This window comes from Serinus canaria, chromosome 5, assembly GCF_022539315.1.
Source record: "Serinus canaria isolate serCan28SL12 chromosome 5, serCan2020, whole genome shotgun sequence".
Classification (NCBI taxonomy): Eukaryota; Metazoa; Chordata; class Aves; order Passeriformes; family Fringillidae; genus Serinus; species Serinus canaria.
Window position 1 is genome coordinate 56,821,908 of NC_066319.1, and position 144,179 is coordinate 56,966,086.

Here is a 144,179-nt window from a genome sequence, read left to right on the forward strand (position 1 = left end):
TGTGGTCCAGGACTTCAGGAAGAGGTGACTGGTTTATATTTCAGCTTTTGTGGTCTGGGTTCCAGAGCCATCAGGGCCTGAGCTGCAGTGAGCAGTGCCTGAGTGCCACCCCAGCAGAGCTGAAATGGAAATAATTGATGCTGATGGTACCTTGAACTGAGAGAGAGCCCTTAGTACCTCCTGCCAGCAGCAGGAGTGTCTGAGCCAGAGCAGGGAGGGAAGGCTCTGACAGAAGACATTATGGTAATGCACTCTAATGGGACTTGCTGATTTGAATAAAGTAGCATGTTAAACACTCCACAGCCTCCTTGCTGTGTGCCATGACCCTATTTACAACTCCATATTTAAGATATTTGCACTCCATACAATTCGAGACAAGCCAACACGCCCACACGACAGTATTTTTCCATTTGTTTTATTCTTTAAAATTTAAAAAGGGTGCAAAGAAACTTTGTCCCTGGGTGGAAAGCTGACAGCTCAGAACAAGTTTTGCAGCAGCATTCCCATCATTTACCTCTTGCATGCATCTTTGGCAGTGAAATGCTTGTCCCAATTCCAAGGTCAGCACAAAGTCACCTGTCACTTGTAGGCAGCACTACTGATCTCAGGAAAGAGCTAACACTTGGGTTTGTAGTTGTTAGAGCAATAAACATGCTTTATTACCCACTCCTAATGGAAAAGAAGAGCTAAAATTAATAACTGAACATGCTAATGGCTGCAGAGCACCATAACCAGTGTTCACACAGGCTCTGGAGAGCACTTGTGTTCCAGCTGAGTCAGAACAGCCTGAGATGAAAATAATGATTAAATCATTAAAGATTACACTCTGCTGCTCCCCTGACCTCTGCAGAGCTTTGTTCTCCAAACCCCCTTTGCAATCCAGCCTCTCCTTCCACATCCAGAGGGGAGCATCCATTCTTCCTTCTGCTGCTCATAGCCCCTGTCCCAAACACCTCCCTGCACCACCTTCACCTCCTTAAATCATCCTTGGCTTCATCACCAGAGAGCTGGGGCTGTGGGTGTCTGTCCTGTGATGGAGCTCCTCCTGCTCAGCCCCTGCACTGCTGGTCTTGGACCAGAGGAGAATTAGGGCCTGATCCTCTTCCCATCCCTTCCATCCCCTCAGATTGCAGCCTGCATTTATAAAAAGCCAGGGTTTCATTAAGCTGCAAATGTCATTTGTAGTCTTAATTCAACCTTGTGTTTAACTTGAAATGGGAATCCTTTGTTTTCCTCCAAGTTCCCTGATGCAATTTTCCTTAAAGTTAAGGAATCTTACAATGAAAAATTCTCATAGAAATAAAATTGTTCAATATTACTACTGGCAAAATGGCTTTTATGAAGAGCTCAATTGCATCAATATGATTTACAACTTTCTGAAATATTTCAACCAGTGATTCTCTGTTTACTCATTAGATATTCACCTTGGCCAAGACATTTTGAAGCTGAATCCTTCTCCCTCTTTTTCCTGGGGAGGCTGCTGAGCTCTCGTGCCCAGAGCTGTGTGTCACACCGTGGTAGAATGGTTTGGGTTGGAAGGAACCTTAAAGATCATCTCATTCCAACCCCTGTCAAGGGCAGGGACACCTCCCACCAGGCTCTCCACAGAAGTTGTGGCTGCTCCATTCCTGGGAGCCTTCAAGGCCAGGTTGGATGGGACCTGGAACCCCCTGGGAGAGTGGAGGGTGTCCCTGCCCAAGGCAGGGGGGTTGGAACAAGGTGATCTTTAAAGTCCTTTCCAACCCACACCCTTTGATTTTGTGATTCTAATTTGATGGCTGAGGGCTGTCTCTGGTGGCTGCAAATGGGAAACTCTTGTCTTGAGGAGATCAGTGCTGATGAGCAGGCTGCTGGAACCTGCTGAGCATGGCCCACTAAGGAGCTCTGTGTGCAGTTTCTCTGCCCCTTCTGAGAGGTGCAGGTGGTGATGAGCTGACACCATCCACCACGGGGTGCCATGGGATGTGAAGCTGAGCAGGACAACAACCCCCAGAGCCCGTGGTGGGGCAGTGCCCAACTTCTCCCACCTCCTGCTGCTCCAGGAGCCTTCTGCAGTGGGAATGGTGGGGTGGGATGGGAAGGCAGGCAGGGGCTGGCATGGGGGCAGGGGCAGCTGTGACACTGCACTGCAATGTCACAGGCGGCTGCTGCTGCTGCTGCTGCTGCTGCTGGGGCCCTGGAGAATTCATGAGAATTGACAGTGAGGTCAGGGAGATAATCTGAAGGAGCTAAAGCAGCTGGAAACCTGGAGAGAAAAATGACAAGTTCTTTTGCACTTTTTGAAGCTGAACCTTGTTTACTTCTGGGGACAGATGATCAGAAGGACTGATGCACACCGGGGGCTAAGGTGGAAATTCCAGGAGAGTAAGAGAGCATCCCTTCAGAAACAGCTGGGTTAGCAGAGGAAAAGAGGCAAGGATGATTTTGGATCTGAGATCAATGCTACTGGAATATTTCTTTTGATTTAAGAAAATTTGCAGAAGATACCTCACTGCTCACAAACCCCAAGCACACACCCAGATGCATTCAAGCCTGGCTAGATGTGAAGTGTAATTCTCTCAGTGACACGACCATCACCCTGGGTGTTTTCAGCAAATATGGGGCAGGAAGGAGACAGCAGTGAGGAAAAAGCTTCCCTGAAAAGGCAAATCTTTCATTTTGCATAAACCTAAGGTAATTCCTTTCTTGCCACTGAATTCCTGGTTCACAGCCCTCTGTGAGCAGGTGTTTGAGGGCACAGGTTTGTTCAACACAGAGGGGACTTGCTGAGTGTCCCAAGTTTAAGTGCATCACCTTTTGGGTTCTGTAAATGCAGGAATACAAACTGGCCAACAAACTTCTGTGAACTGGACCATGAGTCATGATTAATTTATCAAGCTGTTCTAAATGCATCCACTGAAATAACAGAAATATAAACAGAAGTTATGTAATTCCTCCTTGCCTGTGCTTGGGCCTTGCTTGTGATGGTGGAAATATAAACTGAGCTAGAGGGTATAAAAAGATTTCCAAGAAAAAGCCTTTGTTTAATGTCTCCTATGCATCAGATATCCCACTTGCCTCCCAGACACATATATTCCAAATCATGCTTTTGCTGTCCACAGAAAATTCCTCCATCTATTTATACTTTCAAATCTATGATCTTATACATTATTAAATAGTAATGAAGTCCCCAAGTAAATACCAATGTGACTGTTTCACTGGAGATCTTGCTGACATTTATAAATATCTGCAGCTTTCATGGTTCAGGACACTGGCAGAGCTCACAGATTCTGTTAAACTTTATCATATAATTGTACATATGGTCCCTCTTTTGAAAGTATAATGCACAGGGTTGATGGAATATTTCTGTTAGGCAGCACTGCCTGTGTTTGCCTGCTTTATGAAAAGCCATGTTCCTGTGCAGATGTATTTTAGCTAAACCTACCATTTTTCATCTCAGCTGACACCAAACAGCACACACAGCCTGGACTTCCCCAAGCCATGGAAATGCTGCTATCTTGTGCTTACTCACTGCTCTGACTGAGTCATCCATTTGTATGTCTGTGCATTTATCCTGCAGGAGATAATCCAGCTAAAAGCCATTGCACTCCTTGTGTGTGCCTTTGTCTGTCAAAGGGATTGCAGGACTTGGGTGCCCATGGTGGAAAGTTCAGCTCAGTGACCCAAGGAACACTTTCCAATTGAATTCTGTCATTGCCCTGCTCCAAAAGGTCAAGGTGGGATAAGGTCAAGGTGAAGAGCTGAAAAGCATCAATGAGTTTGAGTCCAGCTTTTCCAGATGTTTAAGAGACCAAGAGCAAAGGACTTGGGATGAAAATTCAATTCAGCCTCACATTCAGGGGTGGCACAGGGATTTCTGAGCCAGTTTCTTGCTGGAAACATTCAGCACTGCCTAACTGTGCAAAAAGACAAATTTCTCAACAGACAGAGCCCCACAAACTCAGTGTCTCCCAATTATACCACAAGATTGGAAAGTGGGAGGGAATTCTCCACTCCAGAGAACTCTGACAAAGCAGGACTCTGCTCCTCATGCAACAGGGAAGGTCCTCACTGGCTTTAGTCTCCCAAAGCTCCTGACATCTGAGCAGGAATCCAATGGTTGCCATCCCTGATGACAACTGGAAGGAAATTGATAACTTCCAGATATAATGATGGCTAAAACTCAATTTTGTGCTGTTGAATTTTCCCACTCTGAGGGAGTTCCATGCTCAGTCATGCCCCACTGACATTCAGTCCCTGGCCTTGGGACAGCCAGAACAGGGGAACTGCTCAGAAAAAACTCCTCAGTTTGTGTGCAGATGAGACACAGGCAGAGATGCTCCCAGTAACTCTGGGATGGTGAAAGGAGCTTCCATCTCCTGCTAGATGGATTCTGCCAGCACTCCTGAAGCCCCAGCACTGCTCACATTTAATGTCAGTTTAAAGTGTTGTGTGCTGTCTCTCTGGGAAACTCCTTACAAATGAACTTCTGGGAGCAGTTGCTTTAATCCTCTGTCTCTAGGGACATGAGACCTGTGTTTGCCTCTGCTGCTGCTGAGGATGAGACTGGAAGAGAGCAGCCAAGGCAAATGGGGTGGGCTGCTGCTGAAGTAAACACAAACCCCCAGATCTGGTGGGATTTCTGCTTGCAGGCTGCAGGGTGGAGGCTCTGAGCACACTACACAAACCCAGCTTTTTCCAACAGTGCTCAAGCACCTTTAGACTCTCTCCAGATTGCCAGAGATGTATTTATTCTGGCCTAAGACAAATGTAACACAGAGGAAGGGAGAAGGGCTTGTGCATATGCCACAATACAGATCAAGTCAAGTGAAAAAGCCAGTGTTGGTGGCACATGAAAAATTATCTCCCTGGAGCAAAGTAGGCAACAACTTATTTATCCTGGCTGGAAAAACTGCTTGTTCTACACATTTGTTTTCCTCTCACCTACAGCTCTCCCCAGGTGAGGGTAACCAGCCTGGTGATTTTGCATGTCACATCTTTTTGCTGGTAATGTTTGTAGGTGCTGGATGTGAGAGTTAAGCAGTGATTCACTGCCAAGTGATTTAAGACATGTAACCCATCCCCAGTTATCATTCTGATAAAGGGAGGAAAAGCCTAAAGAAAGGCTGGGAAGTCTTGTTCTGATCCATATCTCACAGAGTCACAGGATCAGAGTACCCTGAATTGGAAGGATGACCCAAGTCCAACTCCTGGCCTTGCCTCTGCTTTGCCTCCTCTGAAGGCTTTGTCCAACTTGTAGACACGTGTGTGACCCCAACAGATGCTTCATGTCCCCACTTGTGACCCAGGGCTGTGCAGGGCAGCTGGTTGGTTTGAAACCTGCAAGGCAGGGTAACCTGGGCCAGGAGGGAAGGGTGAGGGCAGCTGGATGTGCCACCTCTGTATCCTGTTAAGGGAAAGGTATCCAGGGGCAGGAGGGATGGAAGAGGCCTCAACTTGCAGCAGGGGAGGTTTGAAATACATATTAGGAAAAAATTTGTGATTGAAAAGGAAGCTGGGCATTGGGTCAGGCTTCTCAGGACTGTGGTAGAGCCACCATCCCTGGAAGGGCTCAAAAAAATGTGTGGGTGTGGCACTTGGGGACATGGTTTTGTGGTGAACACGGTGGTGCTGTGTTAATGGTTGGACTCAGTAATTTTAAAGCTCTTTTCCAACCTCAATTACTCCATGATTCTATGAATGTTGCTAAAAATGACCACTGGAAAAATGAAGTTTAGACATCCTAACTGAACTCACCACATTAGTGCACTCATTGCAGTTTCCCAAGCTGTTCCCTTGCCAGCATGGATAATTACTCCCAGCTCAGATAAGCCCAAAGGTACAAAAATAAAATAAAATCCTTCCCACCATTTTTTTTTTTTTAATTTAATTTTGATTCTCCAGAGACGAGGTCTTTTAAAGGTCATATCTCGACAGAACTCCCCTTCCCACCCCCCTGTTGTGCTAAACCAGATCAGTATTATTGACCTTGACAAGAGTGCCTGAGAGGTTTAGTGACAATCCCTTCTGTATCAGCGAGCACACAAAACTGCTGTTTGCGGGCTGGGCCCCTCTCCCCGCCCCGAGATCGGCTTCTCCCGACAAGGCAGGGAGTAAAGAGATTTAATGTATCCATCAGAATGTGAATTGGATCGTACCCTCCTGCCATGAGATCCCCAGCCCCGGGGAGAGCCCTGCCCGGGCTGTGGTGCCGCATCAGCGGCTGGGAATGGCCACGAGAAGAAACAGAGCATGACAAGAGCTAAATAACACGGGAGAGGGGAGATGGCCAGGGCTCCCCCAGCCCCTCTGCTCTCCCAGACTTTTTAAAACCTGGAAAGGAATAAAATGCATTTAAAGGAGGTTTGGGTTTGCCTTTGAAACAGCTCTTTTTTTTTTTTTTTTTTTGAAATAAGCATTGTGGAGGTGGATGAAAAAAAGCATCCACGGGTGGCTCGTGTCCAGCTGCTCTGCTGTGAAAAATGCCAATCCCTTGTTTTTAAAATGTTAAAAGTTTAATAGTAATAAAAGGGTTATTAAAATAGTAATATGATTAGAGTAATAATAATTTGGACAATTTGGATTAGGACAATATGAGACAATAGAAACAAAGAGTTATGGACAGTCTGGGTACCATCTCCTGGGCAAAATAAGCCCAAAAAAGGACCCACGTTAACAGAGGATTAACCCTTAAAAAACCAGCCTGTTGTATATTCATACATCTCATACATGATGCATAAATTCCATTCAAACACAGGATTCTGTCTGGGCAGTGTCAGCTTCTTCCTCTGAATCCTGATGGCATCTTCAGACCTGAGCAAGGCAGGAAGAATTTCATTCCTTCTGATAATGGAGCAATGAATTTTCTTTTTCTGAAAGATTTAGGAGTCCTGTGGCTGCTATTTCACTGTGAGTCCTTTCTTTAGAAAAAAGTATCCTACATAGCTTCTATTTTAACATTATGTTATAACCTAAAACTCACTACTTCAGAAAATTTATATTTATATTTAACTCACTATAATATATTCATCTGTAACTCACTACTTCAGAAAATTAATACAGCATCACTTTCTAACATAACACATCTAATATTCATTTTAATATTTGCCAAAAGCCAATCATAAAATACACAAAATACGCATTTTTCACATCTCCCACACTCAACTCCAGCCCTCAGCCTGTGTGTGCTCTTCCACCTGCTCTGGGGCAAGAGGTCCCTGCTAATTGAATTCTTCTTTTCCTTTTTTCTTCCCTGATGGCCTCTCCAAAATGAACAACAAAAGTAAGAGTTGAAACTCTGGCCTCAACAAGGGCAAATTGAAATCCTGCCCCCGGTGTCAGGGGGTGGGGGGCAGGATTTCACTTGTTCAGTCAGAAACAGGTTTTGCCAGAATCCTGACTCTTTCCCCTCGAGTTATGGTGATTACTGGGGGAGAGGGGAAGGGGGAAGGGAGAGGGAAGAGCTATAATAGATAAAGAGGTGGATAAAACAAACAAAAAACCCCACATACAGTGGTAAAATGTACACTGGCTATTGTTATTCTGGTGGTTTATAATAAAATTTGAAAAAGAAGGCACACAAAGGAAAGAAGACAAGATAAAAATTAAGGGGTTTGATTCAGAGTTTACCTTTCTCTGGTTTAAGGAGTTATAAATAATCCTTCCAAAAGGGCTGGGTTACCTCCCATCATCAGTCTTATCTCTACAGGGCTTGTTCCATCCTGTTCATTTCAGGGTCAAAAAATCCACCTTGAAAAGCCAGCAGCACCCAGCAGATTTCCCCAGATCCATGCAGGGAGATTTCCCCAAGATCCATGCAGGGACATTTCCCCAAGATCCATGCAGGGACATTTCCCCAAGATCCATGCAGGGACATTTCCCCAAGATCCATGCAGGGACATTTCCCTGAGATCCATGCAGGGACATTTCCCTGAGATCCATGCAGGGACATTTCCCTGAGATCCATGCAGGGACATTTCCCCAGATCCATGCAGGGACATTTCCCTGAGATCCATGCAGGGACATTTCCCTGAGATCCATGCAGGGACGTTTCCCTGAGATCCATGCAGGGACGTTTCCCCAGATCCATGCAGGGACATTTCCCCAGATCCATGCAGGGAGCTTTCCCCGAGCTCCATGCAGATTTTCCAGCCCTTACACTATTCCAGCACTGGGAAACCAACCCAGGCTTCGTGTGTTTGGCCTCAGGGTGCCTTTCCCTGGATCACTGTGGCTGGAAGCAGCATGGAAGCAAACTAACAGCTCTTTGTGGTTTCTTCTGGACATGCAGGATTGTTGCCCAAGGATTCTTTTGTTGCAATCCATGTATTATTGCATTGGTAGGATTGGAAACAACGTTTGGGAAGAAGAGGGATCACTCACTGCAGCACAAGCCCCAGGACTGGAGAGTGAGCACAGGGACATCATTGTCCAGGGAGGCCACAAAGGGGATCCAAGGCTGGAGCCCCTCTGCTCTGCAGACAGGCTGAGAGAGCTGGGGCTGGTCAGCCTGGAGAAAAAAAGATCCCAGGGGTACTTTAGAGCCCTTTCCAGGGACAAACTGGCTCCAGGAGAGCTGGAGAGGGACTGCTTACAAAGGCATGGAGGGGTAGGACAAGGGGGAATGGCTTAAATCTGACAGAGGACAGTGCTGGATGGGATGTTGGGGAAAAATTCTTCCCTGTGAGGGGTTGAGGCCCTGGCACAGGGTGCCCAGAGAAGCTGTGGATGATTCCAACATCCTGCTCCAACTCCTCTGCCATGGACAGGGACACCTTCCACCAGACCAGGTCCCAGCCAGCCTGGCCTGGGACTCTCCCAGGGATGGGGCAGCCACAGCTTCCTTGGCAACCTGTGCCAGTGCATCTTTAAGGTTCCTTGCAGCCCAAACCATTCTCCGATTCTCTGATTCTTCCCACCTGCATGGGGATGAGAGACTAAACTTGGATGAACATTTGTCTGCACACCCCTTTCCAAACCCCAGTGTTTATGCAGAGACCCCTAGAAATCTCACCCTCCTTTCTCAAAAGGAAGAGCACAAAAGAAAAATCTCTCCTTTCCTTTCTCAGAAGGAAGAGCACAGTGTTACTCTCCCAGTTAAAGATGTTTCTCTACTTTATGTTTCACCCACATGAGCTTCTTTGATGCCTGCAGTGGCAGAGAGTACAAAGAATTGCCAAAAAAGAGCTTTGACCATGGTGAGCTCAGCAGTATTGCACATCTCTGGCAAGCAGAGAATCACCACCATCACTCACAGCATTAATTTAGTGCCACACAGGTGCTGCAGGTCCAAGAAATCCACTTTGGGTGGCTTGGGAAATAAATTCCTGCTTCAGTCATTCAGCCAGTTTGCAGATCAAAGGGGTCTTGGTGAAAACTAAGGCACAGGTTATTTGAAATTCAGTCTCAGCTGGAATAAGCCACCGTGGGGTTTCCTACCTCCAGTTGTTGCTCTGGGAATGAAAACAAAAGGGGGAGGTAGCAGAGAATGAACAAAACTCCCCAAAAGTCAAGGAAAGGAGGAGGAGGAAAAGAGAAAAGATGAATCATTCCATCACCAGCAGACTCCTGGGCGGTCCATTTGTTCTTCCAGAGGGAAAAGTCCTTCCTTTGCCATCCACAACAACCACCTGGCCTCTGGCTTGCCTTCAGCCCTTTCCCCGCTTTTCAAGCCGTAATTACCGGCTCCAGGTGCTCCAGCCCATCCCTGGCGCATTCACAGTGAGGGATTGCAATTCCCCAGCCTCCCCCTGGGCTTTGTCCCGGCCCTGCATTGACCAGGGGCACGGCACAAAGGGGAGGGAAATGGAATTTCCCGGGGGAACAAAGGGAATTAGGGCTCCTGCCAGGTGACCCTGCAGAGCTGCCTGCGGGATCTCTGGGGAGGGACAAGGCTCGGGGCAGGGAAAAGCCCGAGCAGGGCAGCAGGGCTGGCAGGCTGTCCTAGGGTGACATTAGGATGCTTGTATCCCCACTGGTATCCTCTGTTTATGCTGGATATTTTGTTCTGTGCCTTCAAGACTGGCTCTGAAGAGTAAAAGTTTTGTTTTGGTTTTGTTATCAGCCGCTCCCCCATGGCTGGTGGGACAGTACACAGTGCTGCTTTGGCTTTTTGCCTGGTTTTGGCTTTGCTCTCACTCTTGCTTCTGCTTTGCTTTTTGCTCCTGCTCATTAGTTAGTTTAGCTAAGCAATCCAAATTTTTCCCTGGATTGTTTTTCCTTTCCCTTTCTTGGAACCACTCGAACCTGCTCCACACTGGGACCTGGGAAACACGGAGAGAGAGTTTGCACCTTGTGGCTGCAGCAGCTGCCTCAGCACCAGAGGGACTGATAACAGAGTGACCACCCCAGGAGAGACTTTCTGAATTTGTCATCTGTTTCAGAGCAGTGACAGAGTGGTGTCATCTGGTATTGTTCATTTTGTGTGTTGGGGGGTGCTGTGCTTGTCAAATAAACAGGTTCTTTCCACTGCTCTCTGAGGAATCCTTCCTGAACCGGTTGGGGGGAGGAGCTGTGTGGGTTTGCTTTCTGGAGGGGCCCCTTTGGGGATTCTCTCCCAAATTTGCCCTAGACCAGGACACAGGCAGTCACACCTGCAGCAGCCACAGGTGCTGTGACCTCAGTGAGCACAGCCCCCCGTGCCATTACTGCAGGCAAACACTGCCAGTCTCTGGGTTCTGTGCCACTGAAATGGCTCCTAAGGTATTAAAGAGTCTTTTTTTCCCAGCCCCATGACCGAAGAAGAAGTCAAGATTCCTTGGTTTTGCTTTTCAAGGTTGTTTGTTTTTTTTTTTTTTTCTAATCTGTTCCATCCTTTCTCTGCCCTGCTGAGGTCTGTCCAGCAGGTTGGGTTGTGGCACAGCCCCTGCCCTTGGGTGCTGTTGGCTTTTTATACTAAGAACTACCTGTGCTTTATTTACAATAATTTTCCAATACCATCACCTATGTTAGACAATCCAAAGTGTCACCAACCCAACAGAAGATGGAGGACAAGAAGAAGGAGAAGAACAGGACAGGCCCAGATTCCTCCATCTTGCCTCCTGAACCCCCATTCTAAATCCCCAAAATTCTCCTTTTTCACCCTGTGACAAATTCACTGCCATTCTACTCAAACTCTTGTGACTTGTAACTCTTCACACAAAGTTGGGAATTGTTTCCAAGGGCTAAAATCAAAGGCACAGGTGTTTTTGACTCTGTGCCAAGGACTCTGAGCCCCCTGGAAGGGTCTCGAGTCCCCCAGGGCAGCCAGAGGAATGTCCTGGGTCCCAACACCAGTCCCATTGAAAGCTGTAATCACTGAAGTATTTCAGCTGGTAGTGAGAGGAATAGTGCATTTGTCTTTACAAACAAGCTATGGGTCTGCTGGTAGATCAAACCAGCACTAGGAGATAAAAAGAAGCAATGGGAAGGATTCCACTGATTGATGAATGGAATAAGAGATTTCCTTTTACAAATAAATTTTAGGTTTGCTAATAAATGAAATTAGACATTGAAAGATGAAAGAAACAATAGGGAAAATCCCTAAATTCCATAAGAATTAAAAGTTAAAAAGGCAGGTTATACATTAGAGGGAAATCTCTGGTATCAGGCATTCTGGGAAGTGTGAACTTCTCAAATACCTCAGCCAATGGGGAAAGAGAGAAGGGAAATGTGGCTGGGAAATTGGGATAAAAAGGAGGCTGAGCCCTCCAAAAATGTGAGAGACCCCAGGGGAATGCCCCATGGCCTCTCCCTTTATTTGAATAAAGTAAAAGTGCTCCCCTGTCTCCTTTTTGGACATCAACCTCTGATTGTGGATTGCAGCATGCTGCTGATGGAGGGGGTTCAGCCCAGGCAGCGTTCACCTGCCTGACCTAACACAGAGAGTGCCCCTTGAAGGAGAAGCTTTGGTTTAGAACCCTTCTCAGACTGTTCAGCTGTCAGTGTTAGAAGCCCCAGATTAAGAAAATTGTGCCACTAAAACGAAACAGATTCTCTCTTAAAATGAAAGAACCTCTCCCTCCTCAGTGTCACCTTGCCTTTACTATTAAATCACAGAATTCACAGAATGACTAGGTTGGAAGAGACCTTAAAGATCATCAAGTCCAACCCATGCCAATCATTTTGCCTTTACTATTTCCCACACCCTCCCAGCCCTGCCAGCAGGGTTTCCCATCTCTGGGTGCCTCCCTGGCTGCCTCATGCTGCCTCTTTGCTTCACAGGCGCTCCCAGAATTTGCCAGTTGCACCCACACGGGGCAGGAGCCATCCCTCAGTTCTGTGGCAGGAACTCTCCTCAGCCAGGGCTGATCCATGACTGGTGCCCCTGGGCTCTGCTGTAAAACAGATTAACAGTGACAATGATAAACACAGGAAAGTGAGAACTGAGATGATTTAGGCTTGCAGCTCTGTCCTTTGGTTTGGTTTGATGCAGAAAGTCCAGGCATGGATGAACCAGGGATGAAGGGATGAAGTGCTCCCCTGTCACATTCACATTCTCTGAAAAAATCCCTTCACCCAGGATTTTTCCCCTGGGAAGCTGAGAAGCCTCAGAGAAAAGGGAAACAATTCTTATCTCATTTGCTTCTCCTGGAATGTGTTTGGAGATTGTTTACCCACAGGTAATGGTTTCAGTGGATTCTGCTGGGAGTTGTTTTCACTCTTTGGCCAGTCAGGGCCAGGCTGTGTCAGGACTCTGGAGAGAGTCAGGAGTTTCCATTATTATCTTTTTAGCCTTCTGTAAGTATCCTTTCTGTATTCTTCAGTATAGTATAATTTAGTATCCTTTAAAATAAAACAGTATCATGAAATATTAAATTAGCCTTCTGAGAGCATGGAGTCACATTCATCATTCCTCCCTTCGTCTGGGGGGAACCCAGATAAAATTCTCCCCTTTTAGCCCTGGCTTTGTGGCACACAGAGGACCATGAGTGGTTTATGTTGAAAGGACCTTAAACATCATCTCCAACCCCCAGCCATGGGCAGGGACATCACCACTAGACCAGGTTGCTCAGAGCTCCACCCAGCCTGGCCATTCCACTGCATGTGAGATTTCTTTGCACTTACCTGAATCAAAGGTGTGTCCTGTCTTTCCCTCCCAGAAAAATCCCAACAAAAACCCCAATGGCCTTAAGCTGAAAGAGAGTAGGTTTACATGGGATATTGGGAAGGAATTCTTCCCTGTGAGGGTGGTGAGGCTCTGGTTGCCCAGAGGAGCTGTGGCTGCTCCACCTCTGGAAGAGTTCCAGGCCAGGTTGGATGGGGCTTGGAGCAGCCTGGGACGGTGGAAAGTGTCCCTGCCCACGGCAGGAGGGCTGGAACAAGGTCATCTTTAAGGTCCCTTCCAAGCCAAACCATCTGATAATTCCTTGGTTCTGTGATCCAGGGGAGGGCAGCAGCACTGAAGTTGCTTTCTCTGAGTGTCCCTAAGGCAGCAGCTCACAGCAGACGAGGAGAGCAGCTCTGGGCTCTGCTGAGCTGAGCTCAAGCTCCTCCTAAAGCCCCTGAGTTAGCCCTGCCAGAGCTCTGCTCCCCCTGCCAGGAGCGTGCCTGCTGCTGGCTCAGGAAAACTCAGCTCAGGCACCTTCCTGCTCTTCCTGCAGATGCTTCTGACTCATGCTGATCTCCCAAAGATTAGGGAATCCAGCTTTTGAAGTGCTCTGAAACATGTGCTATAAAAGAAAATAATTGAAGCAACATTGGTCTGAGCCCTATCTAGGCTGAAATCAGCCAGAGGCAGGAGGGATGTCCTTTTTTCCATGGCTCCCTCTGACCCATGGGCTGGAGGAGGAAGTGGGCAGATATTTTTAACAGAGACATTACATCACCATTTTTTTTAATATTCTCCATCTGTATGAACTGTAGGACAGAGTGGAGCCAAGTGTAATTATTCCTAAAGAAATTAAGGCATGAGCACATGCACAGCATCAAGGTGGAGACCCCCAATATGGGAATCTTCCCAGTTTGGCTTCTCTCTGGGCCAAATGAAGATCTGTCCCTCCCTCCTCCACCTCCACCTCCTCCCTACAAACCTGCAGCTACCTGCAGAGCTCCCAGGACACCTGGCCATGCCCAGGACCAGCTGTGCACTCACTGAGACTGGTGTGACTCAAAACCAGGAGTCACTGGGAAATAAATCTCTTGAGGGACACTCCTTCTCTTGGGTATTTGAAACAGCAGTCTCAGCCTTGCCATTTGCTGCAGTAAATATTTCTCCCATGAACAAGATATTCTAAATTGGAAATTTACAGCATTTTTAAAAAGTAATAACACCTGTCTCCAAATTGGATCCCAAGCACTGCAGGAAATGGGCTCACCAGTGGGATGAGGATCTTATTCCATGTGAAGCCATCACCAGGGGTTTTGCCTGTTTCTCCAGGGTTTTCCCAGCTCACCCCTCAATGACCCTTAGAGGTTTTCCTCAGCTGCTGAACAGAGGAGCACAGAAATGGGTAAGAGGCTGCACTGCAGCATTCTTGGAGTTTTCAGGTCCACCTGGATCCCAGACATGACAACAACCTGTCTGCCTGTCCCTCCCCACTGCCTCACTCTGCCTGGCTCTTCCAGAAGAGGATTTTTCCAGCCCAGGAGCAGAATTTGAGACATCATTCCTATGGAAAGGCTTTGACATCTCTGCAAAAAGGAATTTGCTCAGCAGGCCACACTGCAGACCACAGGTGTGAGTTTACCACATTGCAACACCCTGATTTTCTGAGCACACTGAAAATGCAAGGGTCTTTTTATCAGAGACTATAGGTTTAGCCTGTATGAATATAGGAGACCACCAGTTTTGCATTGTCTATTCATTTTCTATTTATTACATTTGATTTTCTATTAACTTTTTATTAATTCTATCTGTTTTTCTAGAACCTATTAGTTTTTCTATTTTGATTTTCTGTTTCATTTCCTCTGTTACTGTTTCATCATTCTGCTTTATAATCAGCTGAGATGAACAGACAGTTCTGGCCTCTTCCCATTGATTACATGGGACTGTTTTGGTTTCCATTACCTTTTTTCTCTCTTTTTGTTCTGGAAATCATACCCTGTCTGCAAAGAGAAAGAGAAGGCAAGAACAGCATTTTTGACCCTCAGATTTCTCTCCAGTTTTCTACTGCTGAGATGTCTGGACCTTGTCTTCACATCAGCTGCTTTTCCTACTGCTCAGCTCAGCAGCAGCCAGACCTTGTGGCAGCATCCCAGATCCAGCATTCCCCACTAAGCAGGAGAAGGAGGCCATCCTCTCCTAGGACACCTCCCTGGGAACACACAGACAATTATTTGAAGCACAGGAGGAAAAAGGGTGAGAAAACTTCAGCAGTGAGAGAGAGGCTGTTCCACAAGCATTTACAAGTCTCATTTATAAACAGGAGATCATTGCAGGGAAGTTCACAGCTGGCTGGAAAAACCCCTCAAATGTAGCTTCCTTTGACTCTCCCTTCTGCAACAGTTGGGACTCAGTCTGAAATTCAAATTAACTTTCATACAATTCCATTTTGTGCCCCAAAGCAAAATCTCCTGCATAATTGTGTGTATTTAGGTCACTTCTCCATTGTTTGCTTCTGCAAAGAAAATGGCTGATTTGCCAGTGGAGAAAATTCCTAATACAGTTTTCCAAAGCACTTCTGCAATTAGAGATTGTGCTCCTAAATGAGACTGGAATGTAGGCATGGATTTGCTTGGGTAATGTCTTGAGACTTTTTATGTCTGTTTTTGACAGCAGTGACTTCCTTTAAACACAGACTGAATTTGACATTTATACAGGGCTGAGCTTGTTTGCCAAACTTTATTAAAAGAAGTATTTATCCTACTTTCATACTTTAATCAAGTATTAGCCATAAGTATGCAATATTTGCAAATATTAATCTAAATAATTAACATTTAATCTTGAGAAATAAGATCATCTTTTGCTGTTCTAAGGTGCTTTTCACCACAAATTTTTCCCTGCACTTAATGTTGAGTGAAGTTCTTTTGTTTCTAAATTTCTGCTGGGGTTGGTATCTCCTGTTTATGCCTGACTGTACAGCACCAGCACATGTATGGGCAGATCCATATAAACATTTTAACTGCTCCAGGTATCAAATTAAAATATTCTGAGCTGACTGCCATGACAAAGAAAGCTCTCCTGGAGGCTCAGTTAATTGGCTGAGACCAAGGATCTACACAAAGCAAAGCTGTATCTCTGGCTCTTGCAATGAACTAAAGGAGCATGACTCAAAATTTAGATATTTTTTTTTTTTTTTTATATCTTAGAAACCCATGGCTTGTGGCTTCATAAATATTTTTTCTGCATGTGCTCCAGAGCAGGCCCAGACATTGAGCAAAAGGCCCCACCAGGGCTGCACTTCAGGGCAATGACACCAAAGGTTGGGCGGTGGAAAGGCAAAAGCTGATGCTGCATGTACATTTCTGGGCATTAATTAAAAAATCAAATCAAATCACTGCCACCCCACCCCCTCCAGACGCGTGCTAGGGACAACAAAGCAAGGCAGATCTACCTCAGGATGCTGGGAGAGAGGGGAAAAAGAATCAGGTCAGAGCACACAATGTACAAATCCTTGTGATGCCGTAGGGCACAGCATGCAACGACCTCAGACTGCTCTGAAAATCGATTACAGAAGGCCTTCAGCTGAATGGAGTCAATGACCCTCTCCCTGCACAGCCACAGAAAACAGCCACATCTTCCCTGAGCTCACACAGAGAGGGGTCCCAGCCCAAGATCCTCCTGGTGGCAAGGAAAAGGGGATAAGGATGGGAACGGCCCCTCCCAGGTGTCCTTCCTCAGGCCAGGAGATGAAAACATGGCCTTTGTCTGCAACAAGGTTGGATTTCCATGAGAAATCAAAATAGATGAACCCCAGTTTTCCTCTTCCCCTTTGGAAAAACATCACCAGCTGTGCTGGGGGTCAGGATGTAATAGACAAAGAACGTGTTTAATTCAGGAACTACAACTGCCTAGTGAAATACATGTCAAAAGAGACAGCTGGCCTGAAGGCTTGGGCTGCCCTGTGCCTTTGTCTTAAGGTTTTCTCTGGCTACAAGTACAGGAGAACTGGCACTGGGGAAATGGGGTGGGTTTCAGCTGGGATGTCCAATTGCCAGTGTCTGCTTTTTTTGCACTTGCAGGATTTGTAAGTCCTGCCCAGTTAGAGCTGCTCTGCTCAGCCAGTGAAAGCTGTGACCAACACACAGTGATGGGGTTTGGTGCCAGGGAGCAGAACAGTCAGACACAGGGAGAATAGAATGGTGATTTGGGTAGCAAAGAAGTGGCAACCCTTAGATTCTTGATGCTCCTGAGAGACACAGAAAAATGAGTTTGGTTGTGTCACTGGTGGGCAGACACTCTGCTTCTGGTATTGTTTCCATCATCCTCATTAGAGTAGAGCTGGTGAAGTGTCTGGTTCAGTGCCACACATTGAGGCTGCTCTCTCCATCTGGGCTGCTCCTCAAATCCTTGGGTCAGTTTTGGGCCCCTCAGGACAAGAAGGACATTGAGGGGCTGGACTTTGTCCAGGAAAGGGCTGCAGAGCTGGGGAAGGGTCTGGAACACCAATCTGATGAGAAGCAGCTGAGGGAGGTGGAGGGGCTCAGCCTGGAGAACAGGAGGCTCAGGAGGAACCTTCTGGCTCTGCACAACTCCTGCCAGGAGGGTGGAGCAGCCAGGTGGGGCTCAGGCTCTGCTCCCAGGGAACAAGGGACAGGACAAGGGGAAATGGCCTCAAGTAGTGTCAGCTGAGATTTAGATTGGGTTTTAGGGAAAAATTTCATCAGAAGGGTTGTCAAGCATTGGAACAAGGTGCCAGGGAAGGGGTGGAGTCACCAACACTGGGGGTGTTTAAAAGATGTGTGAATGAGGCACTTGGGGACATGGGTTAGTGGTGGCCTTGCAGTGCTGGTTGCTTGATGATCTTAGAGACCTTTTCCAATGCAAACAATTCTATGATCCAGTGAATTGAGAATCAGGTTGGAGAGCATTACTTCCAAAAAACTCCTAAATTGGAGCACAGGGATTACATCACTTAAAACCACACACTCTTCAAACACTGAGAACATGATACAGCAGCACCAGTTCACCAGACAAACATTTTCCAGAAAATTGTGCAAAAAAACTTTTGAAGTCAAGCAGTGCTGAAATTAAAAAAAAAAAAAAAATCAAAAAGGGTCAGAAGCAGCTCCATTAATCCTTTTTGAGTCAGCTAACACAGACTGTGCAACTCTGTCTTCTGTTGTTTCTCTTTCTTCTCTCAGAAAATCCCCCAGAGCAGCAGAAGCAGCAGAGGAAATGAGTTGGGAGCTGCGTGGCACACAAACATCTGAAGGGTTTTACTCCTGAGCACGCGAGGAGCTGCCTGGCCCCAGCTGGGAATGGATGCTCAGCACATGCTGCAGGGCTCTGCCAGCAGGGATGCACCCAGTGGGAATGGGTGGGGTGCTCCCACCATGGTGGGGGTTACCTGCCTGCAGGAAAGCCACTCTGGCTTTTTAGCAGTGCCTGAGGCAAGAGGTAGCTGATTCCTCAGTAAAGGGAATATAAAAATCAGGCTAAAGGCTACAGTCTATCTAGAAACCAGGTGATAAGGAGACTACACCCCTCATCAAATGCTAATATGAAAGCTCAGTATTGGCTATTTGACAATAAAAGCTGGGCTGTGGCCTGGGGCAGGTTTATTCTGGCACTGAACTCATGCCCATGCTGAGGTTTTTGGGTGCAGGCACACTGAGACCCTCAGCCTAATATCTGAAACAGGGCCCATTGAGCTGTCATCTATCAATATTTCCTTACAGAGCAATAGGTTTTCATACTGAAATTCCCATGAGCTTTAAGAGTGTGGAAGCATTAGGTTAATACATTTCTGCAGTTAAATATTTACATTATTTTAATTCATGCTGCACATTTAATTGATCACTAAAAGCCTTCTAAATCAGCCTTCTGCTTTGCTTTTATTTTCTCCCTGAAACTGATTCCTGACATCTGACCAGTCTCCAGTTCTTTACTGGGAGTTAACAACAACCAGCTGGGGGGTGACTTCACTTGCTCTCCTATTCCAGTAATATATAGTCTGCTAAGACAGCTGTAGGGGAGCATTAAAATCTCACAAATAAAAAACCCCCAACTTTGTAACAACAGCAAATACAAAGATCCAAAAACCACTCTGAAGTGCACATTTCCAGATACTTACAACATGAGCTAAAGCATTCTCAGGATTAAGACTGATTTAAACTGATGGTGTCACTTCATATTCTTCAGGTAACAGACTCCTCCTGTAGCCCTGACAGGGATGATCACCAGAAGAATAAATTATTCTTCTAAAATAATACTTCAAAAGGCTTCTGGCATTTTGGAAAAGGTAATTTGGATAAGAGGGAAATGCAAGGAAAAAAAAAAATCCCACAGCTCAAAAGACTTGGAGGATAGACTTATTCAAATAATCCTATTCCTCTTGGCCCAGAGACTCCACAGGTTGTTTGCAAAACAGACCAGAAAATGTTTTGTTTCTTTAAAAGCCTTTTAAAAAATGTTTTATTGCATGTTTGTAATATACCCTGAATTGTTTTGCTACCTTCTTATAGTAGGGGACAGGACTGAAATTTCAGAGGAAGGTGAGTGTTCTCACTGAGTTCCACCTGGTGCTCACGAGCCAGAACCAACTCTGGTGCTCTGTTCAGAGTGAGAGGGCAGAGCCATGGTGCAGCTCCAGCAAGGTGGTACCTACAAAGAGACCAGCAGGACACTGGAGAGGCTCACAAACACTTCTATTGCTGAGGAGCAGAGGTAAAGACAAGAAAATACAGAGCTAAGTGTATTTCCTCCATATCTGCTCTACTGTTCAAATAAACTCCATGTTTCAAATGTCTGTTTAGCAAACCCTTAATTCCAGACAAGTTGTAGGTCACAAAGTTTTCAGTCCTGTTTAATAGGATTTAAAACCTGTACTAAGAATTTTCTTCAAGTAGAGCGTGCACCCCAGAAAAAGCTGCTAATTGGGAAAAGAGAATAAATCTCTCCCACAGCTGTGGCTAAGCAGGACCTTTGAAAGGCTGCAGATAATTTTAAGCTCTCCCACTTCCAGTAAAACACAGGAAAGTTTGCTCTAAAATTGGTATATATAAATTAACTTCACCAAGATAGGAATTCTCATTATATTGGTGAACTTCCAGCCCTGCAAGCTCACAAATGAGAGTCAAGCAACATGTTGACCCAAGAACATGTCCCAGAGCCTCTCCTGGGTATGTGTATTTGCGGGGATAATTGTCTTAGTTATTTCTACCACAGAGTCATGAAGGTTAGAAAAGATTCTGATCAAGTCAAACCTTCAGCAAATGAAGATCTTGTATTTTTTGCCAAATTCACCTCTGTTCCTTCAGAAGTTGTTAGAATAATCTCCTATATTCTTAAAATTTGCTGAAAACTAAAACTGAAATGACTGAAATGACTTAAGCAGGCTTCAGGGCTCTGCCTCTTTTAAATTAGCTCACACAAATGCAACATCATGAAATTCAGCCACGATGAACATCTGCAGTTGGCCTAATATTTCTATCTAAACAGCTTGGATGGCATTCAAATTTATTATTACATGTCAGGATTAAAAAAAAAACCCACTTAAACAAACCAACAATGCTATTCAGAGGTATATTATTCCTTGGTTTTGAGGAAAAATACATTGAAATACATATTTTCAGTCAGATTGGATAAACCAGTCTTTTTATACTCTGAGCTGGGAGACATAGGGATATGTTTTGTCTCCCATGTCTGCTCTATTAATGTGAACCAAGGCTAAGTCAATCTTATCAAAGCAATTCAATTTTTTTAATCCACAGAAAATATTATTTTCTTTTCCTAGACAATTCAGTGGTTCTGAGTTTTAATCCTTAAAGGGATGGGGCTGAATCTTTAAGTTCCTTTAATAGACAAGTTTGCTCCAAGTCTCAGGTGACAGCAGAATCCCCTCCTGCCCCCTCCCCAGATTGAATTCATTTAATCCATGTCAGAATCCTTCCAGCTCTGTCTATAAAGATTTCCACATATGACAAATATGAGCTGGTTACATCCAGGCTCATTTTTCCTTCAAATCATAAGGGCTGAAACCATATTCATTTCAGCCTTTAGCATCCTTAAATTCTTAGAAATCATATTACAAAAGTCTAGTTTTTCTTTTACAGTACTGAATCCAAATCAGGGCAAAAGATACAAATGTATTTTGCTTCTGTGTGATGAAGTATTCCAGAAGTTGGGTATCCTAATCCATCTCTAGTTCTCTTGAAAGCCCCAGACCAGGCAGCCTCTGGGGAATGCTGGGGCTAGAGCCAAGCACATGCAGCTTTATCTTGGAATTTCAACATGAAAGGGGAAAAACAGCAAAAAGGAGGGAGTTTAATAATTGTAACTAAAAAGTGATCACCATAAGCCCTCAGTATTTCATTTTAATCTAACTCCCTTGAGCCAGAAAACTGAAGGAGGCCTGGAAAGTCTGTAAATCAGGGACAATAACAGAGATGTGAGGATGGTTTGTGCAGCACTCAAATACACACACACGATGTAATTGCCTGTTTTATTTAGTGGAATCACTTTTGTAGATTAGAAATATTTCCAATTCCCGTTTACTCCAATGCAAGCCTCCACCATCGACAGGCGTAACGCGGTTTGTTCAACTGATTCCAAACCAAAAAAAAAAAAAGAAAAAAAAAAAAAAAAAAAAAAAAGAAAAAAAAAGTACAATCTCAAAAGTTAAGTTAGAAACTAAGTTCACACATTTTTCTTTGGGACCAGGAATCTGTACATAGTACAAAATATACATTTATTGAACTTTCTGTAAACACACAGTTTGAATTGTGTAAAACTGTAAATAGTGGGTGAACTACGTGGAGAATAATTTATTATATATTGTTATACATTCTACTTAAGGAAAATAGTTATGCTCTTGTATATTACTCTGTTAAATTTATAAATTCCATAATGAAACTGTGTAATCTGCAAACATGCTTTTCAAGCTTAAATCTCTCCATTCGTAACACACATTTATACAGGTCATCAATGAAAAAAGTTACACTTTCCACAAAATAGATATAAAGAGGTCATGAATTTTCTAAAAAGACAGGCACAGCATGTCACTACAAACGAGACTTATGGTGTGGAGTCAATTCTGTGAGAAGACAGGTGAAAACTCTCTAATTCAGCATGTTTGTACGTGGTCTTAGGAACAAGACAGATGCTAGAACCCAAAATCTCTGCTTATAAAGATTTATCAAACAGCTGGTCCTGGAAGTCAAAGCTCACACTTTTCAGATATGCAGCACTCCCTGGCTGGGAGAACCTCAGCTTTTGTCTCCTATCAACTCTTGGTCACGAGTAATTGAGTTTTCCAAGCAGTGAAATACCCAGCACCATTTGCCAAGAACATTTGCATAATTCAGCACTTACTCCAAAAAGTGGATTCCTGGCACCAAAGAGTTAGATGTGGTTAATAAATACAATTTAACTCTTGGTGCCCAAGGTCATCAGCAAAACCAGGCTGGAAAACCCCAACTCCCATGGGCTGCAGGGCATTATCCTGTGGAACATGGGGTAACAGCATCCCAGCACTGGGGGCTCTGGTGTGCCATGCCCAGTTTCCAATTTAAGGGGCTGGAAATTCCAAATTGCAGCAGACTTCTCAGTCTGGCATCACTCAGCAAGAATAAAAAGTTACCTTATAAACACTGTCAAAGATCCTTTCACAGAATGGTCCATAGAATGGTCTGGGTTGGAAGAGCCTTAAAGATCATCCAGTTCCAACCTTTCAGGAGTCCATCACTGGACATGGACATAATTCTATGTAAATTCAGCACATTTATTCCTACATTTTCAAGGTCTCATTGTCTTTCCATCCTGGACATGCCATTTTTGACTCCATTTGTTTGCAGCTAAAAGCACTGCATCAAAGATCAAACCTCTTAAACTGTGCTCTTCTGAGGTTTTAAAAGTAAAAAAACTCTTAGACATTTAAAGAATTAAGAAATTATCTCAGATTAACCAAACATTTTGCTTTAACATCACCACTGTTTCCCCTTTGGCTTTGAAAAGCTTTTTCAAAACCTAAACTGAATAAAAATTACATTTGTTTTTCATTCCAAGAGAAGTGGGATTGTTAAGGCTTTAACAACCTGTGCAGAATGTGTGTTGTGAGCAAAAGCTCCACCAACGTCAGCAGGATGTAAAGTTAAGTTTGTGCCTGATTTTCCCAAGACTATCTGACTCTAATTTTCCCCTGTAGTGTGAACAGAAATATTGTGATCCAGCCTGAACTCCCAACAGTGAAAATGAAAGTGGGTGCCCAGTATTTGCACTGCTCAGACTGGCTGGAATTCAGTAACAGCTGAATTGAAACTCTGGACCTTGCTCTACAGACATCAATAGAATAAAAGTATTGAATGCTTGAGGACCTGCCAGTCTGTCTTCTCATTATTCCTAAAGGTATTTATCAAAATAAATAACAATGGCAGCTCCTTCAACTCCAGAGGCCTCCTCACAACACAGGTGGGGAGTCCTGTCCACCTGGAAAAACCCCACATTCCCACCAAGCTCTTCAGAGCCAACACTTCAAGGAAGCAAAAAGGAATTTGGTACTGCCTGACACAGCACCCAGCCCTCAGACAAATGGCTGGTCACACAGCAGTGAGGATCATTGGTTTTATTCTTCCCATTTTGGAAAAGAAAGAAAAAATAAGAAAGCAGGTGCCTAGTGATGTTTTAAAAAGTACTTGGGCAGGAATTAATTCAAGTTTTGTGTAAAAATCTGGCTATGCCTAAACCACTCTAGAAACCTGACCTGTCATCCCACTTCTGCCCAAGTTTTGACACTTTGAAATTTTCTTGGTTCTATAAAAGGCTTTTTTTTTTTTAAATTTGAGCCCACTTTCCCAACTCTTGTGGTGCAAAAGTTGAGGGGGTTTGTGGTCATTGCATTTAAAGCAAGCCTCTCCCAAAACACTTTCCTAAGACATCAATATCACTCCTGTTCCCTTAGCCTGGAAGCAAAGACTTCAGAAGAATGTGTACAAGAGATGGGGAAAAGAAAGAGCTGTGTTACTGCTCCTCAAAAGGAACACCAAACAAAAACACAGAGAAAATGCAGAATATGCACAAAACCTAAGTAACTACAAGTCAACAACTCTGACACAATCAGGAGATTAAAGCTCCAGACATTTTTTTCACATATTTAGTAAATGGTAGTAGTAGTTATCATTATTCTAGAAACAAACTGTCAATGGGAGACAACTTTTAACATGTCTAATTTTTTTTCTACTTGCATGAATTTAGTGGTCCATGATACTAAAGAGAAGCTTCAAGTTTTCCTACAGCTTCCTGACCTCCTGAGAACACATGCCACAGCCCAGGTGGCTGCTACCTCATTTATAAAGCAATGTTATGAAGCAAAATAAGGCCACAGAGTGCTTCAGATGTGCACACCTGGGTCTGCAGAAAGCTGCAGACTGTGCAAGCACTCCAGAGAAAAAGCTCACAGAAGACTGGAGTCTCTGATCAGTATTTCAGACAGGTCAGTCAAAATTATTCAGCCACAGGGTGATGCTTTTAAATTCTGCTCCTCTCTTACAGCTTACAGCAGGAATCAGATTCATTTTTTTGTGCTACAGCATCCTGTAAATTCATGTCTGGAGCCTCTTGTCACTACTTAGAGAGTCAAAAAACCTCTCTAGCCAGGTGGAGAGTTTACACCCTGAAGTGGCCCATAAAGGCTCAGCTATGATCCCTTCAGACACAGGTAGTTGTAATAACAAGGAGCCACACTCATTATCTAGGAGACATTACTTTCATAGCTGGTAAACCTTGGCACCAAGTAACAATTCATTTTCTACACAAGAATGTCAGGTACAGCCCTGTAGCTCTACAGTTTTGCTGTCTCTGAACCTATGCAAGGTACATCAGGTTTGTATCAAATACTTTATTTACCAAAAGATGAGGAAAAGGGCACTGGCGTTCCTAAAGGTTAGCTCCTTTCAGACATGGCCAAATTTAAATACCAAGGAATTGAAACACACCAAGTCATTCCTGCACAAAAACAGCTCAAGAAGGTGCAGGCAGAGATGGAGGTGAACATCCTGGCATGATGAAATCCTGATGTACACTGAACTAAGGTAAGCTGTAACAACCATATCATTAACCTAATTGTGGCAGCCATGCTGTCTCTCCCACAGGACAGAGCTCCAAACCTCCAGAGAATGTGAACAGAGGAAGGCTGTCAGCACAGAATTCACATACAAGACATTGAGACTGAAGTTTGATGGTTCCAGTTTAAAGAAAATAAATATTTATCAAAGTAAAATGTTTGTCTTAATTGGGGAAAGATCTGCAAAGGCTTTGATGCTCCCTACACAGGCCATCATTTATCTGGGTGTGGTTTCCCAAACTGTGGCAGGAGGGGTGGGGCAAGCATTCCTTTGCTCTCAGTCCTGTCTCCCCACTCTCCATTTTTCCCTAGCACCCCACAGTTGGATTATCAATTTACCCAGCTCAAGAGGACAGTGGTTTTTCTTTCTCCTAACTGCACACCCACTTAAGGACAAGCACTGGCACAAAAAAAGGCAGTAGGGGCAAACTAGGAGCAATGGTTTTAGTCTTGGCCTAAGATCATGAAACCACATCTTTAGACCATAAACTACTAAAAATGGAATGCAGTAGGAAGTGTCTCCTATCCCAGTGTATAAAATTAAGGCGGGATTCTTATCAGGGAATCAACTGAAGTGAAAACTGATCCCTAATTTTGTTAAATCATCTTAAGCTTCCAACTCCTGAACTGAGCAAAATGGCTCAGACATAAACCTATATAGTGACAGCACCAGCTTTACAATATATAATGTACTGGACATTGAAGTCAGTTTGCTACAAGTAAATGTTGAAAAGAACAGCTTTGGCACCTGCAGGAACTCTCAAGGTAAGTGCTCCCATGACTCATCTGCTGCTCAGTATTCACCAGGCACCTCACTGACACAACCTACGCCTGCCACAGCTCAGAGCAGTTTAACCATAAGCTGATGAAATTCCCTCTCCAATTCTGACTCCAGCTCAGTTTAACTGAGTGATGCTGTGCCTCAAGGTTGTGGTGGTGTTGCTCCTGGGCCAGCTGAGAGCAAGCCCAGCTGAAAGGCTCAGGCTCTGTTCCTGCCCCAGCAGAGTACTGGGGTCTCTATGGATACAAAGGATTTACAAAGCCTTGCAAACCTAGGATCCTACTTAATGTCACTGCATTTATTTCATCCAGCACTGGTTTAAAGCACATTTTAGAAGCTTCTGTCTTGAACATATTTCAATGCTGAATTAGCGAGAATTATTTGGAACAGTTGTCTATAAAGCAGTTACAGGTATTCTCCCAGAACGATCAGCCAAACATTTAATCTGACTAGAACAAAACTCACAGAAACTGTAGCCAGTGAAGCTGTCAAATGTAGAAGGAAAACAAAGTTGCATGGCATACGAAGCAAAGTAGCTTTACAAATGTCATTTCCTTTGAAAAACAAGCAAATCGGGACCATCCTATTTGAACATGTATTTAAAAATACATCTGTTAACATCACACAATTTTCATTTTTGTCACACATGAATCTTTTTCCAAGAGGGAAATAAATAGCACACAATATTTCAAAATAAAGATTGCTGCCTTGCCCCTGAGGTGCTAATGTTTTTAGCATTTAAAAAAAAAAAAGTTTCTGGTGCAAGAAGGAGATGCACAAAGGTGCAAAAGTGCCTTTTTCTTTTCAGAGCAGTGAAAAAAGTACAGCTTGCCTCTTTTCTAGGATGCTTTATATATTTAACTGGTTTATTCTGTAATCAAAGTCTGTATCTAAAATGGCAGTGTTTATGCATACATCATAATTCAGTGCTCTGAGCTCATTGAAACGCTGAACGTAGGCGGGAGAGAGAAAGGCCTGAAACGGGCTTTCTGCCACTACCCTCAAACCTACTCACATCACCTGTAGCAACAGCAGAATTATTTTCTTCCTAACCTTCAGGAGATCTCGTCAGAAGAGGCTTCAAAAATCTCCTTTGTCACTGAGACAGTTTAAGTGATTATGGTTTGAAGTATGGCTTTTCACACCACAGTTTTGCTTCCGATTTTTAAAGTTTAAAACTCAAAAGTTCCACAGTCCAGTTCAAGGTTTTGCAGTTTCCAAAACTAAACTTTAGTCTCTATGAAAAAAAAAAGGACAGAACTTCATCTGCCTAGTCCTAAATTAAGTTTAGCTTTTTGCACTAATACGCCATGTATTATTAAATATGCTCGTTAATTAGGTGCCTGTGAAGCTATAACTTAACATCATTATAGTTTTGCACTCTACAACAAAATTAGACATTTTAAGCATTTATTCATAGGTAGGTAAGGAACTGGTTCTTTAAGCAAAAATTGCTATAAATTTATAAATACAAATAGTGCTTATGTTTTCTTCATTCATGCTTGAACAGATTACAAACTGAATACAATGAAGTTACGTTTAAGCACCCCACATAGACAAGAGGGATAAAAGAAAAGTTTGCTGGTATATACTATACTTAGTTCCAAGACACTATAAGTTACTTTTTCACTGTTCAGTGTTCCCTAACTCTGCATTAGTTTTAAGGCTATATATACAAATATGTATATGTCAAAGTTAGGGAAAGACAAATATAGCAAAATGCATTGTACTACATTTTCCTATCAAAAAGTAATTATACACCAAGTTCTGATTCTGTTTAACTGCAGTAAATGTTACAATCTACTTGTTTTACTGATTTTCCTTTTGAGGAATCTGCCTACTAAATGAGTAAACTACATATTAAATACAATATTCTCAACCAAAAAGACAATACAAGGTGCACAAAACAGCAGTTTTGCAAACACGACTGACTTGAAAACTTAATTTTCGTATGCTCAATGGGAGAAAGCTAAGCTTAAATCAAATTAGTTTATTATCTTATAAAATTTTAAATTAGAATTTTAAACAACAAACAGTTAAATATTGTCAACATGCTATACCTCAAATCACAAGTACTGTTTAACCACTAGTCTCTCATTCTAAGTAAGTGGGTCAATTAAAAACACACACCATAAAATGTTAAAGATTGTCAGGCTTTGACAAATGTATTTTTATCAAACAGTAGGCAAATTCAAACCAATGCACATCTTCAGTAGGGAGGGAAAAAAAAACCAACACCAAAAAGCCTGAAAAAACCCACATTTGTAAAAAATAGGGTAATGGATTAATCCCACATCATCCTCTAGCATATGGCTATGTCTTGGGCAATAATCAAAATCCTTCCCATTTTAAAAATGGGCTACCAATTAAGAAAAATATTCTTCCACGAGTAAAATATCATTTACAATGGCACTGACATTTTAAAAGGCAGGAAAAGAAGGAATTACACATTTATGGGTAAATGTCTTGTTTGTTAAATCAAGCTTTATTGATAAAATGGAATTCAAGAGTATTTTTCTTGGAACAGCAGCAGACCCAGCCAATCAGGATTGTAAAAATGCTGCAGACTCCCACTTTATGTAGAAAGTTGTCTTCGTGCTCACTGATTAGTAGTTTCAGGTAAGGGTTAATGAAAAAAGAGGTGCAAAGAACCAAGGTGTTCTAATTCCAAGATTGGTACATGTATGAACAGGATACTGTTAACAGGGCATGATTTAACTCCCACTGAACTCCAAATCACAAATCCCTTCGACTCAACGTGAGAGCAGGAGTGCATCCAAGAAAATGATGTATGTTTGCTGAAGAATGTGCACTACTCCTAAGTTATTTTTCCATGGCCAAGTGAAATTCACACACTGTAATTTCTGGTAGGTTGCCCATGAGTTCAGCTTTCATATAAACCAAAAAGTTATCTTTAACAGTTTTGTGCACCTCTTGAGCACCTAGCTGGCTAGGCTGCTGCTCCTTGCAATCCAAAACCACAACATGATTTTTAAAAGGGATATATATTGTTGCATCACACAAGCCAAAACATTTCTTCTAACCTTTATAGTGATTTAAAGCGGTTCATAATTAAATATGAGCATTTGTACAAAGACAATTGCACTTTACAAAAACAAAATCATACAACATAAATTGCTGGAGTCTGATTTACAACATGAATTTATGGTTTGAAATCACGTTTACAGAAGTCTGTTTTACAAAAAAGATCAGTTCCTGGGCTAGATGTTGTACTGCTGTAGTCACTCTCACCAACACATCATATTCCCTTCTTTAATTAAGGTTGAGGATGGATGTTAAGAAGGGTCACTGAGGTTGGGCTGCACTTTCATTTGCAGGATGAAAGGTGAACTCCACAGCTAGATGAGCAGTTTTACCACATATCATCAGTTGAGGCAGAATCCTTAAAGAAAAAAGAAGGAACCCTTTAAAGTCTGGAGTGCCCATCCTTGCGGCAGTTTCTGGATAATCCAGACTGAAAAGGGTAAAGACTTAAATCATTTCAGGAGTCTCTTTTCTCTCCCCTTTCAGAAACAGCTTTTAAAAAGTATCTAAACCCCACATATTCTTAATTAACAAAACATCAGAATCAAGAAATTTCAAAATATGACCGAGTGTTTCATTAATCCTGAAAATAAGATCCTAGGCATGTTACTCAAAAGCATTTCCAGAGCCTTTCTAGCTATTTCCTGAGTAGTGAGAAGGAAAACAAAATGGATACTCTCAGCTCACAGGTGTGAGAAAAGAGCAGGATGTGCTCATGTCATGTGTTATCACCATTATCATCTTTTGTCTTCTCAGCCCTCCCTCGTTGCATGGGAAGATAGAGACATCAAGTGACACCCTGTTATAACTCAGAGCTATTTTAACACTTTTAATTTAAGGTTACAGAAGTGTAGTTTAGGCAACTGAAGGAAATTGTAATTTTGGATGGTAATAAAACTGCAAGGGGAAAAAAAATAAATGTATATAACAAAAAAAACCAATGAAAGTAGAAGCATGTTGTGCTCCAAGTCATAATTGTATGGTCACACCACTTGGTATTTCAACCTATTCAATTCCTGAGTATCACAAAAATTCATTCCATTTAGGCCCACAGGCAACAGCAGATTTTGTATAACTACCACAAGCCTGACAAATGTTTAACCAAATCCTGGTTTAACCAGTATTTAATTTTACCAAGTGGTTTTTAATCCATTTGCCTTTGTGTCAGGCCTGTTTCCCTTTCCCTTGCTTAGACTGTTCTGTATTCAGCTTTCTCTACCAGCCTCATCAGGTGGGCTCACAGGTTAACCATGAGCAAGTGGGGCCACAGCTCTGCAGCTGAAATAGCTGAATCAGCAGCACAGCAATCAGGGCAAACTGCTCCTGTGCACCACCTTTGGTGGTTTCAGCATCATCTGCTCCTTTTCCCTAAGCAATTAAGGGGCAGGATGGGCTTTCACAAGAGCTCATCCTGGTGCTTCCACAGCTACACCTCCCCATCATTACTGAAGCTGCAGGAGGTAGAAATATTACTTCTCTTCAAAAGCACTGCCTTAGTGACTCCTTGGAGAGGAGAGAGGCTAATTAAGTCTCTAGCAATGCCACACATGATGATTTCTTAGCACTGAAGTTCTGCACCCTTCATTCAAACTTGCACACAGAATTCATTGCAAACCAGAGAGGAACAGTTGGCACGGAGGTGTATTTAAAAAAACACAAACTGAAATTGCCCTTTGCAAAAGTACCACCTCCAGCTTTTCCTTCAAGACCAGAAGTAGCAAAGGAGAGCAATTATATGAAAGAGCAAAATGGTTGTTTCAAGAATGAAGAAGAAAAGCAGCATGAGTAAAAATGCAGGAGCTGCTTGCCAACTATTCCATATGCAAATTTCTGTATCCCAGTTGCCAACATGATCACAAAGTTTGTGTACTGTACATTTGTAGAACAGCAACATACTACAGAATGTATTTTGAAGGTAAAGCATCCTCTTTCAGCCCCTATTTAGGAATTTTAATGCTAAAAATAGAACAAAGGCTGCCAAATAAAACTAGTGCACAGTTGTAAGGCCAACGCACAGTCTTCATGTCTGGCTACATTTCACTTCTGTCACATCCAAGCATGGAAGAAATTTCTGCTGATAGTTAAAGGATCAGTTTAACTGCTCTATGAAATACTGTATTTTCAGTGACAGAATGTTGTTTCTGGTGATCAAACTGCCACTGGAATCATGCTCATGTTCACTGTTTGGTTTTTCTTTCCCTTATCCTGACAGTGGATTTATGTCTCCCTCAGCACTGACATATAAGAACCCAAAGTGTTTGCTTGCTGTAAGATGCTCTATGCTTAAGAATAAAAGTGTTTACACAGTCCATTTGGTAAACTAATATATTCTTAACACATTCATTTAACCTTTAGATATAGCATTTTTCCTCTAGATATTTAGGAAAAAATGTCTCCTATAAAGAAGGGAAAAAAAGCCCCCCATGACTCTTTCCACCATTTGGCAGCACTTGGAAACCCAAGCAGGACTGAAAATATGAAATTCCAGAGGACAAATGAATCAACCCTACTGGAGTTTTGAGATGATGATCAGCAGAAGGCAGCACAAAACAATTACAAAACACAATCCAAAAAGCACAAGAGTGTTATTCCTTTCTTGGGGGAAAGGGTCTTTAACAGGAATTTGCAATATCTTTCTTGACAAAACAGCTCAAATAATTGGGGTGGGGAGAAAGAGAATGTAAGAGAAAAGATACTTACAGCATCATCATTCCTGTAGGGGTTCAGTCTGTTATACACAGCTTCAATCACACTCCGTCTAGAGCAAAGAAAACAAAAACCCCACAAGATGTTAAGGCTGTGCTTTTCTTTTTTTTCCCCCAAGCTAAATTCCCAATTTTATTTTAAATGCAAACTTCAGAAGATTCCAAATTCACAGAACCATTTTTACTGCAAGTTAGCACTTTAAAACCATTAAAAAAAAAAAAAAAGAAAGGATTTTTCAAAAAATCCTTTAAAACCTTTAGGCTTAAGACAAACAAGGCTGAATATCTCTTGGAGTTCAGCAGGAGAAGGGCACAATCTGACAGTCAGGTCTTCCCTTTGAAAAAGGGCAGCAGAAAAATCAGTGGACACTGAATGTCCTGGTCATTTGTGTGCCCAAAAACTACTGCAGTAGTGCCCCATGTGTTATGGCATGTATTATGTATTATTTCCATAGGGGAACAGTGTTGTGTTGTTTTCTGGACACAAAAAAATGACATTCTGAAGAACATTTCTGTTTGTGTTATGTCCTAAAATGTACTTTCCATGGGCAAACATGAAAAAATAGATCTAGAACTGTATTCTTGTACAATGACATGGCCAATACTCTCCTGCAATTTTTCTTAAAAAAAAAAGAAAATTCAAATTACAGTTTTGTGTATTCTATCTTCAGACTGAGATAAATTTTGTGTATTAAAAAAAAATTAAAAAATAAATTCAAGCATATTTACAGTTACCTCTTTTTAAAAAGGCCTCTGGCTTAGCATATTTAAGATAGCTTGAAATTAACCTTCACCTCTAAGATTCTTGACTTTTCTAATAGTAATAGAAAATTGATAAGAAATAGATTGATAAAATATGAATACATTTGCAATTAACATGCAAATGAGCAACATTATTTTTATTTCTTTAATATAGGATGAAAAACTGAGAGTCAAAAAGCCCCTTGAAAACAGGTAATAAAAAAACTTCAAAAAACAAACCACAAGTGAATGGGAGGCTGAAGGAATAAAGCTGCCTATGCCTTTCCCAGTATATAAGGAAAAATCTCTGAAGGGAGAACAGGAAGGAAAGAGGGGAGCAAAAACCAGAAATTACATATTGGACTTTAAATGCAACTTTCTTTTGGATCCCCTTCTGCAGAACCAAGTAAGACAAGTAGCAGACTGTGGTGCAAAACAAACTTCAAAGAGCAACCTTTAAACTGCTGATGAATGCATGCAGAGCAATCACAAAGGAGTGCAAGAGAAGAAAAAAAGCAAATGACAAGCTTTGTAATCATCCTGCAACACTGAAGAGTCAGGAACTACCACGTATAAACATCATAGTGAATGGTTATAGGGCATGAAAGAAGAGATTGGATTTAAAGCAATAAAATCAAGCAATTACACACAAGGTGCATTACATAAATGGATTGGAAAGTTTCCCATATCTTTCAAGAAATAGGTATCTTTGATTCTAAATACAGGCAGGTTTCTTGGAAAGCATTATTTTCCTTCCAAATTGGCAATAGTGCTTTAAGTTACATAAACATCCAATTAAATCAATATTTCTCTAAGTCTCTATTCAAACTAGCATCACTGAGACACAAAATCCTGCTGAGGTCACATCACTTCAGCATTTCTTCACAGCCACGATGCTACTTCCAGCCAAAGGAGATGAAGAAAAATCAATTTGTATGCTGCATTTCATGAGAAACTGACTCACTCATACTTCAACAGTACAGCAGCCCATCCTAAATAGATTATTATCTATTATACTTTAAATTGCCATCTCTTCTTCTCCTAGTCAAACAGTTCCTACAGGAACAAAATTGTTTTCTAGAAGCCATCTTTACAGTTATCACTTCATAATTTATTCAATTTATCTCTTCATAATTTATTCAATTTTTAAATTTATAATTTATTCAATTACGTGCCTGAAGTCTTGATATTTTGGTGTAGCAATACAAAAATCATACTCTGAAAGGTCAAAAATATTCTGTATCATATGTGCCCAGTCCTTTTTAGCACAGCACAGGCTCATGAAGAATCTTTTGAATCAAAAAGTACTCGGTTTGGGGTGCAAACAAGCTGAGCACATTGCTTCCCTAAAGACTGAATATTTGAGAAACCACAGAGCATCACCACTGAACCCTTCAAGGACAAAGTCAGCTATATAGAGCTACAAATTTAACATCCCACTTTTCTTTTTTGATAGATTTCTATCTCTCTTTCAGATTTGTAACAAGCAGAGAGGAACAAAAGCAAATTTTTAAGCAATTACAACATAGCTACAGACAAGAAACAAAAGCTGCCAAGCAAAACATTTTATGCATATCACTTCTTGTTGAAATGTGTAACACTTCAACCCAAGTAATTCAAGTCTGGGCATTATTTTCACATGTTCAAATGAAAGATCCCCCCAGAAACCCTAGTTAATTACAAAAAACAGACACTCAGGCCACCCTTAAAAACCCCTCATTCCTTCCCAAAAACTACAGTTTGACATTTAATTTTTGCAATGATTCATAGTCAACTCCATTCTTAGGCTTGTCCTTTTCATCCAGAACAACTGAGTAATAAAAACTGGAGAACAGACCACCACATTTTGTCCTGTGCCCTTCCTCCCTCCCTGCCCCCCAACTTTTTAAGAGTGGCCTTGCAGTCACACTGTGATTTAAATCAAACCCCACACGTACACTGATGTGAACTCACTTGCTTGCCAACTCCCCCCCCGGCGGGAGGTTTGGGATGCTCTCAGTTGCTAACGTACGCATCACGTGGACTAAGTCTGGCACTCCTTCACCCTGCTTCTTTATGATCTCTGGGAATCAGAAGTACTTTTTTTGTAAGTGCAGTCCAAATTTAACTTCAAAAGATTGAAACACTCAGTTTTATAAAAAGGCAGCTTAACATTAAAAATAAATTAAAAAAAAAAAATTCAAGCGACAAACCGTACTCAACATGGCAATTGTTAACTTTGGTTCCATAAGTAAAAACCTGTAACAGATCTGACACAGATTTACTGCTGTTCACATGCTGACTTGGTTTTAGAAATACACAGCTACCTAGTAACAGTGGGGGAAAAAATCTTTAATGGCTTTCCTGCTATACATTAGACAGAAGATGTAATATCTTCCCAAGGCATGGGGCAGATATTAACATCACCTTTATCACTGCAACACAAGATAAAATATTATTGCCATCACAGAAAGCATAGTATTTCCAAGAAATAAAAGGTTAGACATGTCAGAAGTAATTCCCATGGCTGTATGTGTATTAACCAATATTTGTACCTCACTGCATTACAGCAATATGCAAATTTTAAGGACTATTACACATAAATTAAAAGCCAGGGACATCACATCTAATTGACAGTTCCATTCTCAACTCAGGAGATATTTAAATTCAGAGCAGAAACTTAAAGCTGATCCACTCCAGCTTCTGGGGGAAGAGAATCTGTGTTGTAGCCACAGCTACATTTGTTAAGACATTAATCCTTTAACTTTATTCTTAGGCCTGGTTGGTTTGGGTTGTTTTGGTTTTTTTTTGTTTTTTTTTTTGGTTGTTTTTTTTTTTGTGTTTGCTTTTTTCACTTTTCTCCTCAAGTCAAAAGCACACAGCTTTATTTGAATTCAAGATCATACCAGAAAAAGTATGAATGGCCATTCCTTAAACAGGCATTTTATGAAATTTAAAGAACAAGAACATTTTTTAAAATGCATCTCATTCATTTCTCAGTAAACATGAGCTCTCAGAAGTTGCAAAACACGTGAATTATTAAGACCAGGTGCTTTCATCCTCAAGTGAATACTGCAACATGCATACAATAATGTGTACATATGTGCACATCTATAAATGCATGTATGTGCATGCACACTGTTCTTCATCTAATAAAGCATTTACACAGTTTGAAAGTAGTCGGAATTCATCAGTACCACTTTTGAAAAATACTCAAGCATTTGGATTTTGCTCTAAATTCCAGAAGAACATACCAAGTTTCCATTTTATAACTTGTGAGATAAGGCACATTGAAAGCTTTTAATACCAATATGCATCCAGTCCTTTTCAGTCAAAATAAACAGAACCTAAAAAACAATTGTGAATTACTTTTTGTGTATATAATGGTTTTTCAGGGCTGTGTGTGTTTACAAAAACCATCAGCTTTGTTTTACAGTCAGGCTGTGTAAATTATTTGCAAGGTATAGTGGAAACACTGCCTAGTCCTCAACCAGCATCAAACTCTGCAGCACAAAGCTTTAAGCTGTTTACTTCAAAACTTAAATTTTAAATACATGACACTGCACACCAGAGACACCTCAAAAACTTGCCATTTCCTCAAAATCTACATCCAAAGTTCATTTTACCATCTTACATTTAGGAAAGGAATAATCTATGAATCTTAAATCTGAATAAGAAGCCAAGATCTCAGATTTGGTTTGCCAAGTTCCTTTATTGTGCAATTTTGAACATCTAGAATATGCTACATTGTGCTAGTTCTAAAGTTCTGCTGTACAAAAATAAGGAATTTATAGTTGACCTATACTACACAGTTTCACAACCTGTAACTGCAGTACATTTAACATACAGTCTCCACTAAATGAATACATTTATATTTTGATAAAACTATAGATACAGACTGAATGAACACTGAAGACACAACAAATGGAGTCGGTCTGCTAGCTGTGTTTAATTTATTGGAATTATCTTGTTTCAATACACCTTTAACCCTTCCCCCAGTCTTTTAATTTACTTTTAAACCTTCTACACATTTTCATGGCATCAAGTACTGGAAAAATGTACTTACAACCCTAAAATAAAGGATTAAAAAATGGGAATTCCATACAAAGTTTAAGAAAAAGCCAGAACTTTGTTTATGTGAAAATTAGGGAAGGAACATATAACAGCTAACTTAAAGTTATTTATCTCTACATAGGTATAAATATTGCAGGGAATATCTGTTACGGAATGGTTTAATGTAAAAAAAAATGAGAACAGAAAAAAAAAGCTTAGACAAGTTTCTTTTTAGAGTCAACACATTGATAACATATATTAGTGCAAATAATAGCAACACATTTTGGAATGACTGATTACTTCTACCATGAAGTTCACATGATACTTTAGGAGTAACATTGATTTATTGCAAGTAATGGCACAAGGATGCTTCTCCACACTTGCTGCTTCTTCCATTATTTGTTGCAGCTACCAATCTGGACCACAAACACATCAGGAGAGTCTTAAGTGACATAATAAGTAGAAAAGTTTCTACATTTTTTAAAATGTGAATCATCTCTCCTTATTCAAGATGACCATCATTATTAAATCCTATTCAGTCTTAAAATTTGCACTAGTTTTTAACAGTATAAAGGTATATTCTAGGCTAAGGGGATAAAAATACAACCAGAAAAAAAATGCAAATTCAAAAGGATCGACTCTCATTACCTGCTGGACTTCACAGAGTACTGAAGTGCATAAAAATATGTAATATGTCTTTTGACCAAGTTTCTATTTTAATGACTTTTAAATTTAAATTGATATTACAGATTAGTAAGATCATTCTCAAAGTACTCTTTATATTTTTTAGTTCCTTCAGCCAAAAATCAGGCTTTTAAAGTTAAGCACTGCCACTCTTATAGTATCCTAAGATAAGAGCAAGATTATTCACTGTAGTGTATAAAGTTTCAGATGCTGCAGCAGTCCTACCTTACTAGTCAATAAGGCATTATCCACTTCAGAAACAATGCAATGGTACATGAATTAGTTAATTATATATTAAATAACAAAGTTATCAACTCCTGTTCTTGAAATTCTGCCTTGGTTTAGGCCTTTCAACTTTCCTCATGCATAAGTCCTAAAAGGCCAAATTCTGCAAACAGCTGATACAAATCACTGCTGGGCTGAGTAGTGTTTACTAAATATTCATTCAGTTAAATAATATTTTTGTGCAACAACAGACAAAAGATCGAGGATAACTCTAAAAATTAAGCAAAGACCCTTGAGAGGAACTACAATATATTTCCTCAAGTTGTTCAGACATCATCCCATTAAATTAGCATTAAAGTGCTTTATAACTACATACAGAATCCTTCTGCCTCTATGCAATTATCACACTTTGATCATTCCTGCAAATTTCCTATTTGTATAAATGCAAAGCACCAGCAGCCAAATTCCTTGTATGTACCATAACCACATGCAGGTCCAGTGTTTAGGCTGTTCCTTTACAAAATGAAGCAGCTGTACAAAAATGCCAGCTCTCCTCACTGAAACATTCCTGGGGTATGATGAGGCCAGCTAAAGATGCAGCCTTGGCTTCATCATATTTTCATATTCTAGGTCACAGGTTTGTCTGAGCTCAGACACAATATCTAAGATAAGAAGGCAGCACTTGCCCAGACAAGGAGAGTTACCAGGCTGTGAATCAATGTGTGAATGTACAGCACACTTGTTCCTCAGCAGATCTGTGGGTGGGCACACACTGTGAGCTCCTCACACGCCTGGTGCAAACCTGCTCCCTGCTCTGCTGACACTTCCCTCCCGCAGTGTGACTGCACTGGGACATTCCTGCCACGCTGCCAGGGAGAGTCACACCAGCTCTGACTGTGCACCAACCTCTCCTCTCAGGCAAGTGTGGGGATTAAAACACAGAAATGTCTGCCTGGCCATTTGTTCAGGGGTAGAACAGATGCGGTTTGCTGAGAGCTGGCAAGAGAGGCCTTTGAAAAACGTGGTATTTTCTGCAGGAGCACCTACACAGGTTGTAAGTGCTTTTAAAATTGCACATGGATTTGTCTGAGCCCAAAATTCCCATGCAGGCAAGTTCTCTGTGAAATTTCTGGAGCTGCACTGTGTTACCATCATGCAAGATAAGGAGGAAAAAAGTGTATAATGTACTCCTCTAACTTACTAATGACTGCGACCATAGCTGTGGAGAACTCTGCCTATCGTGCCCTGTGTGCTATTAAGGATTCTTGGAAGTATACACACACATAACTAGACTTGTAACATATAGAGGAGTCCACTTCAAAAATAGACTTAACCTATGCAAATAATGCATACAGCATGTCTCAGATTTCAGAAACAAACTCCAAGATGTAGTTGGCTTTAAATATCAAAAGGCACTATAAATGCAGTTTTAATCAGAAATTGTTTGAATGTACTTGATTTCAAATATCATTTTTATGCGATCCAAAAAGCCCCAGACTCACAGTTTCAATTTAAAGTTTAAGAACTCCTGAAATACAAATTTAAAGAATTTTTTTAAAGTTAATATCAGAGTAAGATGAGTTCCCAGCTTTTGTTTGTCATGAATGCTTAAACATTAGCTTTGACAAATTTCTGATGTACTTTCAAATAAGTAAATATGTAAGCAGGTGCTTAAAGATTATAGTAATCGAGTTGTAACCCTACTATAACTGGATAATAAAATATTACAGCTAACTGATTTGTACTTAACTATAAATGGCACTCAAATTACCATCTTCACAGACACTTTGTAAGATATTCTGATTATTTTCTTTAACTCCATGTGACAGGAACCAGGCTTCACTGGTCTGAAGTTAGTGCTGCCAACAGACTCAGGAAGAACACTGGGCATAAATGAATTCTCTGCCATCCTGAATAATTTTCAGGGCTACAGGCTGCTGCACTTTCATAGCAGAACTTTTTCAGGACATATATGAGTGCCTTTTTCAGAGGTACACAGGATGGCCAATGGCACTTGAAGGTCTATTAAAAAGCCTATATATGTTAAGGGTTTAATTGTTGGAAGGGAAAGGGGGCCAGGGGTCTGTTTAGAAACAAAGTTACTTATTTTTTTTTAAATGATCCACCTTCTACTCTGCTTTCCAGGTACTTGTCCAACTCTGCCTCTCTTTTCACCGCCTCTGGTGATACCTTTGGTGCATTCGGAAAACAGATCAATATCACACTCATGTTGTCTCGACTTCCCTGGTGGAAAAGAAAAAATGATTTGAGAAATGTATACACACCAGGCTAAACAGACATCAAAGCATTTTAAATACAGAAATTCACAAATCATATGGTATCAGAATCCAACTTTCACTATTATGGAATAATATTATCATTAATCTCTCTGTACCCCTTAGAGAATTCCAGGCCCATTCATTTGGTACAACTCTTCAGTCATTGCTTTCCACTTTTATGGTCTGAAGACTACATGGAGCCAGTTACAGACACCCCACTGTCATCCAAAAACTGACATTAGTAATGAGTGATGTATAATTACAAAGTTGTGTTCCATCTTGTTTTAAGTTCCATCCAATCATTTTGGGAAAACAGCTGAATGGGTGAACAAAACCATTACTGCTCAAAGCACTAATCAGGAAGGTGCTAAATTCAGACAGTGCTTCCAGTAAAAATCACAGCTATTAGGTTTTTTTCTTCTCCTTTTCATTTAAAACAAGAAAACTTGAAAGTGAGAGAATTTGTTAGAAAACCAGCTGTAAGTACCCATATCTTCCCAAAAAATGTTTACATTTAATACTCCAAATAAAGGAACCCCAATACTTGAATATTTAAAAATACACACACATTCTGCTTATGCAAAGTAACTGGTTTACTTTCAATACCCCTGTGCTTTAGCCTACAAACATGCATCCACAGGCTTAACTTTTACTAATTAACTTCACTGATGTCAACAAGATCAAGAACAAGCCAGTGTGCAAAACAGCAGTACATGGATATGGGGAGGTGCTGACAGTTGGCTCCTGCAAAGTTTACAGCATCCACAAGCCACTGTTCCTTTCCTGGTATTTGCTTTTAGAATTGCCAAAGAAAAATAGTAACGAAAAATGTAACCATTATCAATCTGCCAAGGTGTTGGACAGCAATTACAATTTTCCAGATGGGAAACAATGATCCTGTTAACCATATGGGAAGAGCAGGGATGTTGTCTTGTTTCTTAAAAAAAAGTTGGCTTTTTGGCTCTAGGACTTCCAGTTTACCTTTGAAAAATAAGTATCAAGCTATGAAACTCAATAACTGCATCACACTGCAACTTATCAATACAAAGTAGAAGTTAATGCAGACAAAGTTACATAGTTTTGCTAAACCAAAGAGTCTCCATCTGCTATAGCTGGTTTCAGAGCCGAATCACACAACAGTGAATAAGAAATACAGTAATTAAACCAAAATAAAAACTAACTTAGGAAGCCAGGTCTTCAAAATATGAAGTCAAGGTTCACTGATTCTGCATTTATCTTGATGTAAATATGACAGTAATGTTAATACTATGTGCCCAAGAAAGCAGGGAAAGATTAGGAAGGGGAAATACACTCTCTAGCCTGATTAAGTCTTAAGAGTTGAGGTTTTGTAAAGTACATTACGAAATAGAAAAGAGCAGTTATTGTCTTTAGCTTGCCCATAAATTCCCATTACCTTCTAGTTTTCCACTGATCACAGTGTATCTGTACATTATTATAACCTCTTAATTAACCAAAACCACCCAGAAAAACATCTGTTGTATGTTCATTCCCCCTCTATCACCATTTTTGTAGGAAACATGGTCATCACTGTCAAAGTCATGTTACCATAAATCATTGAATATTTATAGACTGGAAGCAAAGTTATTATTAGCTCACTCATAAACTTCTAATAGGGAAAGCACAGTAAACTCCTTCTCTCAAGTCTGGCTACCTTGTACAAGCAGGTGTCAACTATCTCATTGCAAACTTTCTCAAGGTCATCAGTGACTTCAAGTCTGGATCTTACAAAGTCACACAGCTCTTCATTTCCCATAACATCCCAGATACCGTCGCAAGCCAGGATGATGAACTGATCATCTTCTTCTGATCTCTCAATTTCATAAACTTCAGGCTCGGGTGAGACCAGCTGTTCTGTAGGACCTTTCCCATGGACACATTTGTAATCAAAGTCCCCAAGTGCCCTTGAAACAGCAAGGGAGCCATTCACACGCTGAATCATGACGGAGCCACCTGCATTCTGTATACGCTCCTTCTCCAGCGGGTTACTTGGTTTGTGATCCTGTGTGAAGAAGTGAACCTTCCTGTTTCGACAGAGCAAACCTCTCGAGTCTCCACAGTTGATGAAGTACGTGTGTTGGGGAGAAATCATGACACCCACAGCTGTTGACCCACTTCTGTCTGCACCATGCTTCTTCTCAGAGATGACTCTCATGTGTTCATCAATTTGCAGAAAACCTGTTCTGATGCCGCTCTTTACACTTTCCACAGATGGTGGCCCATCTGGCCCTTTAAAATCCTGGTTGCTCGTGATGTGATCTAATAAATGCTCACAGCAGTACTTGGCAACCTGGGATCCAGCGTGCCCATCATAGACAGCAAAAAATGACCATCCATCAAGTCCATTTGGCAAACCAATCACAGCCGTGTGCGCATCCTCCATTTCCACGCGCCAGCCCTGCATGCTGCTCAGACCGTAACGCAGCCCATTCCCCTGCCCCTGGGCATTATGCTTCTCCATCTTTGGCTTGTCTAAAAATGCTCCCATGGTGACCTTCCTTCAGTTCTACAAAGGAAAAAAAAGGATTATTAAGATATTTCTAAAGCATATTGTTTAAAAATCCTGTTGGAAGATAGTAAATAATGGTACAAGTAATGTTAAGATGCCCAAAATACACAGCTATAAAGCTGATTTTTCTGTTTCTCCAGTCAAATTTGCATTGCTTTCATCTAATTTAAACAAGGACACTACTACTAGCTGAACTGCACTTTTCATATTTTTGTATTTTCAGCTGTTTTACTTGAAAAATTTATGTTCACTGTCATTCATGGTTCTGACAAAAGCCTCTAATAGAACTATGTATGAAACCAGTTTCAAAGAGGACTTGTTAACTGGCACACATCTGAATGGCTGTTCCCTGCAACTACTGAGCCATGAAAGAGCTCAATGTTTCCAGGACACTGGCATTCCCTAGATCCCTACCTGCTGGCCACAAATTCCTACTAACACTGCTTTTCTGGTAGTGATGGGGAAATAAAAGCAAACTGATTAGTTTGGGTTTTATTTTTAAAAGAGGGATTTCAGGGTTTTTGGGTTCAGTTGTTATTTGGCTTTTTTTAAACAGATAAATTATAAGAATGACCAAGAGGATGCCAGAGTCTGCATAAAGGAAAAAAGCAACACTGGATAAACTAGCAGCAGGACTGGGAAGGAACAGAGCAGCTGTCCCTTTAGGCAGCAGCAAGCCATTAGTTTGGCTCAGCCATCTTGTGAAAGCTCATCCTTAGATTTTCGGTTAAATTACGCAGCAGCTTCTCAGATGTCTGTGCTGCAGATTTACTTAAAACCCTCATGTATTCATGCTTCACTGAAAGACAACTGCCCCTGACAAATCTGAGGAAATCTGTTTGGAAATAAAATCATGTGTATTGTATATTCTTGTGTGAATCAAGATTCAAGCCAGACCCATACACTGCACACCCTCTCCTCCTTCACATCCTCCTTGGGATGTGATGCAGTGAATATTCATGCTTAAGAGAACAAGTGATATTTGCAGGCAGTGTAAACTGACTGGTTTATCTTCATGGTTTTCACACCCTAACCATCCAACCCACCCTTCTAATCCACATTGCTTTATTTGTGCATTCATTATTAAAAAATCATACAAAATAGGTCACACATTTTACATACTTGCAAATTATGCCTTGGGAAGCATCAAAGAGTCTGCAAAGTCACTGTTATACAATACAAAGTAATGGAACAAAACCATGAGCTTTTCTATTTGAAGACTGGACAAAAATTAGCTGTGAAAAGAACCTCAGAAACAGATTTTACCTGAGGCCCCAAATAACAGCTGCACTAGCAGAAAAATCAGTACACCAGGGGTTTCAGAATTGTTTAGCTTGACCATGCAATATATCTGACCAGTTTTCTAAGTGACAACATCACGTTTTTATAGCATGCTTTCACTGCAATACAGCATCAGCCATTAGTGACACCATATATCCAAAAAAGCTCTTCACACTGTCTCTTCCAGCCACTGTCAACCTTTCTGAAACATCTGTGTTAAAATAAACAGTCAAGAAATGTTTATATTTGATCTCACCACAACAGTGATTCAAATGTGAGGCATGGGGACTGGTTATGCACTCTCTGGCTCGCGTGCTTTGCTAACAAAAACAAAACACATACTTCAGCTGTAGGGGGATGGCAGCAGCATTCACCTCTGCTTCCCCTCACCCCAAATCCTGCTCTGGAATTCTGCCTCTTCTCAAGTGAACAAAAAATACTGATGCCCAAGCAAGCTGTAACTAACCAACAAAACAGTGTGCACCGTGTGTCTTGTGTCCCAAGCACATGCAGGAGGTTCACATTACTGCAGTTGCTAGGAAAAAAATACGACTTAAGACTTTTTTATCTTCACATGCAACTCTAGTGAAGTCAGAGTGATCAAAATAATTACAGAATGCTGCTATAAATCACGTGGGTAATTATTCTGCTGAATAACACTTTTTATTCATTCCATGATAGGAGCAGAGTTTAACACTGAATGTTCTCTTTGTTGAGGAGATCATTAAACAGAATGCAGATATTCAACTTTTTCACCTTAATTTAGAGCTCAAAAAGCAGAAACTGCCCTGGCAAATATACTTTTGTGAGGAATTTGACAATATTGCTGTATTTAAAATAAAACAGGAAAGCATTAAGAGCAGGGTACATTTACACTGACCACAAACACTGTTGAAATCTGGACTACAAAGGGCCATTTTTCTTCTAATCTCTCACCTTAGTACGCACACAACAATCAGGGCTGTGCTTTGTAAACTGCCTGTCCTGCTCAGTAGTTTATCATGCAAATTAGATAGTGAAGTTTTAACAACTACAGAACTGCCAGCACACCTTTTAAGTTAACAAATCACTCTCCATTTAAGTACCAAATTGCCTTATCCCTTCCCAGAAGGAACCCTGAAAGCTGGGGGTCTTTGAAGCTAAGCTTTGTAGGTGAGATGTTGATCCAGGATTCTCCAGGGGTGAGAGTTGCCCATCATGGATGAGAATACAGCTGGGCAGAAGGAAAACCACAGTGTGGTCATGAAACAATTCCTTCAGAAGTTGCCCTCAGCAAGAAGTGATCCCCCTCTCAAAACTGCAATAACAGACTACAGTTGTCTTCCCTGCCATTTTCCAGCTAACCAGACTTTTACAGAATAGCAGCCTAAACCTGCAGGAGAATAAGCCAGGTTTTCAAAATCCTCACTGTATCTGCAGAAAAAGCATTGTTTACTTGTGGATAGGATGAATGTGTCAGATCTTTAGTTTTTTTCCCAGAATTCCAATTCTCATTCAGAAAAAATTCAGTCAGTTAAAACTGACCCATCTGTGAATTCTGATGAATTGAAGACTGCCTGCTACTCCTTCCCCCATATCTTTAATGTGTAATTAAAACCTAAAGAATTTCAAGAGTCTTAGCTATAAACAAAAAGAATCTTAGTTTTACAAGAAGGTATGGACACACACAGAGAAATGCTGACATAAGAAAGCCATGCCTCCTTCCCACTAAAAATACCTTTTAGACCTGTTTTTGAGTCCATATCTATGGAAACATCTTTCACACCCCAGTGTCTACCTAAATTATGAGCACATTTGCTATTCTTTGATGAGGTGCTTTGTGCACTACAGTGACTGAGTTGGAATGACACCTTTGGTTAAGCACATAACTCTGTATGCAAATCTGATTAACCTATAGCAGTGCAAGTGCCCAAGTTACAGCATGACTTTGTTATGTAAAAGCACAGACCCAGAACAGACTGCATGCAATACATAAAACAGATCCTGAACACGGCTTAACTCAGCCTCTCTTAATGCCTTTAGTCATCTTTCTTAAGAGGAGCCCTCATTTTATGATCTTTATTCTCCAAAGAATTTTACTCTCTTAATCCAGTCACACATTTCTACAATCATGCCAGAAAACTGCAGTCTCATGGCAAGAGACAGAACCAGTCCTCTACCCTGGAAGCCTCAACTGCTGGAAGGCTTGAATGATGCACACATGTAGTGAAGGAGACAGAAATTCTTCCTATTAAAGGCAAAGTAAGAGAAAAGGCTCTTCAATCATGAAGTTTAGTGGCAAAATACACCACCTTTTTTTTTTTTTCCTTAAAGCAGGATCATTCTGAACAGTATTGTAAGGGTAGTGCCTTGTAAAAAGGTCAGAGGTGCAACATTTTCTTCATAGATGGTGATTCTCACACATCTTCTGGTGCTACAACTGCACAGCCATCAGCCAAGCAAGCTTCAATTTTAATCTAAGACGATTCTTAGATCACCATTTCCAAATCAGTGACTTAGTTTTAGGTCCTAAAAGAGAAGAGCTTTCTGCAGTCAAAGTTTCTGAACTTTGGCTCTGAAGAAGAGAGAGGCATCTGAACAAAACTAGATCTGAAAATGGACCTCAGTGAACAGAAATGAATCTGCATCTACAAGTGCATTTTAACCACAATTTCTGAAGAACTGATTTTGTGGAGGTCAAACTGAAGGACAGCCTCTCCAGCAAGTGCACAGAAAACTCAAGTTGAAGTTTGCAGACAGAAAAGTAAGAATACTGTACACAACCTAGAAAAACCAACACAAATAACAAGGTCTTGGATAAAACACAAGAGTGCCAAAATTCAAAGGATGCAGCATTAGAAACAAAACTGAAATAATGAATGGAGCATGCCAAAGAGTCAGTGGCTAAACTCCTTGAAAGTAGATGCAACTGGAGAACAGAGTGGCAAAGAAAAAGGAGAGTAATTAGTATACCAGGCCATGGACAACCACGGACAACCACAGAAACATCACTGGAATGCATGAAATCTCTTTGCCCCTTCATTTGTTCCTCAAATTGTGCTATCCAGGCAGCACAACTGTAATGCTTTATGCTGCACAGGAAAATAAATTTTACTGGTTTGCTATTTGCTTGTTCATTTGCCTGAAGGTTCAAATGAACATAAGCCCTAAATTGTCCACAAAGGACAGTTAATGCAATTCCACATACCCCTACAGAAATACAAATTTATTTCTCCAAGGAATTTGGACAAAGATTTAATCATTTTGTCCCAGAAAACTAACCACCCCCATCTGAAACTTTCACTTGAACAATATGTAAATTAATAATCCTTTTTAAACAATGTTCAAGCTGTATTCCTTCCACTAGGATAAGCTGCTTACATGAACCACACTGAAGTCACAGGCACTTGTTCTAGCTAAGCTGAGAAATGCCCCCACACTCCAATTTCCTGGAACAATTCTCTCAGTGACACTACACCCCATGTGTTGTAATGAGGATCATAGAGAAAGATTACAACCTTTACTTGAACTACAGGACACAGAGCAAGTCACCAGATTATACAGACTGCTACTGACTAGAAAAAGGGTGCTTGTTCACTTCAACTGCAGCCTGATTCACAGTACTTTTCCCTCTGCCATAAGCAGGCTGGATGCAGTAGCAGACAGCATGTAATCGTGCAAACGTGGAAACATTTTCAGAAGTTACAACCTCCTGAATGAAAAACTGACAGTACATACTGGATGCCCCAAATCAATTAATTTTAACAAACAACATGTCAGAAAACATCCCAGGGATCGGAAGAATGACTAAAATAAAACAGAACACGCAGATGAGGAGACATAATTACACCACAGTCATGGGCTGAATGAAGTCATGAAAAAGCTTCTTGCCAATGAAACTATTTAAAAGCTATTGGAGCCTATATGACTGAGTTCTGGCACTCATGCTTTGAAACATCAATAAAACACCAAAAATTACAGTTGATGTTTCTGAAAGTACTTTCAGACACAGGAATACATGGCAGCTAGGAGACATGAACTGTTTATGTAAAAGAAGTAAAAGAAATAAAATACAGAACTGCGACTATTTCAGTAAACACAGACTAACCCACCATTTCCCCACCAGAACATTTGTTTCTTGGGGATGCAACTCTAGTCTGTGTTCTACTTCAGTAAGACAACTGCAAAAGGAAGAACATAAACTACCCATATGGGTAAGAAAATTTCTAATAACATTAAGAACTTTTGGTTCACAACAGATGTAGGAGGTATGGCTTGTGGCAGACTGAAAAAAAAACAACCCAAAAAACAACAGAGGAAGCAAGTTAATAACTCTTTGTGTATGAAGGAAAGTTAGAACTGTTCCAAATTTCCCCAACTTATCCTCCCTCTCTCCCTGTAATTAATATGCAACAGTGATAGCTATTACAACTTCACAGCACAGCAGAAAATACCAAACCACTGCACCTCTGATACAAACACCTATGAGCTCTGATCTCTTAATAGCTGGTCCACAGGCACTGCCATTTCACTGAGCTAAGTTGTTTGGAGAGTTGTTTTTTAAACATAACTTCTGCTTAAAATCCCTTCTCCTTGCTAGGAGCTGACAGCCTTTCCAAATGCCTCCCTGTACTAAGCAGCAAAATATTTTATCCCACGTGGTGTGTATGGCAGGGCAGGTAGGATTTAGGAGAGGATTATTAAAGCCTTCTGGAGCACAGAAGGTAACCATTTCTAAGTTAACAACATGTTTCAGCTTCCTCCCTCCAACAACATGTTTCAGCTTCTTCTTAAACCATTATTTTCTGCTCCTACCTACCTTTCCTGCAGACAACTAAACCTGTTCCAAGGTTAAATGAAAAGCTTCTCAATATGAGTGTATTTTGGCTGAGGTTCAAACTCTCTCCAGCAGAGACATGTGTCATCTGATTTTTGCAAAAGGAAGTCCTGGACATTGAAAGAGATAATTCACCTCTAACAAATTGTTCTTTCAGAAGTTTGAAAGATGGTGATGTAATTTCAAGAATTCTTTATGGAGTTAATTTTGCAATCTGGTCAGTTATGGAAGAAATCAAGTTCTTTCCAGAATCACCAAGAGCACTGCTGGGAATGAAAAATCACTACATTCATTCTGAGAGGAGATACAACTTGCATCTATGAGTGCCAGCCACCAGGATCCTAACATGACTGGCACCCTCAGAACATGGTTAAGTGAGTATTTCTTGGCCCAGACAGAATTCTTGCTTCTTTCTAAATATCTGTACTACAAATTAGAAGTGAGAAGGCATAAGAGAAAAAATCACAGCAGCATCAAAGTAGGAACAGCCCAATCGCTATGAAAAACTATGCAGACATCCAAAATGGCACTAACAAGAACTATGAAAATCAATGAGGTAGCTTTGCATAAATTCATGTGCTGCTGTCTGAACAGCATGAGAATGAAAACGCCAAGGTCCTTGCTTGAAAGCATTAATAAGCAGAAAACATGTCCATGCTGCTGCTGAGTTCAGCACCTTTCTGGTTATACTTCATTTTCCAAAGATTTCTTACTTAGAAGTGTTGGAAAATAAACAAAAGACACCCATTTTAGACAAAAAGCTTAGACAAGTGCTTTGTTAACAGTGCAGAAATTCCTGCAGGCTCCAGCCAAAATTCAGAGCCCCATTGAAACAACAGGAAAAAAAAGAACTGGAAGATCCAAGGAAGCTGCAGTCTGTGTAGACAGAATTTGGGAGAAAGAAAAGCCTTGCCTCAATTTATGTATCAATGAGATGCAGTAAGACTCAAATTTTTTGAAAGAGCAAGGCAAACAAGTGAATTTAAGGATTCCAACCAAGCTGCTCATGACAGAAGGAGTACACAGTGCTACACAGCCATTCCAACAGAACTGCACACAGCAAAAGTTTCACCACAAAGAAAACATGGGTGAAAAGGAAACAGAAAGAGACAACCCAGAAGAATGGAGCTATAGTAAGTCATGAAAGTTGAATTACAATTTTTTCCAGTATTTGTAATACCATGAGTGCTCTGCCACTGTTATTTCTCATCACTGCAGATCATTTCCCCACTCCTAAACATTGTGGGCCTAAGTGAAAATTCCTGCTTGAGCACAAGCCACTCAGAGTGCAAGAATTTAACAAATCTGAACACATCAAATTAATCAAATAATAGCTAAAATCCTTCTTTTCTATAAATTGCTTTTTTTGATCTCTTGTTTACAGCTTGAAGCCTCAATATCTTCATTCACTGTCAGTTTTACCAATCAAACAATACCTGCCACAAAAAAAAGTTAAAGATTCACAGAGGAATGTTTTTTTTAGAGGAAGGCTCACATAATTCCACTGCCATTTCTGTGTCAAAGGAAAAAAACAAACCTAACCAAACAAAAAGCATTTACTTTTTTAAATCAAGTTCAGCTAAATTTATTCAGAAAAATCAAGACAACTGAGGAGTCCTAGCCCATCCCACCCCTACCCAAAACAGTGAAGACATTGGGTAAAGAGCCTCTAAAGCAAAATGGGTTTTGTCCACAACTGTTCTGGTTGTTCAAATGCACCTGAAGTCAAGCTACTGCCACTTTGTCAGTGTTTTACCTAAGTGTTAAAATAAACCAGGAAAAAGATGCTCCATGGAAAAAGGTCCCAATGGGATTATTCGCTGAGACTCCAAAAACAAAGGGAGGCTTGAATAACAATAATTTAAAAATCAACAAAACAGCAACTGTATTAATTGAACTATTCTTGAAATATGAGGAAAAAATTATACTCACAGAGCTACTCTCAGTTTAGGAAACTGCCTTTTTTTTTACAGTTTATATTGTTTGTTGCCTGTGGCAATATGTACAAATTCTTAGAGAACCCCACCACCCCTCTGCTGTATGGTTTCACTGATAACCTCACCACAAACATCTTAACAATTCAGTTAATACAGTCCTAAATAGTTCAAGAAAACTGAACACGTGGAATCATTTCTCTATCTGCTCCTTAATTTTTCCTCTCTGTGTTTCTAGCTGCTCACCAATGTCACTGCTCCTTTAAAAAACTAATTATTTCAAGCTTTCAAACTTCAGATCTTCCTAACTTCAACAAGAAGCTCCAGCTAATTGTTTATGGTTTGTCTTATGAGCAATTTATTTTAACAATATGGCTGAATGAAGCCCAAGTGAAAATAAAGTTTATACAGACAGATCTTGGGAGTAAAATAAAAATAAACTATTTTGAGAAAACACAACCAGAATGCGTGTGCCCAATAATTAGAAGATGATGTTTGCACGGAGGCCCCAAAACTTCCTGTTTAGTCAAGCACTCAATATTATGAAATAATACACAAGCAACTTCCCAGACCCTTCACTTCACATGAAAACATCTGTGGGGTTCTAATCTCAGCAACATTAACACTATTCTGGTGAGGATATAGGAAAAGCAGCATACAGGAGAGACTTGAAATCTGATGACTACACATGGGAATAAAATGGCAATAAAATAGGAAATGTTCTGAAGTTACAGCTGGAACCTGGCTTTGCTTGCAAGGAAATGACATCAAAACTATGCCAGAAGCACATTAAGACCTGGAAGTTAAATCCTCAAAGCTTAGGAAAAGCTGGAGTTTGCTCATTTGTACACACACGGAGCTTTTATTTACAAAGCTATTTTGCCCTCACGTCCCCAGCATTCCTATCTCATTAAAAGAACAAGGACAGAGGATGACTGCTGCAATAATACAGATTTTTCACCCAAGCCTACATAAAAATATAAAAAATAAACCAGTGAAAAAAGCAGCCCTTGTTCTTAGCCTTTTATACAGACAGAAGCTTTCAGGAGAGAAGGCTTTCCTCTGAGGGCACACTGATTGCCAAGTTCACTTCTAGCACTACCATCAGAGAGCTGATTTGCCCATGATAAACAAGGCAGTAAAGGTGCTCCTCTCACGCCAAACCGGAGCTCATGACAGCTCTAAACATTCTGGTCACTTAATGAGGACATTGTCAAATTCACCTGTTCTTCAAAAATCAAGGCAGTGCTAGTGCCAGCATTTCCTAAGCTTACAGGGCCTTGCTCTGCAGCCTCAGAATGGTTTTTTACAGAGAGCAGCAGCAGTTGATTTTTAACAAGGGTCTGTCCAAATACTTACTGTAATTGACTGAGGGAACTAGAAAATTATTTACTGACAGCAACTGATTCTTTCTTCATTAAATTTTCCTACAATTTAATGCTAGCTGCTTAACCGCCCACGTTTTTCCACATTCTGCACTCCTTTCCAAAGACTGGGTTTTACTCAACAGCTGGAGAATTCCTTAAACTCATCCTCAAACACAAAGAGCTCAGGCACAGTTGACACAGTTCTCATGGCTACTGCACTTTAGAGCATTTCTAAGGAAAAAATACCATAGAATTTAATGGACAAATAGCTATGATATATGGTCAAGAAGAATACAGGCTGCCATTTGAATTTCACATGACAAGGACAGTTGGCAGTAAAAATGAATTGCACACATAGATACAGAAAATCCTTCAAGTTACAGCTGAGACCCAAACATAAGAGCACATTTCATTCTCTAGGTCACAATCCAGCAAGGCATTGAAGATGAGAGCAACATCACAAATCTGAGTAGTGCCACATAATTCAGCTGCATGTGGCATATCACCACAAGCCCACTGAAGTGCTTTGCTTTATTTAAACTGCAGCTATCAAAATACAAGTCATGTTACGCTTGAGTTTGTTTGGTTTGTAAATTATTATCTTAGAAGACTTTAGAGACCTTTTTATCTACTAAAATATTCTTACTTTTGAGAACTAACCTGTTAGCAATGAAGAGGCTAATGCACTTTTTCCTCTCTCTGTAAACTGCATTTCTCTACATTTCAATATTGAAACAGGGTTAGCCAGTTTTGCTTTTTCCTTCCTGGCACTCTTAGATGCTCTTTTGATACATATAGATATATACTGCTATAAAGTTTACACTCTAAACAGTAGAAGTGTACTTCATTGCAACTGTCTGTCAGTGAAAGAAGTTTTTATTCTGTTTTAGTCACATTTAAACACCTTTCGAGAAGAGCTGTTAAAAAAATCTGAGCAACTGTTTCATATATTTATAAACACACTCTGTTCTGTAGACTCCAACAGGCAGCTGAAATATCCATTAGTGAATTGTACAGGTATTTGTGTTTAAACACAAACAAAATAAATAAGAAAAAAGATAGCAACTTGACAGAAATCTGTAACTCGGTTTGTGGTTTAACACAGACCAGAGTTTAGCACACAAATATAGAAAAGCAGACCTTGCAGCAGTAGCTTAGCACCAGTAACACCCAGTGGTTACTGCCTCTACCCAGGAACAGAAATCAGCCTATTCACTTCCATGGTATCACCCTTGCTTTCTCCTCCTGCTCTGATCACAATTCCCTTGGCCTAAACATTCCTCCCAGTTTTAAGAGTCAAGTGATTTACTCTAGAAATAATAAATCCTATTAAATGCTAAATTGTTCCTTCACAGGCAGAGAGCAACATAAAGAAGCTCCAAGTAGGAAATGTTATCTCCACTGTGATCTGAACCACATCATGGCTCAAATGTAAGAATCCTCCCTTTAAAACATTTTTTTAGCACCGGTGAATGGAATGTACATAAAATGCCATAAAATGTACATTTATGCACATTCTCTGGATCTTCTAAATATCCTAAGGACACTGTCATTTTTTCAGGGATTACATATTGTATACACAGACTTGATACTTTGCATTTGCCATTCATTCAACGAAGAGGATTGTAGTTAAGCATGTGTAAATTTTACAGAAGTTTCTTTCTTATCCTACTATTCTAAACTGAAATTTGGATCATGTGATTAAAACTACAGAGATCAGTAAGAGTTCAGCAATCAAGTATTAGCCAAAAAGAGATTAATTTCCAAAAGAACAAATGAGATTACAAGTTGCATCACTTAGAATGAAACAGACAATACATCGATTTTTTAAATAAAAAAACTAAAAGTATGATTTATGAGAAAAGAGGAGCAAAACTGACAAAGATCCATATCCATAGTAAGAATAAATGCAGTTTGGCTCAGGTTTAACTATGATAAACCACTCTTGTCTTGACTTCAAACATTACTACTATTCAAGACCTTAAAATGTCTCTGGCTGCAGAGGCAAAATGAAAACAGTTATCTTACAGTACTTCCCATTCTAAACCTTGTTTATTTATTAGCACAAGCTGCATCATTGCATCCTTAATTGCAATGCCGTTCTGCTTAGCCAATTACATAATATTTTGTACATCAGAATTGACCTGAACACATAAAAATTAAGCCAGTAGCAACATTTTTGTAAGAAATATGCTATTCTTAAATAATTTATATTTAGGTCATTTTGTAAAAGCAGCTGCTTTAGATTCTCTAGTTCCACTAAACAAAAGTGCAATAAGATCTCTTATTGACAGCTGCATTCAAAAACATACCAGTTACATAAGTTTGCAAATTATACTGTGCCAGAGTTAAATATCTAAGCATTTTAACGACAGTTCTCAAAATGCTACCTCAGCAAGAATGACTCAACTCCACTGTATAAGCTGCACTCCAGATAAGAAGCAACCAGCCCGATTTTATAGGAAAAAAAAAACAACCAAACCCAACTTTTTAGTATTCTGCTTCAATTCAAATTGCTCTGAGTGAGTTCTGCTTGTTTGGACCTGCAAGCTTTGCCAGTCATTTGGCATTTCCATCTCTCCTCGCTTTCAACAAAAGTATCCCAAGCATACCTAAAGACAGTTAAGGAAATACTTGGAAAACAGGAATAGTTTTCTACTGTACCTCCAGGGGAGAGATTTACCTGACAACCATCAAGCAGATGAACAGACCTGTAAACCAGAGCTAGGCCTTACTTGTATATGAAAGAACATGGCTATACCAGAGGAGAGCAAGAGCACAGATGATCTCTCTCCATGTTTATCCGAGGATTTTTACGAAGATCTCTGTGAGGAAAACATTAATAATTGGCATGATGCATCAGCAAGTCTTTTAGCCCATCTCATATACAAAAGGGAGACCCAGAAAGGCCTGGAGTGAAAACTTTAGGAGCAGCTAATGCTGGTGCACCAATGCAAGCTGTGGTCCTTTAACACCTTCCCTTTGAACACTGCTGTGATTGGATAGGTAGAGTGCAAAACTTCCCTGGCCCGCGTTTTCTCTGATGTTATTCACAGAAGAAACTATGAATAGCAACAGATGGGAAGCTATCAGAGAAGAAAAGTGGCTAGAAATTGCAAAAGAATTGACCAAATTCTTGGTCATTTGGCATCTCACTCAGGGTCCTGAGTAAGAGCAGCCATCCAGCCTTAATTCCACCAGTACTTCACAAAACCTACTTCAGCCACCTAATCACTGAAACAGCTCAGGAAAGTGCTACAAGCGCTCATATTTGGAAATTAATTTTTTAGAATCACAAGAGTTAGAACTTCTACTTCGTAAATTGATTCTGATTACTCTGATGCTAAATATCACAATCTAAGCAAAATATATCACCTACCTTCTTTCCAGCTACTGCTATCATGACCTAAAACTGCCATCTGCTTAAGAAAATAAAAATAAAAATTTCCTTTGGATGAAATACCTTAAGGAACTCTAAGGTTACCACAGGGCCACCCCAGTGCACAGCACTATTCCATTTGACAGATGATACAGCTTCAAAAAATTTAGTTTTTCCCAAGTGCTGCTGTAAACTTAAACATTAGCTCTGTACTCACAAAATTTTGCCATCCACAAGGCAACACTAAGAAATATTTTAATCGTACCAAATAAATACAAATACATATCGAACAGATGTCTGCAAAATCAATTCTCCTGAAACTGTCAACCTCTAACTGTTGTATCACAGCTACTAGAACACAATCTAATGTAACAAAAAGGTTAGACTTATGCTCAGAACCTCTGGCATTTCACAAGCAAGCCCAATTACCCAGCACATCACCGCACAACTTTCTCACCGAGGACAGCATTTTCTTCCACGGACTTTTACCACGCACGCCGTGACAGATCACAGATCGTCAGCACAACCTTTGCTCACAACATTGTTTTCAAAGGCACCGAAATCTCTCACAAACTTTAAACGCCCGAAAGGCGTTGGCAAGGGAAAGCGCCCGCTGCCTCACAATGTCACTATTTGGGGAGCGCTTGATGCTCCGACCCTCGCCAGGGTGGGGTGCTTTATAAATAGATGCGTGTGGTTGTTTTTCTTTTTTTTTTTTTTTTTATAACTTTCCCCCCCCAGTCAGTGCCGTGCCCCGAGCGTCAGGGTGGCGATGGGAGAGGAGGCTGTTTATAGCCTTTATTAAATGAACTCCGGGCGAGGAAAGGAGGGGGGCAGGGAGAAAGGGAAAACTGCTGCTCCTACCTGAGCCAGGCCCAGACCCCGCTGCTCACCCTCCTCCCGCCGTGCCCGGGGGGCTGCGGGGACACCCCCACCCTCAGCGGGCGCCTGCAATGCAGGGGCTGCGCAGGGGGCTCCGGGCAGCGGCATCCCAGCGGGATCGCTCCCCCCGTCCCCTTCCCCATCCATCTCCTTCCCTCCCTCCCTGCGGCCGCCCGACCCGCTCCCAGCTGTGCCGCCGGGGATGGCGCCGAGCTCCCGCGCTCTCCGCGCTCCGCCGCCCCCGGTTGTTTACAGGCCCCGGGGCCCCGCAGCGCCCCGGCCCCGCCGCCCCCTCACCCCGCCCCGGCCCCGCACTGCGCAGCGCCACTTACCCCCCCGGCCACGGCGTCGGCGCCGGCTGTGCGGGCAGGGCCGCGCTCCCGGCGGTGCGCGGGGGAGAAGGGGAAGGAGGGGGGGGGACAAGGAGGAGGTGGAGAAGGAGGGGGGCACCCGGCTGGCGGCCTCGCCTCAGCTCATTCACAGGGAGGCTCTATGCCCAGGGGGAGCCCAGCGCTCATCTCGCCCCCGCCGGCCCCCCCCGTCCCCGTCCCCCGCCGGAGCTGCTCCGCGCCCACCCGCGCAGCGCCGCGCGGAGCGCCGGCCGCGGACGGACGGACGGGCGGACACACGGACACACTCGCACTGCGCTGCCGCCGCCGCCCCTCTGCGCAGGCGCGCACGCCGCAGGGGAGGGGAGGCGGGAGCGCGCGCGCGCGCCCCCGCGCCCTTTCCCTCCTCGCTGCTTCCCCTCCACGTTAAAAAAAAAATTAAAAAATCAAATAACTAAAACACCCAAAAAAGTGTCAAATGGAGTTTTTCAGATTTAAAAAAGAGAGAGTAAAAAAACAAAAATAAGGCAAAAAAAAAAAAAAAAAAAAGCAGCACCCCGGCAGGGTACCCGGATGTCGGACGGAGCAGGGCCGTTACGGGTATTACATCACCCTCCGCCCCGGGTCCCGCGCCGCGCCGCGCGGGGCGGTGACGTCATCGGCCCCGCCCCTGCCCCTGAGGGGTTGAGGCTGGCGCGAGAGCCAGGGCGGGCGTTCCCCATCCTGATCCAAATCGCGATCCCAGTCGTGATCCAAATCCCGATCCACATCCCCATCCCGGTCCTGTTCCGCTTCCAGTCCGGATCCCGGTCCCGGTGCGGTGGCGGCGGCAGCTCAGCCCACCTGAGGACGATGGAGCGCACAACAGTGGATCCCGAGGCGCTGGCGCGATCAGCCTCGTCTCCCTGGATCACGAAGTCATTTAGGTTGGAAAAGATCTCTGGGATCATCGAGTCCAACACCACCGTATCAAGCAGACCATGGCACTGAGTGCCATGTCCAGTCGTTCCCTAACGATTCCATCACCTCCCGGGCAGCCCGTTCCAATGTCTAATCACCCTTTATGTGAAGAAATCCCTCCTGGTGTCCAACCCGGCACAGCCTGTGACTCTGTCCTCCGCTCCTGAGGGACTCACACTCGCCTGAATCGGAGCCCCGCAGGATTTCCCGTTGGAAGAACAACCGCTGGCAAAATCAGCAGCGGATTACCAGTAATGAACTCATAATGGGTTTAATAATCCCACGGGTTTCAGCCCCCTTTGATGAAGGCTGGCCTGTGGACAAAAGACATGGGAGTGTGTTCATGAAGCGACTCCCCCATCAGCCTGCGGGGAGCAAATTGAGAGGAGAAGCTTTTAGACAAATCTCTCTTTTGTCTCAAGGAGGGGAGGAGGACGCTCAAGGAGGCTGTGATGGGAGGGGGATGATTCTGGGAGGAATGGCTGATTGCAGCAAGGCAGTGTTAAACTTTGTGGCTGGCGATTTCTGAGGTGCGGGCCGGCAGTGCTTCAAAGGGAGGATCAGGAAAGCACGGTAGCTTTGAGGATGTGAAGAAATTGAATACAGAGGCAGAGGTGCTGAGGACTGGGAAAGGTGAAATAGGTGCTTGGCAAGGTTGCCTAGATAGTTTCCATCTTTTACAGTAATCACAGCAAACAGACCTATGTTAATGGCTTTCAACGGAGAGTAGTTTTAGATTGGAAATTATGAAGAAATTCTTTATTGTGAGGGTGGTGAGGCCTTGGCACAGAAGCTGTGGCTGCCCCATCCGTGGAAGTGTCCCGGACCAGATTGGACAGGGCTTGAAGCAACCTGGTGTAGTGGAAGGTGTCCCTGCTCATGACAGGAGGTTGGAACTGGATGGTCTTCAAGGTCCTTTCCAAACCAAAGCATTCCCTAAACTGAATGTTTGGAGGGGCCTCCAATTGCAGGTTGTGTTCCCACTGTCCCATTAGTGCAGTTCATTAGTGACTGAGGGCAGTTTACAGCAAAACCCTGCCAAGAGACATTGAAGAGCTGTGAAAAATACAACCAAACCTCATTGCTCTATGGCTTTCCTGTGCTGGATGAACTGACCATGTTTTGGTAGGATTGCAGAATCTCAATTTCTGCAGTTGCTGCCTGTGGCTGGATGGAATGTTTGGACCCAATCTCCCTGTATTCAGCTTAATTGTGATCTTTATCACGATGCTGAGCACTGCTCAGTCCTGCTCAATGTTCTGGTAACTATTAAGGGTTTATAGTTTAGAAATGTCAGGTCTTTATAGTTAAATGCAGTAAAATTTGTTGGTGGAAACAGACCTTTAGAGACATTTAAATGCAAGCCCTAATCCTTCCCTTCCCAAGATTACAGAGTTGTTCCTGCAGACATATGACATGTTTCTTTGCCCTCTCCATTTAATTTTTCACCCCTCTTTTCCACTTTAATAAAACTCTCCTAGCTCTTCAAATTATATAGAGTAATGAATTTCATTTAGATCTCATGCTACCTACATCCGTGTTTTGAGTGCTTTTTAAAAAAAATAAAACTGAATGAAAACATGGCCCTGTATCTTTTTGACGATGCCCTCATTTTAAGCTGCAAGAATGTAATGACAGCAGAGAGTTTGCTGCTCTCATTTGCTATTTATACATTTTTCAGGGGAAATTGTTACAAGTCAAATTATTACAATATTTTCTTAAAGCATAACTTTAATTTAGCTCCCTAGATTTGCTTGGGCTGTTGCACTGTCAATGGTAATAAATATTTACAAGAAATTCAAGCATCACTTTTAATTAGGATAAAACAGCTGTGCATATAATATCCCTCTACTCAATGTATTTGTAGTTGATAAGACTACATCTCCCAGTGTACAACTATTTATTTTCTCTTTAGCTGTACACCAAGTTGTGATACAGATGGTTGGGACCTGTAGTCACCACACTCATTAGCACCACAGTAACAAGAACCATTGTGAAACTCAACTCTGTATAATAAACCATTTATGAGTTATTAAGAAGGATCATATTTCACTGTTTGGAACAAGAAAATTCTTTTAGCATTATAGTCATATTTAAAATGATATGCTGCTCCCCAGCCTATTTTTAGAAAATATTATTTTGGACAGTTTTAATTCTGTTTCCTGTTACAGCTTTTTAAAAGTCTTTAGAAGGGATGGTAATTGCCAAGAGTATTTCTAAAAAAAAACTATAAACTCCTGTGTATCTAAATACACAGCTTTTTGTCACCAGTGCACACTCAGTTATTGCAGGCAGGAGGATGACTTTGTCCTGTCTATTCATTAAAACTCAATTTAGAAAATTCCACACTTGGCCCGATGAAGCTGTTCCCACTGACATCATTTCCCATAAAAAGAGAAAATGGGGCCGCAGTTGCTGCTGGGGTCACATGGCAATGGATCTGCACTTTGGAATCAGCTTCCATTGCAGGGGCCATGTTCTGTATGAGCCTGCTGTAATCTCTGCATGCTGGATTGCCCAACAGCCCTTTTAACTCTTCCTGGTTTAATACCAGTGATTAAACTTCTTTTATTGTAAGGTCTATCATGAGGTATGACAGTTTTGTCTGTGTTTGCCTCAAACAGGGACTTTTAATACCAATATCACAGACTCACCGGATTACAGAATCACAGAATAGCCAGGTTGGAAAGAACCTCTGGAGATCACCCAATCCAACCCCCTGCCACGGCAAGGTCACCTGGAGCAGTGACACAGGAATGCATCCAGGTAGGCTGGAATGTCTCCAGAGAGGGAGACTCCACAACCTTCCTGGGCAGCTTGTTCCAGTGCTCTGCCATTGTCAACGTGAGAAGTTCTTCCTTGTGTGGTGGTGAGCCTTGCTGTGTTTTAGTTCCTGGTCTCTTTTCCTCATCCTGTCTCTGGGCACCACCAAAAAGAATCTGGTACCCTTCTCATGGCATCTACCTTTGAGATATTTGTATGCATTGATGAGATGCCCTCCCAGTCTCCTCTGGACTAAGCAGGCCCAGCTCTCTCATCTCTCCTCTTAAGAGGGACGCTCCAGACTCTTGATCATCTTGGTGGCCTCTGCTGGACCTGCTCCAGTACCTCTTTGTCTTTCTTGAACTGAGGAGACCAGAATTGAACCCAGGGCTCTACATGTGGCCTCACTAGGGCAGAGTAGAGGTGGAGTATCACTGTTGTAACTGTGAACCGTTGTATTGCACCATTTAGATTTCTTGACTTCTCAGAGAAAAAAACTGAACTTCTTTCATCTGAAACCTTAATTTCAGCTTTCCTTACTTACTGTCCCTGTTCCTCTTCTCTGTTACGGTCTGCCATGAATATCTCATGTAGGTGGGAGTTAATACATTTCAAGTTACTCTACAGCCTAAAAAGTTGGTAAACTATGAGTTTTGTTTGGAAAAGGATTTGTATCACCTGGTAATCCTCATCTAAATATTAGATGTATAATCAAGCTGTTGTCCACGTTGCCTTGGTTTGGTGGAAGGAGACAGGTGATCATTACTGTCATGTTTTTGCCAGTGCCTGGAGCAGGTTGGGTGAGTCCTTGGAGGGTGACTTTTTTTCTCTTTTGTAGTTTCTGTGAGTTCAGAAGAAGCTGAGATGACTGCTTAGACTAGATCCTTAATTTTTAGATAGCTTTGATTAATTAATTACCTTAGACCTTAGAGCTGCTTAGAGGTAATTACCGAAATCTTCATATTAACAATAGGTGGGACCTGTAATAGTGGGATGTTGCCATAACTTCATGTTCACCTTGGGAAGTACTGATGCCCTGCCCATCCCTTCTCCAGGGGGCTGCATCTATTTTTGGTATCCCAAAGCCAGATGGATGGTTACCCTGCAGGCTTTCCATCTTCCTGATGCTATTCCTGCAGCACTCTGGTGTGACGATACCTGTAGGGATCTGCTCAGGCAGCTGTGCCTTTGGGAACTCCATAAAATGCTGGCACTGTGGTGATGATTAATAATCACATGATGTTTAAATCGTCAAAAGCACACACCTAGGGTGTATCCTGCATTCAACCTGAATTTATCTGAAGGATGCCACAAAGATTTTGGTCATCACATACAAACATTCTGCATTCCTGAAATGCAGCACTTTTGATTTAATTCCCTTTCTGCTGGACTTTTCAAAAGTGCTTCCCAACCTGCCATACTTTGTTGCCTCTGAGACCAGATCCATGCTCCGCCGATCACTTTAAAAAACAACAGTTATGATCTCATTTAAAAACCAAATGCTGGTAATTTTCAAACTACAAAATTAGGTACAAAATCATTAGGGCATCATAATGTGGTTTTCTTATTTTAGCTGTAAGAGAAAGCAAGTGATGCTCAGTCATGAGTTTTATTTTTCCAGGGAGAATTTGCTGATGGAAGTAACCTATAATTCAAGAAAATCAGCAAAAGCAAAGTACAGTAAAGACCAAAATACCAACAGAAGCAAAATCCTTTTATGCTGAAAATTAATATAAAATATATTCAATGTAGAAGCATAATAAAATTACAAAGCTTGTAAAAATAAGCACAATAAAAATATAAAGCATAATAAATATAAACATAACACAAAATAAAGCATATAAAATGTGAGCATATAAAATATATATTATAAATTAATAAAAGTTTAAAAGGAGAATAAACGTAATCTATTTACCATGATTATAAATAAGTATATACAAATATTATTAATATTCTAAAATATTGAGGAAGGGTCATCCCTCTGTTTTTCTCTTTTTTGTATATGAAATATGGGCAAAGCATGGCATCTCCCAATTTCTTCAAAAGCCCAAAGATGAAAAAAATCCAGGCAGCTCTGGAAGAGAAATGCAGTTTATCAAGGTTTTCAGAGCTCATCTGCAAAGCACCTGCAATTCACATGGTTCCTTCTATCTGTAGCAAAATGTCACTGAAGACCCAGTGGCTAGGAAAATTTGCTTTTCCTGTGACATGGGGAAATTAAAAAAGAATGTCAATATAGTCTGCAGGAATTTAAAAGAAAATTAAAAATGAGGGGAAAGAAGAAAAACATTTAAACAGTGATTTTCCCCCCTCCCTTTAGAATCTCTGCTGTCTTGGTAATTGAAATGGAAAAGCCTTGCTACAAAGCCTGTGTGTCCTGAACTTGTTATGGAAAAAGGGACAAAATGACCGTGTTTGATGGCTGAAGAAGTGCTGGCATGGCTTGCCTGGCTGTGCCAATGCATTTTGGCCCCTGTCCCTGAGCTCTCCACCAGTTTCTCAGCAGTACAATACATATGGTCTCTTTGGGACCATCTGTGCTTCTCCGCGGCACAGAAACCATCAATCAGCTTAAAGCCACACTAGGAGACAGCATAAGTTGATTTGAAGTATTTAAAAGGCTGGGGCAGATTAGAACACACCAGGACTCCAGCAGGGATACCTTCCACAGTTCCTTGCAGCATGGAATGGTACAATTCATTTAATCTTCATCACTGGACACCAGGAAATGCCTGTGTCTTGGTATTCCATTTCTCAAAGTCTGATTCTCTTGACAAGACCTTCTTTTGCTACAAGACAAGCTGCGAAGTGGAGAACACCCAGAATATTTTATCAGCCAGGCTTTCACCTATTCCGTTTATTAGACTCTTTTCTCAAAATGTGAGAGAAGTTGCTGGTTTTGTTTGCTCTTGGTCCGTGCAGGGAGGCCGGTGACAAAGCTGCCACTGACCTCGGCGTGGCAGGATCAATCCCCCAGTCATTAGCGCGTTGTAAAAACTGCTCTTAGCCAGCCAATTGTAATGGGCCTGCCCACAATTGTCGGGTGTTTAACCTAAGAATTAGTTTAGCAATCACAGCTGAAATTACATGAGAGACTGACGATGCGTAAGAATACTTCATCCTGAGTCATCGAGAGTCTTATGATGCTCTTAGGGGGTTTATGATTATTAACATCCAGGCAAGAGACTCTAAAATCTGAAAAAGACTGAAATTTCCAGATGTGAGGGAGATTAGTTTGGATGAAAGGATAAGATTTATATTCTGTAAACACCCTTTTTTCCCCTTTTGTCTTGCCAGTCCTTTTCTTCTTTCAATGTGTAGTCATCTTCTTTGTACAACCACACACAACTTATGCTTTGCTACGTTCATTCACATAAATGTGTTTAATCACTTGTCTCTTTTAACCACCTGTTAGCTGGGACACAGCTGAGCAGATGATTTTTTTGTTTTGTGTCAATTAAACAGTTAAGCTAAAAGCAACACGTCCGAGTCAAATAACCAAGGCAGGGAGATATTTAAAATTTAAACATTACTCAGTATTTTGCAAAATAAGTTTTCTGCAGTACCAAGGATTCTTGAGAGTCCAAGATTTACAGGATAATCCTGGTCTGGAGCTGGATTTTTGCCACCCATGCCTTTTTTTTTTATTTGACAGGATAACCAAAGTTTAAATTTAGTTTCATTACATGGGTGCTGAAGGGGTATGACTAAGAAGTAAAGACATTGTTTCATGTTTGCTGGCATTAGGGACATGGTAAAAATGGATATGAGATCACAAGTTCCATGTGTTGGCTTTCTTAGGAAAGCAAAACAAGCAGAGATTTGGATTTTTAGCATTTTATGACAATCCTGACCCTGCAGTGCCGGTGTTCTGTTTTGTTGGGGATGGTGCATAACAAAATATCAGCAAAACAACAGGCGAAATATGAAAAGAAAGTGCTGGTTGTGCATTTTAAACCCAGAGGTATCAGGAAAGGAAGATCTGTATTACAGATTACATTAGCACACATTCTCTTGGAGAACATTTAAGGTGCAGCTTCATATCAGAGGATTACTCAAAACATGGATGCTATTTGGAGATAATCCAAGTCTCCACCCTAACCAGAAAAGTATCCTTCCTTCTCAGGAAATTTCAGTTAATCCAAGGGATTAGGACAGCTACTTCTTGAGGGATTGTGAATGTGATTTCTTTTAAGGATTTGAAACAAGTTTGTTTCCTTGCTTGTTTTCTTTCTTTGTAGTATATGACTCTGGTATTTATTAAGATAAATCTGTTTCCATTCTCTTTGTGTGTGTAAAGGCATTCATTATGTTTTTATAAAGTCATTGGCCTTTTTTTTGTTTTTCACCTTCATAGGAATTATCAAAATAATTGGCTACTACTTGACATTTATTGTGTTGTAATTACTCCCTTGTGTTGCTTTCCTCTGTTTCATGTTGAAGATAAATAATAGGATCCCTTGTAAGAGACAAGATAAGGAAGGAAGAGGGAAAAAGCTTGTCTTACAAAGAAAAATGATGAGGTGAAAAAGGGAAAGCAGTGGCCATGTTAATTCACAGCAGTCTGCTGAAAACAGGATTGGAACCATTACCTCACTCTACAGAGGTCACAGAATTGCCATTCTATGATATAAATTTCAATTATTATAGACAGTGTTTCAACATGAAAGCAGCAGTTGAACTGAGCTGAACCCATGTTAGACAAGAGGCTCATTACCAATAAAACCTGGCAAATGGGAATTTCCTGCAAGTGCAAACTGAAAAGTGGAGTTACACCCCCCAGAACACTGAGCAAACTCCTGCTCTGCTGGTGACCTTCTGGGCAGGATTTGTGACTACTCCAAAGAGACCAGTTCTCATCTCACTGTAGAGACAACCTATTGAGAAAAAAAAAAAGGCAATTTCTAGTGTCACCTATAAAACCAAAGTTTGGTATCTTTTGAACATGAATCCTAAAAGCATTGAAGTTGATCCAGTGCCTTTCAAGTTAAGCTCAAGATTCCCACTGACTTCAGCAAGTCTGGATTGGGTTTAAATTTCTAATTCACTCATTAGAACTGTCAAAGTAACTTCCATCAGGTTAAGCTGGATTAATGATCCAGTACTCACTTACCATAAAATCATGGAATATTTTAGGTTGGAAGGAACTTCTGGAGTCACCTGGTTCAATTCCTGGCTCAAAGCAGGCCCAATGAGGACTTGCTTAGGTTTTTGTCCAGCTAAGCCATAGAGTCTTGGTGTATCCTGAGTTGGAATGGAATCCAGATCCTGACCCTGCACTGAACAACCCCAGGAATCCCACCCTGTGCCTGAGAGCATGGTCCAAACCCTCCTTCAGCTCTGTCAGCCTTGGTGCTGTGACCACTGCCCTGGGGAGCCTGTTCCAGTGCCAGCCACCCTCTGGATGAAGAACCTTTTCCTGATGTCCAACCTAAAAATCTTTGAGAAGGGAAATCTCACCTGACTTGTTTTTGTTTCCCACCAGAATTTCCTGTGTTACAATTTGTGTTGTCTCTTATGACTGTGTATCTCTGAAAAGAGTCTGTGATTGAAGGCAGCAATAAAACCTTCCCTTATCCTTCTGCCCTTACAGCTGAGCAATGACAGCTCTGTAAGTCTCTCTCCACCTTTGCTGGCCTCCACTGCTCTTTCTCAAGAACATTCATGAATTTACTTACCCAGGGCAGGTAAAGGGAGGCTGCTTAAAGAGCTTTGATTTAAATACACGTGGCCAGGATCTTGCCTGTTGCTGTGACATGTGAAATGCTTTTTAACCTAATTAAAAATCCTGCAAACACATGCAAAATAAACAATTGTTGTCTTTTGTGACTCTCCTGAACATCTTTGCTTTGACACCTGTGCTACCACCCTTTTTCTGCCTGATCCTGGGCAATGCAGGAAACATTTTTATGTGTGGGTATTAGTTAGAGCAGTCTTGGAGCTTCTTTTTCTTAGTTTTGGGTCGCAGAAAGGAACTCCTGGAATATCAGGTGCACCAAACTTCCCTTTTCCCAATGCCAGCATGTCCTGTCCTTCACCTGGTTAAGAAAGTACTGTGCTTTAATTCACTTCTCTGACACCCAAGGATTTCCCCAGATAATCAGATCTCTGTTTTACAGTGTTGCTGGAATGGGTGCTAATATTTAGCCACCTCCTTACCTGTTGATATCCTTCGAATATGTGCTGTCTGAGCAGGACTGCAGCCTCTGGATTTTGTTAGCTGAGATACACAGGAAAACCCCATCCCCAGCAGCCTATGCTTCTCAAGCTCCTTACATAATATCTTCATTAAAATGCCAATCACAGGGTGCTGCTAAGAGCCAGATCAGGCTGGGATCAGCTTTTTAGGCCATGTTCACTTTTGGACTTTTTGCCTGAGAAATTCCACAGGTTCACATGCTTGATTATGCAATTATTTTCTTGAATTCATTTTAAAAACTGCCCCTATGCTGAGTTCACAGCCCCAAAGCTGATCTTCCTTGTGATTTATCTCTAATAGGAAAAGGTTAAGAAAGAGAAATCTGGAGTTTTCTCTTAAAAAGGTTCATTGGTAATGAAAAATCCCTGGTATTTTGTGTTTTGCTTTGGGAAGACCAGCAGAGGGGGCCTAAGCCAGAGAGCAAACCCCGTCCCAGATTTGTGCTGGAGTTGTGAACAATATCAGTGTAAAAAACCCAAAACAGCTCCACTTTATTTTAGTTCTCTATTAAAACCAAAGCAGAATACACCTATGAAAAGGTAGGGACAGTAGCTGTCTTATGAAAACTGCACTATTAAGAGGCTGTCCAAAAAGTAGTACTAATTATTAAAAAAAAATAAATTGGCAATTAGGAAAGAAATTATAATTATATGATTCCATCATTGGCTAACAGCTACTAAAGTACTGATTCCTTGAAATATCTTTTTTTGGAAGACATTCCCTCCATAAGCTATTCCTTAAGTTACCTCTGTGTCAGGAGATGGAGGAAGAAAAAATCTTTCAGTGCAAGATTAAGAGCAGGCTCCCAACTTTTGTTCCCTAGCCACTCCCCTGGTGGAGTTTTTTTCAGTGAGGCAAAACTCTGCAGAATCAGCCTTTTGGAAGTACTCCTTTTCCTCCTCCTGCCCCTCACTCACAATATTCAATGTTGCAAGAGAGAAAGTTTTCCCTGTTCCCTTTGAGTAATCCTTTCAGTTCTAGTGCACTGAGAGAGCCCGCATGGGAAAAAAACCTTCTAGAGTCATCACAGCAGATTTAAATGGAATAAATATTGTATATATACACATATGTAGAGATATATACATATATAAAATTCCAGATGTGGAAAGGGAATACAAACCTTTCCATTAAATTTGGTGACCTTGGAAACCACCCCCCCCAAGCTGATAGACACAAAGCAGGGATCTAAGAATCAGAGTGTAAATAACAATGATATTGTCTGCCTCTTCACCGTGAGAAGATGGTTTGGTCTGAAGCAAGAAAGCAAGAAAGCTGTTCCTTTAAAGCAAAACAGAATCAACAACTTCTATCTTGACTTCTTCTAGTGTTTCTTTTGAATAATCAGAAAGAATTATGTAAAAGTAATGTCACACAAACAATATGCTCTTATCATCAAATGGGATTTTCTTCAATTTACCTGAACATGTTCTCTATTTCTGTTATTTAAATAAACACAGGTGATTTAGTCACACCCCTAATGTAAACTAAAAAAGTGTGTTATGAAAAGGAAATGGATAATATGACTCAAGAACTCTGTGTTCCATCACTGTCCCTCCATAATAAACAAATCTTATCTTCATATAGATGGCCCATCTCCTGCAAACAAGGCTGAAGTTTTTCTGGATTTCTCTTTTTATTATTTCTCTGAGTAAAAGTGCTTTTAATGTCAATAAACAGGAAGAGAAGTCAAAATAGAGTGGTCTGGAGGAATGTGCAGGTCTCAGGCAGATCTGACTAGAGTTCACCCTTATGTGAAGGACACATCTGGATCCCTTCAGTCACAATAAAATATCCTGTTGGGTTGGGGGGGAGACTTGATGTGCAGGAATTCTTTGTCTGGAGGCAAACATTGTCCTTTAAAAGTAATGTGCCTGTTTTAAACAAATACAGTTAATGCAGGTGTTGGTGAATGCTCACAGAGCACTTTGCAAACAAAACCCAAACCCAAGCAGTTTACAATCAAATTGAAAAGTCATGGATGTGAAATTGGGAAGAAGGGCAGGGCCAAGTGGAACTGCAGGTGGCTGGGATCACTGCAGAGTTTTACTGCTTCAAACACAAGTGTCACACCAGGTCCAAGGTGGAAAATGGCTCTTGCTTCTTATACTGAGGAAATCCTGCCCAGGGTTTCCTCAGTATAAGGAAAAGTCACAAAAAGTCACTGACCAACACCCAGGAATCATCTTCTGTGCCTGAAGATGCTTTTATTTTTGTCCTGGCTTTTTGAATAAGCATTGTCTTACCCCTGTGTATTTTATATTTCTATTTTGTATTTTTCTGTGTTGCTCTATTATTATAAGACATTTTCCTATATATTTTTCATTTTTTTTCCTGAGGGAGCAAACAGTGAGGTGTAAGGAGGAGAGAGGAAGAGAGAATGATTTACTCACAGTTACACTTCACTTATCTAAATAGCTGCAGAGACTTGTGTAATCACCTTTGCTCCATCTTTGCTAGCAAGTAAAACAATCTTTGAGCTCTCTAGTACTGAGATCAGCTGGACTCACCTGGCTTGTGTGTTTAGCTGATGTCCCTCAGACATGGCCCACATTCCTGGGGACAGTGCTTGTGTGCAAAGCCATACCAGGAACCTCAGAAAGAGACTGAAAGTGTGGATGACCATTTGCCAGTGTACAACTCCACACCCTGGCCCTGTCTGACTGACTGGTACAGATGCAGCTTACTCTGGCAAAAAAAAGTGCAATGTCTCTAGTTTACCATCTACTGCTTGGGAACAGGCTGTGTTGAACTATAAAACAGTGGCCCACAGCTGTATTTACGGTTTTACCAATGGATAGAGGACACAGTATTTCATCTTGTCCTAATTGTTCAGCCTGGAGAAGGGAAGGCTTCAGGGAGTTCTTAGGAAACCTTCCAGTGCCTAAAGAGGCTCCAAGAGAGCTGGAGAGGAACTTCTGGCATGGGTCTGGAGTGACAGGATAAAGGGGGATGGCTTTAAACCAACTGAGGTTAGATTAGAATTTAGGAAGAAATTCTTCCCTGTGAGAGTGGTGAGGCCCTGGCACAGGGTGCCCAGAGAAGCTGTGGCTGCTCCTTCCCTGGAAGTCCCCCAAGCTAGGCTGGATGGGGCTCAGAGCAACTTGGGATAATGGAAGGTGTCCCTGTCCATGGCAGAGGGCTTGGAACTGGGTGATCTTTAAAGTCCTTTCCAACCCAAACCATTCTATAATTCTGTGGTAATTAGAATTAGACTTCAACTTTTAAATTGATGGGAACTCGCACACAAAAGTTTAACTAAACAAAGTGAAATGAAATGGATACAAGTCATAAGCAAAATTAAGGAATGATTGGAAGGAAGAAAAGATGGGAGTTATTTTCTTCAAGTCTCTAAATTGCCTGAGAAAGGCAGCCGGCAGAAGGGGCTACGTGTGAAAAAACATGAGGGTGGAACAACATGCTGCTAAAAGCTGAAATGAGAGGCAATTAGGGGAGATAGGAATGCAGAGGCTTAAGTGCTGAAAACCTCAGAGACTTGAACTCCTTAAGGTAACTTGGATGCAGAAAGCAGAGGAGGTTGTGTTGTTTGTAAGCAAGAGGAAAAATTTCATTGGCGTATTGCCAGGAGAATTGTTCCTTGAATCAACATCAGATCACAATGATTGCCACATTTAAAGGGCTCAAATGGATGATTCTTACCTAGGATACAGTTTTTTCAGTAAGTGCTATTAAAAAAGAGATGACACTTTCTGAAATAGTAATTTGTGGTTAAACAAGGTATAAAATAAAATCAATAGAGGGAAGGTACATATCCATTGTCTGATCAGACAGATGTATGTAAGAAGTATTTTTGGCACTCTGTTACATTTACATGGGACTGTCTTTGCCTGGATGTGTGTTTGTTTGTCTCCTCTTCAGGCAACACTAAACCATACAGCACAGATTACATTCTGAAGCAGATAGGATGGAGATATGGCCTTACTTCACTTGCCTTCATTTTATGACAGATCCTCCCTAAAGTTTTGTTTTCCTAAACAAAGCAAAGAGCTTTTCTTCTTATAAAGTATTCTGTTTTGCTCATGGTGAAAGAGAAAATAGAAGAAGAGGATGCTCTACTTACTGCTGTTCATTTTAGTGTTATTGTACTCTCATAAATAATTGAGTGAAGTAAGAGCGTTTTTCAAATCTATGTTTTACACAGACACTGAAATAATCTCAGATAATTGCTCTGGAGCTTTATTCACTCTAATGTGGATCAAAGAAATTGCATCACAGCACTGTGGAAAATACTCACACCCATGCTGTCACAATATTAGCAGGGCTGGCAGCAAGTCACGTGAGCCCCCCCTTGTGAACATTCCAAGAGGAAGCACTTCACCCATAAATTTGTGCAAATTTACTCATTTTATGGAATCACTGAATGGTTGGTTTGGAATGGACCTGAATGACCATCTCATTTCAACCCCCTGCCATGGGCAGGGACACCTTCCACCAGAGCAGGTTGGTCCAATCTGGCCTGGAATACTTCCAAAGCAGAGGCAGCCACAGCTTCTCTGTGCAACCTCATCGTCCTCACAAGGAAGAATTTCTTCTCAATATCTAATCTAACCCTGCCCTCTTTCAGTTTAAAACTGTTGCCCCTTGTCCTGTCACTACATCTTTTGTAACCTTTGTGTTTCTTAGAAGTCCCTTTATATATTAACAGGCCACAATAAGTTCTCCATGGAGCCTTCTCTCCTCCCAGGTGAGCAACTGCAACTCCTTCAGCCTTTTGCCATAGGAGAGGTGCCCCAGCCCACTGATCATTTTCATGGCCCTCCTCCAACAGGTCTACACCTCTTTTGTCCCAAAAATCCACAGCAGGACACAAACCTTCAGTCTCACCAGTGCAGAGTCGAGGTGGAAAATGCGGGCTGCAAGATCATATTGCTGGCTCATGTCCAATTTTTCACCTATCAGTATCCCCAAGTCCTTCTCTGCAGGACATCTCTCAGTCCTTCCATCCCCCAGTTCTACTTCTGCACAAAGTCTCCTCCACACTGCACAGCTGGAGAAAATAAAAAGGTAGAAAGAGCAATCCAATCAAATCTAAATTTCTGCCATATTGCTTTAGAGACAGAAGGCAGCTTATCTTGCTTTTATTTACACTAAGTGTGTCAATATAATTTGTGTAACTCTTGAGAATAAGGCTCGTTATCGTATTATGTGCTGAGTTTAATTGACCTGGTGTCTGCTGCCACCACACAGCAGGGGAACCTCAGCAAGGCTCACGGAGGGTGTGGGGCAAGACTGTGACCTCCCACACCAGTAACTGCTTGGGATTTTGTTTTCGGGGCCTTGCACTCCAGCTCTACATTGGCTCTTGCACTTCCCAGCTGGAGTTAAGCATGCTGTGCAGATATCAGAATGTGTTTGCTGAACTCCAAAGTGCCATCTGCATCAGCCACAGGGCAAAGTGCAGCAGAGCTGTCACTCGTGCTGCTGATGATCAAGTTGACTTTGGTTGACTTTTAAAAGCTGTTAGCAGTGATGGCCTCTTCAAAGTGAAAATTGGCTTCTCACATGGAAACTAAGTTCAGGCATTACAAGGAGAAAGTTTTTTTGGGTCTTCCTTGGAAATGCAGATGTTGGTGAAATCCAAGGACTCCATTATGATGTGATCCTTTCAGAATTCATAGAATAGACTTGAATAGAAAATTCCTTAAAAATTTTCCCAACAATTCCTTAAGAATTCTCCCAACCTAGCTTGGGAGACTTCCAGGAATGGAGCAGCCAAAGTTTCTCTGGGTAACCTTAAGATGTACTTACCTATCATTAACATCATACTAACAAGATGAGTGTATTTACTTTTTATAAATTGTAAACCAACAAGATTACCTTACTTTCTAAAGGACATTTAAAGTTTTCTGAGTGCTCTCCTTCCCAAGCTCAGGTTGGCACCAAGCAGGAACTTCATGCCTATCTCAGGGCAGGACAAAAAATCTCAACTGATGGAGATTGTGCAGGTGTACAAATGCACAAAAACTCCCTGATTTAACCTTTTTTTATTTTTAACAAGAGAAATATATTTTACTCAGCTTTTTTGTAAAAGAAGGGTTGAAGCACAGAGTTAACACAATAAATGCTTACCACTAACCAATCACAAGATGCTTGTGAGTTTCTCCTATTCATCTTTTCTGTGCTCAGCCCCAGCTGCTGCATTCCTGTGTCTTTGGGGATAGCTGGGAAAACCCCCACTGGGGATACACTGTGCAGCTGCAGTTTACATCCTTTTCCAGCTTTATACTGCCTGTTTGGGTGTGTTGTGGCTCAAAGCTCCACGATTGTGTGTGCACCCCCTGCATTTAGCACAAGTAGGAAATGAGACGAGAAAACAGTTTAATTACTTGCTATTTATTTATATTATTTATATTTTCTATGACATTAAGGTTCTATTGCACTGTGCATTGCATTAACACAAGATAAATAGTTCTCAACTCAGTAAAACAGGAGAAAACAGAGGAATATAAAGAATAGGTGTTACCTATAACTGTGTATCTGTGATCATTCATAGTTCTGTGACTTCCTTTATAACCTTCAGAGGCCTGTTTCTATTCTGAACTACCACAACCATTTAATTTACAGTTATTGGTTTGGACATGGTTGATGACTGGGGCTATTTACAGAAACAAAGTACGTTGATGGTGTATTTTTATTTTCTGTCACATTTCCCTTGTCATATGAAGTAGGTTTGGACTGATTTGCTGAAAAATCAGTAGGAGCCCAAAGGTTCAAAGGTAGACCATGGCTGTGTTTTGCCTCAAAAAGCTGTAATGCAAATTTTATGGTAATTCAGGAGGTGAATCATGAATTCTTTGCTTGCTGGTGGAGCTGGAACAGACCGAGCAGCTGCGTGTGGTAAAGAGCCATCCTGTGCTGCATCTGCTGACAGATCAGGGGCCTGAGCATGTGAGATTTTGGGAACAGGATGTATGTCCTGTCCCACACAGACTCTGCATGCATTTGTGCCATATCTGGTGAGGAGCCAGGAATTACTGTGGGTTACCCTTTTCACAGAATCATAGAACAGTTTGGGTTGAAAGAGACCTCACAGATCATCTTGTTCCAACCCTGCTGCCGTGGGCAGGGACAGCTCCCACTATCCCAGGTTGCTCCAGGCCCCATCCAACCTGGCCTGGAACACAGCCAGGGATGGGGCAGCCACAGCTGCTCTGGGCACCCTGTGCCAGGGCCTCACCACTCTCACAGGGAAGAATTTAATCCTAATACCAAATCCAAACCTACCTTCCTTTAGCTTAACGCCATTTCTTCTTGTCCTATCACTGTATGTCTGTGTAAAAAGTCCCTCTCCAGCCTCTTTTTTTCATCTCTACCTCCTCTTGTGAAATACTTTGCTACATCAAAGCAGTAAGAACAGAGTTTTTCACCTCTGCACATAAGCACTAATAGATCTGTCATTAAGAACTGTAGATGAGTGTTGTGATGACCAGAAATGCTGCAGTCCCTGGTGGTTTTAGTACTTTTTGTACTTCAGTACCACAAATTTTGGAGCCCAAGGTCTGCAACATTGGCCAGAGTGGGTCCATGTGAGAATTGGGTTCGCATTCACAGGTGGGGAAGCAGGAGGCATGTCCAAGGGCAGCATTCCTGCAGGAACCTGTCTGGGAAAGGATGTGACCTGTCACAGGGGCTGGGGGTGGCTGCAGCTGGGCTGGAAGCCCTCGGAGAGCTCCAGAGGGGAAAGGAATCGCCGGTGTCTCGTAGGGACAGCCAGGAGGAAAGCGAACACTGATTTTTGTTTTTGGAGCAGCGTTTGGTCTCTGCACAGCGAAGCCAAGCCCTGGCCGCGGTCCCGCTGCCCGCGACGTGCGGTGGGCAGCGCTCTTTGCAGCGGTGAAAGGTCGGGCAGCCCTGGCTGCCCTGGGGGCGCGGCCAGGAGGGAAAACAAAGCGCTCCGCTCCCAGAAACCGACCTTCACCCCCGGCGGCACGCTCGGCCTCTGCCCCACGGACCCCGCGCTTATCGCCGCAGCCTTGGCGGCCGCGGGGCCGGACGGGGAGCGCCTCCCGCCGCGGGGGGAGCGGAGCGGGGCGGCCGGGGAAGGGAGGGACGGGGGTGGAAGGGAAGGCAAGCGGGAGGGAGGCGGGGAGGAGGCCGGCGCTGGCTGCGGGCAGCGGGGGCGGCTCCCGATAAAGGGGCGCCGTGCGGGTGGGCGGCGGTGCGGAGGCGATGGCGTGGGGGTGCGCGCTGTGCCTGGCACTGGCGGGAGGGGCCCTCCTGGCGCTGCTGGTGCAGCTGCTGCGCTGGCTGAGGGCCGACGGGGACCTCACGCTGCTCTGGGCCGAGAGGTGGGGGAAGAAGCCAGGTAATACCACCCGCCAGGGGGGCGCTCGGTGAAGGGGGTGGCGGGGAGCACAGGGGTGCTGGTGGCATCAGCTGTCCCGTGGGGTTGTCCATAAATATACCCCAGAAGTGTACTTTACCTGCCCTTTACCCGCATAAGGTGCCTGCTGCCCCTCGTGCCGGCAAAGCCGCTCCCAAAAAGCCTCTTCGGGGCAGCCGGGAGCTCCCGCGGGTCTGGGCCGAGGGCTGCTTCCTTTGGGCCAGAACTGTTTGTTTTGCAGTTTCTGGGCAGGTTCCCGGTCCTGGCAGGGCCCCACGGAGCAGCTGAGCACAGGGACAGTGTGGGAGGAAGGCTCGGGAGGGGACGAGGGTGCCTGGCCCTTGTGGCCAGTACCAGTACGAGTGGCTTTTCGTAGCCTGTTTAGCTGTTGCTCCAGCCTGTTCTGCGATCTTCAAGCAGATACTGCGTTCGCTGGGCTGTCGGCAGTGTTTACAGTGAAGTAAACATGAGTGTTGTTAATGCTGGGGCCAACCGGGTTTCCTGTCCCGTGGATTGTGCTCCCAGCGGCTCTAGGGAGCAGCCCCGGCAGGCGATGCTGTTCGGGACTGTCCCTGCATCACTGAAAGGTGTTGCCTTGGTCACCTGGGGGACAGAAGTTCAATGGAACACTGTCAGACAGGCACTTTCAGTTCTTGCTCGTGTTGAACTTTCTATTCTGACTGCAATTCTCCCTATTTCTGGACGTGGAAACCTAGAAATCAAAAACCTAGAAATCATAGGTTTTGTTTGCTTAATAGAGGCTTTTGGTCAGAAGAGGCACAATTTTGTGAATATCCCTCCTTAGTTTAGCCTGCTGGGGTGATTTGTGGCTGCTGTGAGCTCCTGACTTACTTCTATGCTTTAGGTGGAAGTGGAGACTGGGGACAGAAGGTGGGATGAGAGGCACTATGAGATATCCCACGTGGGAATTGAAATGGGCTGTAGGGTTGAGATAGGGAGAAGGGACTGCATGGAATGAAGGTGGACCAGGAGTGGTGGAGCGAGGGTTTGAGCTTGGGACTGTGATTCCTTAGGGGATGGTGGTGCAGGTGAAGTTTGGTGTGAGGAACAGCTGGAGAGAAGAGTAGGACAACACTTGAGACATCCTTGTCTCCTGCTCTCAGTAGAAGCTTCCTACAAATGGGCATCCTTTTCTGTTCTCCATTAGATGGACTAGCACAAGTAATAAAGCTATAAAAAGTACTGCATTTAAATCAGTGTGAACAATCTCTTACAGCTGTTTAGGTGCTCAGCCCAAAGGTTTGCCTGAACTTTATCAGAACATTCCCTTGCTGTAACAAAACTGCAAAAAATCTTAGTGTGTGGACTTTGTAAGGAGCATGGAAAGAATCAGGGCAGAGAAGTGAGATAAATCTTGACTATTACAAAACAGAATTGAAGTTTTGTCCTGAGGGATCTATGTGCAATATGCATCAAGATGTAGGAGCTCTCTTGGGTAAACAGTGTTATTTGAGTGTAGCCTTCAGAATTAAACGAAGGTCTAGAAACCCTTTAAGTAGTCTAAAAATTCACATGCAAAGACCAGTGTAGTGTAACTTTATGAGGGGGTTGTTTTTAACATGTAATGCAAGAAGAATCAGGCAAAAATTCATCAACATAAGAGGTCAGCTGTGTTTTGGCTACCTCCCCTTCCCCCCCAGCCTCTGTCCTTGTTATTAAGTAAAATATTTAACTGAAATGGTACCATTTAACAAACCAGGTAGGAAAACAGAAGATCCAAACACTAGAAAAGATGTTTCATGAAATAACTTCTCCCTCTTCCTTCTCCCCATATTGTGCATGTAATGTAGGGTGCCTAGGTAAATAATGTGTGGATCCCTTAATGTTTAATTAAAGGTGTTGTTAGAGCTATCACTCTTGCAGTCATTATTTTGTGTTATCACTTCTACAACATTATTATGGGTGTTGAAGTTTTTGGAGATGAAGATATTTAGCAGAAAGCGGACTGATCTCCTGTGTTTCTTGTGCTATGAACTATAATTACAAAGAAAGGCCTTAATATAGGTAAGACTTGTTCCAATTCAGTGATTCAATTCTATAGGGAAATTTGACTTTTGGATTTATTCATTGGCAGGTGCTGGATTGCTTCCCATCCTCTGAATATGTGTGTGGGCAGGACAGAAGGATTTTTGGGTACTGGATGCCTTTCCTTCTGTGTTGTGTTTTTCTGAGTCACCCTAAACCCTGTGCTTTTCACAGGCAGCTTAATAATATGAAGCTAAGGGGGAACCTTCCATGTATGAAAACCCTGCTCTTAAATTTAGGAATAATGGTATGATTCTTTAGGGCTCTGGAGTAGATGTTCTGTTTTAAACTTCCCCACTCCTAATCATTTTCCTGAAAGAAATGACATGGCAACCTTGTGCTATAAGAGCTATAAAATGTTGGAAAAAACTCTAAGCAGAACTACAAACCAACTTTTTGGGTTACTTGCAGTGCTAGTCAGTTCAGCCTCTCATTTGTTATGCTTTGTAGCACAGTAGTTAATGGTTAGTAATGGCATAATCTGCTTTTATTTTTTAATTTGGCATGGTTAATTTTTAAACTTATTTCCAGCAACAACAGGACATTTATTCTGGAGCAAAGTTGATGGTTTGGTACTTGTTCTGCATCACCAGTATTTGAGATTTCCCATTGTGTTAACTCTCAGCAGTTCAGTGCTTGGTCAAGATCAGCTCTGGGGAATTGGTGGGAAAACTCTCCTTATCTCAGTTAATTATTCTGTTCACAGAACAAGATCCTGAATAACTGCTGAGAAGCTGCCCAAGACAGGTTGGGAGCAGGGAAACTAAGTGGTAGGAGGAGGAAGCGGATTTGTTTTCAGTAGCAAGAGGAATGAGTGTGGTAAGCAGGGCTGAAATTACATTCATGTGTTGTTTTGTTTGTGTAGTGTTTGTCTGCCTGGGTTTTCTGCAGGAAAAAATGTTGTAGGAGAGGCAAACTCCCAAGCTTATTGTGTTCAATTCAATGAATTGGGAATATGTTGGAATAAAACTGTAGGGAAAGGATGTGAACAAGCTTTACAGACAGCAGCCATTTGTTCTAATGATGAACACAGTGGGTATTTCTACAACTTCCACAGAATCTCTTTCCTCCTCTCTAGTTCATAACCTTAGAATACATCTCTCCTTTGGGAAGTGACTCCTGTTGCTGTTGTTAGTGTTTTTAGAAACAAGAAACTCCAAACAACCCCAAGCCAAAAAAGCCTGGGTTTAGGAGGGATTTTTTTTGGCTGAAATACAGTCAGCTTGAGAAGAGACAAATAATACTGCCAGCCTCACAAAGTCAAGCTGGGCTCTGAGAGCCAGTCTTGAGTGCTTACTGCTTTTATCTGAAGGGTGAAGGGTTTTGGTGCTGGTCTCTGTGGAATTTGTGTCATTAGGACTCCAAAAGTAGGAATTTGAAACACAGTGTGGTGGAGAGAGAACCAGGAACTGATTGCTGAAGAGAGCAGGAAGTAAAATCAGTCTCAGCCACAGTGGGAAAAGAGTATTTTTTTTCTAAATTAAATTAGTGGTTAAATTTCAGGGAGTTGAAAAATGCTACTCTGACTTTTCAGAATGGAACTGAAAAGTCAGAGCTTGGGTTTAAGTCTCAGGAGCTGCATTTGGCTCTGATATTTGAATTATGCCTTGAAATCTTTCTTGGTTGGCTAGATGCTGGAATGCACAAACTTGAGAAACAGAGGGAAGAGCTCCTGTCAGCAGTGCTCTGAGTCAGATTTTCCCCAGGACTGATATTCACTGTGGCTGGTCTGGAGGAGCACAGACACGTGTCAGACAGCGATTCCTTCTGGAGAGTGCTCTGATACTTGTGGTCTTTCATCCCTAAATCATGTTCTGGAATTAACTGAGTGATTTTTCAGCCATCTGTGGTATTGGATTATTTTGGATGTAGGTCTGGAAAGCAAAGGCTTTTCCCAGTGCCCAGGTGAACCATGGAGTGGCAGTGATTGTAGACAAGTGGGAACAGGCATTATCAGCACAGCTGTAAGCAGAGCAAGATGCTCTTGATTTTACTACAGGTTAAAAAAGCATGTCAGGGCAGGAGCTGGGGAATCCACATGTGAGTTTACACCTTGGGAACTCTGTGTACTGTGCCCTGGCCAGTGCAGGAGCTAACCTGCATCAGATGCTAAACAAAGAGGATGAAAACCCCTTTGGCTTTTTGTGATTAGCTGTCTTTCTGTTCAGAGAATTTTACTCAGTCAGCAATTACTCTGGAACATTTTTTGGGATGAAACATTATTTGGAAAGACTTGCTTATGCTTTTGTTTGTATTTGCAATACAGTAACTGTTTCCTGTCAATTCCAAGAATTCTCTTCCCCCTTTTCCTCTGAAACTGGTTTTGATGAGGTTGGTGGAATTGTTATGTGTGGATGGCCTGCAGAAATGCAATCAGATTCCTTCCATCAGGTAAATAACACATGTTTATTCAGATCAGCCTTGGAACAAAGTACAAATGGCAGCACAACAACTATGAACAATTTCACAACTGCATGTGACTAAAACATAAAGAAGTCAGGATTTTGTAATACCCCCCAAAATGAGCAAATTTCCTAAAAACAGCACCAGATTCCACCCCTGCAGCAAGTTAGATGCTTATCCTAGCATTGGCAATGTGTGAACTGTTTCTTGATTCTTTTGCTAGAACATGAACTGCGTGGCAAGGTTGTCTGGGTGACAGGAGCCTCAAGTGGCATTGGAGAAGAACTGACTTACCAGCTGGCAAAGCTGGGAGCTTTGCTTGCCATCTCTGCCAGAAGGGAGGATGAGCTGCAGAGAGTGAAAAAGAAATGCCTTCGTAAGTACAACTTAGCACTCCATGCCAGCAGTTCCACCCTGCCTGGGCTGGAATTGCCACAGGAACACTAACCCACATATCACCAGAATAAATTTAATGAGGAAAGTCAACTTTATTCAGAGCTGGTATCTTCTTTTTGTAAGTGAGAAGCCTTTGTATAGACATGCATTTTGACTTCCTACATAAGCCACTGTTACCTAAAAATCTCATTATCAGTTGCAAGTGCTCTTGTAAGATACTAGATTAAGAAATGGAATAAATACTGTGGGGAATGGAGGAAACAATCCCAGGGGTATTATCCTGTAAAGAACCAAACCACCTAGCTGCTTGCAGCTAAGAAATATTCTTTTTTCAGGTTTGTGCATGTTACAGGCTGAGAGAAAACTCACTTTGCTCTTCACAAAATGGACTAATAAAAAAGTTGTTCTGAGAATGTGGGAGAAGGAGGATCTCCTGTAATCAAGAGGAAAAAATGTGGAGCAAATTTTTTAACTATTCCAGTTACCTTCCAGTTAGCTTTCATATGCCTGATGACTCAATGGTCTGGCTGCATTTTTCCTGTTTTTCTTTTTCCCTCCTGTTTTCTGGCTTGGCAGCAAGAGGAATAGGCAGTTAATTCACACTAATAGATGGAGGGTTTGAACATGATTAACATAATGCATTTTTTCAGACTATTTATCCTCTGTAGCTCAGGATGGAGTATTTTATGTGGAATGTGTTATCACACCAAGAGTTCATTCTTAGCAATGTTGACAGAAAGTCCACAGTCTGCTTGGAATGTGTGCTAGAGAATAATCAGATGTTTTTCTTGGATTAGCACCTAGACATGTCTAGAAAGCTGAAAGTTGCAGCAGCCTACTCAGAAAAGCTTTCAAGGAACTTTCAAAAATGCACAATTCCTTTTATCCTGGTTTTATTTTCCAAGGGCTCCAAAAAGCAGTCAACTAAAGAGTCTGATATTTAAAAGGAGGCAGGGGACATGTGATGGCAGTTGTGACAAAATCCCAGTGCTGTGTGATGCAATGGTCAGCAGAAGTCTGCAACACCGTTTGCGTCCGTGGCTGTTTGTTGTGATTGCAAAAGTGATGACACGAGACAGGCTGGCAGCAGCTGCAATCCTGGACAGGCACTTTCAGGAAATACCTGTGGGATGTAGTAAGGAGTGTTCAGAAATATTACTTCAAGTCATGTGGGCCAAGAGCATTGATTTATCTGAGATGGTTTCTGTCGCCCTGATTTTTTTAAGTTTTTCTGAGCCTTCTGATGTTGACATTCTTGTAATGAACTTTCTCACACACTTTATTTACATAAGTCATTGTTTTGCATTCTTTTATGGAGGAGGAGAAATTTGATGGACTGTTGGTTTGTCCAGTGTCATTGGAGAGGTGGCACTGTCACCCTCCAATCCACTGTGACTTTTGGAAATCTATAAATGTTGGAGTCAGAAATTAGAGTGCTCTTTTTACCTTGGAGAGCTGTGTGTGCATGTTGTGTTATTTCGTGTCCTGTAGTGACAGATTTCTGCCTCTGCCAACTTCCACTGTCCCTGTGAATGGCTGAGCTGTGCCATGCACATCCTTGGAAGTCTTATGTAGCTCTTTCCTTTGCAAATGTTTGCTAATGAACCTTGCTTTAACTGGAGGTCTGATTAGTAGGAATATTGGAAACTCTTCAGTAACAGAAACATACCCAGGGCAGGAAGTGACAGGACAAGGGGGAGTGGCTTTAAACTGACAGAAACCAGGTTTGGATTAGATATTTGGGAGAAATTCTTGCTTTTGAGGCTGGTGAGGCCCTGGGATGGATTATCTAGAGTAGCTGTGGCTGTCCCATCCCTGGAAGCATCCAAGGCCAGGATGGATGAGTCTTTGAGCAGCCTGGTCTAGTGGGAGGTGTCCCTCTCCATGGCAGGGGTTTAGAATGAGGTGACATTTAAGGTCCCTTCCAACCTAAACTATTCTGTGATAGTTCATGTTTTCTACAGCCAGCTTCTCTGTCCTGTCCTAGGTGTGAAAATCTGCATTTTAATTTATTGAGCTTGATGAGGTTTGTCAGACTATTCTTATAACTTATTAAGGTGCCTCTTCATGGCAGTCCAGCCCTGCAGCAGGACTGCTCCTCTGAACTTGATATTAAAGCAACATTTTATGAAAATCTGTGGTTTTTCCCATCTGTGTCATTAATGAAGATATTCAAATATCCTGATCATGGAGGGATGGCACAGCTGATCACAAAAAGCAATTGAGTTGGTCAGGCAGTGTATGGCCATGCTAAATCCATGGTGGCTTTTCCCACACACCTTCTTATCCTCCACTTACTTGGAAATTGCTTTCAGGAGGAATGGCCATATCATTTTCCCAAGGACTGAGGCTAGGCTTTGTGACATTTGTTTTATTGCTGTCCCTGAGGAGAAGAAAATTCCAAAAAGAAGTGACATTGGTCAGCTCTTGTAAATCATGGATGTGCATTTTGCCCTGCTTGTAGGGGCTTTTTGTCCCTAATTTGTCTGACTCTGGTAGTGTTTCTTTCCCCAGAGTGTAGCCTCAGGAGTGTGGGAGACCTGAGAGGAGATCTTGCCAGAGAAGAATGGGGCAAAGAAGGCATTGAGGACCTCAGGTTTTTCTGTGCATTTCATCATTTCTTCCTCACCATCCCTGTCCAGCAGTGAGCTCACCGTGCCTTTGGCCTCCCTTCTGTTGCTGCTGGACCTGAGAAGTCTTTGCTGCCTTTCACCTTCCTCAACTCCAGTGGAAATTTCAGCTTCACCTCCACCTGGGCATTGATCTTCTTGATTCCATCTCTGCATGCTTGTCCATGTTCTTCCTGGGTGGCCTGTGCCTGCTTCCACCTGCATGTTTTCTCTTGGCACCTGAGTTCAAGACTGTCCTGTGAGGTTTGAGTGGGGTAGAAGAAGCCTGAGCAGCAATGTGCAACATCAGTGTGAATTTGGCTGATTTATGGGGCATAATTGGAGCTCATGTGCTGCAACACGCCTGCTGTAGAGGTTGGACACAGCAGCAACTGAGCTGTGTCAGAAACAAGCACATATATCTTGTTCAAAGTTTAGTGACACCACCCTGTGGTACAGGTTTGTGCATTCTACACTGCTTAAAAGCTGAGGGAGAGAGAGAGAGGGAGGGAGAGGTAATCCCTGTTGAGTCATGCATGTGCTCAACACTTCACTGCACTTGGACAGGAGGGAGAGAAAACAACTTGTATAACTCAGCTCCTGCAAGAGGCTTCTCTGTTTCCCCCAACCTCGCTTTCTCTTTCTTTTCTCAGAAACGTTGGAGGCTGTTTTCTCTCAAAAACCCTAATAAGAAAAAAATAGTTGGAAGGGGATGTTTCCAGTTTGGCAAAGGTCAATTATGATTTAATTATGGATAGGCCAGATGAGTGACAGGCAATTTCTAAGTTCCAGAATTATACAGTAATTGAGGTTGAAATGGACCCCAGGAGGTCACGTTTATCTGCTGAAAGCTCAACCTCTGCTGAAGGGCATTTATACAAGGGAGAAAGAAAAGAAAGAAGAGAAAATGCAGAAGAGCTGGAAAATACTACTCTGAGCTATAATGTGTATTATATTATGAGAAACTGCTACCTGAGATTAACATGTATTGAAAAGAGTTGTTAATCTGAAATTCAAGCAATGAACTTTAAAGTCTCCCACTTGGGGACCAAGTGTATTTTCTGGATATTATAATTGTCCCCTTAAAAACCTCACTTTGGTAGCAGGCAAGGGGAGCAGTGGAATATTAGGGTTTGTAGGTAAAAGCAATAAGGAACACCATTCTGGCAGTGCATAAATTGGGACCCATGTGTGCCTTCTGCACCAGGCACAGTGCTGGTCATCAGCCAGAAAAACAGTGGGAGAGTGAATGGGAGAACTTCAGGAAAGGGTAACAGGAGTGCTTGGTTTTTGTGAAAGCTGTCTGAGGAGTGCCTGAAGTAAGGACCCCTCACCCTAGAAAGAACTAAGGAAGCTGCTTGAGATGCAGTTTGAATGTGGAAATCCTGTACAAGGTTTCTGGTTTAAAGTTTCCTGATGTCAGATGTTTCTTACATCTTAAAAAAGAGCACTTCCTTCCTTACCAGCAGCCTCTGTCTCTTGCTCTGCTCTTTCCTTTCTCCCCTGTGTAGATTTCATGGCTGGGCTGGCCCTGTGGTCTTGTTAACCCATGGCAGAAACATCCACAGCCCAAGAGGTATCAGCTGTGCAAATCTGCTTCAGGCAGCACAGGCAGAGGTGTGCCCCTGAGAGGGCAGCTTAAACTACATTTTACTGCTTGTATTTCTGGAAGAAATGGAGGAGAAAATGCTCATGGAGCAGTTGGAGGGAGCAACAAATGGAAATAGTACTAGCATTATACCAGACAGTTGGCTTCATTATTTATTTATTTAACCAGTGGCTTAAATACCAATGACCTTTGAACAGAGGCAACTCATGGGTTTAAGTAACCTCTTTATTTCTATGACACTGTTAAGACAAAGTTCAACTTGCTTTATATTTGCAAGAAGTAGTAATTAAAAAGTCAAAGCCTGGGGCCCTCTGAAGAATGCAGCTGCTTAAAGGGGAGCAACCACACCTAGATATGGTTGGGAATTGATTTAGGGGAAAAAAAATAGCACTAACAAACTAATAGAAATAATGTAAAAATTCTTGTTAGATGCAGTTTAAAAAAAGCTTGAAATGATGAAGATTTTGTTTTTGTGAGTCATCTGCCCCAAAACCCCAGAGTAACAAATCACTGCTCAAGAAATGCCTTCTATGGAAAAGGTCAGTTGTTCTGAAGAGACAGAGGGGAGAAAACGTGACAAAAAGGCTGGAACTTGATGGCAGCTGACTTTTATTTCAGGGCATGGATATGTTAAAAGCTGTCATTTAAACAGAAGTCATTTACCTCCTCCCCAAAAACCCCCAATAATTCAGCTTCTATAGACTTTGCCTCATAGCTGCTCAGGTATGTGTGTTGTGTTTTGGGTGTGAATTGTACAAGTCCTGTTGTCAGGAATAAACATGCTCGACCCGTTGACATCCAAGCAAAGTGTCAAGACTCCCAATGTGCTTCTGAATCCCTCAGTGAAAAGTTTCAGCTGGATTTTACTCCTAACTATTGCTAATTATTTGGAGAAGAGAAACTTCTGTATTGTGCTACAAAGCCTGTTTAACAAAGTCAGGCTTTTCACATACAAAAACACAGTGAGAAAAACACTTGGTAGGAACAGATTAAAAATAGATTCTGTGTGGGGGTCAAAATGAAAACAAAGCAAGCATTTTATTTCCAACTTGATGTTATGGTTTCTTGGTGTCTTCTTTGTGAAAATGTGGTGTTTAAAAGCATGTTATGTTTCCCACAGTTCTGACTTTGGGAATCTTATCAGCTCCCATTCCCTTTATGGTTGTGTTTTAGAGATTAGCAGCCTGAGTGAAAGTGATATCCTTGTTCTGCGTCTCGACCTGACTGACAGATCCTCTCATGAAGCTGCAACCAACAGTGTGCTCAAGCACTTTGGCAAGGTAAGATGTGCTGCTGGGGTTAAACTTTTATTTCTTTGTCTCCTAGACCTGCATTTATGCCCATATTTCACTTCTATTTTACTGTATGGTAAATTCAGAAGTGTCTACACCTTCCAGCTTCAGTATTAAACTTGCCAAAACGTACCTGCATTTTTATCCCTTCTGTTGCTTGCTTCTGGTTTTCATCAACAAACAAATAATCACTGGTCTTTCCCAAGGACTAAACACTCACTGAATTGCCTGAGGAAGCACAAATATTAAAGGAAATTGTTTTTATATTAATTTATCTTCTTATCTCTCTGGAGATTGATGTTCTGGTCAACAATGGTGGGCGCTCACAGCGCTCCTTGTTCGTGGACACCAACCTGGATGTCTACAATGCCATCATTGAGCTCAACTACCTGGGCACCATCTCCCTGACAAAGTATGTCCTGAACCACATGATCCAGAGGAAGAAAGGGAAGATTGTCACTGTGAGCAGTGTGATGGGCATCATGGGAGCTCCTCTTGCCACTGGCTACTGTGCCAGCAAGCACGCCCTGCAGGTGAGTTACAGGTTGGAAGTTAATTAAAATAATTAAGGGGACCAGTGCCAGTGCTGTAGCAGAGGGCTTTGTTCTGTGCAGAAAACACAGGTCTCACCTGAAATTTCACACAGCATATGCAACATGCTCAGGTATTGAAAGTCCTGTAGAATTACTTTGCTCTGAAATGTGAAATAGCTGCCACTGTAGATTTTTTTTTTTCCCCTGACTGGAATGCACGTGGCACCTTAGTTGGTTCTAACCATCACATGGTTAAATACCAGTGTGAAACACAAAACCTCAGCCTCTGGCCTTCAGATGAGGGAATACCCCTATGAGAGCATTATTCTGTTGTGTATAGAGCCCTAAAGTTCTCAGTTCTTTTAGGGAGAAACAGTCCCTGGTGAGAGTTTTACACTTGAGGAGATCTTTAGGACAGTGAAATGAGAACAGTGAGTGTTAAGGCAGACTGCTCAGAGAAATGAGAATTCCTGATCCATCTGGGAGCAGCTGGATGACTCTTCCCAAGAGTTGTGTCTTTCTGTGGTGTGAAGAACTGGCAGCTCACAGTGCCACTGGAAGTTATCTTCTGTCTAACACTTAGCACTCAACACTGCCTGGAAAAAGTTTTTGAAAGCAGTGTCACTGGAGTAGAAAAACATAAAAGAGAAGTTCAGAAAAGTTTCTGCCTGTATCATTGAGGAATCTTTTGTTTAACTAGTAAATTTGTTTGGGCATATTTGTCTTTCATCACTGTTTGGCCTCCTGCTAATGTACATTTTGATCTCAGCAAAACAAACTTCAGCTGTGCTCAGTGGTGGTTTAAAAACTGGCATCTTCTTACTCCCTGCTGCATTTCAGCACGTGAACTGAACAAACAACTGCTTAAGCCAAGGGATCAACATCTTTTTGACAATTTGGACCAGCAACAACAAAAATGTAACAAGTGGCTGACACTGCAAAGCCTCTTGAAAATAGAAGATGTAGAGTATGGTGACAGATCTCTGCTAAAATAATTCAGTTAGTGATGGGGAGAGATCTGCTGCTTTTCACGGGAGTGGCAATGCTGGAATTGCCCATTACAGGCCAGCTTTGGGTTAAGCCTGGTAGATTAAAATTAAAGGAATGCAATGAGCAGAAGCCTGACTTCCCTTCATGCTCCTTCATTTATTAAATGTTCTTTCAGTTGAATTATCTTTGGGTGTGGTACAGTTGGGCTAAGCATGGCTAATTAATTGCAGAGCACAAGGAATTCACAAGTTGCTTTAAAAATACTCAGAATTCTCAATCTCATGTAAAGATTGAGAGCACAGATAAAGCTTTAAAGAGATAGTTTACTAAAATTAATTAAAATAAGCTGACTGAACTGCTTCTATCTTTATTAGCTTCTACCTCTGCTCAATAACTAGGCCAGACTCCAAACCTCCTTCCTTATTTCTTTCACAGTAAGTCTGGAAAGACTAATTGCAGGTGTTGAAACAGGACTTGCAATATTGGTTTTGGAAATACTCTGCCTGAGAGTCTTTGATCAGTCTGGAGTTACAGCTAGATGAGGGCATGAAGCCTCCAAAAACAGAAAAAACTTTTTGAAATAAACTTCACCAGTGCAGTTTAGATAAAGGAATTCTGTAGGAATGGCAGTCCTCCTTAGCCCTGTAGCCCATTTCTGATGGTGACCAAAAAGAAATAGAGACTGGAAGAAGGGAGGGGGAAAGTAAGCCAAAGCAAAAAGTGGTGCTTTTGCTGTTCAGGTTTCCCTGCATGTATCCACCTGTCCTGTATTCTAAGATCTTCTTGAAGGTTGTGCTTTGGCCACCAGTTATTAAATATGTGAGCCCATCTGACATGGATTTATTTGTCTGTTGTGGTTTTTGGCTTGTTCTGGTATTTTTTTTTAAATTCATGCCTTGGAGTCTATCACAACTGAAACACTTAATGCTGCAAACTTAATTACACCTCTTTTTCAAAAAGTCCTTCCTTTTGCTTGGTTTTGTTTGTTTTTTTTTTTTTTTTCTTTTTAAGGTTTTTTTCTTTGTTTGTTTGAGTGGTTTTTTAAAATTCTTTTAAATGGCAGTTGTAGGAGGGAGGAAGGAATTCTGCATGGAATTAGAATCTGTTCTTGAAACAATCATGCTTTGATTCATGCCAACTGGAATTCTTCATAACAATGTTCTACTGATGAAATTACCCTTTATTTCAGTGCTGGCAGTGCTGTAAGAGTGTGAGTCAAGCCCACAGGAGTCTGCATCTGCCTGGTGCAGTTTCCCTCCTGGAGGGATGATGCTCATGGAGCTCATGTGCCATTCACCCAGCTGTAATTCGTCTACTTGGTGGCATGGATCAGGAATGGTGGCCTTCAGAATGTTCCTTCATCAGGAACTTATCTAAGGAGCACATGGGCTGAGCAGCAGCAGCTCCTCTCTCTGTTCATTGTCTGGTTTTTAGTGGAATTTCTTCAGTCTGGGCTTGGTGGGAGCACTCAGGTTCTTCCTCCTGCACTGGAGTTCCTTTACTGCTCCCAAATCTGGGTCTGTCCCTGCCTGAATTTCAATAAGAGGAAGCCCTTATTTTTTTTTTTGCTGAGGAATTTAAAGCTTCTTTTCTGGGAGGAAGCAGAGGAATTTCATACCAGCTATCTTTGAATATCAAGGATAAGTGCTGGAATTAGAAAATATGTCCCCAGAGGGGACTGAGTCTATGTAAGATTCTGCTTTTCAAGAGGCCCTCGGCAGAGTGCATCAGCCAGGATTTAGGGTGGGTGAGTGTCCTGGCCCTCCTGTGTTGCTGGTGAAGGCTGTGCCACTTGTCTGGTATAGAACCTTGGAGCTGCAGCATGAGGGAAGGATGTGGGACAGCAGAATGGCTGCAGAGCAGGACCAGGAGCTCACTGGCATCTCTGGCTACTTGCATTTCATGTTTACAGGCTGTGCAGCCTTCAGTGGAGTCACCCTGGCTTTGACAGTGCCCTGGAGCTGCCTGCTGCTGCTGTGTGCCTCTGTGGGGCTGCTCAGGTGCCCAGTTTTAGGTACAGCTTGGATCCCAGGAGCCTCCCAGCATCTGAGCAGGTGTAGGAGCTTTGTCAAAAGTGACTGAGCCGTGCTCTGGCTTCTCTTCCATCACAGCATTCCCAGACAAATGCTTTTCCACTTCTCAGACTCCTGGAAGTGCATCTTGAGCATGTTCCCTTCAGGCAAAATGGGAGCCAGTTCTTCTCCTCACCTCCAATGGGCAGGGAGTGGTGGGCCAGTGGGGGTTTATGTGCCTTCTAAAATGTGATTTCATGTGCCTTTTTAGGTGTGATTTTATCCTCAGCTGGACTGAGTCCCCACCTTTGTGACAGCACTGCACAGCCTGCGGGTTTGGGGCTTTTCTGGAAGAAGTGGGCTCAGGGTCCCTCAGGGAAGGAAAGGGATGGGGAAAGTGCAGGCTGGGGTGTGGGATTAGCCTGGAGTTCTGGATAAAACACAGGCCTGCTTGTGCAGGTTTAAAAAGCCAGGGGAGGGCCTGGCTTTTTAAACCAAAACTGCAGGGTGTCCAGGAGCAGATTCCCATCTGTCCAGGAGCAGATTTCTGAGCACATGGGTTTCCAGTATGAGAATTTAGTCCTCTCCAGGCTTTGCTGACATGCTGTAACGATCCAGCCCCAGATCTGGGGCCTGTGGGTACTCACAACTTTAAATTCCTGCTCGGTGTTTTTAGGGAACTGAAGTACAAAGCCTGTATGGAATCCATAAATTGGAATTAGCCACCAGCCACTGGGAAACTGGGAAACCCCTGTTGTTGGTCAGAGTGTGCTGCTCCTTGCTGAGCTTTGGTGGCTTGTCCCAGCTGCTGGTTCTGTGTCACCACAAGCCCACACCTGCCTGGTTTTAGCCTGTGGTGCAGCTCAGGGAAGAGCTCTGGGCCAGCCAGTCCTCCTCCCAAGCTGGATGGGAGTAGAGTGATAAAATTCTACTACAGTGGGAGAAGTTTATCAGCCTGTGCTCACTCTGTGTCTCTGCTGGGACACAAAATTGTGTTGGAATAGATACAGGGGACTGCTGGTAGCCAGGCCAAAGATAAGACATGATGGGGTGTTGGCTAAATCATTCTCCAGAGTGCTTGACCAGCAGCTTTGGTGCAATGCCCCCTTCTGAATTGGCCATGTTTCCCATAATAGTTGCTGTCTAAATTTGAAATGTTACAGAGATTTGAAAACCTTATATCTTCCTAGCTTAAAGAAAATAAGTACTTGCAATTTTTGTAATTTAGGTTTAAAATGGTAGCATATTCCTGAGCTGAAATGAGATTTGTATCTGTGTGGCTGCAAATTTCAAACTCTGTAGCAAATTCAGTGCTGCAGATTAACCCCCTGAAGTGTCAGGGTGCATTTTTAACTTTGCTATGTGAAAATTTTCATCTTTTCTTACATAGACCCGTGCCACTTACTTCATAGAAACTGTGTAAACTCTTTACTGTCACCCCAAACAGCAATTGACCTGCAAAAGTTAATTTCCATAATGCAATACTTAGGATTGGTGGCATTTCCACTGCCAAACAGAAAGGCTTGTCCTCAGTACAGGGACAGCAGAATCTGGCTGTAGTTTAGAGAAGTTACTGGGTATTTGGTCAGGTGAGGATGGATTCCTCACTGGCTTATAGATCAATGTCTGTAATTGCTGATAAAATGCTAAATTAGCCATTGAGTGTGAAAAGTCAAAGAAAATGGAATTGCTTATAGTGGAATCTTGTTATCTTTACAATATAAATTTGTATGAAAAGATGTCATCAGCTAAACCTTGCAGAAAACATGGGAAAGGAAGATTTCACTGTATTTTTGTCTTCTAGGGATTCTTTAATTCTCTGAGGACTGAGCTGACTGACTACCCTGAGATAAGCATTATCCAAATCTGCCCAGGGCCTGTGCAGTCCCAGATCATCCAAAATGTCTTTACTGAGAACCTTGCAAAGGTAAGGACTCAGTTCTGCTGTGACAAACCCAACTTCTGCTGTGGGGCCAGTGATCCTTTTGTTGGGTGTCTTTGTCTAGTTCTATCTTCCCTGCAAACACTAACCTCATCTTCTTACCAGGAAATGCTTTGAGTGGTGCAGAACTGTGAATATCTTGTAATTCTTGGTGGTATCAACTGAAAATTGAGTTTGGTAATTGCTATTACTTCTCTCTTCCAACACAAACAAACCAAGTCTAGTAAAATGTGCTGTACAGCCCCTGTGCTGCAGTTTTGGGGGGGAAAGCCAGGGTTTTCTGGACACAGCTCTGCTGGGGAGTGCTGTCCTTGCTGCACAGGTAGGGTTTTGTTTGCCCTGGTCACGCTGTGCCCTGGTGGGTGACGCTGCTGTTGGCACAGCCCTGGCTCAGCTGACACGAGCTGTGCATTCCTTTCCTCTTAGGGATTGTTCCAGGAGGAAAAGCAAAACCTTCCAACTGCACAATGGCTTTTAGTAAAGGCTGTCTGACAAAGCAGCTGGCAAAAATTGCTACTGTGATACATCAAACTGTAATCTGCTCTAAATTCAATCGAATTGAAGCTCAGGATGACCCACCAGTGAGGGGGAGGGGATCTCCCATTGTCGATTGGAGTTCTGGAACAATTTTTGTGTTGCAAAACTTCTGACTTGTGTGGAAGAAAAAATGTAATTTTTGAACAATGGTGAAAGTTGCAAAACACATTCCTCAGATTTCAGTGTGGCAGAAGACCAGGGAGGAGGAGCAAACCTAGACCAGAACTGCTTTTGCCCTGTGAAACAGAAGGACAGATTGCTGGAGTGGCCTGTTACTGCTGGAGTGAATTGTGCACAAGTTCACAGGGCTGTGGTTTATGTTCACTAGATAATCCAGTGACAAGACCTCAGGCTGATGTCCCTGCTCCAAAGCTGCTGGCTGCTTCTCTCTTGGTTGAGATGGAGAGAACTGGCAGGAATATTTAAGTTTATGGGGAATGTGACCTCACCTACTCACTTGGGTACTTGAGTAACTTGTAGTGCAGAATGAGGCAGGCACAGCTGGGAACTGGGGAGTTCCCATTCCTCAGAGCTGCAGATGGGGGAACTTGTTCAACAATCCCCATCAAGTGGAAGCCCTACTGAAGCAGGACAGAGGTTGGAGATCCACTTTTATTAACCTTTGACCCATCAATAGAGGCATTAATTAAAAGGGTGCTTTATTTGAGCCTAAGGAAGGTGGAAAGTGTTCCCACATTGAAAACCAGAGGATAGTGAGGGATGGGTTCCCCTGCCCCAGTCTCTGGGTGAGTTCTTGTGGGGAAACTAGGAGGAATATGTCTGTGGCGTGGAGCGTGGCCCTTTTCCTCCCTCTGTCACTCCCAGGGCTTCATTCTAACCCCCTCCCTGCTCTGTCCTCCCCCCAGTCCATCGAGAACAGCGGGGACCAGTCCCACAAGATGCCCACGGATCGCTGTGCCCGGCTCACCCTGGTGAGCGTGGCCAACGACGTGAAGGAGGCCTGGATCAGCGACCACCCCTACCTGGCCGTGTGCTACCTGTGGCAGTACGCGCCCACCTGGGCCTGGTGGCTCATGAACAGGATGGGCAAGAGGAGGATACAGAACTTCAAGAGCGGAATTGTGAGTGTGCAGAATGCCCCTCTCCCCCCTGCTTGCTTGTTGCATTCTGCTGTGGGAATGTTTGTTGGGATTGTGTTGCTCCTCAGTCACACTTAGAGCCCTGATGTGCAAGGGCAGTGATCCTGCCCTGGTAGATGCCATTTATGCTTTTGGTACAAAAAACCCCCTCCCATCTTCAAGTACTGCAAGGACAGGAAATACAAAAGTAAGGGTGGCACATACAGCTTAAAACTTTGTGCTTTCACACTGTAACTGCCCATGGTCACAAGCTGTTTCAAAGGAAGTTTTCACTCAGTGCTGTTTTTAACACAGTGTGGGGAAATACTGATTTAATGTCCTCTCCCCTCAGGATGCTGATGCCTCTTATTCAAGGAAGAGGAAGTAAGGATGAGCGTGTAAGAAATCCTGCTGTACTTGTGCTAAGGCTGAGAAACTTTTCATATTGCATGACTGCAAAAAACAGCTTTTTTTTGGTTTTGTTATGTCTCTGTCATCCTGTAACTCTACAGATCTACTGAGCTGATGACATACTTGACTAAATAAAATCTCTTTCTAAACACACCTGTTTCATGTCAAACTCCCACGGGCTGAATTTTTAAGCTTACAAGGTAAGAAACATGAGAGAATGGGCTGCTGCTCTGATACAGGCAAATACCTGGTGAGCAGCCTAAAATGATGGACCTCAGGATCCTGTTTCCCTCACTTTCATTCTTAATTCATGTTGATTAACAAAACCCCACAAGAAGGGTGTGGCATAGAGGGTAAGGGTGTCTGATCTGTGCTTGGGATGTGTTCCTTTAGCAAAATGTGTTTTCAGGGCTAAATCCTTTCATTTCTGACACAACATCAGGACTTACCCTCTGGCCCCTTTCTCAGCTCTGCTGCCCTTACACTGCCCTGTGTGTGATCAACATCACAATCCAAAGCAAGGAGGTGTTGGGAAGAATTAAATAAAGCTCTGCACACACCTGGTTAGAAAACAGGGGTCACATGGGATAACAATGGGACCCAAGCTCAGGCCCATTGCTGAGAGCAGGATGCCATCAGAAATCCCAACAGCAACCTGTGAGCACAGACAAGGCCAGGGCTGAAGGTGCTCCAATTCCTGAATTCCAGATAAATCAAAGAAATGCTACAACCAAACAGGCCAAACAAACCAGCTGAACAGGGGCACTCAGCTGTACAGATTTGTGAGACAGAACAAAAGCTTTACCTCCTGTTTCTGCCAAAGGCAGGGTGCAGACAGGGTTAAGGTGAGGGTACTGTGAACACCCTGGGCTGTGCCAAGGGGCGCTGTGAGCAGTGACTGGGGGTGTGGGACACACTGCCTGTGACAGCAGGGGACAGGATGTGGCAGGGCAGCACAGCCCAGCTCCACAGTCCTGTGCTCCAGCAGGAATTCTGCCCATTGCTAATTGTGCTGCTCCATCTGGTGCCAGTCAGGATCTCTGCTGGAACACTGGGCCCAGTTATCAGCAGCTCTCGTCAAGGCTAGGGACCAGATGGACAGAACCCAGAGAAAGGAAGGGAAATGGATCACAGCTCTCTTCAGCTCTTTCTCAACTGGTTTATTCAGTTTACAAAAGACAAAGGATGAGGGCAGAAATTACAGCCATCTTTGAGTAAGGACTGCTGCAAAAAAAGATAATTAAATTTTCTGTGACCATGCGGAAGACAAGTAGGAAGAAATTTACAATGGGGCATGGGAGGGTTAATGAGATTTAGGAAATAGTTCCAACTTTCCAGCTGCTGCAAGAGCAGCAGAGAACTGCAACTGCTTGAGGAGTTCATGACACTCCTCACCTTGGAAGTTTTAAATCAGAGTAAACATTTGCCTCCTTGTGAGAGGGAGCTGAAATAGGTGCTCTCTACAAGCTCCTTCCACATCACTGCCATGGCTCTTCATTTCCAGGTGCAGCTCAGGTCCCAGCATGGCACCAACCTGCTTTAGAAACCCACCACACCACTTGCATAGTTTTTAAGAACCATTTCTGGCCACTACCTAAAGGAAAACCCAGCAGCCAATGACAAGGTTCTGGTAAATTTCATATGAGACAAAAGGTCTTAAAGGTGAAGAGTAAAAGTAATAAATGTGCTCAGACTCAGACAAGGCTGGGTGCTCCAAACCAGTACTGCTTCAGTTACAGAGCAGGTCTGGTGTAAATTGATTCTGTAGGAGTAGGAAATACAATTACCTACTCCCTGCTCAGCATTTGCCGACAGTTTAACTATGGACTTGCTGAGAAAACACAGTTATGTGCTAAGACTGGTGGCAGTGAACAGGATAAATGAGCCACTGGAAATTGGATCTGGACCTGTTTTCAAGGTGACCTGTAATGCTACAAACCATCTGTCTAGGTCTGTTCCAGCCTGTAGTGAGGTTAAAAAAATAAATACTTCTAGCTGGATTTCCACCCACCCCCCATCATGAAGCTCTCACTGCATTTGTGGAAGACTGGTTAGGGAGGTGGAGAGAGGTTGAAAGTTACAACATATATATACAGATGTATATAATATATATCATATATATGGGTACTGGAAGAAGGAGATAAAATCATAGCATCTGTTCTTAAAAGTCCTCTGTCCCCTAATTATATACATTTACTTCTTTCATCAATAAAGTCACCCAGGCTATCAATGTGTCAGAGCACACACTGGTTTATATAAATTCTTTTTACCAAAACAAGTAGTTTGGTAAAAATTGTCCCTCAGTTAAAGCATGGCTGATAACTTACTACACATAAGGAAGACCAGTGAAAGTCATAAAACAAATGCTAGAACTGAACTCAGTCCAATATAAAATGGCCAGAATAAAAAAATTCATATAAATAGTCCTATGTACACTTTGGTTGCCAGCTCTGGGGTTGACAACACTACAAGAGGCTGTAACCTGACTGGCAGTGCAGGTCACCTGTACAAGGGGAAAAAAAGAAGTAAAAGTAAATCAGAATGCACCAAAAATAGTTAATGATCAGAATTATGGTAATTATAAGAATTATGTTGCTTTTCTTTAAGCCGGAGAAGAGAATTTTAGCATGTGGCTCATCAGCCACACAGGCAATGGTGTCTCGTGTTCCAGCAGCAAGAAACCAGTCCCCACCTTCCTGCCTGCTGAAGGCTCTGGCCAGCACTACCTCTGTGCCAAGGACATGCACTGGCCTGGCACCACCACCCTGAGAGCAGCACCTGATCTGTAGCACACAGGAGAGCGTGGGGGCATTTGGTTCCAACACACAGAGGAAAAAGACAAACCAGCAGCAGCCATGGCTGAGAAAGGACAGCCTAGAAGAGAGGCAGCTGCAGGAGCTGTGAGGAGTAGACGGGGTAGCCCAGGGGCGGGTCGGCCGCCTGCACGGTCAGGTTGCGCAGCAGGGCCGGGTGTGCCTGGATGCTGTAGCGCTCCTCGTCGTCGTTGGTGGCGTACAGCAGCTCCCAGGACAGGTTGGCCCACTGGCCTCTCACAGCTTCAGCATTGAGCTTTCCCACCTGGACTAAGAGCTCCTGAAGAGTGAGGACTCGCCCCGTGTAAATTCCCTACAAGAACAAACAGATCAGGATGTCCAGTACACTGTCCAAGAAGAGACAAGAGCGTTTTGGTTACAAAGCGCTGAGTGGAGCTTTGGGGCTGGGTGGGATTCTCGGGGCTTTCAGGACGAAGGAGGAATTGAACTTGACTCTATGTTTTAGAAGGTTAATTTATTATTTTATGATATGATATTATATAAAAGAATGTTCTACTAAAACTATAATAAAGAATAGAGACAATATCTTGTTAAGCCTTCTGTAAGTATCCTAACTAAAAGCTTGTGACTGACTCCTCAGAGTCCACACACCCTGACAGTGATTGTAAAAACAATCAGTGATAAGTAAAAACAATTAACGTGAAACCAATCAAACAACCACCTGTTGGATAAACAATTTCTAAACCACATTCTAAAGCAGCAAAACACAGGAGAAGCAAAATGAGATAATTATTATTTTCGTTTTTCTCCGAGGCTTCTCAGCTTCCCAGGAGAAAATCTTGGGCAAAAGGATTTTTCAAAAAATATGACAGTAACAGGGCTGCACTCTGTGAACACTTTAAAGACAGCAAAGTATAAACCAGTCCTCTCAGTTCAATGCCTCCACTGGAATATAATCAGGAAATAGTGCTGCATCTGAAGAGCAGTGCAGTGGGGTTTTCAACAACAGTGGTGCCAGTTCCTCTTTAGTACAAATCAACCTTGCAGAGCCTTCATGTTTTAGAACACAGTTACAAGGGGGAAAAAAAAAGAACAGTGAAAAAGAAACCCAAACTTTGACCTAGTAATTTTTTTCCTTACCATGCTTGGGTCATGCCCCAGTGAGAACAGGTATGGCTTCTCCTGCAGAACTGCTTGCTGCCACTCCAGGTCTGACACCAGCCCAATGTACCAATCACTTTCGTATCCCTCCAGGTAATTGACCAGCTCTTTGAAGTTCTCCACTGGGCCCAGGCTGGCTTTGTCCAGCATAAGTTTAAAGGTGTATCTGAAAGGTACAGAACATCACACAGTCAGTTGTGTGGCAAAGACAGGAGGGAGAAAGGCTCTTCAGGCCACAGAGGCTGGAGAGGCTCCATTAACTGTTAGTCACTGCTTGCCAGCTGAGTCACTGCCAGTCAGTCTCAGTGTGCTTTTAGCTCACCCACATGTAAAACACATCAGCTTAAACACCTCTCATTCATCTCCAACACTTCCCCACTGCCTGATAATGGTTACTCCCAAATATCTAAATCCAGCACAACTGCTGAGATCTGAGATCAATGAAAACATGTTTTTCCCCAGTTAACACAGCAGACTGGAGGCAGCTGCTGTGGAGAAGAAAGAAGAACCTCTGTACCACAGGCAGTATTTATACAGGAAAAACCTACAAATAAATTTAAACTATATGGGTTTAACAAAACATGAATGAAGTGACGCTTCTCTATATAAATTTCTAATCTCAGGAAATGGTTTTCTTTTACCTGAATGCTTTTAATGCCAGCTGGAAGAGCTCTGGTTTGCCTGTTAGCCAGTCCAAGCCAGCAGACCAGGGAATGCCACCCGTGTAGGCCCTGAAGACGTGGCGAGGGGCAGGCACGGCGTTATCCAGGCCAAACAGACCAAAGCAGCATGACAGCACCCCGTGGATATACAGGTCTTTCAGAGCTTTATCTTCCATAAGGTCTGTGAGTAAACTGGAAGGCTTCTCTTTCAGATGAAAAAAGTCCAGTTGGCTCAAAACAAAGTGGTACCATTCCTCTGGAAACCTCTGCCTCATTTCACTGACTTTGGAAGAAGGCACTGGTGCTGTTCTCCACTCTTCAGGGATGCTCAGCAGCTCTGAGTAAGAGCAACTGAATTCTACACGAGGTAAAACTTCTGGCTGTTTCCCTTTGTCCACAGCAGGCAGCCCAAGCACCACAGCCCTGTTTAATTTATCTTCTGGTGACATTTCTTGTAGGAAATCTTGGCTCTCTGTTTCTACAGACCCTGGAATAGACAGGTGCACTTTTGGTGCCAGTCCCAACTGCCCAGGTTCTTTTCTGTCTCTTGTTCTGCTACTGGGTTCAAAATCAAAAATGTCACTGTCATCAGTCCAGTCCTCCACTGTATCAACACTAAAGCTGTCTTCTTCCCTCAGAACTCTGGATCCTTTCACTGCACCACTATGCTGCTCTTCTGGAAACAATCCTTGTTTGTTCTTGTTGGCACTGCCTGGGCTTTCCCAGGTCTTGGATTTTTTATAACAATACTGGATAAGCATCCATACAAGCACTTTCACAAAATCATCTTTCAGGTGCTTTAAATTCTCATGGGAATCAATTATTCCAGATAACACATTCCTGGCATCAGAATAGAGCCGCACAGGAACCACAGTACAGGGAGTCAGGATGTGTCCAAAATGGGGATTGGGAGACAGAATCCTCGTGTGCTCCTGATGTTCAAAGGCCATTTCAAAAATTTCATCCACTCTGTGAGCTTCAGCAGCATGGCAGGATGTTTCCTGCAGTTCTAGCCCCTAAAGCACACATGAAAACAGCTTTCTGTTAGTCTTCACCAGGACATAAATTTAAATGCTAGCAAGCTGTTTACCTGCAACAGAATTATTCTGAACAAGACGATTGTCAGTATTTCCACAACTGAATCTACAAATCTATCTAGAGATAACAGCAATAACAAAGCACTCACTGCAATATTAGGCACAGATCAATGTTTTAAATAAATCTTTGCCTGATGCAAATCTTATTAGCCAGCTTATTAAAGATATTCTGTCACAAGCTAAATGATAAAAAATTTCACATCTGCTACTCATGTAAATTGCAAGGCTAATCAGTACAACACTCATCTTAGAAAATTAAATGTAAATCAGTTACACTGCTGAAATGTTACACAGCAAAATGTTTGCACTATTTCCAAACATCAACATCTCAGTGCTCAGCATGCAATTACCTTAATGTTAACACCACAGTATGTGAAGCCCTTTTCCAGCACCAATATCCACATCAGCCTGTCCTGAAAGCGGCACAAGTAATGAGACCCAGGCAGAGAGAGACCTAGGCAAGAAAATAAATCAAATAAAAACTACATATTACCCTTTCTACATGCCAAGGAAATGATTCAACAGCAAACACAAAATATTTCTGCATCAGCACTGCAATCAGTTAAAACTGGCTAACTAGCACCTGAGAATATTGGAAAAACTGGCTGAAATTGCAGCTTTGAAAAAGTTGTGGGAAGTTGGAAAACCTCACAGAACTGCAGGACTGCATTATTCACACCAGACCAGGGTTAAACAACTCCACCCTCAATTCCCTTTGCAGAGATGACTTTCATGATTAAAGATCATTTTTTGGCTGCATTTCCAACCACATAGTTCCCACTGGAGTGTTCTCTGGAGACCTAAAGTCCTCCTTACTGAGAAGACATTAAAGAATCATTATATAGCACAGGAGTTTTCTAATGGCCCAATTTGTGGAGTAGGAAGTTTTTTTTCACATTCCAAAATGGAATTTGAAAATCAGGTCGTGAACAACAGCAAATTAGTATTCTAAAAAAAAACCCAAACCAAAAACAAACAAACAAAACCAACCCAAACTTTTTCTTTCTTTTACCTATGTCACAAAAAGAGCAATGCCGAATTTCCTAAGTACTGGTGGTTACATTGTATTTGAACTACAGCTGAATGTCAATCCTCATAACACAATGGTTCTGTTCTTAAGCATGACATTTGCTGCCAGTTTATGACCTGCTTCTGCTGTCACTCATGGCTGGCGACCACTCACTTGCAGAACGTTTTAATTTTAAAATGTTGTAAGGTGAAATCAGTGAAACCAACCATTAAGCAGTAGTTAAAATTTAAGTAACCTTTTCTAACCCACTGAGCTAATGAAGTGCATTTTCTTGCTAACATTTTGCAAAGATTTTAATTCCTTTCTTGCTAGCAGTTAAAACTCCTTTATACAGAAAAAACTATGGGTTTAAATTAGTGACACACAAAGTGGTATCGCTTCCTTCTGAACTCATCTGAGAACACCACAGTTTTTCTTGCTTTAAGACATTCATTCACAGATTTTCCCATTAAAGAAGAGACTTTTTACCCCTCAAGACTAGCGTTTTAAATTATTTATTTTAAGGCATACATGCCACCACAGTCCTGATGGGAATGGGAAAAAAACCCCTATTAAAATATGTATATATATAAAATATAGATAGATATAAAAGATAGATAACATATATATATGATAGCTAAATATAACAAATATCTCTATTGTAAATAGAAAACATAATGGACTAATGCAGTAGATAAACTGAAGTATCCTTCTTTAGAGAAAAAAGACTTCCTGGTTTTATTGAGTACCTCTGTCTAACCAGTGATGCAAGTGCAGCACATATTTCCTAGTGAAGCACCTGGACATATTCTTCAGAAAAGCATGATTAAGGTTAACTTCCACTGCCTTCAAATATTAGGCCACTTTTTCCAGCCATAAGCCATTTTCTAAGAGGCTTATGTAAATATTTGCCTCTTGTCTAAGGGCTACAATCTTTTGATTATTTAGGTTACACAAAGGCTGTTTCTCAAGAAAATGACCTTGCAATTTCAAAACAGTTACTCTGTCTCCAGCTGGGAAAAAGACTGAGCATTTCTTCACCTCTGTCTCTGTAATTCTGTGAAAACCCCATCACCATGCCTTTAGCAGGCTGTAAACCCACAAATGCTGCTACATTCCCACCTCAACTGCCTGTACAAGATATGACATTAAATCTTATCAATGGGTTTGTTCTCAGCTGTTTACTGCTGCTTAGGCTACATCATGTATTTCACAAACATCCAGTCAATATTCACCATAACCAATTAATACAACCAAATTAGCAAAGTCACCTTCTGGATGCTGAGTAATGGGATTGATGCAGAGACAGACAGACCTACAGAGAGCAGAATGACACACATCCTTCTCTATGCTGTCTGGCTAAAGAACCCAATTTACTGCCTCCAGTTAGGCGGGATCAATGCATTCCATCCTTTTTATTCAGTACAGAAAGATTTGCATTGATACTGTTTCACCACCATTTAGTCTCTCCTTAAAGGTAACAAAAGACTTATTTTTTATAGGATTTTAACAAGTAGACATAGTAGAATCATTAGCTGGAAAAGATCTCCCAGCCTTTGACTGAATACCACCATGTCCATGAAATCATTTCACAAAAAGCTACATCTACTTGTTTCTTGAATGCTCCCAGGGATAGTAACTCCACCACCTCCCTAGGGAGCCTGTTCCAATGCTTAACCATTTGTCCAGTGAATAAATTTTTCCCAATATCCAACCTGGACTTCCCCTGCTGCAACTTGTAGCTCTTCTATTCTTTTCTATTCTTTCCCTTTGTTCTATTGCTGGTTGTACAAGAAGGATAAAATTAACCACTTTTTCCTCAGCAATCTCTGAATATCAGATTTAACCCAGCTGTGAAATGTGGTTTTCAGCTATGGATTCTCCTCCCTTCAGAGGGATCCCATCCCAAGGGGTTTGGGGCCTTGGGGGGGATCCCATCCCAAGGGGTTTGGGGCCTTGGGAGGGATCCCATCCCAAGGGGTTTGGGGCCTTGGGAGGGATCCCATCCCAAGGGGTTTGGGGCCTTGGGAGGGATCCCATCCCAAGGGGTTTGGGGCCTTGGGAGGGATCCCATCCCAAGGGGTTTGGATGGAAAACCATGTTTCCTGCAATATGTAGCTGCAGTATTTCCAAGTGTTGCCTGTACGTACCCAGGCCGCCGGCCGCCAGCGCAGACTGCAGCGCCGCGGCCAGGCCGGGCACGAGCTGCCGGTAGTAGACGGTGTCGGAGCAGACGCAGGCGGTGCCGCCCACGGGGCCCGGCCAGCTGCGCAGGGGCCGGGGGAAGCCCACCAGGAACACGGGCAGGGTGAAGAGTGGCAGCAGGGGAGAGGAAAGCAGGGCGGAGACGGCCACCAGGGCCAGCAGGACGGGGAAGAAGGCGACGTTGAGCGCGATCAGGGCGGCGCTGGATCTGCGGCGCTGCTTCTTCTCCGTCCACGAGGTCAGGAGGATGGCGATGGCGAAGTGCAGCTTGGAGAGGAACTGGAACAGCCGATCCCGCAGCAGACCGACCTGCGGCACACGGGCAGGAAGCACAGGGTTTGTAGCCTGTACCACACTCAGCATAGCTGCAGTAAGTTTATGAAAGTGAAGCATGGCTATCATTGCTTGGTGTGAGAATATATCTTAGTAGAGTTTTTAGCTTCTGTCTTCTGGGTCCTGGCTCCTGGTGTAATTCTCCAACAGAAACAGAGACTTTAGATAACAATTATCTGCCAAATTTTACAATATGACCATTACCAGCAAGAGTTTGATTCCTGTATCAAGGCTCCTGTTCCACCAGAGGTCTGGATTAAACACCAACATTTGTGCTGCTGATACAACCACCATGTCTAGTAAAGCATTTTCTGTATTTTGCCAGACCTAAAATAGAGATATGTTAGAAATACATTAAAAAGCACATCTATTATTTTGTGCTTTCATGACCTGGAACATTTCTTCCAGGGCACCTTGGTTCTCAAGTCATGCAGAAAAGCATTTCTAAGGCTAACATATTTAAAATTCAAATTACCATTCTGAACATCCTTGTGAATCCAATGGACACAGACACAGAATGCAGGTTTTGTAGCGAATGGTCAAGAGACAGGAATGCTATCATAGCAAATGGAGACACTGCAATTGAAACAAAAGAATGACTGACCTCCTTCCAAAAACATAACAAAAGTCAACAGAGGTAAGCAGTCTTACTGCAGGATGGAAATCCCAGCACAAAAAGAGAAACCTTCCCTTTATCATCACAAACTCCTCTTTGTATTACACTCACATGATATCAAACAATTTATTTGCACTAATGGCCCAGGAAAACAAACATTCACATTGATGCTTAGTTCTCACTTGCTATTAGTTCCTTTATCCTTTATTTGTTTCTCCAAGAGAATACTCAAATAAGTAAAAATAAAAATGGAATAGCAGTTATCAATGTATTTCCCCAAACTAATGCTTCTTTATGAAATGAAATAATTTAAATCAATTTTTTATTCCCTCAAAGCAGATGCATTTGTCTCTAACCTACCAGAAAGGAGGCTCTTTCCTTTACTAGCAAGCTCTAAGAACCAAATATTTGGTCAGCTTGAAGACTTTCAACTCATTTTGTTTCCAAGTACATCTTTTCAAAAGCAGGTACTGCAGTTGTAACTAAAATCCTTTAAAAAGGCCCTGCTTTCTCAGCCGGGCTTTTAAAAGGCTCAATTTTTTAGGTTCACCCCTATAAAATAAGTAAATAAAATCAATTTCAAATTTAATCACTTTCAAATATGCAAGACCAGTAATTTTGACCTCAATGCACAATTTAACAAGACATCAACAAGTATTTCCAGCCACTTGGTTTCCCTTGGTTCATTCCCAGAATCTTGCACATACAGCAATTCTAGAGTTTCAATCTCCCTACAAGCATCATCTAACATACAACAGACAGTGGTGTATTCCTACCTAGTGTTAGTAAAATCCTCCTGACAACACCAACTTTCATTAGCCTTCTTTGCTTCTCCATGAACACAGCCACAGTCCTGACATCCTTTGGGTAAAAGGGGTTTCTGAAGACTCCAAACAAGTACACTCTCTGAATCTCTCTAAGAATCCACATAATTACAAGTAATAGGATCAGAATGTAACTTGCTATGGTCTGGGGTCTGCCTTGGGAAAATGATGAGGAGCCTGCAAATTGATGCAGCAGGCTCGCTTCTGTGAGAGCAAATGCCAACACAGTCACATAGAAAATCAATTCCCTCCACCCAAATTGTATTCTAAGACCTCTGTGAGCAGTTTTAGATTTGCTGGAGGCTAAATGGCTGATCATGGTGTGTTTGAAGGCAAACCCAATCTCACTTAGGTTAAGACTCAGTATGAACCCAAATCCAGTCATGAAGAGGATCACACCGAGGGGGCTGGGAATGAAATACGATGCTATTGCTGTTCCAGCAGAAATGAGAAACATTACTAACAACCTGTGAAGGAGAAAATAAAGAAGATTTGCTTGAAAAGAAAAAGGTTATAAACAATACTGATATATTTTACAATTGTATAAACATTTACTTGGTGTTACTTGACATTGGTGAACCTCCTAGTCCAAACTCCAACAGTTGTTCCATTCCCCAGAGAAAAAGTGCATCAAGTGGGGGCAGAATTCCCATTGCCCACAAGAATGGCAGAAAAAGAAACAGGATGTGCAAAATCTGGTTTGTCTGCTCTAGAATGGGTGCGTTGACAGCAAACCTGGATAAAAGAAGAAATGGATTTGACTTCTGTGAAAGGAAAAACAACTACCATGTGGGAAGGCTTCCTGCTTAATTACTACAGCAAGTCCCAAATTAAAAACCTGACACATTCAACCTATAAAACCTAATGAATATTTTTAAAAGGAAAAATAAGGACATATATTCATGCTTGGGACAGTGACACATTAATTAGAACACCAGAACACAGACTAAATTTTCATTTCAAAGATCTGAAAAGCCTTCAGATGAATACAGTGATGCAATTATCCCAATTTTTGTTACTGCTGTGATAATACACTGAAAAAATACTTGTGCAAAAAAAGAAAGGTCCACAGGCTCCAATGTCTCAACTGTTTAACAAAAAATTGTAAAGTATTTTTTCAGAAACAGAAAAGCAAAATTGTACACAATTTCAAGGCCCAGGATCTAAGCTTTAACACTAGAAGAACTGGCATGCTGCCTGTACACCTACAGATAAAATTGTATATTCTTAAAGAGGGTTTATTTCTACATAAAAATGTCAAAATCTTCCTGCAAAACAACAAAGATCAGTATTAAAAATGTCAAAATCTTCCTGCAAAACAACAAAGATCAGTATTAGAAATTTGCATAAATTCTAAACCATATGCAGTTTACCAGTTAAAGGTGGTAGGCTGCCAGGATATTTGGTTTCTCCCTCCTTTTTAATAAGTAAGCAAGCCTCAGAGGAATTTTATCAGGAATTTTGACAATGTCTTAATCTTCTCCTCAGGAAACTGAACAGAAGAATTTGGAGCCCAAGACCACATGTATAATTCTCATACCTCACCTGAAGTGGCAGTTAGGGTAAATCATTAATAAGGACATCTCCCAGTGCAAAACCAGCAAATTCAAACATGTTTCTTTTCAATGTATCTGAAGTACCCCAACCATAAAATATGTACATGTGACAAAGAGCTATAAATGTCACCTGACAGGGAAAAAGAATGCAGAGAGTAAATCTAAAAGCATCTTGTTTTAGGACCCTGATTCTACAAATACTTCAGCTAAGACACTCATCTGAAAAACAGAAATGTGACTCTCCTAATTTGTATACTGACACAGCTCTTTTGTATTGGAAAAGCATTTAAAAATCCAAGTTCAAAATCTGTATCACAAAGCCATAGCAATACTCTCATTTGCTTATCCATTCATTAAAACCAAATTCAGAGGTTTTTGGGTTTTTTCTTTTGTTATGTTTTTGCCTGTTGTATAAAAGCCTCTGCTATCACTTTACAGAGCTTAAATAAGAAATTATTCCAGGATGAAATCTGGACATAAATCCTGTAATCCTGAAGCTTGCAGTATTTAGATTTATGATTCCAGGTCAGGAACATGTGTTTTCAAAACACATCCTTTAAAAGGATATATTTGCAAATGCTCCAATACAAAAATATGAAAAATGACATGGTAGAAGATAGTTTTAGCTATCTCTTACAAACTGCTCTTCCTAGTTTACATGGGATGTTATAAAAATTTAAGAACTTTTTATACACAGCATAGAACCTCAAATTTTATCATATATGCATCAATCTTCTTCCTTTGAAGCTACTACAGTTGATTAGAATCTCAAAATAAATTTTCCTCAGAAGAATAATTTAACCCTTCCCATCAAAAATACACAGAATAACCATCACTTTAAGTGGCTAAATGCATTATTACGTTTACCTGTGTGCAAGATCCACTGCAATAAAGACAAAAATGTAGAAAGGTCTCATCAGAGCAGTGATTTCGTAAGTATCCAGTGCTTGGAAAGTGGCTGTTTCAGTGGCTGTGTTTATGATTAATGAATACTCTCCTATACATATGGTCACCCATCCAAACACAAAGATCACAACAGTTCCTCCAATGTTGCTATATAACAAGGTTATTCTGTTTGGCAGCAAATACCAAGTTCCCAGCCCACACAATACCCCTGCCAGAAGGGAATGGAATACAGTGTTGATTATGTACTTCTTGCCAGGAATAATAAATTTTACTGTCTCTGAACCTACACAGCTGGAAAATTCAAACTCATCTTCATCTGTCAGGGTATTCTGAATTTGCATTCTTTCTACTGTCACTGTTTTCTGCTTTGCATAGAGGTTTGTCATCTGAAGAGCAAGGGCAGTAACAAACATGAGTCCTCCCGACAGCGCTGCGGTGCAGAAGTCCTTCATCACTCCCAGCTGGCACAGGAGTGTTCCCACTCCTCCCCAAAGCCATGGTGTCAGGAAAAGGATGATCTGGTTCACATAGATGTAAGGAGGGGCACAGTAGCCTAATTTGAACCTGGGACCTCCCAGCAGAGTCTGAGGGAAGCGCTTCAAGAAGAACTCCTGCTTGTAGTCATTGAGCAGGGGTACATCTGGCCCCATCCTCGTGGCTCAGGAGTGCTGGCTGGGGATCATCTTTCCTGTAGGAGAACAGGAAGGAACACACAGACACATTACTGATTCTGGAACTCAGAACCCAGGGAATTCTTGTGTCTTCTTTTTATTTACCAAGCTACAGTGGAATTCTGACATGTTGCTGTTAGAATTTCTCAGAATACAACTACTAAGCAAACAGCTATTTTAAAATGTGAACACATTCTTTCAGCTGAAGGTTGCAAATAAAAACATACAACCTGTTCTTGGGAGATGACAAAACCAACCCATCTCCCCATCAGAATGCCTTCCTAAAACTGACATTCTTCCCACCCAATCTGATTCCAATCACACCTTGCCACAGACCTCCAATTCCAAACCCTGTTAAGGATCTCTGTATACAGAGTCTGTGATTCCAGTGAACAGTCACACAAGTGCAGGGACTCAGAGACCTTTTTTACAGATAAAAAAAAATTAAAGCGTTATGCAATAAAGCTTTTTCTACATAAATATATTAAAGTATTACAAATTGTTTTCCACATCAGCATTGTTACCATCCTCCCTACACAGCCCAAGCTGCAGGACAGGATCTCAGTGTAAAGTAAAATAAACAGTACACTTTCTGCTTGCTAAAACATATAAATTGAATAAAAAACCAAACACAATACTTGTGAGTTGTAGCAGAATTAGCATATGTTCTTCTTGGTTCCAATGGAAAAAGCTGAAATGAAGGAAAAAAAGATACCTGTAGATATTTACAACAACCCATCAAACAGAAACAGGTTTGAATGCTCATTCAGAAAGGATCAGGCAATGTAGAAACAATGAACGTAAGGTGATAACTATGATATTCAAATATTATTCTAGGCTACTAATCATGAAAGCAAGAATCTATGAGTGACAGGCAGAAATACTCAAGCTAAGAAATAGGGGGAAAAAAAGCAGCACAAAAAAAAGCAGTGCCAATGCCATTAATAATAACTCTAAAAAAGAGATGCTGTGCATTAGGAGATGTGCAAGGACAGAAATTCTGACTGACTTTCTTCCACTAGAGCTGAACAATCTGATGAATACCCATTGCCATCACTGGTGAGACATTAAAAATTAAACATCTGGCTGCCACAGAGTCCTCAAACTAGTGTGATCCCTTTTTTCTACAATACCAAACCTTCCTGAGCCATTCTGAGAACAATCCACCCCATTTATTTAAACAGGTCTCAGTCACTTGAATGTTGGTAGATGCTGATCATTGGGGAATTAATTTGGAAACAGTGCAAACGAGATTTTATGCATTATCATGACTGAAAATTTATATTCTACATCCACTAAGTCAATACACTCCATCATGGAAAGCAGGACCCCACAGGCTCTGTAACTACTCATTATGTACGCTGTGGATTTTTTGGGGTTTTCTTCAATAAAATATTGAAAAAACAGTTTTTTTGGTCCAACTATTTTAAGCCACTGAAAGTTTCTTAAATGTAAGGAGAAGGCAGCAGTCAGTCCTACTGGAACTAATGGAAAAGACACATGTTGACAATGGAGAGGGGAATTCATCCCAGTCAGCTCAGGAATTTGAAAATGTAACAGGGACACACCCAACTAAAAACAAATTTCAAATGTAATTATAAAATATCACAATTGAATCAATCTTCTTTAGCAAAATAAGCACTGTTTAGAGGGCGCACGGGCATGGAGCTTAAGTTGCTGGGATAGTTACATGCAGTAGGAGCTTTATAGGCATGGAAATGACAGAAGCTGAGTTTAAAAAGAAAACACAGAACCAATAGGTGCAGAGTTTTCCTTGAAAAACAGTTTTTGGGCAGCTGTGTTTTTCTGCTCTGAGAAGGCATATTTTTGTTTCAAGTTCCAGTCTGCATTTGTGTTTGTCAGTTTATATTGCTAACCGAATATTAACAAAACATTCCTCTTACAGTTTCTGTGTAAACAATAGGCATCTTTGTGTGAGACACAAGATCTACGCACATAAACAATATAGTTCCACTTGGCTCTGCTCCAAAACGAGCCATTAAAAGAGGTGTATTTATTTGCTGAAGCTCACTAACTATGGAAACTCTTCCCTCTGCTGTTCTCCTGGCTTCCAACTACTCAGGTAGCACATCAGGACTTCGAAGAGGGACTCATCCATGACTTAATCCTCTGCAAAGCCCTAGCAACAAGGCTCCACACATTTGTGAGTGTTTACAGGACCTGGCTTCAATACACATTCCTGACATACAGGCCCGGCCCCACTTTGACAACTAGCCTGGATACCCAAACAACCCCTAACACAACAGTCTCTCATCACTGAGGGGGATCCATGCCACTTGGATGCTATCACAGCAAGGATGGAAAAAGGGCTTGAACACCACAAAGTCACTTCACAAGTTTTCCCCGCAATAACCTCGTTGTGCCCTTACTACAAAGGGGAAAAAACAAATATATTAGCCACAAAATCAAGCAGGAATTCACAAGAGGGCACAAATTTTTGTCTAAATGAACACCATCCTTCACGTGGGCTAATGCTGGATCAGCTGAGTTTGGTTTGCTTTTATTTTTAGCAGATTACAGAGTATGTGTACAGCTGTCTGCCACCTAAGCAGCTGAAACACACAAGGCTTAAAAATCCTTACGTCGGTGGTCTTACAGGTGTTTAAGGGCAGGGGTTACAAACCACCTGCTAGCCAAGCAGGAACAGGTGGGAGGTGAAGGGGAGGCTGTGGCAACCCCTGTCCCACCAAATCCAGATACACCCGGTGCACACACACCGGGTTAAAGATTCCCTGGACGAGCATCCATGGCTAAAGGCCCCACTGTGCTGCAGGCCAGCTTCCAGCCAGGAGGAACAGGCTGCAAGCCTCTGCTCAGCAGTGTTGATTCCATTCCCCAGGGGACACAGCATTTAGGACAACACATCCCATCCAGTTGTGGGATGAGCATCCCGGGATCACCTTAGGGAAGGGTCGCTGACCGCCTCCTCCCGAGGCACGGCTGTCCCCGACCAGAGGGGCTCCCACAGGGCCACCACGCTTCCCACCCACCCAGCTCCCCTCACCTCTTCTGCAGGCTCTGAATAAAAACACCCAACAGCCAGCGACTACAAAAAACACCTCTGCGGTCTCCGGAGGGGAAGGGCCGGGGGGCAAACCCGCGGCAAGGAGCCTCGGTGGGGATGGCACCTACCTGTGGCCCGGGCTCGGAGCGGGCAGGGGGCGGCAAGGCACGGGGCCGAGCCGGCGCTGGGAGAAGCAGGAGAAGGAGGAGGAGGATGGCGGAGCGCTCCCGTTCTCTGCCCGCCCCTTTTTCCCGCCCCTCAGAGGCCGCCGCCATTTTGCCTGCCTGAGGCAGGCGGTGGGGACGCGCTGCCTGCGGGAAATGGCTCCGGCCAGCCCCGGGCCCGCTCCCGGCCCTGCTCCCGGCAGGGTCGGTACCGGAGCGCTGAGGGGCCGCAGTGCTCCGCTCTCTCACGGCCGGCAGGGCCCCGCAGCATCCCAGAATGGATCCGGGTGGAAAAGACCTCTGGCATCATCGAGTCCAGCCCGTGGCCAGACCACGGCACTGAGTGCCCGGCCAGTCTTGAAGACCTCGGGGAGCCGTGACTCCGCCGCTTCCCTGGCCGGCCCATTCCAATGTCTGATCTTCCTTCCTGGAAGAAATTCCTCCAATGTCCAATTTACCGCTCCTGGTACATCTTCAGACTGTGTCCTCTCATCCTGTCCCTTGTTCCCTTGAAGCAGATGCCGATCCCCACCTGCCTTCACCCTCCTGTCAGGGGCTTAATGAGAGCTTGGTCTCCAGCAATCTGACATCACAACAGAATACCCCTCAAAGTTCCCTAAATCTTGAATAATAATGGCCTCTATGTGTTAATTAATTCAAGATATGAACGCTGGTTTTAGCCTCAGAGCCAAATTCATTCTTTTTTCTTCTAGGTTAAGTCAAATTGAGCATTCAGTGACAAACTGAAATATAAATCCAAATGCTGCAGTACCCCTTCAAATTACACCCATTAAACACTCAGAATATTTAACAGAGTCAGCACGCTTAATATAATTCATATCTAATAATACTAAAATGTATAATTCAGTTTATTAACATCAGGGCACACATGTCTACCTTAAACCCTGTTAGAACAATCACCATGTAGATAGTTGTATCCATTTTAATCTGAATATGTAATTTAACACACAAGCATGTGCTTGGAATTTTAGACAGAGGATTGACTGGAAGCTGTTCTTATCAGAAGTGTCATAACCTTTATGTAGGTCTGTTAATTTTTATTCTTCAGAGATAATAAAAAAGCAGTTGGATTGGGGAATCCAGTGCAAAACCTTGGAAACACCACCAGAGGACAATGACCATTTGTCTTTATTAAATTTATTTTAAATGTAGCTCAATGGCACAGATAATTACATCCGCTTGCATAATGAGTTAAAAATATGGTTTTTTCACTATCTTTGATCTAATATTTTTTCACCCTCTCTTTCAAATGCATCTGTTGCAATGCTATTAAAATTATTTATATTTCATAGGTATTCCAAGGTAAATAGCATTTCTTTGCAATTCCCTAAAGGTTGGTAGCAGGTATTTACTTTTTGGTTGTCAAGTTTCATCCTGTCCCAGTTTCCCAATTCAGTTCTAACTTTGTAAAGATGACAATTCTCTTCTGGAATGTTTAAATCCTAAATAACAACAGTGGGGAAGCAGACACTGGATTTATTTCTTTGCAAGCTCTGCTGCTTGTGTTTTAAAACTCACATAAAGCTCCTTCAAAACTCTGAGGAATCATTTCCTATATTTTCACTCTTGCTCAAAAGAATAAATCAGAATTTCAGTCAGTGCAAACTGACTACTGGTGAAGGGAGCATAGTAATTTATTTCTCTGAAGAGTTCTAAGAATTTTCTTGTTCATATAAAATAAGATAAAACCTGTTAACAGAATAAACTGTTCAAGGTAAATTCTGCTGACCTCCAGCTGTCTTTTTCTGATTATCAGACAATATATAGCTGGAAACATGAACTATCTCACTGAATTTAACAGGACTCCTAATCCTCTTAAAATTATGATACACATAAACTATTTCCAGATTTGGGACTTGGTTTTTGGCTTGTTTGTTCAGTTTGTGAAAGTCTGTTAGTCCTAACTCCCTGCATAATAATATGAACATTTTAATATTTTTAATATTGACTTTGGAGTAATACAGGTCCAAATATTTTTCTTACTGACCTTTCTTCTCTTCAAAGATAAACCAAAAAAGTGTTTTCTGTTTGGAAATGCATCTTTGTGTGCTGCTATAAGGGTAGGGGAAACAGATGCTTTCTTGCAGTTATTGATTATTAAGAAAGAAAGAGCTTGTAGGATTTTTTTTTAAGACATTTACTACTAGAGAAAAAAATAAGTTTACTATCAAATTAGATTATGGAACTGTCTTTTTCCTGATGCCCAAAGTTAATTATTGTTTTATTGCAATCTGCAAGCTGGCATTCCCAAAAAGAGGATTTCAGAGTGAAATCTGACTGCTTGTTTTACTCAGTCTGTCCTGGATCCTACAGAGGACCCATCCTGTGTCTGTGGGTAGGTTTCTGGAGATCTGTGTGTGCTGGATGTGTGCTATCCATGACTTCTTTCCTGTGGCTCCCTTGGCAGAAATGCCTTTTGACAACGTGGCCGTAGGCTGGCGGAAAAACACACGGAGGAGCTCACTCCTTTCTGGGTGACTTTGTCCCTTTAAAATAAACTTTAGGAAAAGGTTCTCCATTCTTACATGTGGAAGATACCCACATTTTCCCAAAGGGAAAGGCTTTTGTTGACATTTCTGAGCAACCATTAAGAGTTCCAGGGTAACATCCGTGTAATAAATGTTAGTAACTGAAGTATCAGCTCCCTTAGAGGTGCCCTTCCTACATGGCAGCTGAACATATGCTTCAAGTAATTTTAGTGTTCCTACCTAGCTGTTTTTTCCATCATCAAATCATGAGAGTATTTCTCATCAATTTTTCTTTGTGTATAAAGGGGTTTGGATTTTATAAGAACTGTATTCTTCAGATGAAGGATAAAATACTGAGTTTGCAGGTTTCTTTTTAATTTGTGTAGGATATTCTTAAAATCAGGAGCTTTGAGCTGAATTCTTTTTGTTGTTTATCATGGTAGGATTTTCCTTTTTTTTTCTCCTCTTTGCATTTCATGTTGACAACATCTTGATTATGGAAGCAATCTAGTTAAATATTGTATGTTTTGGGAAAGACTCACTTCTCTTGGAAGTCTCTTTCAATTGCTGTATTTTGAGAATCTGTCACTGATCCGAGGAGAAAGGGACAGAGAGAGAATTACAAATAGCACATTTTTGTTCTACTGGAATCGTAAGTGACAACCCAGGATTGACTATGGGATATTCTGCATCTTTAGTTTGACAGGGTGCAACAGTCCTGTGGCCATGCAGCCTTCACAGTTGTCATTTATACCCCAGTGCGTGGCCACATGGATGCTGTGGATATAAACAGAGACAGATCATGTGTGGTGGTTGTCAGGGTCCCAGGACAAGAGAAGAGATGAATCTGACTCCATATTCTTAGAAGGCTGATTTATTATTTTATGATATGATATGATATGATATGATATGATATGATATGATATGATATGATATGATATTGATATGATATGATATGATATGATATGATATGATATGATATTATATTATATTATATTAAAAGAAATTATATACTAACACTATACTAAAGAACGAGAAAGGATACATCAGAAGGCTAGAAAGGAAAAAATAATAAAAACCTGTGACTGACCAGAGTCCTGACACAGCTGGACTGGGATTGGTCATTAAGTCAACACAATTCACATGGAACCAATCAAAGATGCACCTGTTGGTAAGCAACCTCCAGACCACATTCCAAAGCAATCAGATAATTATTGTTTACGTTTCTTTTCTGAGGCTTCTCAGCTTCTCAGGAGAAAAATCCTGGGCAAAGAAGATTTTTCAGAAAATATCGTGGTGACAATCATGTGGGACACTCTCTGCTCCAGTGACACACAACCTCTTACACCTGGAGCTCTGGGACACTTTGTAGCTTCCAGTGGAGTAGGAATGTTTGAATCACCAAGGTCCTGTGTTCTTGACCACTTCACCCAATCTTTGTTATTTTGATGTCCAGTTTTTATGATGTGGGTTTTGACCTAATCTTGAAGAATTCTGAAAGTCTCATTTTTTTCTTTTTATGTGCAAATACATTTAGGAGAGATTTTCATAATTTCTTTGTGTCCAGCTTCTCTAATAAGGTTGGACAGATTCTCACAGTTTCTGTTGCTAATATGATTCCTGGCAAATAGAGCAGAAGGTTCAGGAGAACAAAAGAAGTGATCTAATTTTAGTAATGGTGCAGTCTGAGTCTGTCATTTTTCTCTCTCTTTCATCCTGCTACCCTTTCTGAATGTCAGAACCTCTCCCAGCACTGCCTCTTTTCAGTTTGAATTGAATTCTTGTTCCTCGTCAAGGGCTGGGCATGATGAGTTTTTAGATACTCCTCTGAACAGACACTGAGTATTTGAGAGGCTGATGAGGGAAATTCTGACTTGTCACAGGTAATTTGCTAAGAATGAACAACTTCCAGTGAAGCTTTTTTTTGCAGATTAGAAACTTTCATATCTGAAATTTCACTTAATATGTATGTCATATTTCTATTCTCCATTTTAGGTCTTAAATTGAAATGTGAACCTATTGCAGTGTAAAGACAATAAAAGGAATTTAGTTTCTGAAAGACAAAGAAGGTTGCATTTATTGCAGTAGATCTGCTCAGTTTGTGAGGTGCTCACATCTTGGTCCAGTGAAGGTCTTTAGCTTGTACATAATTCAAGTGTGAGAATTTCTGTAGATGCCTTAACATAAAACAGATTCTCTGAAAGGCAATGGAAATACAAGCATGTTTTAAATTAAATACATGCTTACAAACTTTTCTAGTTTTGGATCTCAGAGGATTGTTCTATGAAAAGCAATTATACTTGTCTTAGTTGGCCTTTATTCTTGTGCTCCTGTTTTGGATGTGAGAAATAAACAGGCTGTGTATGCAATTTGGAGGATGGCAATTATATACATCTGATGTACAGAACTGAACAAGAAAGCAAAGAGTAAAGAATAACATGGTTTGAAGTGAAAATTGCTTGAACAGTAACAAAATGCAGAGGACATCCTTTGTTGGATGTTTATTGAGTGTGCTACAAAAACACCAGTGTTGTTGGGAATAAATTATGGTTCAACATGTAGAGACATAGTATTTTACAAAAATGAAAAATAAAGCCAGCCTAAAGATTAATTTTGTTCCTGAGCAGGTCTACTTAATTAACCTAGGCAAACATGATTAAAAATGTGCAATCATTTTTCAAAATAAATAATTCCATAGCATCTAGCTCCAGTTTGTTTCATTTCATGTCATCTGTATAGAAGGGGGCAGGCAAGCATTGCAATTGAATCTATGAAACCTACAACCATATGATGATTGATGCAACAGACCACACTATTAGATCTAAAAATGGGCTGTGGAATACACTTGATGTACTTTAAAATAGTATTTTTGCCTGTCTTTGCAGATGAAATAATTAGGTGGACCTTCTTCCCTAATTTACATGATGGACTTAAAAACTAGGCTGAAGGATTTTGAGATGTGAGGAGTCTTGCTTCTTAGTTTTATGTCTTTAGGAATTATGATTACATTGCTTTTTCTGAAATTGTAAGGCCTGAAAAAAAAAGAAAGCTTAAATGTATTCCAGGAACCCTCTGCCAAACAGGCAAAACTGGAAACGAAATCTCCCTCATGACAATGGAACAGCTCATCGTTTAACCTGAAATTGGAAGGGAAGGACCATTCTTTCTCCATTCCTGTTTTCTATCCATGAAGAGGCTTGGATGGTTCCACTAAGAGGCTCAGCTGCCAGCCCACCCCTTCAGCAGTTTTCAGTTTTGCTTACCCCTTACCTTTTCCAGCTCTGGTGCCTGCCCATTACTCCCACTCCACCTGCAGCCACGGAATAGCACAGTATTTCTGCTGAAATGAATGTTCTTGAAATGCTTCTCTTCCAGGGGCTGGGTGGCAGACTAAGAATGAACAGGAGGATTTGAGGGCTGCTGATAGCTTCCCCCAGAGTATGAGAAGGCCAGGTTGGCTACTCTGGAGCCATCCCCATAGTTCTTTCCTATATCTGGCACTTTTTTGCCACAGGGTGATTTTCTGGCTGGACTAAGGTGTCTGTACCCCTTTTGCTGTGGCAGATCCAGTGGCACAGGCACAATCCCCATCTCAGCCAGCCCCTCCCACTGCTATCACATGCAGCTCTTATCAGGCTGCTGCTACTGTGGCTAACAAAGTCGATGTTCTCGAGGCACATCAAGAAATCTGGCACCCAGCCCTTGGCTAGAGCTCAGGTTCTGCAACAATGTTTACATTGGCAGACCATCGAACAGAAACTCCCGTCCTCTCCAGCTGACTGGTGTGATTCTAGCAATTAATTCAGCTTTTCCAGTCACAAAAGTTTGTTGATACAGCTTGTGGCTCTTCCTGTTTCCAAACACATCAGTAACTTGGAAAAAAACCTGGCTGTGCAGTCACAGAATCACAGAAGTGTTGAGGTTGGAAGGGACCTTTGGAGGATGTCTGGTCAAGCCCTGCTCAGAGCAGAGTCAACTTACAGCAGGTTTTTCAGGGCTGTGTCCTTTCAGATTTTCAGTATCTCCGAGAATGGAGACTCCAAAACAACTCTGGGCAACCTTTCCCAGTGTTTGATTTCCTTCTCAGCATAAACTTCTCATATTTAACTGGAGTTTCCTCTATTGCATGTCTATTGCGTTGCCTCTTGTCTGCTCACTGGGTACCATGGAGAAGAGTTGGTCTCTGTCTTCTTATTCCTTCACATCATGGATTTGTGTACATTGATATAATTCTCTGACCTTCTCCAGATTGAATTGCTCCTTCAGTTTCTCCTTATATAACAGATTCCTCAGAACCTTCATCATCATCCTGGCCCTTTGCTGGACTCACTCCAGTATGTCCACATCTCTTTTGTACTGGAAAGCCCAGGACTGGACCCAGCCCTGCACATGTGACTCCCACTAGTGCTGAAGAGAGAAGGATCACTTCCCTTGACCTGCTGCGGGTATTTTCCCAAATGTAGCCCTGGGGGCTGCTGGTCCTCTCTGCTGAGAGGTCACCTTGCTGGTGACCACCTCATGGTCAGCTTGCTGTCCACCAGGACCCCCAGAGCCTTTTCTCCAAAGCTCTTTTCCAAGCTGTTGGCCTCATCCTGTACTGGTACTTGGGGGTGGGTATAATTATCTGGATTCAGGACAAGGGGCTGCTGGAGAGAGTCCAGTGGAGGCCACAAGGATGATCAGGAGTCTGGAGCATCCCTCTTATGGGGAGAGATGAGGGAGCTGGGCCTGCTTAGTCCAGGGAGGAGAAGACTGAGAGGGGATCTCATAAATGTGTACAAATATCTCCAAGGCGGATGCCATGAGGATGGTACCAGATTCTTTTTGGTGATGCTTAGTGACAGGATGAGGAACAGTGGCCATAAACTAAAACATAAAAGGGTTCATCTCAGTGTGAGGAAGAATTTCTTCACACTGAGGGTGGCAGAGCACTGGAACAAGCTGCCCAGGAGGATCATGGATTCTCCCTCTCCGGAAACATTCCAAACCCACTTGGATGCATTCCTGTGTCACCTGCTCCAGGTGGCTCTGCCTCAGCAGAGTAGTTGGACTTGATATCCAGAGGCCCTTCTAACCAAAACTGGTCTGTGGTTCTGTGACTTTGCAATTCTTTGAGTTGACCTTGATGATATTGCTGTTTGCCATTTGGAAGTATTTATAAATAAATTCTTGGGATAGAGGGATGGAGATTGAAGTATCTGAGGTTCCCACAAAACCCACACATCATGTTTTACTCCATGGCCCTAACACTTGTAAGACCTCATCATCTTGAGCTCTGGAGGAGCTCTGAAAAGAGAACAAAACCAATCTATTCAAAGATTATCTGTGTAAACCTATACTGAAACAAGAAACTGGAGTTATTTAATTCTCTGTGTTGTAATTTGAGTCCTACATTGCTGCATTTGTAGCATTTATAATTAAATGATGGCAACACTGCCCTGAAATAAATATGTGTAAATGGAATCCTCTTAGTTACAAATGAACCACTTATTTTCTGTATATTTGTGTGACTGAAATCCATAGTTTCCTTTGTATGCTGGCTTTTTCTGCATGGTTGGTCTTCCAACAGCAAGACCTCAGCATCTCTGCCCTCAGCTTACCAATGGGGAGAATGTAGGGTGTCCATCTGGTTTCCTGGGTACAGAGGATACAGAAAAATGCTGGTTGTGAAATGTCACTGACTGGAATTGCCATCAGATTGCCAAATGTCCTGAATACGTCCAATTTGTTCTTTGCCTTTATAATGTTGCATGCTATTTTGGGGTAGAAGGACCTAAAGCCTAATAGAATTGTCTGAGAATTCCTGGTTTTTAGCTTTGCTTTTGCCATTCACACGGGACAGTCATTTATTCATGACATGGATTTACACCCACCTGTGAAATCTGTTACTTTGTGCTTTACCTTGAATCCAGACTTTCCTGTTTATATTGGATGGCTCAGACAATGCACTCAAGACATTGAGAGCACAATCCTGGTTTATGGAAAGTCAGGAAGGAAGATGATTTTGTGCTGCCTTTTTTGTGTATTTCCAAGCATTTGGAGATCAAGAAAATCTAGGCCTGTTCTTTTATCCACCCTGAGACATTTAAGCACATTCAGAATCCTCTGCCCACCTTTCTTTACCCAAACTCACTGACTAATTTTTAACGTTTACTTTTATTTTACTTCTCTGGCTTGAAATATCTTAATTTTCTTTCAGGTTTTATCCTGAAAATTTATCAATAGTACCAAAAGTTAGATTTGTCAAAAAGGTGTGGGACTAGAACAACAACATTATAAAGGGTGTGCAGTGGAGAAAGGAAGTAGAAATGTTGCTAAAACTAATTTTTGATATTTAAAATTAATCTGCTCACTCCTAACTTGACTGTTGGAGAAGGTCAGGGTAGAGGATCTTCATGGCATGGTCATATGAATCTCTTTGGGTTCCTGAGAATCAAGGCAGCACATTTTAACCCCTCAGCTCCATTCCTTGCATGGCAGGATGTAGCCCAGTGCCTTGCCTGGGGCTGCCTTGCTCTCTGCATTCCCTGCAAGTGCAGTTCCCCGTGCCTTCCCTTCAGAATGCTTCAGTTTGAAAGGTGGAAGAATGGCCTTGAGTTTGAGATACTGGACTGAGATGCATCCAGGCTAAAATAGTAAAAAAATATTTTCTTTAAACAGATGTGATTTCTGGTGACCTTCTGTAGATCTCCTCAATTGAGCTTTTCCCCTGCACATCAGATACTGTCCAACTAAGCTGGTTGGATACCAGGTAGTAGGAAGGAAAGCACAATTATTAATAATAAAACTCCAAATCTTGCTTCATGGACAGAGCTCATCTCTTACAAGTAGGTCAGAGCAGTTTCAGAAAGCATAGCCACAGTCACACAGTGTTTAATAGTCCCTGTTAATGTTTCACACTTCCCCCCCTTTTAAAACTTCCATTTCAGAGTCAGATGAGTCACTACAATATGTTTTTTTTTTTTCCTTCTGCAGTTCACACATTGTCCTGGCATCTTGGCAGCAGCCTGGGAAGCCGTGCTGGTGAATCCAGGTCCCCCAGTCTGCAAAGGAAACACCCCTGAACGGGTCCCTGGGATTAGGCAGGAAGCAGAGGTTTTAATGAAGCAGACTCCATTCTTCCAAGGGGTGAAGGGAGGTAAAGGAAGCTCCTGTTGCTTATGTGATTATTGCTAATTACTGTAATTGAACATCCTCATGACAGGAATATTTGGTGCCTGAGGTAAAGCTTGTTTGCTGCCATTCCTTTTTTCAGCTGTCTCGTGGTGCCCTCTCGAGGTGGCAGAGCAGCCCCTTTTATTCCCTTCTCTACAGCTGCAGCTGCAACGTGAACTGGAAACACAGATGCTGGTGAAGAAGCTGAGAAATTGCTGTTTGCTCTGAAAAAACAAATTAAAGGTGCTAGAAATCCATGTCAAATCAGTGGGGTTTGTTATTCCCATTTATAAAAGCACACTAGTCTCTCTTTTTCCATCTTTTCCAGGAGATCCAGCCCGTGAAAGGACACGAAGAGCACAGGGGATTCTTTGCAGTGCCCTGAGGCCACAAAGGTGCACGAACCAGCAGATGATACAAGGTTAAAGGCTGTTTCCATGAAGGAAGGGAATGCATTTCCCACAATGTGCTCTTGTGCCCTTGAGGCAAAGCACAAAATGCATCAGGAAATGCTGATGTGTTTGGATATTAAAGTGGATTAGGAAACTTGACACAGGAGGAAGGCTGACCTTAGGGCTCAAGTCAGAGGGAGCTGTGCTTGGGAGAGAGGTGTGTGAGTGAGATGCTGGTCTCTCCAGGCTGGAGGAAGCCAAATGCCTTGGGTGTCATCTCCACCTCACTGTGGAGGACTGCAAACTGTTGGTTTCTCTTTAAATGTGACTGTTAAATGCATGATCTTGAAATATCTCTCTCCAGGTGACAGCAGATTGTCCTTCCAAGGATGCTTCATCTTAAATTCATCAAGGAGCAAGGGCTGGCAGTACACTGGGTCTTGAAAAAGCAGTGAATTAATCAGTTTTGGTTTGGACTGGGATAGAGTTGATGCTGAATGTTTGACACAAGGACATCTAGTTTGAGAGATGAGCACACTCTGGGGCTGATTTATTAAAAATATTCTTTTTCTAACCCTCTCTGTTCCTCATAGATAACTTATGATGGGCATGAATGTAAAGAGATGCTGAACAACATACTGGATCTGAAGGCATAAATCCTCTCCACAGAGCAGAAAATTGAAGACTCAAGGCTGTGGTTGTGTTGAAAAGGGACTTTTGGGCCCAACAAGGGGTAAGATCTTAATAAAACCTTTGTTCACTGTTACAATAGGGAACAGCTAAATGTGGTTTGGGGTTTCTGCCAATTTGACTTATTCCCATTGCCACAAATGCCACTAAGAAACCTCTTAACATCTTATTAAAGATAAAGAATGAAAAACAATTAATACTCTTCATTTTAAGTACTGGAGTTAAAGGCTTTCATTTTAAAAACATAATTTATTTCCTTTCCCTTTTGGTAGACTAGGGACTTTGAAGAAAATTCACATTTTAAGTGGCATTTACTTTCTTTTTGTTGGGAAAAAAATCTTAGCTTAAGTGGTCTAAAACTGGCACTGTCTTTATTATTAATGGAGTTTTATTTTCTCTAAGGTGAAAGTTCAGGTGTTCTGAATCTCCCCAAACACATCCTAACCTGTCTTGTTTTATTATTTCTTTCTCTTTGGTCTGTTGAGCTCTATCCATCTGTGTTTTTTCCTCCTGTTGTCAGCAGGAACCATGAGCAGCACATTCAGACCCAGGACTGGACAGAATTGCTGTGGCTATTGGAATAGCAACAACAAAAAGAAAATAAATGAAAAAATAAGACAACATTAAATAATTATTTCCCCTTTTTATTTCTTCAGCAAAGAAAGGCAAAGGGAGCTGGTTTCTGTCTGCAGTCCTGCCTTTCACTGCTGTTAGGGAATCAGAGACCACTCAATCCATGGTTTTGGAAACCCTGTGAGTGAGTGTGAGGTGGTAGGAGGTGTTGGTTTAGGGGCATCTGCACATGACAATATTGAATTAACTTGAGAACAGGGAAGAAATGAAGGAGAAAGGTGTCAGGTGTGCCTGGGTGCTCTGGTCAGGACAGGATGTCTGGAACATCAGGGTCCCATGGTGTTTAAAATCAGGCTGGCAGAATATGTTGGGGTGACACATTCCCTCCAGCCCTCATAATCTCTGCTCTCCTCTGTGCCACCCCTCATCTAAGGAAAGGTGGCATCTTTGTTCTGGTAGAATTAACTAATCAAATTACGCTGTTGGTGATTTCAATTATGAATGTTCCCTCCCATTCTTGAAATGTTTTCACTTGTTTTCTTGGCAGGATCTCGAGGATCTCTCCTGAGAGCTCCTTTCACATAGATATGCACAGAATGAATAGTTTATCTCCACCTCCTGCTGACTTTCATGAATAATTTGATGTAAAAAGCTAAGTTGGACTTCTGCTGTGTCGGATGAGTTGGGAGTACCAGCTTCTAATATTCTTGCCACAGACAGAAACAGATTTTCTAGTTTTAGAGGACAAAGTGACCTCTCTGGTTTCCACTTAGTTCAAATACCTAACCTTTCTCTCCTTCCCAACTATAACCAGGCTCCTTTGGGCTTCCCAAAAAATGACAGAGGCTTTGGAGGCTTCCAGCTGACAGAACATCCCCTGTGAATGAAAACTCTTTATGTAGACAAAAAAAAAAAAAAAAAAAAAAAGATTTAGTGGGATATATGACCATGGTTTTTACAGTTTCTTGTTTGCCTCCCCAGGTATATGCCAGAAAATCCTGTGGTCACTCCTGAAGCTGAGTAGCTCATTTTATGGACTGCTTTTTGCTGCCCACTCTCACTGAAGGCAAACAGAATTGCTTATGTGAGTAATGTCCCACGTGTGCCTAAATGATTGCAAAAGACTGAAAGGAGCTGGGAGTAGAAATAATAGCACTACTTCATCTCTCACAGAGCAGAGCCAACAAAATAATGAAGCCTTGTGAATAAAGAACCAACATAATAATCAAGCTCTAACCATTTTTGGAAAATTAGCACTTCTTCCATAACAGTCACGGCTGCTGGGAAAATGGTAGAAAATATTAACTGTCAGGTTAAGCACACCTTAATCAACATGAGCCAAGGCCCACTGATGTGTCCTCAAACCTGTTACTTAAGTACTTGTTAAAGCCCATTAAATAAACAAAATTTTAAAGCTTAATAGCATAAACTACATAAATAACAAAAACCAGCCATAATGGTTGAATGGGTGGGTGTTTAGCCCTTCTTGATTTAAAACAGTGAAGTGAAAAATGTTGGAGCCCTTGAAGGTGATTTTGAAGACGAGGAAGTGACTGTGCTACACAAACAGCAATCAGAGACAATTAAGAGAACTGGGACAAGTGCCTCATTCTCTCTGCAGACTGCATGGGAAATTGCACTTCACATTTCAGTCTCATTGCATTTTCAAATGAGGCCCCCAGCTATGTCATTTTTCAAGTCCACCTCAAATCAAAAGATATTGCTTAAAAATCTTCCTATTACTCCAGAAGTAAAAGGAATGATTGTCTATGCTGATGAGCCTGGAAGATTGTCTTGGAAAGAATTTGACAGTTTTGTCTCCCAGTCCCATTATAATGTTATTACTGCCCTGAAGAAGGCTGACAGAGGCTGAATGCCAGAGTGAGTACAAGAGTAGCTGAGGATGGTTCTGTGCTGCTGCAGATTTTATGTTGGTTCTCTGCAGAAACAGCAGAGAAAATGCTCTATGCTGTGCATGTGTTTTCTCTTAAAGCTTAGTCTGATGAAGAATCTCAGTGAGACCCTATATTAACAATACAACAGAATATACAAGCAAACTAAAAAAAAAAAAATCCATCATAAAATGGAATTAATTAAAATAGGGAAATTGGAAAATAGTTATCCATGTCTAATTATAACCCTGTCCCTTTATACATAAAGCACAACCCACCAGCAGTACTTTTTAAAAAACTTTCTGTTAAGCATGGGAAGTGTTCCAGTACATGATTCAGAAATTTCCTCAAGTAGTGAAGTGGTCCCACTTTTGCAGCCTTCTCCCCACAGATGGGAGTACAATGATCCTGCAGAGCTGTTGCAGCTGTTTAGGTTTGCCACAATAAGTGATGGTGCCCAGGAATGAGCCCTGCCCTCATCCCTGGCTCCTCAGGGGGAGCCAGTGCTGGCCCAGCCGCTGCTGCTGCTCCGGCACAGGTTGGAGGGCAGAGGGGAGCAGGAGGAGACTTTGCATCCATCTGATTGCCCTTGTGGTGCCCAACAAACCTTCCCTTAACCAGCCCTGACACCTCTGCTCGCTGCCATGGAAGCTGTGAAATGGAGGAGCTGTGGTGCATCCATAGAAGTGATGCAAGCTTTGCCTTAGAGCAATTTTCCCATGGAAGTATCTGTGTCAATCTCATCTTCCTGTTTCCTTTGCACATTTTCCTTCAAAGGTTTTAACTTAAACTCCAAATAAGCTGCTCTCCTCCCCCTGTTTCCCTCTGGTGACATAGGGACAAAGACAGAAACTCTGGGATGAGACAATTTACTGACAACAAACAGCCATGGGATGAGAAACAAACAGTAATGGCAACAATATTTAAAAAACAGTGTACAAAAGTGTGATTTGCACACAGAGGGTGCTCCAGTACCTCAAGGCAATTCCATGTGGCCACTGAGACAAAGACAAAATGGCAGATATTTCCACAGCCTGGGAGTTCCTTCAACAGAGGGAGATTTTTTCAGCCCTGTGTGATGCAGACACATGGCATCACACACATCACAGTAATCCATCAGTCCTATTGCAGGAGAGCTAAACTGCCAAAGCCATCAGATCTGTGTGTGAAAATGCACCCCTATGTGGTGGGGTGAACCAGATGGAAACTGAGCATTGCATCACAGTTAGCAAAGGGTTTGACTTTACTGTTGTGTTCTTTGCTCTTTCACCAGGGCTGAGCCAGCAGACTGAAGTCTTTGCTTTTGCTGCTTGCAGAAACAATTCAGTTTGACTTGGAGCTCCAGGCAGTGCCCCTTTCTCATCACCTGTGAGAAAAACTAGGACAGCTTTAAATGGAAATTTATGATGCTAATTAATAGAAAGTTAGCCCAAGATCCCTCCACTCAGATACAATCAACTCTGCATAAATGAGGTCATCATTGAAAACAAGAATGTAAATCAATTATTTCCAAATTAAAGATTCAAACTTTTATGTTTCACTTTATAAAAATTGTCTGAGAGATAAATTATGGTTACAGTGACAGTCTGGCTCTTGCTGTCCTCAATCCAGAACATAAATTACTCATATTTCAGAAAAGAAAAAAGCAAGGCTTTGTTGCCTAGTGATGGTTGTAGAGCAGATATGCCCACTGAAATTAAGAGGAATTTATGAAGGAAATAGCCTGCTTCTAAACCAGGGATTTTAGAAGTAATTATTAATTGTCATAATCATAGTCATAAGTAATCATTAATTGTCTTCCCCAAGAGGAAGATTTTTCGCAGGGTGGGGTCAGAAAGCACCTCCAACAAGATCATTCACATATGGAACTATGTAAAGAAAGGAAAATACTGCAAACCCACGTTCTCTGCACTCTGAACTTTATCCCAGTCCCCAGAACTGCGTGGATAATGTGGAAATTAATTTATTTTGGTGGGACTTGGAGCACAGTACTCTTCAAATGATGTTTGCAAACTTGGATCCTAACCTGCTTGTTTTAAACCAGCTTTAGCAAAATTACATTTAGGGCGAGTTCTTGTCTCAAGAAGACCAAGGGGATTTTTGTGATTGTGTTTTCAAACTGTACAACAATTCCCTATTGTTACACATTCATGTACCTCAAGTAGTAACTCCTAAGTGGAAGAAACACATTTATGTACCTAAAAATGATGTATATAAACATTCAGTATTTATTGTTTTGTGTTCACTACTATCTCCATGGCTCTGCATCAATATCCCACTGTCATTTTCTGAAACAGAGCCGAAAGGCCAACGGGAGCGAGATACCAACCTGAGATAGCAGTCTAGCAAGGAAGGCAATGCTGTCACTGCAGAGGGACTTGGAGCAGAAGAAGTGACACTTGCAGTTACTGAGGCTGTCAGTCCAAATCCGTGTTGCTTTGGTACCGTGGGTAAAGATGGGGCCAACTTAAGAGCTGGCGACACGCCACGCAGACAGATGGACACAGTGGTGAGCAGCAGAGACTGTGCTGGAGCATCAAGTGGGGGTTCTGAAGGCAGCATTCCTAGCTGGGAGACTCCAAACAGCTGGCCAGCCTGAATTTTTTAAAAACAATTCATGTTTTAGGAAATGCTGCAGTTTGTTTGGTTCTGGATGATGTTACACACTGAACAAGCCGGAGATAGGGAGGGGTGTTGTTATTTAGTGCTGGTAAATATGGCCTGAGCTGCACAAAGAGAAGGAAGTGAAAAAGGGCATTCCCTCTGAGCCCTGGAGAGAGTGAGGATGAGAAATGAGAATAGAATTTCCCTGTGTTTTTCTGTGACAGGGCAAAACAGATCCCACACACTTCCAGGCAGAGCAGCGGAGGGAGTGTCAAAGCTGCACACTGGAAATCAGGAGGAAAAAATCTCATCCTGGATTCAGAGGCTGGAATTCATCATGAATTCACACTTCAGCCTTCCTCTCCCAAGAGGACCAGGGTTAGGGTAGAAACCCAGTGGGACAACTCCTTTCCTGGGACAAGGATGGACAAAAGATAACTTGAATTTTTATTACAAACTGAAATCCAAAGGTGAAAATTGGATACCAGTGCATTTCTTTTTTCAAAATAAAATGGGTCAAAGGAGTTCATCTGCATATTTAGTTTCAAGCAGCTTATGTCCTTGGACAACAAACTTTAAACAGTTTAATTAAATAATTCAAGTGTAACTGAAAATTAGGCTGCTCAATTGGGATGTGAATGGATGGTCCTCACAGGCATCAGCATCTCTTTGTCTTAGAATATTTCATCCCTTCTGTTTGCAATAGGTGAAGAGTTTTCCCAGGCAGATATTTTATCTGGACTGCACCAGATTATGTTATTGAATAATCAGTCCAGACTGTGTGTCAAGCAGTTCTGTTTGACAACAGAACAACTGTTCTCCATTTCTGTAATTGAGTCCTTATTTACTTCAAATTCCTGGGTTGCTTCATGCCTCTTTGCTAGCATAATGCATATTGGGCAATCAGGTCATTCCAGGTTGCTCTTGTTTGTGTTACTCTTGTGAACTCAGTTCATGTTTCATCCTGAGAATAACAGACATAAAAGGCCAAAAAAAAAACCCCACAAAAACAGCAACAACAACAACAACAAAACCCAAACCAAACCAAAACAAAACAAAAAACCACAAAAAACCCCAATGCATCCAGTGCAGTCAATATCATGTCCAGTCATAGAGTTAGAATGGGACAGATTGAGTGAAGAGGTTGATGAAGGGCAAAAGCTCTTTGGAACTGGTTTAGGTTTGATAAATTAGAAAGCTATTATGAAGTAAGATCACTAAATTACTGCTGGGTTCCTCTCTTTGGGACAGTACTTCTAGTGCCGAATCAGTTCATTCTTCCACATTCCCTGGCCACTGCAGCTCCCCCATAAAGGTAACATGCACAAAGGCTAGGTGGTGGTCGTGTTGTACTCAGGATGTTTGAATGACCAGAGGCCCAAAACCACAGCTATCAGCAGTGACATTATCTAATTGTTGGCCTTATCTTGGCTGCCAAGAGCAAGCACAGACCATTGTGCACCGCCAGCAGAGAGGACAAAGCTACCACCATGACCCCAGCTCTAAGACAGTGTTACAAAGGAGTGAATCAGGATTTAAGTCCACCTCATTTTTTTTAAGGTCACTGATTCTCTTTAGAGAAACAAAACAACATGCAGACTTGTGTGCACACAAACACACACACACTTAATAATTAAAAGAATTAACACAGGAATTAGTTTGTGTTGCAAACCAAGAGACTGTTGTTAAGTGGAAATTTGCCATATGCTCTCCAACACTAGACACAAAGAAGAATGTTTTACCACTTAAACCTCTGTTTTGCTGTAGAATTGGGATGCCCAGTGCTGTTGATTGGCCCATTTAAGGAGCATTAATGTTTGTTGTGGAGTCTGTATATCAAGGATATCAAGGTTACTTAGAAGAAGTTTTTAGAAACTCTTTCTCTCAGGCTGCTGAGCTTTTATTTTGAGGAGAAAGTGACACAAATAATAAAAGACAGAGGTGGCAGTGGGCTTAGTGTAAAGAAGACTTGGAGGTTTATATTTCTTTCCCTTTTTTTTAAACAGTCCAACAGTCCAATTATGTACCACGCAGCAACAGGGCTAACACCAGCCATATGATGGAATAGCTTGTAATCCGTTTGTGGGTCTAACTCCATGAGACAGACTCCAAGTAGATGAGTTTTAAATCTCCTTAGAATTAAGAAGGGTTTGGCAACCAAATTAATTGTTTTGGAAAAATCCTGCTTTATGGATCATGAAGAGGATAAAAAGGGAAAAAACATGTCATCTGTAGTGGTTAGTCAGATGTTCTTTTGGAGTTACAACGATTTCCTCTCTAATTCCTCTTCTTGTTGACATTCCCGTTAAAAGAATAATGAGCACGATGTTCGTTGCCTTAGCGCTGCTCATCCCTGTGTACATTACGAAATCTTTGCATTAAGCCACCCAAATGGATTGAATCATACCGTGAGGCAGACACTGAAAAAACAACTGCACTCAGCTGTGAGCAGGCATAAAAGCCACATATAAACTGATACAAGCGGCGATAATCGCCGCAACCCCGTACGGGAGTTTGTTTGAAAGCAGCAGCCCGGGCAGCCAGGAGAGTGCCTCACTCTGCTTTAGCAGGGCTGAATTATTTTAAGTCTTTGGGTTGTTAATATTGATGCAGTTACCCTTTTACCAGGGAGGTTGTGATGCTTTGGAAAAATGTGTTCTATGCATTATTAACGCCATGTTTAAATAATGAGAGACAATTAAACGATCGCTGGGTGATAGGTTCCCAGGTGTATTCCTGTTTTATATGTTCTGTAGGTCTACACTGTACTCTCACAGAGGCTGCATTACTTAATTACCCCGTGCTTTTACAGTATTTTGGTAAAAAGTAGGTGTGCAAATAAAGGTATTATTATTTCACAGGTGGCATAAAAGCAGCTTCATTAAGGAGCTTGGTACTAATAGTCCTTTAATTGAGAAAGCCAGGAGATGATTCTCCACATGGTACATTAAACAGTGAAATATGCCAATTTTGACTCGATTTCTATGCTGCTAAACTACCCCACATTCATTTGCTTCAGCTTTAAGCCCTTCCATTCTCATATTCTCTAGCCCTGGTTACAGAATTGCAGCTTGCTTTTCACCTATCTCCTAACAGTTTAACATGGATGTCTGGGTCCAGCCCATTGTTCCAATTGTATATAGTTTAAAAAGCTCTGCAGTATTTTACTCTTTCCATTATATCTTGGCTTCCCTGAGCGCTCTGCTCACTGCATTTTGCTTGTACTGGCTCTGTTTTCTAAGCCCATTTATGGCTTTTTTTTTCTGTACACACTTGTTCATTGGGGAGCTTAAATTGACTTCTCTCCATTCTGTTTCCTTAACTAAAAACGCACCATTAAGGTTGATTGAAGTCTTTTGAAAACACTTCATAAAAAATGAAAGGCCACAAGAAATTAGACTACCAGTGTTTGCAAATACCTGTTTTCAGCCAAATTGATGGGAAGGAATAAGAGCTGAAATTTAAAAATGCGTCTGATATGTATTTGGTTGCTGGTTATTTTTATAAGAATTTAAAAAGTGTGTGTAAAACATTTTCAGGAATAAAGTACCAAGACTTCTAACAAAATGTGCCAGGCAGTAGCTTGTTGTTGCAGAAAGCCTTTTCCCCCAAAAAACATCGGGCACAGTTCTGAGAACAGAAAATATCAGAATGAACAGAAGTATCTGGATGAGTAATTTTCATGATTTTCCTTTATAAAAAAATATTTTTTACTCTCAAGTATTTCTCTTCAGAGAGTACTGAAAACGCTTTAATATTTGAACTATGGAATAACAAATTTATCAGGAATTGGAAGAGTTATTAATAAATTTCTTTACAAATGAGGAAAAAAGTTAATTTAAAGCAGTGAAACTTTGAGTGCCTTTCAGAACAAAAACATCTGTGCAGAAGTTGAGGATATTAAGTATGTTTTATATTATGTACACATATCCTTAATGAACAAAGCAGCCTCATTTCACAAATCCCCCACCAGGAATCAGGGAAGTCATTCTGAGCAGCGTGCTGAATTGTCAAGGAAACTTTTATGGACATATGGAAATGCATCTGCTTTAAAAAGAGAAATATCAAGAGGGATTTGCACAAAGTTAAAAGCAAAGCAAGTGCTTTAGAATCAAAAGTGATTACATTGAAAACGGCAGCTTGCTTGTCAGAGCAGCTGAGGCAACTCCTCACCAAAGGAAACACTAATCGTTCCAGCTGTTTCCAGGCTCTCCTAATACTGCTGCTCATCATGAAAAAATATCTACTTTATAGAAATGTGGAAAGCTCTAAAAGAAAAATCTTTAGATTTTGCTTTATTTTTAGATATTATTTTTCAGACAGTTGCCAAACATATTTTATTTACAAGATCTATGGCTTCTATGGCTTTTTCTCTTTTCCAGAAATATAGGTATTCATTCTGACAATCATCTCACTAAGTGGAGACATCTAAAATGCAGAAGACTTCCAGTATAAGACGTTGCAGAATAGGAGCAAAAAATCTGCACAGAGTGAGTTTTACAGTTCTGATGGACTTAAAAAAAACCCAACTTAATATGGAAAAACCCCACACCTTTTGAGCCTCAAAATCAAACTCAGGCATGACATCATCAACAAATGATGATGATGACAGCTGTTCCCAGACTTTGTTCCCTGTAATGATATGATGAATTTGAGATTTTTGTTCCTTTTTATTTTTTGAAGGCAATGGAATCAGCCCGCCAGGCCTCGGCTGTGGAGGTGTTTGAAGGTGTATGTGGGCACAAACTGCAGGCTGTATCCTGTGCTTTATGAATTCTCCCCTTAATGGAGGAAGAGAGCAGTGAGATCAACAAGCAAAGTAGCTGAGTACAAGGAGGTCATGCAGCAGCACTGAGTTCTGCTGCACAGCTACAAGGAAACCCTGTCAGCTTCCATCCCATTAAACGAGCCAGGAGCTATGTGTTGGACTCTCTGGGATTACCACAAACCCCTCCCAAGCTGTCTGCTGGCTCTTGCTCACATCCTCTATCAATTATTCAGTTCCTTTTATGCAAATAATGTTTCATGGAAGGGATAGAGATTCATAATGGGGAGAAGAGTAACATCCATTTAGGAGAATTAAATGGTAGATGAAAAGCTGACACTTTGTGGGCAAAAGCTGTTGAAATGGTGCAGCAGCAGGGCTCTTTAAATGCATGCACAGACAGGGAGAGTCAAAGTTTTGTTTGCTTTTTTTGACAATCAGCTCTATACAAAATTAAATAAAGTGGGAATAGACACAGACTGCAGCATCCCTGGTTCTGCCCAGGGGACAGAGAAGTGAGGCCTCTGTAGCAGATCTGTCTGGGCTCTGCAGGCTCAGAGCTCTCTGTGTTTTACAGGGGAACTGTGCAGAAAGCCTGGATGCCAATGTGTCTGTGCTGGAGAGAGGCTTCACTGCTCCTTAGATCAGGAGTCACAAAAAAGCCAGGGCCATTTCTGCCTTCTTTTATCAGGCAAAACATTAGTTTCAATGGAAATATTGGATCAAAACTTTGTCTTAGCCCCATTACACTTCCCAGGGCCACACTCAGTCTTGCTTCCTTTTGAGATTCTTCCCACAGAAGAGATTGGTGAGTAAATGCAGACAATCCTGGGTGCATCCAGCCAAAGGACTGATTGTACCTCTGTTGCAAGCCTTTAAATCCTTGTCTGGGATTTTACTTGCAGGTTTATCCTTTGTCTTGTCAGTCAGCTCATGGTGGTTTTCCTGCTGAGCTGTCTGTGGCTGTCTGTGGCCACTTATGTCTGGATCTGCACAGTCAAGTTTGGAAGTGGTGGTCCCCCACTGATGTCTCCACACTGCAAAGGTGGTGCTGGAGCTGCCTGTGCTGAACACAAACAGATCAGTGGTGGTGAGAACACATCCATCATCCTGTGTGCTTCAACATCCATCACAGAATCTTATAATAATGTTGAATTTTATACCAGCAAGCCAGTGTTTGATAAGGCAGAAACACAGAAACAGCACCACAGCCTCAAGGCTTCTGTCTGTGTCCTGCTGCAGCCCCTTTTGCTCTTGGTGTGCAGGGAATCAAAGGCAACCAAAAGTTATTAAAGCACAGAATCAGAGAACCATTTAGGCTGTAAAGACCTTTATTGAGTCCAGCCATTAACCCAGCTCTGTCAAGCCCACCATGTCCCTTCTTTCAATCTTTCAACTTCATGTGGGAGACAACAGCCAAGTGCTAAGAAAGTTCTCACATGTTCTATATTTCCTGGAACACACATGCAAGATCCAGTCTTGTAACTGTGTGTTCTAGACATAAAGACAACTCTTTTAAAAGCTTTGTAATGCAAGTGCCCTGTATATTTATGTTACTTCAGCATTTAACTGTCTTTAATGACCCTGCTTTTCAAAAAGAACATTTTTTGCTACACCAAGAGAGGCAGAAAGTGTGTTCTAATGGAGTGCAGTTAGCCTCCAAAAGCAAAATAGGCTTCCATTGTAAAATTCTGCACTTAGAGGAGCCCTGGCTGTAGGCAGAGATGGGAAATTGAAGGAGTGTTATGCACAGTAGATAACTTCAAGAGAATTAAAGCATAGATAAATTCAGAGAATCAAAAAGAAGCAGGGGGTACAGGAATATTTCTGATTTTGTGTTTACCACATTGTGCTTTTGCAGCCCAAGGAGGTGGAAGCTCTTCCCCTGCAACAGGCAGTGCTCTCTCCCTCTCAGGAGGAGGCAGCAGGCCAGTGGAACTCCAAGACCTTGGGAAATTTTGGCTACTTTAGGATAATTCTACTCATCAAGGGTCTTTCTGTAGGATTCAGAATTACACAGAGCCCAAGAGCAAAAAGCTCCTCAGAGAACTGAGCTCACTCAGCCTTTTCCTCTCCCCTTACCCCACTTAAGGCCAATTGTTCAGTCTTGCCTTAAAATCCAATTTTACCTCTGTGGGGCTGGAACTGCCCTTGTGCACAGATCAGTAACACAAAGCCACAGGCACCAAATTCTGTGAGAAAAAAAAAATATTCTGAGCATTGTTCCACAGACTTAAGTGGTGTTACCAGAGGGAGAGTTTGGTCATTTGTGCTTTCATTTTAATACAGTGATCATGGATGCATAATGATTAATTAATTGATTAATGAGCAGTTCTACTCTTCTTTTCTCTCCACACAGTACTTTCACAACCAGTTCACTCATGAGGGACTGTCTCCTGTTGTTTTGTGCTGTTCCCCTGCTTCCTTCAGCTCCATTTGTGTACCTGACTCCTTCAGGCTCCCTTTGGAGGTACAAACTGTGTTCCCATCCATCCTTCTGGCTCAGAGGAACCCCTGGAAACTGCTGCCAGCTGACAGCCAGGCAGTCACCAGTGCCATTCAAGTTTTCTGGACCCAACATTTAAAGAATGGGATTTAAATCTTTGATTTTTCCTGTTACAAATCTGCCACATCCCGGCTGAGATGGGTCAGCCCTCGTTCCCCAGTGCTCCCGGGCTGGGTTGGGATCCCTGATGTGGAAATTCAGCGGTACAACAAAGACACCTCGTGGCTGCCCTGCAAACCACACACAGACAGAGAACTCGGGAGTGACTGCTCTGGTGGCAGCCTTCACTCCTACTCCCTAAAAGTGAAATTAATACCAACCCCTCCTTCAAATCACCTCGGAGAAACAAGGAATGATGGTGATAAAGTGAGTACATGATGTTAATTGTGAAGAATAAATAATGCACTCGTTAGAAATGTGATGTTGGGTTCTGAATTAAGCTTAGGAACTCAAGTTATTAGATTAAAAAATAAAAATCCGTAAAAATTCGATTCAATAATTGAATTTGATCTGATATGCAAAGTGAATGCTGTGAAAGATTGATCAAGTCTAGAAGTAAGTTCTTATATTATAGTTCTCCAAAGTCTTCTAAGAATTTTAATTTCATACTAACATGCTGAGTGATCCACATTTGCTTTTAAACTATTTACAATTTTATTAAAAATCAGCAGGTAGATGTTTACAGTTTTGTCTACCAGCATGTATTTTAAACCCCTATACAATACTACACACTCTACCCCAAACACTATATTTAAAAAAAATAAAATATGAAGTTAAATGTATTTTTTAAAAAATAGATGGAATAATAAAGTCCATAATTACATTCAGATGTAGTGTCATTGTTATCCTTGGCATTACATCACACACACATTTATATATGTGAGAAAGGCTCTACAGATACAATAAGCCCATTTAATTTAACAAAGTGGCAAATTTTTTGGATTAAACTGTTTCTGAACAGCAAAACAAAGTCTTGCACAGTGAATGTACCAGAAAAAAACCTCGAGCTGATACAGACTGATGTTTTATTTCCTTCCTCACCTTTGCATGAAAATACATTGTATCATAAGCAGGTCAGTAAAAAAGAAGGGTAATGTAATTAAGTTAGATAATGAAGCTCTTGGAAAATAGACCAACCCACTATGTAGTAAAATGGGAGAGATCAGATGCTGCTCTCCATTTTTTTTCCAGTGGAAATTGGAAGAAATCATATTAAATCAGACTTATTGTAAGCTAAATTCTTAGATTTTATTGCTGGTTTCTAGCAGGGTGACTGAAAAGAGAACAAACCAAAGGCATCTCTGAGTCCCACGGGTATTCTGCATATTGTAAATGGTTGCTTCACTGAATTAAATAATTTCTTTTCATAATTGATATTTCATATTCATTATGCATTCATGATCACTGTATTAAAATGAAAGTACAAATGCCCAAACTCTCCCTTTGGTAACACCACTTAACTCTGTGAAACAATGCTCAAAATAATTTTTTTTTTTCCCCAGAATTTCTCTAATTTTTTGCAGTTCTCTTGACCCTTAGGTTTGATTTAGGTAGGGAGGCTAGAAACAATTTCACATTACTCCACAGGGACTTTGCTTTTAAAAATGTCTATTAATTTAGAGAAGTAATAATTATAACAATACTTATTTACATATTAATAACATCACATTCTGTCCTATCATGTAGCTCCATGACTTTATTATGTTCTGTTCATGGATGAAAGCAGGAATTTGTTAATTTTCTTGGAGTTCTGCTGATAATACAGACAAGTCAGGGTTTCACCACCCACCTCAGTACATCCTTCTAAAGCATCTTTAGAACTTTGTTTTAGAAAGAAGAGATAATTGCAGACAAGATGAAATACTGAATTTGCTTCCCTAAAACAGGAATAAAGAGCAGAGGAATGTGCCAGTAGTGGTTCCTGAGCACCCTCTTGCATCTTTTAGCTCCAACTTGTTGATTTGTCTGGTTAATCAGAAAGCTTTCAGCCTGTTCCAGTTGTGACTCCATGAAACCAGCACTGCAAACCTCCTGCCTGATGCCATCAAAGGACAAAATTTAAAAAAAAATTAAAAAATAAAATAAAATTTTAATTAAAATTAAAACACAGGTGTCTCCATTTGAGTCCAAATTATCCCTTTAAAAATCCTTTTATTCCCCTTGAATTTTCCCTCTACTGAAATATAATTTACAACTAAAATATTTAAAACAGAACAAAATGAAGCCTGGAAATTCTTAATATTCAGAAAAGCAGGCAAGTGTGATGCTCCCTTTAAAGCTGGGGACTGTAGTGGAGAATCCAGTTGTAAAAGAAAGTTGTTTTACTAAATAAGCAAATTCCTTCTTTTGTACATGAAACAGTGCATGCCTTTCTATATTAAAGAGCCCATTACCATCCCTCTAATGGAATGGAAAAATTCAAACATTTGTTACTTTTTGAAGAACAGTGAGGTGAAATTCTGTCTTGTTAAAGCTTTGCTTTCCTGTGTGGGCTGTTTCTTTTGATCACAGCAAAGGAAAACACTGTAAACTTTTAAGGGAAATATATATATATATATATATATATATATATTATACATAGAATAAATTCCATGTATATAGAATATACATAGAATATGAATATTCTATGTATATAATATATTATAGATATATTATGCATATAATTCACTTGCATTAATTATATGGCAGTAAATTCAAGTTGTAATTAAAAATAATGCACAAGTGTTATGATTATTTAGGCAACACTCAAGCTGAGGACAAAAAATTAGTTAAGTGCACCAAAGACTAAGGGAGAAATGCATGGGTTCAGATGCTTTGTGGCTGCAATGCAACTATAAAATTTAGCTCAAATGATTACTTTAGTCTTCCTGCTTTGATGCATCAGTGAATCTTCCTTGAAGTTTAAAAAATAAATGCTGATTAAAAACAGATCCAGTAAGCAGAAACAATGAACTGTGATGACTAACAGCACTTTTGTTTCATTTTTATTTAAGGGCTGTGTACAAGATTTCTCCCTTGTAACAAAGTCAATTGTAAATGGAAATTAATAAGTAAATATCAGTAATAACTGTAAAAGGTGCTACAAATATGATGTCAATTAATAAGTTTAGGGAAGATAATCCTTCTAAGCAATCTCATCACAGTAAGTAAGATTTAAGCTGTCAAGACACCAGAATGGCTTTATTTTTGCCTAAAGAGATGCCATGAGCTGAAAGATTAAAAAAAAAAAAGGTCTCAGTTGCCCTAAACCTTCACTTTGTCTGCTCTGGATGATGTGACTTGTGTTGCTTAATCAAAGGCAAACATTTTGTTGGCTTTTTTTTTTTTTTTGAACTGTCTAGGTGCCTCTGTGCTGTTCTTCTAATTTTAGCATGTTGGATTTAATAAAAACACTGTTAAACTGGAAACCCCCAGACACTAAGCATGGAGTGGTAAAGTTACAACAGGCTGAGAGATATGGGGAAAGAGGAGATATGAGAAAAGATCAGAGAACAGATGTGGCATGTAAGGAAATGCAAACAAAACTACTGACAGAGGATGCTTGCTGCAGCAGCTCATCTACATGACTTCAAAATTCCTGGTCTTCACATGATGGATTTTTTTTTAAATGTGTGAGGATCAGTTACAAAATAGGGAAAAAGTCATAGATGTTTCTTTAGGAAACAGGAAAAGCCCATGTTTTAAATAGCTGAGAGAAGTCCCTGTAACAGGATCCTTGCAGTGGAGGTGGAATCCAGCGCTGTGGAGGGGCCAGCTGGGGTCAGGGCCAGGGGGAATTGGCTGTGTATGAATCAGTCATGCTGGGTAATGTCACTTCCTCTGACCACTGCCTTCTCATCTGCCACATCTGGGTCAGCACGGCCCTCCTTTGTTTAAGTGAGGTTTATTTAAAGTGTTCCCCCCCAGAGGTTTGGTGGTGTCAGTCAAGTTCCTGTGGGAGCTACTCCCATCACTGTCACCGTCACATTTCCTGACAAATCCCTTCACCAGGATTTCTTCTCCTGGCAAGCTGAGAACCCTCAGAGAAAAATGAAAGCAATAATTATCTGATTGCTTCTCCTGTGTTTGCTGCTTTGGAATGTGGTTGGAGATTGTTTACCAACTGGTCATTGTTTGATTGGTTTTGTGTGAATTGTTTTAACTTAATGACCAATCCCCATATTTTGGGACTCTGGAAGGAGTCACGACTTTTTCATTATTATCTCTTAGCTTCTGTAAGTACCCTTTCTCTATTCTTAAGTATAGTTTTGGCATGGCATAATATAATATAGTATAATATGATATGATGTAATGTAATATAATATAGTATAATATGATATGATGCAATATAATGTAATATAATATAGTATGATATGATATGATGCAATATAATGTAATATAATACAATGTAATACAATGTAACAGAATATAATGTAATGTAATGTAATGTAATACAATGTAATACAATGTAACAGAATGTAATGTAATGTAATACAATGTAATACAATGTAACAGAATATAATGTAATGTAATGTAATGTAATGTAATGTAATATAATATAATATAATATAATATAATATAATATAATATAATATAATATAATATAATATAATATAATATAATATAATATAATATAATATAATATAATATAATATAATATAATATAATATAATATAATATAATAATATAACACAATGTAATACAATACAATATAATACAATAGAGATAATATCCTAATAAATTAGCCTTCCAAGAACATGGAGTCAGATTCATCCCTTCCTGCCACAGGGGACCCCAGAAAATACCACACCATCACCACTGAGCTCATGTAAACACCAGCTGAAGTTGGTTGTGGAGAAACATCTTTGGGAACAAGCCCTTAACTATCACTTTTTCATTGGCAAACATGGCATACAATTTTTAAATTTCTAGCAAAGAAAAATCACAGCTTATATGTGGTGTGTAAATATAATAATACATGAAATATACCTAAGAAAAATGTTTGTTTGGGGCAAATCTTACATGAAAAACGACTTTGCAGAATGATTGCAGAAGGAATCACCTCACTGGCTTACACACCTGATTTTGAGGAAATCTCTCCTGGTAATAAATATTAATAATCAAGATGGAAATGTAAAAGTCCAAGTTCCAGGTTTGTTCATGTCTCTGTTGTGGAGAAACATTTATTATCATGAGAAATGTTGGTGTAAAATTCAATCATGTGCTGGTTCCAGCCTCTGGCAGTCAGAAATAACAAAATACTGCTGTTTGTATCATAATTCTTGTTCATAATGTCCTTTAGCATAGTATCTATAATATTAACTATAACTATCTTAACCATAAAATATTTAACTATAAATATTTAACCACAGTAACAGCTCTATCCATGCATTTCTGCTTCCATACTTCATGCTTTTAATTGCTGAGCAAAACTAGATTTCATGCAACAGAAAACAAATAAACAAAAGAGCAAAGTCTTGAGTTAGGGATAGAAAAGGATTAAACATGGATTTGGGAGATACCAGCTTATTTCAGTTAAACAGTTGGCTCCATTTTATAGTACAGTCATTGTTCTAATTGCAGAATTTTCAATTGTTGTCTAAATGTTTTCTTAGGTGCATTGCAAGTTTTATCAGGAGAAAGAGAGTAAATATGTTTTTGGTGCTCTGGAAAATGAGATAAAGAAAATAGAGGAAGGAAAGTCATGTTTGGAGAGAAGTGCTTTGGCTGCACCCCCCATCCAGAAAAACCCCAAAATGGGAAGAAAGCAGAATGTTTGGGGCTGGCAAGAGCCTCACCTGCCTGGGTTCTCTCTGTGGCCCTGGTGCAGTTGGCTGGTTCGAGCTGCAGCACTGTGATGCACCAAATGGTTTAGAAGATTACTTGCTGCTCCTTTGGCTTGCCCAAGAACTCTTTCCACATGGATGCTTCAAAGATTATTTGTTGTAATTCCTGGGTTCTTAGGCTTATCTGTAACACAAAATGCACATGGATATTATCCCTGCATGGCCTCCCCAGCTGCCAGTCACCAAGTTCAGCATGCATTCTTCTTTTCTTCTCAATTTTCCTCAGCAGAACAATGTTTTCATAATTTCTTTTCAGTTCCTAGGAGACTTAAAACTTTAATTTACAGTCTGAAATTGGTTAATAAATTAAAAAAAAAAAAAAACAACAAAACCACCAAAGCTTTTGAAAGCTGTGAAAGGCTATTTCTTCTATCTGAAGAACTGAGAAAGAAACATATTTTTCCAGAAAACACATTTTCCAGCTCAGGGAAGGTTGTGTAAAAGTTACAGTTTTGCAAAATACCCAGGAAAGATAAAATTGCACTTGTTAAAAATGTAATGATACTTAACACAGTTATATTCCTCCATGTAATGTATAGCATGGAGGAATATAACTGTGTTAAGTATCCAGAATATCACAGAATCACTGAATAGTTTGGGTTGGAAAAGATCTTAAAGATTATCTCATTCCAACCCTCTGCTATGGCTGGGACACCTTCTACTATCCCAGGTTGCTCCAAGCCCTGTCCAACATGGCCTGGAAAACTTCCAGGGAGGGAAGGGGTAATGAAGAAGTGTAACCTGAAGGAGTGTAACTGTGTTAAGGATTCAGGAATCTATATTCTTATTTATTTATGTTTGCTTTCACTTGAATTATTGAGGAGACTCTCTTGATGTTCATGACCAAGTCTAAGATCAGAGCCAAATAAATGGTAAAGGTTTTCATTCAGGTTCCCATTTATTGTCCTGAGGGGATTATGTCTGGTAAAGTTTGTTGGCATTCCAGGAAATCCAGAGTCCCCTGGTGAGTTTGCAACTGAAAAATGATTCATAAGAAAAGAAACAAACTCCCCCAAACAATAAAGATTCTGTATCATAGTCTTTAGGATAGAAAAGTCCTTTTGGTTTTGCAGTAATATAAACAGTAAAGATCAACTTCTTGTGAGTAAAGAACTGTAAATCATCTCAAATTTGGCAGTGAGAACATTAAAAGAGATTTAATCAATAGCATGAAAGAAGAAAATATTATTATGTACAGAGTGTTCTGGTGTCTACCTAACCTGGTACTAAATAAAGTGCCAGCCTACTCTGCTGGGAAAAATCTGTTTTGAAGCTTAAGATCAAAAGCACTTTTTAAGCTTAAGCAACACCATAAGGTTTCAATTCTTTCTTTCGAGCAAGCACTTTAAAAAGCACAACTAAAATGCAACTGACAAACTCAAAAAATCTTTTGTGTTGTTCCACTTGGATGATCTAATGAGAAAATGGCTCAGTTCTGTTGTAGCTAATGAGGTATAACATCTTCACTGAACCTGAATATAAACCAGATACTTCTCTGAAGATACAGTCTGAACATGCTTCTGTTGCTTTACTCACTCATTCTGCCATGTTTTTATTTAAGTGATGTCCAAGGAATAAAAGCACGGGTCAGTTTGGAAATAGAACATTTACACATGAAATGACTCAATGCAAAAGTGCTTTGAACTCTGTGTACAAGCATTGTGGCTTCAAGTGGGAAAATGTGGTTTGCTGAAGGCCCTGAGTCTGCAAACAGAGATATTGATGCAGCCAGACAGAGATCTGTGCTAAGACATTTCTGACAGATGAAGTTCTGAGACAGAGCCTGAGTGTGCATGGATTTTAACCTACCTGGTTTCAGCAGTGACCTGCTATCAGTGTGAAAACTGAGGTTTGGCAAAGCAGTGAAATAGTGAAAAAATCACAGATTTGTTCTGGTAGGAGCTAGAAGGTAATATCCTGCTAAAGAGTTTTTATTTATACAGTAAAATATTTATGGCAAGGAATTTATACAAGGACACAACGAAGATGTAGGTGAGGGTAACAAAGGAGTGAGATTTAGTGCAACAAGAAGCATTTGCAGCTCAGCAACAGTTTAAATGTGGTTGAGCATGGGACAGCATCCTGCCAGCAAAAGATTTAGGGAGACAATTGGAAATAGAATATCTTTGTGCTGTAGGTGTATTCTGGTAGAGCTTCTTACCATAGAACCATGGAATCCAAGAATGGTTTGAGTTGAAAGGGACCTTAAATATCATCTTTTTTCACCCCCTGCCAAGGGCAGGGACATCTTCCACTAGGTCAGGTTGCTCCAAGCTCCATCCAGCCTGGCCTGGAACACTTCCAGGGATGGAGCAGCCACAGCTTCTCTGGATACCCTGTGCCAGGGCCTCCCCATGCTCACAGGGAAGAATTCCTTCTTTATCTCTAATCTAACCCTGCCCTCTTTCAGCTTTACATCTGTGAATGCAGGTATGGATATATCAGCTTCATCATTAAAGCAAAGAGGTGTTTGGAAAAGTTGAACAGGTTGGTGAGGATGTGAAAATAAAACAGATTGTACTGATGCTTCTCATCATCCTCAACACTTGTGTTTCAGATCTGTAAAAGAGCTGTTTCTGTGCTTCATAAATACAAAACTGAGACAAAAGGAGAGAACTGGCTTGCAGAACACAAAGTGGGAAGAGACTCCTCATCTCCTCATTACTCAGCGGATCCTTCTGGATAAACCAATGTTAAAAGGACTACTGCAGGATTTTGAGCTGGAAGGAAGGAATTCCACGGATCAAACAAATCTCCAGTGAAGTTTCATGCTGTGATACAAAAAATACAGGTCTGCTGTGGGACAATGAGCTGTTTCAGTGAGTGGGGTCTCAGTGATGAACTGGACTACAGAGACAATGACCCTTCTGTTCTCAGCAGACACGTGCTGGGCTGGCCTCCCCTCCATTGCTGTTATTCCTGTATTTAGGAAACCTAGCAGTGAATCCCTCTAAAAATCTGTGTTCCACTAATTTATACTGTAAAATGAGATGAGGCACAGCCAGTGAATGCAGACAGACTGACAGATGGGCGAGCACCAGAAGATAATGAGCAGTGAAATCGGTCAGTGTGGCAGGCAGTGATCACAGCAGATGCCCAACCGTGGGGAAGCTTTCTTTTGAGCTTCACAGTCAGTGAGAATTTCAGGGCAAGGTCTGGAGGAGAACAACAAGGTCCAGACAGCCCTTGTCACCAAAAGGGGCAGCAAAAATGGCAAAAAGGGGTTTTGGTGACCAGTAGTGGTCATGCTCATGAGGCAGGACACAACCTCCCTCTCAACAAGAAGGATGGGCAAAGGCAGGACTGAACACAATAATGGAGGAGGAACAGGGAGAGCTGACTCAAACCAACAGGCTTGAGGCAAAGCAATAAATAAAGACCATTTTCTGTGTTATTTGTGGAAGAGGATGGGACAAAATAGCATCTTTCAAGTCAAGGCAGTATGTCCTTGCATTATCAAATTAAAGTTGGAAATAACTATGGTAGGTGACAATCATCAAGAAGATAGATTGGAGTCCCAGTTACTGAAAAAGATGAACAGGGAAGTTTTAAGGGTGACTATTGCACCTTGAAATTACAGTTTCAAACATCCAGGCAGAATTGCTGTTAAGCTGCATTATGTAGTAACATTATGAGGCAAGAGAGTGAGTTATGTCTGAAAAAAACCCCATAACTTTCATGGAAAATTATGAAAAGCTTTCATTAAAAAAATACCAGATGCAGATACCCTGTGAAAGCCTGGTATTTCTGCTCTTGCTCGTTCCATGTGGATATAGTTGTGTGGCATTGTGTTCTGGTTTAACCCCAGCCAGCAATTAAGTTGCCACCACTCATTGTCTGACCCCATTCCCAGGAGAAATAAAAAAAAAGGTAAAATCTGTGGGTTGAGATAAGAACACTTTAATAGCTGAAATTAAAAAAAAGTTATAATAATATCATTATAATAATTCTGATGACAAGGGAGACAACAAAAAGAGAGCAAAAATGAAACCTCAAAAATTACCTTTCACCTTTTATTTTTTCTGACTTTACAAACCCTGAGGTTGCTATAGAAATTTTATCTAAAAGGGAGAAAAAAATCTATTTTAATGCTATGATAACTGCATTAGGGACCCATTATAGATTGCATTAATATTGTCCTTGGTATGTGAATAACACTTATTTCACTTGTCCAAGAGGCTGGTAGGCAGCTCCCATCCTTTTTTGTGCATCTGCTGGCTGTCAAAACACAGGCAATGATCAGTGATTCTACCTCAACAAAAGCCACTCACAAGCTTTCTGAATTGCTTGTGTGCTGTTTGGAACCACTTCAGTGACAGTGGATGACAATGTGTTTGATTTCATTTATCTGCCATCTCTACTTAAACCAAAATATCTTCCTAAATAAAATCTGGGCATCCTGAGAAACAAAGATCAGGTCAATCATTATGATTGGCATTGCTTGTATATGTAATTATGAAGAGTATATATGGATGACTGCAATTTGATTAATCATTGGCACAGATTTTGTAGGAGTTATATCTGTATATTATGAAAGAGATGTGCTGAAAAATTAAACCTATTGCTTGGAGGTGTGAATTTTACATACATGCACTCTCACTCTGTGGATGATGGGTTAAATCTTCTTCATCCAGACCATGAAAATCAAACAAATAAATAAACCCACTCCTCTGTTCATTGAAGTTTGGGGACATGAAAAGAAAACAGCTGTAAACTGCTGCTTACTTGGCTAAAATACTTCTAGAATGATAGAATAGTTTGGGTTGGAAGGGACATATTTGGTGATTTCTGTGTGTATTCTCACAGCAGTTGACTAACAGGAGGGTTAAATAAATCAACATGCACTGTTCCACTCCTCTGCTTGGGAAAGCTTCCTTTGTGTTCCATCTGACCTGTAATTAGGCAACACGAGCTAATAAATTAATAAGAAAGAGAGAAAAAACAAGAGTTCTCATTTTACCTTTGCTTCTTCCTTATGACCCAGCTAATGCAACAATGGGCTTGGAAACCCCAATTTCCACAAAATTGCTAAATATTGGTGGTTGCTGAGCAGGTGGGGGACATGAGATGGTGACATTCATACATCACACACAAAACAGTACCCAAAGTGTACATTGATAGGCAATATTAACTTGTGGTAAGGTGTGTAAATATGTGCTATGCATACTGTACTACCCAGGCTTATCTCAACAAGGCTGCAAAATAAAGGGCTAATTCAATTTCTGGAGAAAATGTCAAGAGGATCTGGGGAGTGTTTAACACATTCTTTTTGTCCCTAGAATACCTCATACTTGAGAAAGAACACAGCAGTCATTAAGAGGAGAGTATCCACATAGTGGGAAATTGAAAGCAGATAGAAAAAAATGGAAAAATAAAGAAATAGACAGTAAGAAGTGAAAACTTAAAAAAAAAATGAAAAGAGCAAATGCAGAAAAGGGGAGATAAGGAAACAATTTGAGTGTGTATCTATACCAGAAGTAATCTGGACAATATTACTGTACTATTACTAACTGAAGATGGTGGAAGCATCAGTAAATCTGAAATGAGGTGTTGGTGTTTACTAAATACTTCTGTGCTGCCTTTGTGGGGAAAAAAGTCAATGTTATATATGTCATACAGTAATAATGGAATTATTTCCATTTCAGTATTGACTTAAGTGTTGTTAAATAGCAGCTACTGAGCTAAAAGCTGTTTTAATCAGTGACTCTGAGCAAATCACATTCTGAGAAGCTTCCTGAGATACATCATGGAATATTTATGTTGACTTACACCAAATTTGGGAATATCAGCCAGGTTTCAGGGGTATTTAAGAAAGGTACACTTTCTCATTATTTAAGGAAAGAAAGGAGAGGAAGCTGGAAGGTGTTAGAGTGAAAAAAATATTTTCCATCAACAAGAAGGTGTAGCAGGCTGAATTGCTGCTAGTACAGTCCAGGGGGAGGGCCCTTCCTAGAGTTACTGAACAATTATTTCAAGAGCAAGAAAATCTGACAACAAATTCATGGTTTTGCCACCCTCCAGATGCTGAAGAGGGTGGG

The 144,179-nt window shown here is 41.5% G+C and overlaps 3 protein-coding genes across 8 annotated transcripts; 1 reads left to right on the forward strand and 2 right to left on the reverse strand.

Annotated features, from left to right (window-relative positions):
* Window positions 1-28,363: 28,363 nt before the first annotated feature.
* On the reverse strand, window positions 28,364-56,357 carry PPM1A (protein phosphatase, Mg2+/Mn2+ dependent 1A). 4 transcript variants are annotated; one of them, XM_030239709.2, is made up of 6 exons: window positions 56,129-56,357; window positions 41,283-42,134; window positions 39,458-39,575; window positions 34,344-34,452; window positions 31,645-31,702; window positions 28,364-29,374 (listed from the first exon to the last, which is right to left on the reverse strand). In XM_030239709.2, exons 2-6 carry the CDS (start codon window positions 42,114-42,116, stop codon window positions 29,327-29,329), a joined length of 1,167 nt encoding a protein of 388 aa, XP_030095569.1. In that variant the 5' UTR covers window positions 42,117-42,134; window positions 56,129-56,357; the 3' UTR covers window positions 28,364-29,326. The 4 variants fall into 4 exon arrangements, with proteins under 4 accessions (XP_030095569.1, XP_009099886.1, XP_018762644.1 ...); XM_009101638.4 differs by having other exon boundaries at window positions 28,364-29,302; window positions 56,129-56,356; XM_018907099.3 differs by lacking the exon at window positions 34,344-34,452 and having other exon boundaries at window positions 28,364-29,302.
* A 17,843-nt stretch (window positions 56,358-74,200) lies between these two features.
* Window positions 74,201-92,398, forward strand: DHRS7 (dehydrogenase/reductase 7). The gene is made up of 7 exons (XM_009101637.4): window positions 74,201-74,370; window positions 79,061-79,213; window positions 84,625-84,731; window positions 85,037-85,276; window positions 90,083-90,205; window positions 91,624-91,839; window positions 92,189-92,398. The coding sequence occupies exons 1-7, from the start codon at window positions 74,235-74,237 to the stop codon at window positions 92,222-92,224; spliced, it is 1,011 nt and encodes a 336-aa protein (XP_009099885.1). The 5' UTR covers window positions 74,201-74,234; the 3' UTR covers window positions 92,225-92,398.
* PCNX4 (pecanex 4) lies at window positions 92,262-109,346 on the reverse strand. Of its 3 annotated transcripts, XM_018907096.3 has the most exons (12): window positions 109,215-109,335; window positions 106,700-106,752; window positions 105,352-106,078; window positions 103,484-103,663; window positions 102,881-103,395; window positions 101,964-102,064; window positions 101,693-101,815; window positions 101,101-101,464; window positions 98,292-98,395; window positions 96,824-97,860; window positions 96,162-96,348; window positions 92,262-95,373 (listed from the first exon to the last, which is right to left on the reverse strand). In XM_018907096.3, exons 3-12 carry the CDS (start codon window positions 106,038-106,040, stop codon window positions 95,122-95,124), a joined length of 3,552 nt encoding a protein of 1,183 aa, XP_018762641.3. In that variant the 5' UTR covers window positions 106,041-106,078; window positions 106,700-106,752; window positions 109,215-109,335; the 3' UTR covers window positions 92,262-95,121. The 3 variants fall into 3 exon arrangements, with proteins under 3 accessions (XP_018762641.3, XP_009099884.3, XP_050830650.1); XM_009101636.4 differs by lacking the exon at window positions 106,700-106,752 and having other exon boundaries at window positions 109,215-109,346; XM_050974693.1 differs by lacking the exon at window positions 103,484-103,663.
* Window positions 109,347-144,179: the final 34,833 nt, after the last annotated feature.

Excerpts from the sequence above, each read along its gene's own strand:
- PPM1A (XM_030239709.2), bottom strand. The coding sequence starts at position 42,116 with ATGGGAGCATTTTTAGACAAGCCAAAGATGGAGAAGCATAATGCCCAG. Across the intron at positions 34,453-39,457 it reads CCTGGAAAGCAGAGTAGAAG|AGATCATAAAGAAGCAGGGT; the intron begins GTGGATCATTTA and ends TCTGATTCCCAG. Across the intron at positions 29,375-31,644 it reads CCTACAGGAATGATGATGCT|TCTGGATTATCCAGAAACTG; the intron begins GTAAGTATCTTT and ends TACCCTTTTCAG.
- DHRS7 (XM_009101637.4), top strand. The coding sequence starts at position 74,235 with ATGGCGTGGGGGTGCGCGCTGTGCCTGGCACTGGCGGGAGGGGCCCTC. Across the intron at positions 74,371-79,060 it reads GAGGTGGGGGAAGAAGCCAG|AACATGAACTGCGTGGCAAG; the intron begins GTAATACCACCC and ends TTCTTTTGCTAG. Across the intron at positions 91,840-92,188 it reads AGAACTTCAAGAGCGGAATT|GATGCTGATGCCTCTTATTC; the intron begins GTGAGTGTGCAG and ends CTCTCCCCTCAG.
- PCNX4 (XM_009101636.4), bottom strand. The coding sequence starts at position 106,040 with ATGGGGCCAGATGTACCCCTGCTCAATGACTACAAGCAGGAGTTCTTC. Across the intron at positions 101,816-101,963 it reads TCACAAGGATGTTCAGAATG|GTCTGGCAAAATACAGAAAA; the intron begins GTAATTTGAATT and ends TCTCTATTTTAG. Across the intron at positions 95,374-96,161 it reads TGGGGCATGACCCAAGCATG|GGAATTTACACGGGGCGAGT; the intron begins GTAAGGAAAAAA and ends TTGTTCTTGTAG.